At 45.7% G+C, this 131,995-nt stretch overlaps 2 protein-coding genes, 1 long non-coding RNA gene and 3 other non-coding genes across 11 annotated transcripts; all 6 read right to left on the bottom strand.

Annotated features, from left to right (window-relative positions):
* Nucleotides 1-24,422: 24,422 nt before the first annotated feature.
* On the bottom strand, nucleotides 24,423-35,888 carry LOC143934202 (uncharacterized). 5 transcript variants are annotated; one of them, XR_013263261.1, is made up of 9 exons: nucleotides 35,799-35,887; nucleotides 34,198-34,225; nucleotides 32,170-32,292; nucleotides 31,892-31,917; nucleotides 30,577-30,605; nucleotides 28,903-29,002; nucleotides 28,557-28,583; nucleotides 26,540-26,598; nucleotides 24,423-24,708 (listed from the first exon to the last, which is right to left on the bottom strand). It is a non-coding gene; the product is annotated as an uncharacterized LOC143934202 (long non-coding RNA). The 5 variants fall into 5 exon arrangements; XR_013263327.1 differs by having other exon boundaries at nucleotides 35,806-35,885; XR_013263483.1 differs by lacking the exon at nucleotides 34,198-34,225 and having other exon boundaries at nucleotides 35,806-35,888.
* LOC143989863 (small nucleolar RNA SNORA79) lies at nucleotides 27,562-27,708 on the bottom strand. Its single transcript, XR_013277089.1, has one exon. It is a non-coding gene; the product is annotated as a small nucleolar RNA SNORA79 (small nucleolar RNA).
* LOC143989849 (small nucleolar RNA SNORA79) lies at nucleotides 30,031-30,176 on the bottom strand. The gene has a single exon (XR_013277087.1). It is a non-coding gene; the product is annotated as a small nucleolar RNA SNORA79 (small nucleolar RNA).
* LOC143989856 (small nucleolar RNA SNORA79) lies at nucleotides 31,515-31,660 on the bottom strand. The gene has a single exon (XR_013277088.1). It is a non-coding gene; the product is annotated as a small nucleolar RNA SNORA79 (small nucleolar RNA).
* Nucleotides 35,889-45,244: 9,356 nt separating the features above from the next.
* CCNB1IP1 (cyclin B1 interacting protein 1) lies at nucleotides 45,245-81,676 on the bottom strand. Its single transcript, XM_077456769.1, has 4 exons — nucleotides 81,618-81,676; nucleotides 67,843-68,152; nucleotides 56,193-56,514; nucleotides 45,245-45,506 (listed from the first exon to the last, which is right to left on the bottom strand). The coding sequence occupies exons 2-4, from the start codon at nucleotides 68,137-68,139 to the stop codon at nucleotides 45,322-45,324; spliced, it is 804 nt and encodes a 267-aa protein (XP_077312895.1). The 5' UTR covers nucleotides 68,140-68,152; nucleotides 81,618-81,676; the 3' UTR covers nucleotides 45,245-45,321.
* A 29,552-nt stretch (nucleotides 81,677-111,228) lies between these two features.
* Nucleotides 111,229-128,569, bottom strand: LOC143931207 (mast cell protease 1A-like). 2 transcript variants are annotated; one of them, XM_077455778.1, is made up of 5 exons: nucleotides 128,452-128,569; nucleotides 121,097-121,247; nucleotides 118,488-118,617; nucleotides 114,866-115,126; nucleotides 111,229-111,622 (listed from the first exon to the last, which is right to left on the bottom strand). In XM_077455778.1, the coding sequence occupies exons 1-5, from the start codon at nucleotides 128,504-128,506 to the stop codon at nucleotides 111,461-111,463; spliced, it is 759 nt and encodes a 252-aa protein (XP_077311904.1). In that variant the 5' UTR covers nucleotides 128,507-128,569; the 3' UTR covers nucleotides 111,229-111,460. The 2 variants fall into 2 exon arrangements, with proteins under 2 accessions (XP_077311904.1, XP_077311977.1); XM_077455851.1 differs by lacking the exon at nucleotides 128,452-128,569 and having other exon boundaries at nucleotides 121,097-121,275.
* Between the last annotated feature and the right edge of the window lie 3,426 nt (nucleotides 128,570-131,995).

Here is a 131,995-nt window from a genome sequence, read left to right as displayed (position 1 = left end):
TGTGTGTGTGTGCATTCTCCCTCCAGTGTCCCCATGTGTGTGTGCATTCTCCCTCCAGTGTCCCCCTGTGTGTGTGCATTCTCCCTCCAGTGTCCCCCTGTGTGTGTGCCTTCTCCCTCCAGTGTCCCCCTGTGTGTGTGCCTTCTCCCTCCAGTGTGCCTCTGTGTGTGTGCCTTCTCCCTCCAGTGTGCCTCTGTGTGTGTGCCTTCTCCCTCCAGTGTCTCCCTGTGTGTGTGCCTTCTCCCTCCAGTGTCTCCCTGTGTGTGTGCCTTCTCCCTCCAGTGTCTCCCTGTGTGTGTACCTTCTCCCTCCAGTGTCCCCCTGTGTGTGCCTTCTCCCTCCAGTGTCCCCCTGTGTGTGTGCCTTCTTTCTCCAGTGTCCCCCTGTGTGTGTGCCTTCTCCCTCCAGTGTTCGTGTGTGTGTGTTCTCCCTCCAGTGTGCCCCCGTGTGTGTGTGTGTGTGCGCGCTCTCTCCCTCCAGTGTCCCCCCCGTGTGTGTGTGTGTGTGTGTGTGTGTGTGTGTGTTCTCCCTCTAGTGTCCCCCTGTGTGTATGTTCTCTCTCCAGTGTCTCCCTGTGCAGGTTTGGCTTGAGTGTGGAGACCAAGGGGGCCCCATGATCTTCTATTGCCCGGGGGCCCCATGAGTTGTCAGTCCACTGACAATCTGATGGGGTTTTTAGGGTAAAGCATTACAATGGAGCTGACAAAATACATTGTTAATTGACTAGACTAGGAGTATATGGGCCCCCAGATAGCATGCGGGGGGGGGGGGGGGGGAGGTTAGTGAAGGCAAATATGCATGAAGGACAAAAAAGGAGCATACAAAAATCCAACATGCATGAGGACAAAGAGGAAATTCCCAGCTTATTACAATTATGTTAATTATAGAATGATGAAAGAAATACAATACATTAGCAAACAGTAAATACATATAATGTGATGTTAAAGGAGAAAACTTACCCTCATATATTCGTTCTGCAGGATGATGGCAGAACAGGTCTCTGGGATAATGATCCCCAGAGCCTGGGGGGAGATGCCTGTCGAGAACTTGAGGTCCTGAAGGCTTCTCCCTGTCGCCAAGTACCGCAAAGTGGCAACAAGCCTCTGCTCTGGAGTGATGGCTTGCCTCATGCAGGTATCCTGCCTGCTGATTAGGGATGAGTCGAACACCCCCCGGTTCTAATCGCACCAGAACTTTCGAACGGACCAAAAATTTGTGCGAACTTTAGAACCCCATTGAAATCTATGGGACTCGAACGTTCAAAATAAAAAGTGCTAATTTTAATGGCTAATATGCAAGATATTGTCCTAAAAAGGGTTTGGGGACCCGGCTCCTACCCCAGGGGACATGGGTCAATGACAAAATCTTTTTTATTAAACGGCCGTTTTTTCGGGAGCACTGATTTTAATGACGATTAAAGTGGAAAAAAAGTGAAATATTCCTCTAAATATCATGCCTGTGGGGTGTCTATAGTATGCCTGTGAAGAGGCACGTGTTTCCCATGTTTAGAACAGTCCCTGCACAAAATTACATTTAACGGAAAAAAAGTCATTTAAAACTGCTTGCGGTTTTAATGTCATGTCTGGTTCCAGCAATACGGATGAAAATCATTGAGAAAAAAATGGCATGGGTAGCCCCCCTGCCCATTACCAGCCCCTTTGGGTCTTGTACGGATATTTAGGGGAACCCCGTACCCAAATTAAAAAAAGGAAAGGCGTGGGGCCCCCAGGCCCTATATACTCAGAACAGCAGTATACAGGCGGTGCAAACAAGACAGGGACTGTGTAGGTTTGCTTTTTGGAAAACATAGAGAAGGGTTATCACCCCTGCATAATTTTTTTGGCCGTCCGTCTTTTTTCATCTCACTTCCTGTTGTCTCCCTCCGTTTGCAAGTAGGAGACGTTTGCAAGTTGGATGTTTGAAAGTAGGGGTCTGCCCTATATGCTCTGCAGAAATGTGGGCCTAAGGTGTTGCCACAACACTGTAAGCCCTCAAAGTGACTCTTGGTGGGCGCTGGAGCACCCTTCTGTGAATGATTATATCAAGAATTGTAATTACATGTCATTGTTGAACAGTGGTAGAAAAATTGGGCCTTTGGTGGTTGTGGTGGTGGTGCTGGTGCCACAACACTAAGTCCTCACAGTTACTCTTGGTGGGAGCAGGAACGGGCCTTGCTGTGAAATATTATATCAAGAATTGTAATTACATGCCCCTGTTAAACAGGGGCTGAAAAATTGGGCCTTAGGCACTGCTTGCTGGTGCCACGACACTGCAACCTCTCACAGATACTCTAGTTGGAGTGCAGAAATTAGCCCTGCTGCAAAGCACTGCATCAAAAATTGTAATTACATGCTCCTGTTAAACAGGGGCTGAAAAATTGGGCCTTAGGCACTGCTGTCATGACGCTGCAACCTCTCCCATATACTCTAGTTGGCGTGCAGGAATGAGCCCTGCCGCAAAGCACTGCATCAAAAATTGTAATTACATGCCCCTGTTAAACAGGGGCTGAAAAATTGGGCCTTAGGCACTGGTGCCACAACACTGCCACCTCTCCCATATACTCTAGTTGGAGTGCAGGAATGAGCCCTGCTGCAAAGCATTGCATCCAAAATTGTAATTACATGCCCCTGTTAAACAGGGGCTGAAAAATTGGGCTGCTGGCATCACCCAGAACCAAAAATGTTCTTCCAAGCTATCAGAAGGATCATTGAGGAAGAGGATAGTCAGTCAAGATAACAGCATCAGCATAGGCAGTCTTGAAGGGATGTGACATTTAAAAAAAAATTATTCGGTTACATCAGCTTCAGGTGCTTGGTAGCTGGTGGTGATCCAAGACTGATTCATCTTTATGAAGGTCAGTCGAGTCAACCGAGTCGGTGGACAGGTGCACCCTGTGATCAGTTACAAAGCCTCCAGCAGCACTGAAGGTGCGTTCCGAAAGAACGCTGGATGCAGGACAGGCCAGTAGCTCAATTGCATACTGTGCAAGCTCTGGCCAGTGATCCATCCTCAAGACCCAGTAAGCCAGAGGATTTTCGGTGGGAAAGGTGTCCAAGTCTGACCTTGCCCCTAGGTATTCCTGCACCATGTAAATCAGATGCTAGCGATGGTTGCTGGAACCGATCATACCTTGGGGCTGCAGACTAAAAAATTGTCTGAACGCATCGGTCAGACAGCCACCTTCTCCACCACTCCTTCTGTGACTGACCGAAGCCTCAGCAACACGTTGTCCAGGACCAGGAGTTTGTAACCTCCCAGTCTCTGGAAACGCATTGCACAGACCTTTCTGCAAGGCCTCCCGGAGATGTCTCATCCTCTGCTCCCTCTGTGATGGCAAGATAAGGTCCGCAACCTTACCCTTGTACCATGGATCAAGGAGAGTGGGCAGCCAGGCTTTGCAGGATCAGGGAGGCCATGCAGCGTAGGTTAGCTGAGGCATTCGGTCCGGAGTCCTCTGGGTCACTAATGACAACATGATCCGCAGCCACCTCCTCCCAGCCACGTACAAGTCCATGGGTTTCTTGGGACTGTAAATCATCCCTAAAAGACTGCTGCTGCTGAGTGCCAGGCTCCACCTCCAAGCTGACACAAGCCTCCGCCTCCTCCTCCTCTTCCTGTGTGATGGGTGGGACAGCAGGAACACTGTCTGGATAAAGGGGGCCTTGAGAGGCAAGGAAGTCCTCCTCTTCTTGCCTCTGTTCTGCCTCAAGTGCCCTGTCCATTATTCCATGCAGCATGTGCTCCAACAGGTGGATAAGAGGTAGTGTCACTGATGCATGCACTGTCACTGCTCACCATCCTCGTGGCCTCCTCAAATGGTGACAGGACAGTGCCTGCATTCCTGATCATGCCCCACTGGCGTGGTGAAAAAAAACCGAGCTCCCGTGACCCTGTCCTGGTGCCGTAGTCGCACAGGTACTCATTGATGGCCACAAACCAGTAAGGCACTAATTCAAGCAAAGAAAATTACATACACTTCAAAAAAAAAGAAATTATGTGTAAATTCCGTTGTATATTAAGAGATCTTACTCCCAGGTGGAAGAGTTCATGAACCTCATGCACACAAAAGATTAAGGAAAATAAAATTAATTTAACATATACAGTCCATCAAGTGAACGTCTAACAGTCCTTGAAATGTGTAATATCAATCACAATTCCAAACTTGAGGTGACGTGAAAAAAGGTGAAATTCAACTTCTGATGTGTAGAATAATACCACCACCACCGTGATAAAGAAGGGGAGAGGAGGCTTACCAAATGACGTGGACTCAGAGGAAGGCTTACGCCTCTCGAGTCATATGGGCCTGTAGGTTAGCAAACCAGATAATCATACATCTAGTATGTAATCTCCCGCAAGTCTTCAGGTCATGAAATCATCCGTAGCAATCCTCCTATAGTTCTCATCCCACGAAAATAGGGGGCTCAGGTATCAAAGACCATGGAAGTAGAAAACTAGCATAGCGTGATATCGTTTTAACATCCAATTTATTAAAAAATAATAATAAAATTACACTCACATTTGGTTCAATCGTAATAACATAGTCAGAAAGTAGCGATGCCTGTAAGGGGGTCCACCTGACGCGTTTCAACTAAACAGCCGTCCTCTGGGGTGTGGACCCCCCCAAACAGCATCGCTTATAAATACAAAATGACCCCAAAATAACCAATGACCCCGGAAGCACTTGGCACTTCCGGTCACATGTTCTGGAAGTGTATATATTAAAAACTCCTCCATGTATATTTATTATCCTTACATATAGCATCATCCCCATCAGAGATGCCCGCCAAATATCCAAAATATAAGCGAGACTGTGAATATTTGGATATGAAAGATTTTCCACATCTTGGGCATAAATTAGCATCCGTCCTGTGTCATAACCAAGCCTCGTTCTGATCACGAGGCCTGGCCATCCAAACAGCAGCATGCAGCATAGTCAAGCCTCGCTCTGATTATGAGGCCAGGCCTCATATTAGCATCCATCCTGTGTCGTAACCAAGCCTCATTCTGATCACGAGGCCTGGCCATCCAAACAACAGTATGCAGCGTATTCAAGCCTCGTTCTGATTATGAGGCCAGGCCTCATATTAGCATCCATCCTGTGTCGTAACCAAGCCTCGTTCTGATCACGGGGCCTGGCCTTCCAAACAGCATGCAGCATATTCAAGCCTCGTTCTGAAAACCAAGCCTCGCTCTGATTATGAGGCCAGGCCTCATATTAGCATCCATCCTGTGTCGTAACCAAGCCTCGTTCTGATCACGAGGCCTGGCAATCCAAACAACAGCATGCAGCATATTCAAGCCTCATTCTGAAAACCAAGCCCTGCTCTCAGAACGTTTAGCCAGCAAACACTTCCCAGGACCAAGCCTCGCTCTCAGAACGAGGCCCAACCCACGGACTGGCTGCAACAATCATTATCTAGCCGCATACTGACCGCTTGTGTGTATATGAACCCGCCCCACATAACCTCCCCATAGGGGGCGTCAAGCAACTCCATAGCAACAGGGCGATGCCATACATATCACATACAGCGTCTGCCGGAGTCATGGTCTTAAGGGGGGCATCAATATAAACTTTACACATATTTAGTAGATATACAAAGTATATATATATATATATACATACAGATATTCACATGAACATATTCACCATAAGGGGGAAAAAAAAAAAAGGAGGAGAAAAGGGGAGATAAAACATTTACTCCACCTCAATAGGGGTCATTAATTTCTCCAAAAAACCACGCTACTAAAACAAATTAAAACAATTGGCCACCAATCAAATAGTATTCCCACCAATTACCATTTGTAGTGAGTACATCATGCAATCACTACAAATTAAATAGTTCGACTGAATAACAATCGATTTTAATGCACCTAAGCGCCACACTTTTTTGTTTTAATTTTTGTATGTTACTGTGTAGTAGTGTTGGCAGCTGGGTAGAACACATCTTTTCACAGCGCAGTATTTTTTTACACCTTTACTCATTGATGGCCCTCTGCTGCATGTGCAGCCGCTGCAGCATTGCCAACGTTGAGTTCCACCTGGTGGGCATGTCACATTAAAGGCATTAAAGGATTGGCATTAAAGGATTGGTGGAAATGCACACAGCCTTTCCTGGCCTGCCTCAGGACATCCTCTAAGCCAGGCACCTGACTTACAGGGTACCTGCCCAAGAACCGCTGCACCACAAGGTTAAGGACGTGAGCCACACAGGACACTTGGGTCAGTTGTCCCTGTCGGAGAGCAGAGAGGAGGTTAGTGCCATTGTCGCAAACGAACATTCCTGGCTTAAGCTGGCGTGGCGTCAACCACCTTTAGGCCTGCCCCTGCAGAGCTGACAAAATATCTGCCCCAGTGTGGCTCATGTCCCCCAAACAAACCAGCGCAAGTACGGCATGGCATCTTTTTGCCTGCGTAATTGCGTAGCCCCTTCAACGCCTACGGAGCACCGCTGGTTCCGAGGACAAAGCACTGGAAGGGGCCGTGGAGGAAGAAGAAGAGGAGGGGGTGGAGGAGAGAGGTGTGTCACAACCAGTAGTAGCATTTTGGAGGCGTGGTGGCAGAATAACCTCCAACACTACTGCACCTTATCCTGCATCCTTCCCAGCTGCCAGAAGAGTGACCCAATGGGCCGTGAAGGCTAGGTAACGTCCCTGTCCATGCCTGCTGGACCATGAGTCAGTGGTAACATGCACCTTACTGCTGATCGCCCTGTCCAGCGAGGCATGAACATTGCCTTCCACATGCCAGTAGAGAGCCGGAATCGCCTTCCGTGAGAAAAAGTGGCATTTTGGGACCTGCCACTGAGGAACTGCACATTGCACAATCTCACGGAAGGCCGAGTCTACCAACTGAAAAGGCAGAAGTTGAAGTGCTAGCAATTTAGCCAAGCTAGCATTGAATGAATGAATAAATGAGTGACTTGTATAGCGCTACCTATGTGAACTGAATCGCCTCAGGGTGCTTTCTTGCCACCAGTCTATCTGCAGCTTTTTACGTGGTCCTTTAACCTGTAGGGCCCCGACACACGTACAACACATACAACATTGACATACACATACACATATTATGGCCAATTTTTTTGGACAGGGTCTAATTAACCTACCAGCATGTCTTTGGAGTGTGGGAGGAAACTGGAGTACCCGAAGGAAACCCATGCAGGCACAGGGAGAACATGCAAACTCCAGGCAGATAGTGTCGTGGTCGGGATTTGAACCAGCAACCCTAATGCTGCTAGGTGAAAGTGCTAACCACTACACCACTGTGCTGCCCCACCATCAACCGCTGGGCATGTGGGTGGCTGGGAGTGAACTTCTTTCGTAGGTCCAGCAGCTGGGGCAGGGAAATTTGCCTGCTACAATCGGACGTGGGTGTACTGCTAGCAGAGTGCCCGCAAGTACTTGGCTGAGACACACCTAATTCTACACCTTCATTCCTCTCAGTGCAGGTTTCAGAGAGGACTGAGAAGAGAACACCAGCAATAAAGGGTAGCTACAGGTGTATACTGTGCTGGAGGCACACAACACTCACCTTAACTGCTGCAGATTCACAATAAAATAACACACTGTCCCTGCCTATGCTGCTCTCTCCCTGCATGCCGGAACACACTACACAAGGTCGCCGCGATGGCGGCCTTATATAGTGTGGGGCGTGTACTGAACCCCCTGATCTATAATTGGCCACAGGCATCCTGCCTGTGGCCAATTATGGCTCTCCTCACTGCCGGTGCTGTGATTGGCTAAGCATGCACTGTGACCCCGCATGCGATGGCGTAGTGCATTGTGGACCGTTCGCACCACACGAATATGAAACAGACGAACATGCGTTCGACTCGAACACCGAGCTCATCCCTACTGCTGATATAAGGGGTCAGCAAAGCCAATAGAAAATGAAAAACGGGGTTCGTCACCCTGAGATAATTCCTGAAATCATCAGGATTATTCTCACGGATATCACGCAGCAAAGGCAAATGAGAGAATTGGTCACGCTGGAGCAACCAATTCTTGGTCCATGAACCCCTCCTCGCCCTGTTCATGGACTGGGCTTGTATCAAAGTAAGAACTCCAACACCAAGCCCCTGCACAGCACAAACTCTATGACGAGTATGTACACGCAACATGGCTTCAAAGCGGTCGGCTGGTCAGAACGGACTAACAGAAAGCACTGACAAACAGCAAGGCCTGAAAGAACGAAATGTAAATCAGCAACGAGCGGACAATAAGCACTGAAAATCAAAGCGTACTATATCAATATATAGGCCGCAATGACAAACAAATGCGAACTGACTACACGCACTGATAAGCAGATATGCACCGACAAGCACAAACTGTAGAGCAGGAACGATCTGAAGCACAAGTCTGAAAAGCACGAATAGTCTCTCACCAAACTTCTACTAACACGCGATAAACACAAGATCAGCAGGAGCCCAAAGGGTGCTGCACATGGTGCTGAACTTCCCTTTTCTAGTCTCGTCGTACGTGGTGGACTTCTCCGCATTCTTGGGGGTCAGAATTTGGTGTGATCATGTGTAGGCAAGACAGCTTGAGCGGAATTCCGTCGGGAAAACCATCAGCGATTTTTCCGATGAGAATTCCGATCGTGTGTACGTGCCATTAGATGCATAAAACTGCTGCATTACCTTTTTTGTACTTAGGGTAGCATCCAGTTTTATATTGCAGCTTGGCCGTTATCAAAACACAATCCACGTGTCAAACTTGTTTACACGGATTCGGTTCTCCACACTAAAGATCAAATGTGACCCTTATGGACATTTAGCACCTACTACCAAAATATATATTGTACCGGGAGCAACAAAATTGGCTATAAAAAAAAAAAAACTGTGTCCTTTGTCTGGCCCTTGTTCTCATTCTTGGTATTCAACGTACAAAAAAAAGCTGATTGTGACCCAAGTATTAGTCAAGAATCAGTCCTCTAAATTTAAACAAGCTTCCTTGGTCGTGTTTAGGCACCTTAACAAAAAGGCTTTGGAAAATGCTTATATATACATAACTACATACAGCCATCTATAAACTGTGCAGAAGAGTATCATGCTTTAGGTTATGCAGATATTCAGAGGCTTTGAAAATATGGCCTAAAGTAAAACCTTGGCATTTTACCACATACGGGGAGCTTCAGGTTGCATGTACAGATGGCCATACCCTGATAAACAAAAGCATTGTTGTAAAGCAGAATTTCTGCATTTGTGGAATATGTCATACTTGCATGCAGTGGCGTAACTAGAACCTTCAGGGCCCCGATGCAAGAAACCATGAAGGGCCCTTCCCTCTGAGTCCGGCGGTGGAACTCCAGGGCGTGGTCACAGGTATGACCTTTGTGAGCCCTGTAGTTCCACCACTGGTATCAGTAGTTTATTTTATTATTATTTTTTTTAATTTTTAGGTGCCCCATTGGGGGACTGTCCCTAGGCAGGATGGGGTCCCCGTCCCCAGAAGAGATGAGGCCCTTTTCTCCAGGGCAGATGAAGTTACTGCCCCCAGGTGAGAAGGGGTCCCTGTCCCCACGTGAGAAGGGGCCCCTGTCCCCAGGGAGAGATGGAGGGGGTATGTAATGGTGTGTGGGGGATGGGGTCCTCTCACTCACCATGACCAAGCTGCAGGCCGCGCACTCATCCATGTTGGCCTGGGCTCCATCCAGTGTGCTGGACGGGCGATCAGCATATCTCCCAGAAAGACCTTTCATCATCTGTGTATGACGGGAGAGGAGGGGGGCTGGCAGACAAGCCTGCAGTGTCCTCCGGGGGGCTCTCATAGGGCTGCACTGCATCTGTGTGCTTAAAGTTGTTTACCCGGGAGAAGTATGCAGTGCAGTGTGGGTCGGACTCGGGGGGGTGGGGCAGGACTCTGGCTGGGGAAAACAGACATCGGACCGAGCGGCAATGCATGGAGCAGGAGAGGGGTACTCTGAGGAGCCGACCGAGGACACAGGTCATGCGGGGAATGCACAACTAAAGAGCAGCCAGTGCGATAGTAGAGCATGGAGCTCTGCTAGTCATCCTCCACCTCCAGCCACCCGTGTGCATGGTGCACTGGTACCCCTAGCTGCCTATGCTGCTGCCGCCCATATGTAGAGGGGGCTGCATGGGCCCCCTGCATCACAGGGCCCGGTTGCGGTCGCGACTGCTGCACCCCCTATAGTTACGCCCCTGCTTGCATGTTTATACTAGATTATGACCCGCTGTATGCACCAGCTGCAGAAAAATGCCAGGATTTTACACTTGCCATATTTTTAAGCCTCAAAACATCTTGGCATTAGGGATTCATAAATAAACAATTTTAGTGCATTTAAAGATGCCTGAAAAAGCACACATCTTGCATAATGTTTAAAAGTTGACCTAACATTAGATATAGATTATGCATGCATATATGCAGTACAAGTATATTTCTGACAGATATCGATTCACTCAGATTGCAGTATTCCCCTAAACACTATCCCTTAAGATCTTGGAATTCTGCAGTTTCTGGAGGGAATGAAACAGCAGCTTACTTTAAGTGTAGTTGTTACATACAGGTTTAAAACGGTAGGAAGTAAGGGGTTATCAGAGATGTTCCTTTGTTTTAAAATTAAAACTGTAATGGGAAATTTGCCAGCATCTCCAGGTTCACCAAGATGAGAAAAGGTCTGGTCTTTTCACTTTCTAAAAAGTACATAGTCAATCATGCCCTTCCAGATGCATTAAAAGGGAGGGTATGAAAAACCTTGCAGGCCTTGTTTTATTTAGAAGACAGCCACATTGAGTGAAAAAGCATGTCATCCTGCCAGAATAGCATAGAGGACAGTTTGATCTCTGTAACCAGTGGTGTAACAAGCCCATGCAGAAGCAATCCTCTAGTTTTACAGTCAACCTAATGTTCACTGCTAAAGAGCTTTGACTGACTCTGCAGAGAGCATGCTGGAGCATTGTAGAGACCATTGCTTCCTCAAAGAGCAAGAGTCCTACTTAGCAGCATTCCGTCAGGGGACACACCTTTCTATTCAGAATGTGGTTTCTTTTTACAAGAAAAACTAAGATTTGCACACCTTTTGTTTAATGCACCTGGAACATATTTAGCAGGTTTAAATTTGACTGTAGAAGCTTAACCTCTTCATTACAGAGGGTAAACCATCTTCACACCTGAACACAGTTTTGCAACCACATAACTCAACTACAAAAATAAGAGTTATTACTTTACAGGATGGCTTACAGAGATAGGTGTATCCCACCTAGCACAGGAAACACATAGTAAGGTTGAATAAAGTCCATCCAGTTCAACCTGAGTGAGTGATCCACATCATAAATGACAGACCAGAGGCAGTAGCCCCTCAGTATTAATAAATAACCGAAGGCATAGATAAAAAAGAATTAAAAACTCCCATTAGTGCAGCCAGTTTAGAATTACATTATTAGTCTCAGAAAAACAAGGGAGGGAACTGAGGCCATCCTGGAAGATTCCTGGAAAGTTGGAAAGTAAGTTAACAGGTAAGAACTCTTATTTTCACCAGTCATCTTCCAGGACAGCTTACAGAGAGGACAAAATAGAACTACCTGATCAGGGCGGGACCATAGCATTAAGCACCTTCCTCCCAACAGAGAACAAGCCCGGTCGGTAATGTTTCATGGTTTGGAAGCTGGACCCGGATGCTGTAACTCAGATCTGGGGAGGAGAAGTACTGACCTTTTCAACCCCAGAAATGGCCCCTGCTCTGTCTGAATGAGCTTTGATGTTTTCCAGAGAAAACAGTAATGATGCCTGGTAGGCTTCCATCATCATATGTTTCAATCACCTTTTGATAGTAAGATTTTGACACCCGCTTGTCTTAACCTCCCTGGTGGTACGATTATTTCGGATTTTAGGTGCTAAAAGTGGTACAATTATTTTGCATGAAAATTTGGCGTTTTATATTGTAGTCCTGTAATTCTTAGGAATAACTCACTTAAATCTGTCCAAACCAGAGTCTAGCAGACATCCCGGGTATGATAAAGTTTGAAAAATGAAATCATAAATTATAATATAAAAAGTAACTATAAATAATTATACCAAATAATAATATAACAATAATAGAAATTATTCAATAATGTAATCAAATCAAAAACACTGAAATTTGCTCAGTTGCAGAATTGTCACTGTCATTACTTTTCAGTATTTGATGACGGATCTCCCCACAAATCGCTATCGCTCAATTCTGCGAGTGATTACAATTTATTACTGCTGTTTTCTAGCTGGTCTAAAATCATTTTTGATGTAAAGTGACAGTTTTGGTTGCTATAGACAATCCAGTTTCCAGGCATAAAGAATAGTTTTTATAATATAAAACTGCATGCAGGACACTGGACAGAACACTAGGGACAAAGGGGATGTGAAATTATTACATACAGCAATGTAATCTGTAAGATTACATTATACTGTATGTAATGTGTGTGTTTCACTTTTTGAATTTGGCGCCGATCTCCGTCCCCGTGCGTCACAACGCTCGCAGGGAATGGAGATCGGCTCCGTGATGAATCGAGCGGAGGACGAGCTGCTCGTACAGAGGGGGGACATCGCTGGATACAAGGGAGAAGGTAAGTAAACCTCCTCCTGCATTCAGCGATGCGGTCCCAAGTCTGGCTCGGGGTTACCACTTTTGGTATAAAACATCCACACCGAGCCAGACTCGAGAATACCGCCAGGGGGGTTAATCTGGACTCCAGAACAGAACAAGCAAACTAGTGGTAGATCTCCAATCTATAGATCTCTTTAGCTCTCATCCTACATAATCTTCCTTCAATGAGATACCTATGGACGTTTAGATAATAAGCCCTTGTATCCATCCAGCAAGATTTCTGCTCCAATGCTATATATTATATTTACAACCCCAAAATGCATATGCCAATACCCATGACCTTTCTCCCTTCTGAATGCTGGTATGACAGCTATGAGTGTTTAGAAAGGAACAGGGTAAAAATTAACCTGACAACCTTATGAATGACAGCAGCTCTGCCCAAAGTTTGAAGTCTGACTTCATATGGCACATTGAGATTACTGGTGGTAAGTTATGCAGATCACTGATTCAGGAGACTGAGCCTGTAGTAAGAACAGAACATTTACATTGACTTGCTATAGTTAGGAAGGCTGTGTAAAAGAGATGTACTGATGTTTTTAATGTATACAGAGTAGTGAACTTCAACATACCCAGTCAGGTATAGGGGTCAGAACGTGATACCACATATCTACAGGCCACATTCCTACCCATTAGTGCTGCCAGGAACGCATCTCACATGAAGGAGCTGTCTGCATCTGAAGCAAAAAGGCCTGATACACCCCAGTCATACAAGTTTTATACTGCTCTATAAATCCTAAACCCTAGGAAAGATTATAATGACCACACAGCCCCAATTAAATGGCTCAGTGATGCAAACCATAAGGCCTCATTCAGATGGATTCTATAGAAAGATCGGATGAAAACGGACAGCATGTCCATTTCATCTTATCTCACCTGATCCAATCTGCCAGCAACGGATCCAGACATAGGACCATCCGTCTGCTTTTGGCGGATTAGATGTCAGCGGACATGTCACCGCTGACATCCGTCACTCCATAGACCGGCATGGAGCTCCCGTTCAGGTCCGCTGTCAAAACTGACAGGCGGACCTGAACGGTCTGACAGTGTGAAAGGGGCCTAAAGCTTTACAAAATTCAACTACGGTGTTAAAGTGAATGTAAACCCAATTCATGAAATTTGAGCTGGGCACATATAACTGCAGTGTTTTCTTATTTCTCTTCAAAAGCACCAAGTCCAGTAGCTGCTTGTTCTTCTGTTAACTTCTGACAAGTTCACCGTCAACAGAGACAAAAGCAGCCTGAGTTTTGTGTTGGGGAGGATGCTATAAATAGATTAGCGGATTGCTGAACTATTCAATGAACAGCTGAGAAAGTCTCTACCTATGCGGAGAAGGGGTGTGCACCTTTCCTCTAATGCCGCGTACACACGACCGGGACTTAGGTCCGTCAGAACTCCGTCAAAAGTCTGACGGACTTTCCGAATGAACGGACTTGGCCACACACAATCACACCAAAGTCCGACGGATTCGAACGTGATGACGTACGACTGGACTAGAATAAGGAAGTTCATAGCCAGTAGCCAATAGCTGCCCTCGAGTCGGTTTTTGTCCATTGGACTAGCACACACACGAGCGGATTTCTCAGTAGGAACTGGGTCCGGCGGAGTTCTGTCGGAAAAATGTGAAACATGTTCCATTTCTAAAGTCTGTCAGACTTTTGCAAATCAAAAGTCCGCTGCAGCCCACACACGATCGAATGGTCTGCCGGAATCATTCCGTCGGACTTTTGATGTTGAAAAGTCTGGTCGTGTGTACGCGGCATAATCCGCTGTCTTGGGTGTATGCCCAGACTACACTTACAGTACTGAACAGGAAGAGAAACTGTCCAACACGAAGCTGAAGACAGCAGCATGCAAGTAAAGCCCATGCGTGGAGATCTGCCCCATTCCCGTGCACCATCTGAGGCCATTCACCCAATTGGGCACCTGCGAGGGTCCACATCCACTCCAAGTCCTTCCTGGAGGAAGAAGACCAAAAATACAAGAATATAGGAAGAGGGAACCTCCTCAGTTACTTTTCAAATCATTGACTTGCAAAGTAGAATTGTTATGTCCGTATGGCCTGAGATTACATAAATATACCTTGGTAAGATCTCAGCGACCAGAGATTTTCTCTCTAAGGCCGCGTACACACGGGCGGACTATCCGTCCAACTAAGTCCGTCAGACAATCCGACAGACAGTCCGTCCTACTTTTGAATGAACGGACTTGACCACACACGACGAACAGACAGTCCGCTGAAAGCTTGCGCGATGACATGTACGGCACGTACGACGGGACTAGAAATACGACATCCAATACACTGCAATGCAACCTTCGGCCGTGTAAATCCTTTCTGAGCATGCGCCATACTTAGTCCGTCCAACTTGCCTACTCACGAGCGGACTGTCCGCTGAAACCAAGTTTGGACGGACAATATTACGGAAATTCCGAAAGACTTAGTCCGCCAGACTGTCCGCTGAAAAAGTCAGCTGAAGCCCACACACGAGCGGATTGACCAAGTCCGTCAGACAGTCCGCCCGTGTGTACGCGGCCTAAGCCATTTACACACCTGCTGTCTATGAACATCAAAGTATTAAGAAAACCTACTGGAGATTTACGAGACCATGAAAAGGTCAGGTAAAAGCCTCCCAATTCATACAGCCACATATACAAGTGAGGGCTAAACTTCAAGCAGGTCATTAGAACTATTAAGTTCAGTTTCCACTAGTGTGACACGCCATGCGACTCTGGACACAAAGTCGCATGACAAGTCACGGCCTATTGATTTCAATGGCACCCGTTCCAATCCATGCAACTCAAAGTCACAGCAACCTAGAAAAGGCCCCAGCACTACCTCGGTGCTACCTGTGATGCAATCCCGATCCAGAGGCTGTAAAGTTGGATCAAAGCTGCACTCCAAAGTCTCAACAGAGGAAACGTAGCCTCAGAGTCCATACATTAGATCACATATGAGGCATGAACCACAAATGGTACCAAAAGAATATAGCCCAAATAACACAAGCATAAGCTCCAGTGTTGTGTATTTAAAGAGGAAGTAAAGCCTGATGGGTTTACTTCCTCTTTGATTCCCTGCAAAGGTAAAGCATAATGGACTACTATGCATCGCATAGTAGTCCATTATGTGTCACTTACTCACATCAACCTTGTAGAATTTAGTGAAAGTGTGAACGGACGACCAGGTCGCTGCCTTACACACCTAAGAAACAAATGCTTGATGTCGGAAAGCCCAAGAGGCACCAATTGCCCTGGTAGAGTGCGCCATGACAGGAAAGGGAGGCGCCTGTCCCCTTATGGCATAAGCCTGAACTACAATCTGTCTGATCCACCGAGAGATGGTGGCCGATGAGACCACCAGTGCCTTATTCGGACTAGCCACTGATACAAACAGCGAGTCTGACCTCCAAAAAGGAGCAGACAGATCCACCCGCAGAGCCCGGACCATGTCCAAGGAATGCAAAGCCACCTCTTTGGGATGACGGTCGAGGTCATAAGGACGGAAGCACAATGTCCTCATTTAGATGAAAGGCCAAAACAACCTTTGGAAGAAACGAAGGCTGCGGACGCAGTACCGTCTTATCCTTGTGGAGGATCAAGTAGGAAGACTTGCAAGACAAGCCTGCCAACTCAGAATCCCTCCTGGCAGATGTGATGGCCACTAAAAAGACTACTTTCTGAGAGAGTGTCAATAAGGGAATCTCCCTAATGTTTTCAAATGGCGGTTTCTGAAGCACTGAGAGCACCAGATTCAAATCCCACGGAGGTAGCGGTGGTCGAACCGGAGGGGCCACATGTCGAACCCCCTGAACAAACGTAATTACCAACGAATGAGTCCCCAAGGGACGCTGAAAAAAGATAGCCGAAGCTGATATCTGCCCCTAAATGGTGCTTAATGCAAGTTTCTGATCCACTCCTTGCTGCAAAAACAGCAGGATCCTGGAAACTGAATATGTATGTGGACGCCACCCCATCTCCTCACATGGAGATGTAGGCCTTCCACATACAATGATAAATCTTCCGAGAAGATGACTTCCGTGCCCTCAGCATAGTGGCTATTACCGAGTCCAACAGACCGAAGTCCCTTAGTACCTGTGTTTCAACAGCCATGCCGTAAAAGCCAATGATGGTAAAGCAGGATGAAGTATTGGACCTTGTGACAGAAGGTCCTCTAGCATCGGCAATCGCCAAGGAACATCCGCCACCATTCGTACTATGTCAGTGTAACACGGACGCCGAGGCCAATCTGGGGCAATCAGAATCACCGGAAAAAACTCGGCCTCCAGCAGGCGTGGTAGAAGTTTGAGTGGGGGGAAGACATAAATCAGGCCATAATGCCCCCATGGAGCCACCAATGCGCCTGCTGCGTCCACCCAGGGATTCTTTGACCTGTCCACAAACCTCTGTACCTTCTGATTGAGTCGAGGAGCCATGAGAGCCACATCTGGCATGCCCCACCTTAGGCAAAGCAGCCGAAATACATCCAGATGTAGTGACCATCCCCTTTGGTCCAGCATCCGACGACTTAGGTAGTCCACTTGCCAGTTTTCTATGCCCGGAATGCACACGGCCAACAGAGCCGGCATGCGCCACTCTGTTCACCGCAGGATGTGAGCGACCTCCAGTGCTGCAGCTGAGCTCCTTGTTCCTCCTTGATGGTTGACATACGTCACCACTGTGGCGTTGTCCGACTGGATCCTGACCAGATGCCCCTGCAGCCTCTGTGACCATGTGGAAAGGCACCATCTCATTGCCCAAAGTTCCAGCACATTGATCAGCAGGCAGGATTCTTCCTGCGCCCACCGACCCTGGGCTGACTCTACGCCCCAAACTCCCCCCCAACCAGTCAGGCTGACGTCCGTTGTGATCACCGTCCAATGAAGAGGAAGGAACGACTTCCCGGACCGAAGGGCTGGCGACTTCAGCCACCAGAGCAGGGAATCCCTGATTAGCTGGCTCATCCGAATTTGACAATCCAGGCACAAATGTCACAAATCCCATTTGGACAGTATCTCCTTTTGCAAGACTCAGGCGCGAAATTGAGCATACGGTACCGCCTCGAAAGTGGCTACCATGAGACCCGGGACTCGCATGCAAAAATGCAGCGACTACCACCTGCGGGACACCAACAACTTCACCGCAGCTTGAACAGTCTGCAGCTTGTCCGAAGGGAGAAAGACTCTCACCTCTGGAGGAGTCCAGAAGCAAGCCCAGGTACTTCTGTAGGTTCAGTACCCAACAAAGCTCCCAAAGAGTTTGCATAGTGATTGCCACATCCTCCCTTAATTCTGAGGCAGAAGCTGCCCTCAGAAGGAGATCATCCAGGTAACCCACAATTGTGATCCCTCACAGCCTCTGCAAAGCCAAAATTGGGGCTAGCACCTTGGTGAAGACCCTTGGTGCCGATGCTAGGCCAAAAGGGAGAGCTTCAAATTGGTAGTGCTCCTCCCCGACCGTAGATCGCAAAAACCTGTGATGCTTGATGCATATGGGGACATACAAGTATGTGTCCTCCCCAACTCCCAGCACAGCCCCCTGCCAGTACCCAGAGCACCCCCTGGAGGACCAGGTACATAGTTACATAAAAATAGATTAATAGCGCACACCAAAAAATTGATTTTAAATGAATGAAAAATTATAAAGATTGAAGCTAACTAAATTAATTAATAATTACACACATCAATAATAAATATCATGATCACAACAAATATCATAAAATGTGTTGCCAAAAAATGGGTCTTGACCACCCAAAACCATAAAGGCAACATAGTTACATACTTAGCAAGGTTGAATAAAGACACCAGTCCATAGAGTTCAACCTGAGTGAGTGTCTACAATTGTCCCTATCCCTGTACATTGCACACTCACATCGGTCCCTACCCTCAAGGAGCCCACAATCCAAGGTCCGCATTCGTATACTAGGGCCAATTTTGGACAGAAGCCAATTAACCTGCCAGCATGTCTTTAGAGTGTGGGAAGAAACCGGAGTACCCAAAGGAAACACACACACAGGCACAGGGAGAAAATGCAAACTCCAGGCAGGTAGTGTCATGGTTGGGATTCGAACCAGCGACCCTTTTTACTGCTAGGCGAGAGTGCTAACCACTACACCACTGTGCCGCCTGGTACATGCACCCCACACCTATGTGCCCAGTCAAACAGCGGCCCATAGCATGGGGAGGAGGGAAGGGACAGAAGAAAGGGAGAGTGGGAGACCCCCTAGTCGACCTCCCAGAGAATGCCCAGCTACTCCATCCTGCCGAGACAGGTGGAACCGTACTTACCCCTCTTGCAGGGACTGCTGGACACATTCCACAGACAGACCCATCACCCGAGCAGTATGGGGTGGCTACCGGCCACAGCACACTGCAACACAGACAGCAGTAGCCCAGTCATATGTGTGCCCTGGAGCATATAGCTCACTGGCCGCCCCTGGATTAGACAGGGCATGTCATGGCTGATCCAGCGCGTAGCTAGGGCCTGCTCACACTCGATGGGCAGGCTGGGGAGACTACAAGGATCTATATTATCCAGCCTGTCACCCAGCCCGGCTGTTGATTAAAGATCAAAAATGCAGAAAAAAGAAATAAAAATTCCCAGGACCAATGGTCCCACCGGGAGCCAGGTCCTTCTACACTAGGCAGAAAAAAAACTGAGCTGCTGGATGCAGTGTGAGGGGTTATAGCCAGTAGGACCGCCCCCTGGGTGTTACTGTGCAAGCGTTGCTGTTTTTAACACTTACTGCTTAGTCCTCTCCTAAAGGGGGCGATATAACCCTAAGGTCAAGAAGAGCTGCTGTGTCTGTCAATGAACGATAGAGAAATCGGCTGTTTTTTTAATTTTTTTTTTTTTTATATAACGCACAGACACTAGAATACAGCTTTTTGTGACAGTGGATGATATAATGATCAGTTAGTTTTGAAGCAGTGGGTAGAGGAGCAGAGCGAATTCTACAGACTCCTGCGTAAGATCCACGGACACCTAAAGCCATTCCTGGGGGTTCCTCAGCACCCCCCCCCCCCGATCGCTTTTTACCCACCAAGGTTCCAGAGACACAGCAGAAATCAGCTGTCCTACTTCAGTACGTCTCTCCAGATACAGCAAGTAGTAACACCGGTCCCCCCTTCTCGGAGAAGTACTCAGGGTTCTAATGCACCCTATTCATGGTACGCAAGGACCGAGAGTGGCGCCCAGTCATCGACTTGAAGGGACTGAATAGTTTTGTTCAGTTAGAAAAATTCAAATGGAGTCCATTCACACGATCATTCAGACCATACAGCCAGGCAATTGGACGCTCTCTCTAGATCTACAGGACGCATTTACAGTTTACAAGCCTACCCTTTGCATGTCTCCGAGGACCTTCACAAAAGTCCTCATTGCCATGCTCAGGATGCAGGGTCTTGAAGGCCACCACTACCTGTACGATGTCCTACTGCTAGCCAGGGATCGAGAAGAATTAATGTCACACAGGGAGATCCTCATCCACACATCCAGTCTCTGAGGGCAGTCTACGGCCCTGGGAGGTTGAATACACAGGCGGATCATCTGTCACGAAAATTCATGGATCATAAGGCATGGGCCTTGCATCCCAGAGTATTCTCTCAATTTGTCCAACAAACCTAATTATGAGGTTCCTCCTGAGGCTATTGAAAGAACAGGTGACAGTCATAGGCATCTTCCCGTTATGGCCATGGAGGCCTTGGTTCCCCTTGGCGATACACCTCAGCAAACAGCATCCAATCCCCCTACCAGCCTTTCTGCACCTGCTGGTGCAAGGCAGGTTCCTGCACCCGTACATATGCAGGCTTGAACTTCAGGCTTGGTTGTTGAAAGGGGGAGGCTGGAGAGCTTAGGATGCTCCTCTGGAGTTATTTCCACCGGCAGAAAACCCACTACTAATAAAGTCTATGCCAAGATTTGGGACAGATTCTCACTCTTGCAAACTGAAGGAGGCCTGGATCCTGCAGCCCCACCTCTAGGCGGTATTGGACTTCCTTCAATCGGGCCTAGATATGTGCCTTGGCCTCAGCTCATTAAAGGTGCAAATATCTGCAATAACAAAGCTCACATGGGCTGTGGAGCCGGCAACGACAACTCTTAAACGCAATTATAAATTCCCACCGAATAAGTCTTGCCCCACTGGGATCTGTCAGTTCTACTAGGCTATCAGCCCATCCCTTTGCGCCGAGGATTGTTCCCTTTGGGACATAACGTACAAGGCAGTTTTCTTAACAGCAATTACCTCTGGAAGGAGAGTGTTGAATCTTCAAGCCCTGGGAGCCTCAGATCGGCATACAAGATTCTTTCCAGATCAGGTGAACTAAGGCTAGTCAACCAATTCATTCCAACCGGTAGCAATGCCCTTCCACCAAACTGGTATTTGGACTTTGCCCAACTTCCCAGAAGAGAGTTCAGTAAGTCTGCATGAATTAAATGTCTCCAGAATGTTAAGGAAATACTTATCTGTTACTACACCATTTAGATCTTCGGAAAAGCTCGTTATAATCCCAACAGGGATGGATTGTCAACTCATACACCTAGCATACCAAGCAAAGGGTGGCGACCTTCCTACAGTGGGGACTGTGCACTCCACCGGTAGAAGCTCTCAAAAGGTGTCCATGGAAACCATCTGTAGAGCAGCATCCTGGCCTTCTCAAAAAAATAAAAAAAAAAAAAAACACACAACAGCTTTAAGACATAGATTTCAGAAGGAGGCCTATCCAGTCTTCTGTTATGATTTCAAATAAATTTGGTTTTGTCAAGCAGTACCCACGCTGTCAGCTAGTTATCACTAGTATGCTGCCATGGTGGCATCAGGAAAACTGAAAATTGTATCAAATACTTACTGTAATTATTCCTTTCCTGAAGCCAAACCATGGCAGCATATGAGCCCACCGATATGTGGTTTGTTACAAAGAATGGGGTGGCAGCTAACTATGCCTTTGTTTATGCTATTCACTGGTCTTGAGGGAGTGGTCAAGAGTCAGAGCTCCATCACTAGTATGCTGCCATGGTCTGGCATCAGGAAAGGAAATAACAGTATTTGATACAGTTTTCCATTATAGTAACTGAATTTAAAATGTCTTTTTTTACCAACTATCAAATAGACCCACATAAAGTACGACTTTACTTTAGGCTGACGCTTAACAGTGGAGTTCCACCCAAAAGTGGAACTTCTGCTTAATTACTTCATTCCCCCACTCCGGGACATTTCGCACCTTTCAGGGAGAATGGGGACCCGTTTAAATAGGCCCACATCTGGGAGACTGAAAGTTTGGCCCTACCAGGTCAATCAGAAAGCGCATGCACAGTAGGGAACCAGGCGTGAAGCCAAAGGGCTTGACTGTGGTGTTCCCTTAGCTGAAATAGCGGCGGCTGCATCCGACAGTCAATCTAAAGATCGGCTAGGATGCCAACATCGTGGGCTTCCTGGACAGCCAAGCATCCATATAGTAAAAAGGCAGCAGCTGACTTTTTCCCCGGGTTTATTTTAGTTTTCTGTACACATGCAATTTTGATTGCGAGTTGCCATGCAGGAGAAACCAGTAGTCAAAACTGTAAGTACTGTGTTTTTGCTGCATTTCCGTTGAAGTCTATGAACCAAAACCACAATCTGCTGCAGGGGAGAGAAGAGAACCCCCCCCCAGTTGTGCTCATAAGTTTACATACCCTGGCAGAGAATATGAACACCACAAAAACCTCACTTGTGGTTAGTGTTTGGCAAAAGCCATTTATCATCAACTGGGTTACCTACCACCCCCCCCCCCCCCTTCTCCTGCCGTGAATCGGAGCCGTTGACAGCAGCGATCACATCCTCACTTGCTGTGCATGAAGATGAATGGGGGTAAGATGGCTCCCACCCGTCTATGACACTGCAGGGCAGAAGCGACATCACTTCCACCCATACATCTTAACCACTTCAATACCCGGCCATAGTAAAAGGACATCCTCTAGTTTGTGCAGTGATATCTGAACGATTCCTATAGCTACAGGCATCAAATATCAATCTTGCCGGCCATTCTGTGCACAATAAGATCATAGCGGCAGTTCCGCCGCTTGATCGTTCTTATAGGCAACATCCCTGTCCTCGGTAGCTTGCACTCAGAAGTGAACCCACACATATGTAATCACCACATGTGAGGTATCGCCGAATGCGCTAGAGCGCGTGCAACAATTCTAGCACTAGAACTCCTCTAACACTAAACTGGCAACCTGTAAAAAAATTTTACAGCGTCGCCTATGGAGATTAAGTACCAAAGTTTGGCACCATTCCATGATTGTGCACAATTTTAAAGCGTGACATGTTAGGTATTTACCCAGTGTAACATCACTATATATATATATATATATATATATACACACACACACACACACACACAGGGGGGGCACCCTGCAGGGTCACAGTCCCGGAGCATGCTGGGACTGACATAAAGGAATGGTTACCATGTGACATCATCCGGTGACCATACCTATACAAGTCACCGCCCACGTCACAAGCCAATACAGTGTCAGGTCAACATCGGAAGAAGAAAGAGGGGGAGGAGACCGGGCTCCACTAGTAAAAAGTTGCAAGAAGACAAACGGAGGAGCCCGGACACTGGGAGAAGAGGCCGGACAGAACGGAGAAGTTGTGAGACCGATGTTGGAAGAAGACCCCCGGAGCCGCTTAATAAGACTCAAAACTTGTTTTTTTTTTACATTTCCCCCCCGGTGAATGGGTAGGGGGTACGATGCCTTACCCATTCACATGGGGGCTCCTGGATTACCGATAAGGGCGCCCCCTTTCCCAAAGCACCGACCCCCCGCATGTTGAGGGCACACAGCATGGTACGACCCAGGAGGGGGGGGGCACTCGCTCGTCCCCACCCCCTTCCTGACCGGCCAGGCTTCGTGCTCGGATAAGGGTCTGGTATGGATCTGGGGGGGACCCCCCCATGCTGTTTTGGCGTAAGGGTTCCCCTTAAAATCCATACCAGACCTAAGGGCCTGGTATGCTCCCGGAAGGGGAACCCACGCCAAATTTATTTATGTTTAATAAATTTGGTGTGGAGTTCCCACTTGAGGGCTGATAATTCTGTGAGAGTTGCCTCCATATAGACGGAGATCCGACTTCCATTGACATCAATGGGTACCAGTCGCCTACAAGTCGGATACAAGTAGTACAGGAACCTTTTCTGAAGTCGGAACGACTTCAGTAGTGTCCAGTAAGATGGCTCTCATTCACTTGAATTGATTTTTAGGCGGACCCGAGTTGCCCGTGTGAACCAGCGCTAACAAGTCAGAAAGTACAGTACAGGTCCTTTATTGGGGGCGCGCAATCAGTGTGGTTGGTGTACACCAAGCGGTAGCAATATGTTACTGCAATCTCCCCCTCACACAATCGGTGTGTGAGGAGGAGAACCCGGTAACATCTCGTTACCACGGTTTGTTTACATTTAGTGATCGGCTGCGAAACAATCACGTGGGTAAAGAGCCGGCCAATGACTGTTTACCAGCGTCAGTGACGAGCAGTGGGGGTGTAACCATATGATCGGCCGTGACTTCATTACAGCCGATCACGTGGTAAACAGCCATACCCATATGACGGGCTCCCCCCACAAGAGCTGCGTCGCCTGGCCATCATTTGACAGCTGCGGTCAGCAAGCAGTTAATCTCACAGGTTGAAAATGCAGAAATGTGACCCATAGGAAAGCATGTTAAATACTTGTAGTGCGTTTAAAACAAAAACTGAAACCGTACTGCAAAACATATGGTGTGAACCCAGGCTTAGGAGAAAGACAGTGCCGAATGGTTCAATAACTCACTTAATAAAACCGCATAAAAACACTACTTGGAGTTTAAGCTTTTATTATAGCAATTACATTTGTAACACATTATTGAATTCTTTAGAAAAATCTCCTCCAGGACAATCACAATGTACCAGTTCTGCATATAGTAAAATCACTATCAATTCTTGCATTTCATGGCAACAAATGGACAGCAATTTGCACAATTAACAAATAGAAATTATCCATAGTGGTTTTTGTACACTTCTCAAGAGCATGCCTCTTCAGAGCGCCCAGCAGGAGCACCTGAGCCAGTCTTCACATTTTTAATGAAAGCACTGTCGGTTAAGTCTGCAGGGGAAGAGAAAAAAAAAAAAAAAAAAAAAGTTAGGCCACAAACTTAAAATATACGAATAGCTTCAAGGGGGTTGTAAAGTCTCCAGGATTTCTCACCTTTATGCATAAAGGAGAAAAAAAAAAAAAATATATGCATTTTTGTGCTGCAGCTGCCCCCAGAGCCTTTTTCTTACTGAGCCAGTTCGTTCCAGCGATGTGCACAAGCCCAGCAGCTCCAGCCACCGTTTGTCCTCATTGGATGGCTAGATAGCAGGAGCCATTGGCTCCCACTGTCAAATCAAGCGACACAGGAGCGGAGTCGAGTCCTGCTGTGTTAATGGATGCAGCAGCGGAATTCATGAGCGTGCCCACACAGGTGCTCCCATGGAAAAGAGCTCCGTGGGAGCACCCAATGAGGAGCCAGAAAGCCAGGGGCCCCACCAGAGCACCCCAGAAGAGGATTGGGGATGCTCTGTGCAGAGCCCTTGCATAGAGCAGGGCAAGTATAACTTTTTTATAAGCAAACACCCCACGTGAGAGCAAAAACTTTACAATCACTTTAAAGTCAGTGTCATTGCCAAGGATTCTTTAACCTCAAACCAGAAAGTTGAGGTTGTACCATTAAAAATGCAATCATACTTAACGGTGTGCCGAAATTTTGATATGCAGCTTCTTTTTGGTCTCACTGAAAACCACAGAAGGGAATATTTACCAGTGATTGGGTCACCAAGAGAACCGGGGGGGGAAGAGATATATATATATATATATATATATATATATATATATATATATATATACACACACACACACACACACACATATATACACACACACGCGTAAACGTTAATGGATACTTCCCCCCAGACCAAATTCTCAGTGTTCTCGCACGGTCATGTGACGCTGTACCCAAATGAAAATTGTTTGCACAAGTAGAGCCCTTCTGGTGGTATTTATTCACAACTGTTTATTTTTTGCGATATAAAAAAAAAAAGTTCTATTTTAAAAGAAATCCAATAAAATTGAATTGTCATAAATTTAAGCCAGAACGTATTCTGCTACATGTTTTTGGTAAAATATAATTCTGTTAAGTGTATAATAATTGGTTTGTGTGATCACAGACATGTTTGTAGATAAGGGGGGATTACCTGTGATTTTAGGGGGACATTGTGTGTTTACACTAGGTTTACACTAGGTTGGTGATCAGTGAGTAAAGCTGTAAAAAACCGCTTACTCACCGATCAGCCAGCTGCAGCGATCCCCTCCGGCAACTTCTGTTGTAAGAGGAGAGCCGATTTGATGCAGCCGTCGTGTGATCAGGAGGGCCGTGTCGAGGTCACATAAGAGCAAATCGGGCACACGCACAACACCCCTCCTGAGTGGACGTTCCTGAATGTCCACTCAGAAGAGAGCGACCAAATGGCTGTTTATGTACATTGGCCGGGTGGGTGGTTAATCAGACTAACACAGAAAGTCTTACAGCGCAAGAAGTTGCTTGGTATTGCTCAGAGCATGAAGCGTAATCACAGAACTCAGGTGAAACACGGACTATGCAAACTCATCATGGAATACCAAGTGTATGTTTACAGACGTTTCACTATACAGCACAACCAATGCATAGTCTCCACTAAAATGAGTCATGGTTACTTGGAGCCTGAAAACATTGTATTCGCACTGTATATGGTCTTGAAAGTAATGTGAATCAGTAGTTATGACCTAAAAAAGGTACTAAAGCCTTCGTAACACACTGTATGGTACTTGCATACCCAGATAAAAAAAAAAAAAAAAAAAAAAAAAAAAAAAAAAAAACCCACACCCAACAAACACACCTACTCTCTTTTGTACATACCACTTAAGTATTCAGCAGAACAGGGCCCCAGCTTTATTGTGCTCTTAACTGTGCACATCCTAAAGTAAGACAATATATAAAATTAGTAACAAGTCAAAGTAGCAAGTACTGTAGTCAATACATTCTGAAGCGGTCTTTTCCCACAGATTCAGAAAATGTTGAGGAGAGGCCTCTAACCCATTAGTGAAAAGAGGCAATATTTAATCTAACATCCTAAAATACTATGTCTAAAGCAGAAACAGATGTCACTTCGAAAGGGGGGGGCCTCAATTCAGGCTGACTGCATAGTAACCTAAAGGCAGTTTACCCATGTAAAGCATTACAAACTGGGCCCAGTCTCAGAGCAACACATTCGAGATTTTGAAAATATCCTGTAGGCTGATGTTTTAGGTGTGTTGACTACAGTTCTCCCATTTAGCTCAAGTAAAGGCATTCAAAGTCACATGCAAATGCATTGTAAGCTGCATATGTTTTCACATTTGGTGTAATCAAGCCTCAACAGCAAGGCTTAGGAGCTTTTCTACCAGCAAGCAGTGGAAAGTGTTCCTCTACTCATAACAGAGCCGCAGCATCTTTTAAAATGAAAAACCACCACTGATTAGTCATCTAACTTATTCATTAATTGCCCACTGTTAAGCAGGCCTTTAAAGATGTTGCCTGGAACATAGTCACTTTATTACAGTCAAAAAGGCAAACCACGTTTACACAATATATACAGAACTTGGCTTAGTCTGTGCCATTTCCAAGGGCTGATTAAGGGGTTACTGCAGCTGCAATCACTATTAAAGCTATGCACCAAAGAAAAGTAATCTTGCAGCCTTTTTATTGCTGGTTGCCTGAATACAAGTAAAAAGAAGATTGAACAAATCAGTATACTTAGACATAGTACTACATGGCACAAAGATGCTAGGTATTGCCCAGGGCATGAAGTATAACAGGACTATGTTGGCAAGGAAGCAACACATCTATCCATTCTACATACCACTCAAGTATCAAACAAAACAGACAACACATTGTTACAATGCTGTCTTACCCTGCAAAATTCAGAAAGTGTGGAGAGGCAGCCAACCCACCATTACACACCCCTGAGTGAAAAAGGTAATTATTAATCTGCGACAACCTAAAATCTCATAGCCCATGTCTTGGGGCTACGTGAGGAACAGATGTGGCTTAGAAACAGAAGGAATGCCATGGAAAATCTGCTAGAAAAAAATAAAAATCAGAACCCCCCCCCCTCCCCCCCAAACAATTTACACCAGATCCTATAGAACTGCAGTGCAGGTAAACTGCATATATTTTACATTTCTATTTATGCACCTGTGCCAACAGGGCCCATGCCAATGCATTGTAGGGATTTAAAGTGGCCACACATCTTGCCATCTAGGAAGAGCAGCCCACAGTTGAAGTAACTTTAAAAGCAAGGATTTTTAAACTATATACAGTCAACAGAAATTCATATGGATTTTTTCTCTAAAACCAAGTGTAAAGATCATGAACTAAAAATTTTGCACGCTGCAGGTCTTCCCCACCACATTTAAGTCAACAGGAAACTGCATTAAGAGACATTTGTACATAATTTACCAAAGGACACTGCGTGCAGTTTCAATTAAATCTGGTGTGAATAAGCCCCAAAAGTATTAGTCTTAAGTATGGGACATTTTTCTTCTTGAATCCTACTCGCCTAGGTGGATGCAGCAATGTTCTGATGCTGCATCTGTCCCCTGCTCAACCAACACCACCACTCGCTTCTCAGTTTCGTGACCAGAGAGCCGGCGACTGTCGTTAACTGTCAGCCCGCACTCACTGGAGCGCTGGGCTGGGGAGGGAGCAGCTGGCTCAGCCATGTGGGTGGATGGGTACTGAGGCTGTGCCAAAGATACTGAGCAACTCCAGTTAGTATGGGCCTCAAAACTACTCCACATGCTTCTAAAAAAGTGGGGTGCACATGTAAATATTACTACATGTAATGCCTGTAAGTGGAAGCCCCATTTGTTCACTACTGCAAATAAATCTTTACCTGTAATCCCATTGCCAGCAAGAAAAGCTGCAAAAGAAAAAATTAAATAAGTCAGACTTTTCTACTTCCTGTGTAAGACACAATCTGAATAATGCCAATTGTTCAGAGCATGAAGTGTAATCACAGAACTCAGGTGAAACACGGACTATGCAAGCTCATCATGCTACTAGACAGCATATTTGCTACACTAAAGATGCACAATTTGCAAACACAAGATTTAAACAGGATTCCAGGTTCAAATACAATTGTCCACATGAAAAGTATTAGTTCAAAATGCCATTAAAATCCTAAAATGGAATATCTTTTCTTCTCCAGTAAAATGGAACGTTTCATCCTTTGCCCTTACCCAAATATATGATCCATTCCGTTGAGTCCTCAGATCTGAGAGTTAGAAGTGGCTGCATGTATAGGTCACTTCAAATAAGTGCAAGGTGCCTGAATTATCCCTGGCAGATGGAAAAGGAAGAGACATTTTAGATCTCAAATTAAGAGTAGCATCGAAATGAAGACTCATCTCAAATCAGTAGTTTGTACTATGGATGCAAGAAGCTACAGCATCATTCTCTATTACACAGAGAAAAAGATACCAGGTATTTTTCCTTTTATGATAGCAAACATTAGCTCTAGTACTTTTAACCTATTAAAGTGCAAATTGGAAACGCTGCAGCCAAATATACTGTATGTATGCTTCTGAGGCCCCTTAGCGCTCCTGGCTCCTTCTCTTGTGCCCCATCAGAGAAGTGCTCTCCTTCGTGGACACACATATGGGCAATGCTCCCGTGTCCTGCTTCTGAGTCTATTGATAGAGAAAGCAGGACTCGGCCCTGCGTCATTGGATTTGATTTGCAGCAATGGCTGCGCTGCTAGCAATCTATGCAATCAGGACATGAGACACTGGCCTGAGCTGGTGTGCTCCTTCCTGTTGTGTTAGTTACAGGGCTCATGTACAAGATGTGCTTGGGGGGGGGGGGGGGCGCTACTGCAGCACAGGAGGTTTTACAACCCCTTTAAGACTATGTAGGCAAGGGATTGCAGCGCTCACAAAGGGAGTATCCTGAACAAAAAAATTAAGTCCACGATAGGGTGCTCTGGCTGTTGTGTCATCCGAACACTTAGACAATTGTAGGAGAGAAGGGCTGGCAACTCCATGTCCATATCAAACCTGAATACTTTTATTGGCATGTTAAAAAATACAAAAAGCAGATGTGTTTTGGCACACCTTAATGACTAGTATAGTCATCCCACACCTGTGTGCTGTTCTCTTCCTTCAGGGCATGAACATAAATTATGGTTTCTCAGATGAAAACCAGACTATGCAATATCATGCAGGCTTCATGTAAATTAACATCCCTCCATTCTGGTGTCTTAATGCACGTTACCTGCATTTGAATGTTGCAGTGACATTCATGCCAAATGCCACTCCCTACAGCCATGCTTCTAGTGAACAAAAGTTGCAATGCACCACAATCTATAACGATGTCTTACCCCGCAAACTTCAGAAATGTGGAGAGGCAGCCAACCCACCATTACACACCCCTGAGTGAAAAAGGTAATTATTAATCTGCGACAACCTAAAATCTCATAGCCCATGTCTTGGGGCTATGCGAGGAACAGATGTCGCTTAGAAAGGAATGACACCAAGAAGATACTAGAAAACATGGTGTAACAGAAGTAGAAAATTCATACCGAATTTAAAAATGCAGCACATCATATGGAATTGCAATTTCAACTTATTTGATTCGTTTGATTTCTAGCCAGAAGGTGGAGTATCAGGCTCCTTTTCGTGTATACTCATCTACTCCAAGCTCAATTTACAGAGCTTTTACACAGATTAATAACCCCAAACATACTGAATCTCACAGCAACTTTAATCTTTTGTGTAAATCAATCTCTTTAGAAAGTTTGCCATTTCCAAGGACAGCATGTCGTTCTCTGATCAAGAGTTAATGCTACTGCAATCACTACTAGTATCAAAGCTGCACCAAAGAGGGAAAAAAAAAATATATATATTAATCTTTACCTGTATTCGGGTAACCAGCAATAAAAAGGCTGCAAAAGAAAGTTGAACAAGTCAGTATATTTAAACATGGGGGTGATTTACTAAGACGGCACTGCAGCAGTCCATACATTAATTGGTCTGCCAGAGAAGTCATTAATTGAACATGTGAACCAGTGCACATTGAAGTGCAAAGATAATACCAGCATATGTAAATTGCAACTAGAGCTAGGGTAACTGCAGTTACCATTAATAGCGCACACCCAATACAATTCATTAATTTCATCTCATTGGGATGTGTCTTGTTAGGCAATTAGTAGGTGTTCAGTTAATTAACCCTTGAGATGCTAATATCACTTCGAATATATCTTTGAAATGTGTTTTTGGATTGAGTGCAAGAGCATGTTTGATTTCCTATAATTTGAATTCATTGTACAAGTGAGGCTTTCTATTACCCATTTTGCTTAAATATCAAGTTGTACAGACATTAGCCAATCAGATTGCATAACCATCTTAAATTTGGAATGTAGGTGTGCCATGACCCACTTGTATTTTCCTAACAATATTTTGGGCATATTTGTTACTTTGGCAGATGCTACTAAATGTCAACCTCACATGACCCCATAACATTGGCACCTCCATCTTTTGTCAATATTGATTTGGAGATGCCACTTCCATAGTGGCGCACAGATTGCATTCTCCTGAGTGCTAAGATCGCTATAGAAAAAAGAAAAAAGGGTTGTGCGCTCAGTTACTGGCGTACCATTTCATAAGATTGAAAGTGTGCGTTGCGCCTCTGATGGCACACAGCTTTAGTAAGTCCCCCCATAGTCCTAAATAGAACAAAAATGCTAGATATTGGTCAGAGCATGAAATCACAGGACTCAAGGTTGGCCAGGAAGCAACACATCCATCCCTTCCATCTGATACTTGTGTTGTCTGTTCTACATACAAACTTACAAAGTTGTCTTACCCCGCAAAATTCAGAAAGTGTGGAGAGGCAGCCAACCCACCATTACACACCCCTGAGTGAAAAAGGTAATTATTATCTGTGACAACCTAAAATCTCATAGCCCATGTCTTGGGGCTATGCGAGGAACAGATGTCACATAGAAAGGAATGACACTGAAAAAAAATACAAAAAGTATAGTAATTAAAGCACAAATTCATACCAAATGTAAAAATGTAGCACATCATATAGAACTGCAATTTCTGGTAAACTGCATTGCTAAAATCACTACAGTCTCACAGCAAATGTGAATAGGTATCATTTTCTGCCTGAAAGTGGAAGCCTATTTTGTGGTCTATTGCTGCAGACAGTATAGAAAGAAATATGTACCTGTAATCAGGTCACCAGCAATAAGGCTGCAAAAGAAAAATATAAACAAGTCAGACATTATTCAGACTCAGTCCTACACATGAAGAAACTGCTTGGTATTGTTCAGAGCATGAAGTGTAATCACAGAACTCAGGTGAAACACGGACTATGCAAACTCATCATGCAATTCATCCATTGTAAGAGGAAAAAAAAAAGCCACCAGAAAAGTGTCAATTTGAAAATCTCATTATGTAAAGATTTCATTTCTAGACCAAAGTTAAACATCCTTTGTGCCTTACCTGAGATTTCAGTCTTCAAGGCCTCAGACCTTTCAATCATGACTGGTAGGGGCAGAGATCCAGACATATGCAGGTGATGTACAGCTGACAAGTAAGACTTACTCTGGCAGTCCATGGGAAAAACTGGGAAAAAAAAATCAAATGCATCATTAGACAAAAACTGAGTTACTTACCAGTGACGGTATTTCTAAGAGCCTTACCGTTACTTCCCTCCCTAGGTTATTCTTAGTAAATGTGTTAAGTTCTACCATGGTGTTGTGCTTTCTACGCTTTATTTTCCAGTGTGGGAAGGTCACAATAACTGAAGCCATGGGGGAAGAGGAGGTGTTTTTAAAGTGGGCATGTGTTTCTTGAGAAGGTGGTGGAGCTACACTCTCCGGGGTTGTCCTGAAAGCCGATTTGAGAAAAAAGGCCACACCCCTGGCAAATGGCAATTCCAATACAGTTGGGAAAGGGCCATGTTTACCAGTGTAGCATTCCCCCTTTCCAAGTTGCTGAAGATTTGGGAGAAGGACGCTGTCCCATTCTTGCAGAAGCATATTCTGCTCTATAACCTTTCAGCATTGATGAGGTGCCTTTTCAGATGTGAAAGCTGCCCATTTCATACACACTAATGCATCCCCATACCACCAGAGATGCAGGCTTTGAGCACTAAGCTGGAAGGTCCCTCTCTTTAATCCAGAGAACACAGCACCCATGGTTCCCAAATAGAAAGTAAAATTCCAATTTGTCTGAACAGAACAGTTCTCACTTTGCAAGATGAGCTTTGGTCTAGAGAAGATGGCAGCGTTTCTGGCTCATGTTCAGCTATAGTTTCCAAACATGGTTGTAAAGGCTGAAGTTTTTTTCCCCTTCATGCATGAAGGCAAAAAGCCTTCATTGTGCAGCTTGCTCCCTCAGACCCCCTAATACTTGCCCAAGCCCAATCTCGATCCAGCAATGTGCACAATACCAGAGGCTCTACCTGGTTTCTCCCTCCTGATTGGCTGAGATACAGGAGCCATTGGCTCTTGCTGTTAAGCACAGCAAGTGAGGTTATAGTGGGGGCAGGGCCAAGCCCTGCCTTATGGATGCAGAGCCAGCTCAGGTGAGAGCATGCACAAGTGCCCCACAGCAAGCAGTTTGCTATGGGGGCAGAGTGCTGGCAGGGGACCTGAGGAAGATCAGGGCTGCTCTGTGCAAAACCACTGCACAGTAGGTATGAAATTATTCCTTTCAATTCCTTTAAGCTGAGCAAAGATGGATCAAAATTTGACTGGTTCAGCCAAGATTCGATGTATGGGCAGGCTGTATGTACTTAAGTCAATCTATTATTCGACCTGGGTACAACCAGCCTGTATTTTTTGCATGCAATTACCATCAGCGACCTTAGCCACTAGCAGTGATCATTGTATTCTGCTGACTGCAAAGGCTCCCCTCCGACAGAACACAATAGTGCTGCAGGAGGCATTCTCCAATCAATGAGGGAAATGCGAGACCACTGGTGGCAGGAAAGACAATAGAGTAGAGTAAATTATGGGCTGCTTTAGCATGCGAGAACTTGCATTTTTGGAAGGCACAGCAAACTGTTGAGTGATCTGTGAAAGTATTTAAGCCCATTCAGCAACAACCATCACAGAATCATGCTCGTTTTTATTGCAGTGCTGCCTGAGGGCCCGAATAACATGGGCATCCAATATTGCATCTGTGCATGGTAGCCAGCTTCTGCTTTCAGTTTGTTCAATTAGGCTTTGACACTAGAACCAGGAAGCAGATAGGTTTCTATGCGGAGCTGCTCCAGATTTCGCACTGTAAATCGACCCCCCTGACGCCAAGATACATTTTTTTTTCATACCCAATCATGCTGCCAATTACAAAATATTCTGCGAGCTCTTTGTTCTCAAGCAGTGGTTTCCTTGTATCAATCAGCAACTCGACAATAGGGCTTAAACTCCAGACATGTGCTGGCTTCCATTGCCCATCCGCCCCCTCCCCCCGTTGGCACTCCCATCAGCCACTGCAGATTAGGGATCATGTGACCTACTTTACCTGTATTCAGGTTGCCAGCGATACAAAGCTGGAAAAAAAAAAAAAAAAAAAAAAAAAACAAACACACGTCAGACGTCATTCAAACTAAGCCCTATACAGAAAGAAGAAAAATGCTTGGTATTGCTCAGAGCATGAAGTACAATCACAGAACTCAGGTGAAACACGGACTATGCAAACTCATCATGAATACCAAGCTTTTATAGGCCACAAAATTCCATACTATATAGATAAAAATATTTGAAAAAAATAAAATAAATAATAATAAAAAAAAAAAAAAGTGCCCTGTCCACATCCTTTGCTCACTGGAGTGCTGGGCTGTGGAGCAGCCAGCTCAGGCGCTCAGTGGCTCGCCGAGAGCCAGGTGCCATTCCAGGCATGTGGGCAGATCTCAACTTCATTGCTGCGATCTTACACAAGCCTGGACTGGCCCTGTGACATCAGGCTTCAGCCCGTTTGCTGTAAACCGGTCACAGGAGTGCAGAACAAACTGCACTCCTGTGATGCACAGGAGAAGTACAGCCAAAACAAGCTTTGGCTGTACATATCCTTTAAAAACAAACTGAGCTAATCACAAAACACCAAGACACTTGAGTTAGTGGTTTGCTTTTTTTTTAAGGTCATGTGACAAAAAACAGCTGCAAGAATCATTTTGAAGAGCTTCCTATCCATGTAAAAATGGGGAAAGGCAGCCCTCCAAACATGCTGCTTGCCGGAGTTTACCTCCCTCGCATCCATTGATTTTAATTAGAAGCCGTTTGAGCTTCTCAGGCGCTTTCCTTTTAAAACAAGAATGCTTCTAGATGTTAATTCCATTGATTATAAAAGCATAGACATGTGTTCTGTAGAATTTAACACACTGCTGCAATCCAATCATATTTGTATATACTATTGAACCAAGAGTCATGCCAGGAATCGCACCAAAGCAGTCAAAGAACTTTGCACTGTGCTGAGTTGCATCAATGTGAAAGGTCACCATTGAAAACAATATAAATCAAGTCACATCTGATTTTTTGTACATAATGCACCACAATCGCTTAAACCAGACTTATAGAAATGCATTCCCCCCCCCCCCCCCCTCTTGTATTAGGTGGTCTTAGCAGTGTCTGTATAAACATGATTAACTGCACGTGGTGTCCACAAGTTCCATGTACACCCAAGATGAAGGGTCTTCTAGAAGGCCCTTTATCCCAATGGACAGGGACATACTGTCTGAACGTTATATGTGATTGCACTGCAGAAATCAGTCAACTAGGAATGATTTTAGGAAGGATCTCGCCATTTTGGGAAAAAAAAAAAAAAAAAAAAAAAAAAAAAAAAAAAAGGAGGTCAGTTCTTTCATTGGATTAAACATGCTTTAGGTAGCAGGTAGAGATCAAGCTATGCAAGAACATAGTCCAGTATTGATCGTGTATAGCGTGTACTGTATCTCCCCGCGCTACCACCACGTGGGCGCCATGCTTCCTTCCCATACACAGACTGCATGCTTCCAGGACACCGCACTTCTCACTCAGCCCTGACTATCCGTGTGGATTGCATCCCATAGATCGCTAGCACACATACAATCACATAATACAATCACATAATACAACTACTGTACGTACTTCTTACCGCGCTCTCCTGCCTCCAACTTCGCCCCTCTTCTGCCATCTTCGCAGCACCTTTTTGCAATATGCTTCCTTTTCCGCGAGGCTATTTATAAAGGATTGTTGGTACAGGTCGCGCACAGCGCCACCTGGCGCACAGGCGGAACTAGTGCAAACAACGCTACTGCTGCAAGGATGCAAGTTCTTGGTGTGATGAGTGATTCATGTAGTTCTGTGCTGTAGATATGTTCCAGGAATATAGTTTCCTCTACAGCAGCAGCTCTGGAAGTGCAACAATGTAATAGACATGGTGCCCTGGAGCTGAGCATAGGTGTCCGCAGCCTATTGCATTAAGGTACAGTGGCGGCTGTTTTTTTTGTTTTGTTTTTTGGGGGCAAACAACCACCCACTCCCGCGCTGTTTGCCAGTCGGTCCGGCACTTACCCCATCATGGTGGGTGGCAGGCAGCTTGGTGCAGCAGCTCTGCTCTGAGTCCTCTCCTCCTAGGTGTCCAATAGGATCGCCTGTCCTTTCAGCCAGGGGACCAGTGTCAAAACCCACTTCCTGATTGACCGGGAGGAGGATCAGTGGTGCAACAGCGAATATGAAGCTCACTCTCTGGGACCCCGCCCTATATTGAAACTTATTAGAGCCTCTGGCTGTAATCAGGGCTTCAAAAAAACAGCCCCTCCGCATTGTAATCCATGTACCGGTGTCCTGAAAGGGGCCAAACACACGGATAGGGGAGACGGCAATGTACGGGGGGGGGGGGGGGGGGACGGCACCCATGCACCCTTAATGGAGCTCAAACACATGTGTCTACATATATATGACCCAGCACATTGATCTCTCTTCCAGGACAGTGGATGCGAAGAGCATAAACACCTCTCTTATGGCCTAGCCAACAAGAGGGAAATCTTTCCCAACTTCCTGCTGGAATACAGAGTGGTAATACTAATGCGTATAGGGTGATTAGCTTGTGCCCAGGCACATCCGGCACACCCTGTTGCATGCCTATGGAGCTTAGCAAACCATGTCCAGTACTCTTTTACTTTTGCATACCTTAAAAACCAGATAGCTGGGATCTGTTTTGTTATCTTCACGTTTCACTGTTCTGCACACTGGGGTTAAAAAATGCCATTTTAACCACTTCAGCCCCAGAAGGTTTACCCCCCTTCACTACCAGTCTATTTTTTGCGATACGCCACTGCGTTACTTTAACTGACAACTGTGCGATGTTGTAACCAAATAAAATTTATGTCCTTTTTTTCCCAGGAATAGAGATTTCTTTTGGTGGTATTTGATCACCAATGGCTCCCGCTGCTGTATCTGTGCCAGTGGCTCCCACTGCTATATCTGTGCCAATGGCTCCCACTGCTATATCTGTCTCAATGGCTCTCTATGGAGCCGGTTCACACATCTCCAGAGTGAATTGCACAGGAGTCCTCTGTGTCTTTTGGTCTGTTTCAGGTTCGAATTCAGACAAAAATTTGGACCTGAAACAATAAACAGAGACACTCTGGACCCCCTCCTGTGAACTGCTCTGTTCTGCAATGTGAACCCAGCCTTAAGCTGGGAAGTTGGTACCAAACTTATTGTAAACCCTGTATGAACCTGCCCCTTCAGAATGCTAAATTGTATGTTAAACAACAGAATCTCACTTTTCCAGTTTTAGAGCCCTTTCACACGGGCTGTCCAATCAGGTCCACCTGTCAGTGTTTCAGGCGAACCTGATTGGATCCTCCATTCAACTCTATAAGCCCCATACACACAATCAGATTTTCTGCTGATTTTGTCTTCCGATTTACCAAAACCATGTAGTGCAAGGGCCTGCCTAATTGCTAGGGATGAGCTGTGTGTTCGAGTCAAACTCATGTTCGAATTGAACATCGCCTGTTCGCCTATTCGGCGAAATCTGAACATTATGGGCCGTTCACGCCAAATTCGAGTGGCGCTCACAGCCCATAATTCACTACGACATCGCAGTGCATTGCTGGCTGATGATTGGCCAAGCATGCACTATGACCCGCATGCTTGGCCAATCACAGCACCGTCAGCAAAGAGAGCCATAGTTGGCCACAGGCAGGATGCCTATGGCCAATTCTGGCTTAAGGGGTTTAGTACATGCCCCACACTATATAAGGCCACCTGCGTGGCAGCCTTGCGTAGTGTGTTGCATTGGCTAAGAGAGAGAGATAGACGGAGAGACAGTGTCTGAATTTCCTTTGAAGCTGTTGCAATTACAGTCAGTGTATTGTGCCACCTGCACAGTGTACACCTAAAGCTACCAGGATTGCTGGTGTTCTTCTTGTCCTATACCACAGGCAGCTGTAGCAGTTACAGTCGGTGTATTGTGCCACCTGCACAGTGTACACCTAAAGCTACCGCAATTGCTGGTGTTCTTCTGATCCTACACCACAGGCAGCTGTAGCAGTTACAGTCGGTGTATTGTGCCACCTGCACAGTGTACACCTAAAGCTACCCCAATTGCTGGTGTTCTGCTTGTCCTATACCACAGGCAGCTCTAGAAATTAATGTCGGTGTATTGTGCCACCTGCACAGTGTACAGCTAAAGCTACCCCAATTGCTGGTGTTCTGCTTGTCCTATACCACAGGCAGCTGTAGCAATTACAGTCGGTGTATTGTGCCACCTGCACAGTGTACAGCTAAAGCTAACCCGATTGCTGGTGTTCTGCTGATTCTATCTGCAGGCAGCTGTAGCAATTACAGTCGGTGTAATGTATCATCTGCACAGTTTGCACCTAAAGCTATCCCAATTGCTGGTGTTCTGCTGATCCTATACTGCATGCAGCTCTAGTAATTACAGTTGGTGTATTGTGTCATCTGCACAGTGTACGCCAAAAGCTACCCCAATTGCTGGTGTTCTGCTGATTCTATACCACAAGCAGGCAGCTGCAGTAATTACAGTCGATGTATTGTGCCATCTGCACAGTGTGCACCTAAAGTTACCCCAATTGCTGGTGTTCTGCTGATCCTATACCACAGGCAGGCAGCTGCAGCAATTACAGCTGGTGTATTATGGAATCTGCACAGTGTACGCCTAAAGCTACCCCAATTGCTGGTGCTCTCATAGTAATAATACTACAGGCAGGCAGTTTATTCTGGTAGCTGCAGTATAATCAGTATATGCGTCCCAGCTTTGTGCAGCTACATCTCCCTGCAGGCCATTAGTATGTCTGGAAGGCCAACAAAGAGAGGCAGACAGTCACAAGCCAATAAAAGAGGACAAGCAGGCTCTGTGTCTAGAGGGAACAGTGCTGGTCGTGGACACGGTGCATCCTCATCAGCACGTGGCCATGGGAAACGCTTGTCCTTATTTTCTGCAGCTGGGTGCGTTGAGCCGCAACATGCCGAACACTTGGTAGAGTGGATGACCAAGCCGTCCTCATCCTCTCTCACCCAGGCTCGGGTACTGGCAAAGCAGCTGCCAACGTGGCCTCTTCCCTCATCTCAATGGCATCAGTCACTCCTTCCCTAGCCCCACCATGTCCTCCTTCTGAAGAGTTCCCCGAACTGTTTGAACACAGTGTTGGGTACATGCTCCATGAGGATGCCCAGTGTTTTGAAGGCTCTGATGATGATACCCAGCTAGAGGAAGGCAGTAACGTGAGCCCAGAGAGAGGGGATGCCCAAGAATGACAGCAATCTGGCAGTCATGTTCCCCCAGCTGCAGCATACTGCCAGGTTTGCTCCAATGATGAGAAGGGAGGGGATGATGAGGTCACTGACTCCACGTGGGTGCCTAATAGGAGAGAGGAGGAGGAGGCACATCTCCAATGAGGCAGGATGCCTTAAGGTCAGCACACTGACTGCATCACACCACAGAGCTCCACCTGTGCAGGGCGCTGCCTCTGCGAGTTATTCCAAAAGTTCTTTGGTGTGGGCCTTTTTTGAGACGAGTGCATCAGATCGCACCGCTGCTATTTGCAACATATGTCTCAAGCGTATCTCAATCAGCCGCTTGGGCAACACATGCTTGACCAGACATATGTCGACCTGCCATGCAGTTCGTTGGCAAGCTTACCTAAAAGACCCACACCAAAGAACAAAGCAGACCTCACCTTGCTCCTCATCAGCTGGGATCTCCCACCCCACTATACCTTCAGTCCTCTCTGAAACCTGCACTGAGAGGAATGAAGGTGTAGAATTAGGTGTGTCACAGCCAAGTACTTGCGGGCAATCTGCTAGCAGTACACCGACATCCAATTGTAACAGGCAAATTTCCTTGCCCCAGCTGCTGGACCATCGACAGAAGTTCACTCCCAGCCATCCACATGCCCAGCGGTTGAATGCTAGCTTGGCTAAATTGCTAGCACTTCAACTGAAGCCTTTTCAGTTGGTAGAGTCGGCCCCTTTCCTTGAGTTTGTGCAATGTGCTGTTCCTCAGTGGCAGGTTCCCAAACGCCACTTTTTATCACCGAAGGCGATTCCGGCTCTCTACTGGCATGTGGACGGCAGTGTCCATGCCTCGCTGGACAAGGCAGTCAGCGGTAAGGTGCATATTACCACCGACTCATGGTCCAGCAGGCATGGACAGGGACATTACCTATCTTTCACGGCGCATTGGGTGACTCTTCTGGCAGCTGGGAAGGATGCAGAACAAGGTGCAGTAGTGTTGGTGGTTGTCCCACCACCATCCCTCCAAAATGCTACTACTGGTGATTGTGACACACCTCTCTCTCCACCCCCTCCTCTTCTTCCTCCTCTATGGCCTCTTCCTGTGCTTCGTCCTCGAACCAGTGGTGCTCCGTAGGCGTTCAAGGGGCTATGCAAGTACGCAGTCAAAAAGATGCCATGCCGTGCTTGCTCTGGTGTGCTTGGGGGACAGGAGCCACACTGGGGCAGAGATTCTGTCATCTCTGCAGGGGCAGGCTGAGAGGTGGTTGACACCACGCTAGCTTAAGCCAGGAATGATGGTTTGCGACAATGGCGCCAACCTCCTCTCCACCCTCCTACAGGGACAACTGACCCATGTGCCCTGTGTGGCTTACGTCCTTAACTTGGTGGTGCAGCAGTTCTTGGGCAGGTACCCAGGCTTACGGGATGTCCTGAGGCAGGCCAGGAAAGTCTGTGTGCATTTCTGCCGGTCATATAATGCCAGTGCTCGGCTGGCTGACCCCCAAAAGGAATTGAACCTGCCCAAGAACCGCCTAATCTATGACATGCCCACCAGGTGGAACTCAACGTTGGCCATGCTGCAGCGGCTGCACACACAGCAAAGGTCCATCAATGAGTACCTGTGCGACTACGGCACCAGGACAGGGTCAGTAGAGCTTTTTCCCCCCCACACCAGTGGGCCATGATCAGGGATGCATGCACTGTCCTGTCACTATTTAAGGAGGCCACGACGATGGTGAGCAGTGACAGTGCATGCATCAGTGACACTGTACCTCTTGTCCACCTGTTGGAGCACACGCTGTGTTGAATAATGGACAGGACACTTGAGGCAGAACAGAGGCAGGAAGAGGAGGACTTCCTTGCCTCTCAAGGCCCCCTTTATCCAGACATTATTCCTGCTGGCCCACCGATCACGCAGGAAGAGGAGGAGGAGGATTGTGTCAGCATGGAGGTGGAGTCTGGCACTCAGCATCTGCAGGAGTCTTTTAGGGATCATTTACAGTCCCAAGAGACCCGTGGATGTGTACGTGGCTGGGAGGAGGTGGCTGCGGATCATGTCTTCCTTAGTGACCCAGAGGACTCCGGACAGAATGCCTCAGCTAACCTATGCTGCCTTGCCTCCCTGATCCTACAAAGCCCGCGGAAGGATCCTCGTATTCAGTGGATCAAGGAGAGGGATCATTACTGGCTGGCAACACTCCTTGATCCACGGTACAAGGGTAAGGTTGCGGACCTTATCTTGCTGTCGCAGAGGGAGCAGAGGATGAGACATCTTCAGGAGGCCTTGCAGAAAGGTCTGTGCAACTCTTTCCCAGAGACTGGGAGGTTACAAATTCCTGGTCCTGGACAACAGGTTGCTGAGGCTTCGGTCAGTCACAGAAGGAGCGGTGGAGAAGGTGGCCGTCTGTCAGGGCTGGCTTAGCCCTTCCTTCTCTGGGCTGGCCGCTCAGCTGTCGGTTAATTGCCAGCTCTCTTCTCTTTCCACAGTTACTAGCTGTTCCTGATGATGCTCGTCTGACCTGCCTATTTAAAGCCTTCCTGCTTACTCTTTCATTTGCCTTTGCATTGGTCACATCACAAGGAACCATCTCCTGCTGTTTGTTTCAAGACTGGCTTGCTGACATCCCTCCTGGCTTCTTATCCTGCTTGCAGTTGCTCTCCTTGGATCCCTGACTTCTGGCCTGGCTGATTACCCGATCTGGTTTATGAACTTTGGACTGGCTGACTACCCGATCTGGCTACTGGACTCTGGCTATGCTTGACTACGCTTTTTTCTATTTACCTTTTATTTTTATTAATAAACAAGTGTGATTTGATTGTACTTCTGTCTCAGTCTGTTTCATGGTTTCTGACAGTACGCGAAGACCATGAATTCAGAAGATACAGTCAATCCACTTGTTGGTAATATTTTTTCCAGATTGAATGAGCAAGATGACCGCATGGATCAGTTTGCCTTGGCGTTACAAATGCTCCTGAATCACACGGCTCACCTGGAATCCCCCATGGTGGCCGCTCCGGTACAACCTGAGTCGCAGGCTGTCCCTGCTGCTGCGCCAGTCTGTGCAGGCACCCGCCTCGAGTGTTACCTCTATAAGAGGTATGTTTGGTTCTGCTCCGCTTCCCCAGCGATTTGGGGGCGATCCAGTTCAATGCAGAGGGTTTCTCAATCAGGTTGAGATATACTTCGCAATGCTACACCAGGCGTTTCCCACGACAGAAGCAAAGTAGGTTTTGTGATATCTTTGCTTTCTGAGAGAGCCTTGGCCTGGGCTAACCCTCTATGGGAGACGCAAAAACCTGTTGTCTTGAGTTACCCTCAGTTTGTGGCCTCCTTTAAAAGGGTTTTTGACATTCTTGCACGCTCCGCTTCTGCTGCCAAGTGCCTCATGTCCATCAAACAGAGTACGAGAACTGTTGCCGACTACGCCATTGAATTCCGTACTCTGGCAGCAGAGGTTGCTTGGAACAATGAGGCCCTTGTGGTTGCTTTTTCTCATGGTGTCTCGGATTCCATCAAGGATGAGATAGCAGCCCGAGATATACCCACTGAGCTGGAGAGCTTGATCTCGTTTGCCATCCTCATTGACTCCAGACTCAGAGAAAGACTTTCTCTTAAGGAGCGCTTGCGGAAGCCTCCTGTACGTTTGCCTCTGAGCTTTGTAGTCCCACCCATGCCTCCCTCACCTCCCATGCCTCCTGGTACCGAGTTGGTCAGTGAAGATGAACCCATGCACCTGGGCTTCATGCGTCTCTCTGCGGATGAGAGAGCCTTTAGGAGGAGGGAGAGATTGTGCCTTTATTGTGGCCAGGCAGGTCACTTTGTGAAGTCTTGTCCTACCCGTCCAGGGAACGCCCGAACCTTGAGGTCCTGTCATGGACAGACCTTAGGTGGTGTTGTTTCATCCCCAGTTATCCAGAAGGATAAGCCCCTGGTTTTGGTCACCCTTTCTTGGGCTGAGTCGTCCATCAGGATACAGGCTCTAATCGACTCTGGGGCTGCAGGCCTGTTCATTGATGCTGCATTTGTTTCGCAGCACTCGATTCCGCTGCAGCTGCTTGACACTCCACTTGCCATTGAGGCTCTTGAAGGGAGACCTTTACAGCCTGCCCATGTGACTCATGAGACGGTTCCATTGTCCATGGCCGTAGGGGCTCTTCACCATGAGATAATCCAATTCCAAGTTATTTCCTCACCCAGATTTCCACTGGTTATTGGTTATCCTTGGTTACAGAGGCAAAACCCCTCTTTTGATTGGCTCCATGCTGAGGTTCTCTCCTGCTCACCACAATGAGACATACTTCCTGAAGGTATCCAAGGTCCTGTGCATCGCTTCACTCCCCTCCTTGCCGGAGGAGTACCGTGATTTTGGCGATGTCTTTGATAAAGGTCAAGCTGGTAGTTTGCCTCCACACCGGCCTTATGATTGCGCAATTGACCTTCAACCTGGTGCCATACCTCCTCGTGGCCGGGTTTACCCTTTGTCAGTCTTGGAGGATAAGGCCATGGAGGAGTATGTTGCTGACGCACTTTCTCGAGGTTTCATCCGCAAGTCCTTGTCTCCTGCTGGTGCTGGTTTCTTCTTTGTGAAAAAGAAGAGCGGTGAACTGAGACCTTGTATAGATTATAGGGGTCTCAATCGTGTCACGATTAAGAATGCATACCCGATTCCATTTATTACAGAGTTATTTGACCGCCTCAAGGGAGCAACGGTTTTCACAAAGCTTGACCTGAGAGGGGCATACAATCTCGTGCACATTAAGGAGGGCGATGAGTAGAAAACTGCGTTTAATACCAGAACAGGCCATTATGAATACCTGGTAATGCCTTTTGGCCTTTGTAACGCCCCGGAAGTTTTTCAGGAATTTATTAACAATGTCCTCCGAGATTTGTTGCAATTGTATGTGGTGGTTTATCTCGATGATATCCTCATATTTTCCAAGTCCCTTTTTTTTTCATTCACTTTAAGCATCATTAAAATCAGTGCTCCCGAAAAAACGTCAGTTTTTAAAACTTTTTTTTGCATTGATACATGTCCCCTGGGGCAGGAGTCGGGTCCCCAAACCCTTTTTAGGACAATAGCTTGCATATTAGCCTTTAAAATTAGCACTTTTGATTTAGAACATTCGAGTCCCATAGACTTTAATGGGGTTCTAAAGTTTCTAAAGTAAATTTTCGGTCCGTTCGCAGGTTCTGGTGCGAACCAAACTGGGGGGTGTTTGGCTCATCCCTACCGATTGCATATAAATTGAAACTCCTAAGATTTGACCTCATATTATATGATTTTGGTAAATCTGAAGGAAAAAATCAGGAGAAAATCTGATAGTGTGTATGGGGCTTATGAGCGGCAGATGTCAACATCAGATTCCCATCACCAGCCCCCTTACATCAGTATGTCCCCCTCCCATGTTTACTCACAGTTCTGAAGGCAGCTTCTTTTCTTCCTCTCTCCAGTCATGTGATAACAAGTGATAGGGGAGAGAGGAAGGAAAGTCAGCTGGCCGTCTATCTCTTCCTGCAGGCTGGAGGGAGCAGAAAGCCTAATGCTCTCTCCAGTATATGATGGAAGCTGCTCCTCCTGACAGGAGTGAAATCGCGATCACTCACTGTCAGAGAGGAGCTGCTCCAGGACTGCAAATGACTGGCCCACTGAGCCATCGGCCCACTGGGAGTTTGGAACATACCAAACCTGCGAAAAAAAAAATGTGTGTGGAATGTAAAATTGGGTGACAATTGCTACCAAATGTACCTTTTTAAAATCTATGGATTCATCACACCTCTACAATGCATTACTTTATTATTAGTACTTTATTTAATTGAACTCAATTCAAACATCCAAACCTCTCTGAATGATAAAAGCACTAAACTCATTTGTGATATAGAGTATTGTTCTGTTCTAGTATCCTACATCCTTACAACTTTAAAAGCCCTGGATGATGCCATGTTTTGTGGTTCTGCTCTATTTCCAGGGGAGCCAAAGGCAGTGTTTCCAGAATCATCAAAAGGGGAAGTACAGAAGAAGGTTTGAGGGCGAAAATCAGCATCACATGATCTTAACGGAGGTGTTCTAGCAGCTGGGAACTTGTTTCCTAAAGGGGAAACAATGCACAAAATTATTATCATTGATTTGTAAATCATCTACTGTACTGTATGTCTCATTAAAATAAATGTGTCAAGATAGAAAGATGAAAGCTGTTGTTGTTCTTTTGATTTTGTGCATATTCAGGTAGTGATCACTGGCCCAGAAAATGCTTGAGCTAATTAGGTGTCTTCTTGTTTCATGTCAGAAACTCACCACAGTGCAAGAAGGATGAGGACAGGGTGCAGATCTGCTATGTTAGAGATTCAGAACACTGATTATCACACCGCATGTGTACCAGTGATGTCGTCAACATGGTAAATATAGTGAGGTTCCTGAATTGTGCAGAGGGCAGCACAACTGAATCTGTATGTACATTACTGGTGTTGCATTGTATGTTTCTTAGGACAGGCTCGCTTTAATATTGTTCAAAAAACCTTTCAGTCACCTATGACACCTCCTCCTGAGAAACTTATAAAGTTATAACAAGCATATAGTGGGGTTTTCCCAAATGTGACTGCAAAGGTACAAATACAATTTAGGTAACCATATATACCTATACGCAATTTGAAAAAAAAAATTTCTGCAAAAAGTGCTTTCATTTTTGGTAGTCCTCATGGTCAAAATGGAAAAAATAGGATTTTTGTACTCTTCTTTTCTCTGAAGTTTATTGACGGACACAGCATCTTCATCTTGACCTTAGGGTTATATTGCCCCTTTAGGAGAAGACTAGGTAGAAAGTGTTAAAAACAGCAACACTTGCACAGTACCACCCAGGGGGCGGTCCTACTGGCTATAACCCCTCACACTGTATCCAGCAGCTCAGTTCATCAAAAGCAGTACAAACATAAACAGGAGGGGTGGGTGCTGTGTCCGTCAATGAAAATCCTATTTTCTCTTTCGTTCATTGACGGACACAGCATCTTCATCTTTACCTTAGGGATATCCCCAAGCAGTGTCAAAGAAACAAGGGGTGGGAACAGCAAGAAAATAACTCCACGCATAACAACCAGAGCTCCTCAACGGAGGAGTTGCAATCTTAAACAGCCGTCTGCAAAACCTTGCGGCCGAAGCAAGCATCTGAAGATGCGCTCACACGAACATTGTAAAATTTAGTGAAAGTGTGAACGGACGACCAGGTTGCCACCTTACACACATGGGAAACAGACGCTTGATGTCGGAAAGCCCAAGAGGCACCAATTTCCCTAGTAGAATGTGCCGTGACAGGAAAGGGAGGCGCCCGCCCCCTAATGGCATAAGCCTGAACAACAATCTGTCTGATCCACCGAGAAATGTTGGCCGATGAGACCGCCAGTCCCTTCTTTGGACCAGCCACCGATACAAACAGTGAGTCCGACCTCTGAAAAGGAGCCGTAGCAGACAAATACACCCGCAGAGCCTGGACCACCTCCAAGGAATGCAAAGCCACCCCTGTGGAGTGTGACGGCCGGGGACACGAGGACAGAAGCACAATGACCTAATTTAGATGAAAGGCCAAAACAACCTTTGGCAGATAGGAAGGCTGAGGATACAGCACCGCTTTATCCTTGTGGAGGATCAAGTAGGGAGACTTGCAAGACAAGGCCGCCAACTCAGAAACCCTCCTGGCAGATGTAATAGCCACTAGAAAGACTACTTTCTAAGAGAGTGTCAATAAGGGGATCTCCTCAATGTTTTCAAACGGCGGTTTCTGAAGCACCGAGAGCACCAGATTCAAATCCCATGGAGGTAGCGGTGGTTGAACCGGAGGGGCCACATGCCAAACCTCCTGAACAAACGTACTCACCAATGAATGAGTCGCCAAGGGTCGCTGAAAAAAAAAGACAGCCAAAGATGATATCTGCCCCTTGATGGGTCTTAAGGCAAGTTTCTGATCCACTCCTCACTGCAAAAACAGCAGGATCCTGGAAATAGACTATGTGCGTGGACGAAATCGCATCTCCTCACACATGGAGATGTAGGCCTTACACGTACGATGATAAAACTTCTGAGAAGATGACTTTCGTGCCCTCAGCATAGTCGATATTACCGAATCTGACAGACCTCAGTCCCTTAGCACCTGGCTTTCAACAGCCATGCCGTTAAAGCCAGTGACGGTAAAGCAGGATGAAGTATTGGACCTTGCAACAGAAGGCCCTCTTGCATCGGCAGTCTTTAGGGAACATCCGTCACCATTCGTACTATGTCGGCATACCGCGGACGCCGAGACCAATCTGGGGCAATCATAATTACCGGAACCCCCTCAGCCTCCACTCTGCGAAGCAGATGTGGTAGAAGTTTGAGTGGGGGAAAAGCATAAATCAGCCCATAATGCCCCCATGGAGCCACCAACGCATCTGCCGCATCCGCTCAGGGATCCTTTGACCTGGCCACAAACCTCTGTACCTTCGGATTGAGTCGAGAAGCCAGGAGATCCACATCTGGCGTTCCCCACCTTAGGCAAAGGAGCCGAAATACATCCGGATGTAGCAGCCATTTTGTCCAGCATCTGACGACTTAGGTAGTCCACTTAGCAGTTTTCTATGCCCGGAATGTACACGGCCGACAGAGCCGGCACCGCCTGATTGCCCGAAATTCCAGCACGTTGATCGGCAGGCGGGATTCTTCCTGGGTCCAGCGACTCTGGGCTGACTGTACGTCCCAAATTCCCCCCCAACCAGTCAGGCTGGCGTCCGTTGTGATCATCGTCCAATGAAGAGGAAGGAACGACTTCCCAGACCGAAGGGCCGGTGACCTCAGCCACCAGAGCAGGGAATCCCTGACTAGCTAGCTCACCCGAATTTGACAATCCAGGGACAACAGAGGTTTGTCCCATTTGGACAGAATCTCCTTTTGCAAGACTCCCCAACCGCAAATCGCAGAAACCTCTGATGCATATGGGGACATGCAAGTATGCGTCCTGGATGTCCAGGGATGCCAGAAAATCCCGCTGATGGAGTGCAGCGACCACTGAGCGAACTGATTCCACCCTGAACCTTTGTACCTTCACAAAGCTGTCCATAACCGGACGGACCCCTTCCTTCTTTGGGACTACAAACGGATTGGAGTAGAATCCCTGAAACCTTTCCGGCGTCAGTACAGGTACTATCACCCCGCGCAACAGCAGGTCCTGTACTGCCCCGAACAGGGCTTCCCGACGAGCCAGAAGAAGATGAAGGTTGGAGGGAAAAAATCTGATTGGTGGACAAGAAAGAAACTCTATCTTGTACCCTGATGAAACCAGTTCGCAGACCCACTGGTCAAAAAGTAGGGAGGTCCACTGGGCTGCAAACTCCTGAAGGCGACCCGCCACCCAAGAGTCGGGCAGGGGCAAACCTTCATGCGGTAACAGATTTTCTCAGAGGCTTGTTTGGCTTGTGAAACCAGGGACGCTTTTGTCCCTCAGCAGGCACCTTGTCGGACTGGGAATGCTTACCCGCCGACCTGGGCGGACGAAAAATCCACTTCTCAGCAGAAAAGGAGGGCCCTTGCCTATGGCGTGGCTCCTTACCTTTTCTGGACTGTGGTAGCAACATACTCTTACCCCCAGTAACATTCTTAATAATGTCATCCAGCAAGGCTCCAAATAGCTTCTCTCCCTGGAAGTTGTAAATAAACAAAATAAGTTGGGTAAAGAAACACCTTAGCGTGCGGGCCAGCTTGTGGGACCCGAAATGGACCAACACCTCTGTAGATGCCCCGGTCATATCCTCCATCTTTAGGGTATCCTGCACTGCTGTAATAAGTGTTCCTACAAGTGCCTTTTCCTGCGCTGACCCGGACACGGAGTCATCCTCACCGTCCGAACGGTCCTGGTCCGCAACAGGGGCCGCCTGTCACAGCAGGGCCGAGTCTAAATTTAGAGCTTTCCCCAGAAGACGGTGGGGGGAGGGGGCGTTTTTTACCCCCCTTGCGCCAGCACGCCACTTCCACCCTGGCAACAAAAGCCTCCAGGACCGCCGACAGAGCGTCCATAGGCACCACAGGTGCAGAGGAACCAGGGATGTATGGGGAAGAAGCACCAGCTTCGGACGCCATGCTGACCCACACTCTCCTGTCACCACTTAGGGACCTAAGGCAAGCCACACAAAATGTCCACCCTCCTAGCTGCCACAGACTGAGGGGCCCCCCGCAGGACTCACCACCCTGACCCAGGTACCGCGCTGTGTTGCTGCTGTCCACTCTCCCCTGTGTCATCCACGAGGTGTTTGTGTGAAAAACGCGCTGTTCTAGAAGGAAACAAGCACCCAGCGCTAGAGGCAAAGCTACCTGAGGCTACTAGAAAATGGTCACCGGGTGCCTCAGCAAAAATGTCTGCGGGCGCCGAGAAAATGGCCGTCCAACTTCCAGAAAATGTCTGAAAGACAAAAAACTGGCTGTGGCTACAAAAAAAATGGCTGCGGCCCCAGGAAAATGGCAGCGGAGCGCACGGCGGCCTCCCCACACAGCACAAACACCCCACCATGGCCCAGAAACAGGGAAGAGGATGAGCGGACTCCCAGTGCAGCCCCCTGCCAGGACCCAGAGGCAGACGGGGCATGTCATGGCTGACCCAGCACATAGCTAGGGCCTGCTCACGCTCGATGGCCAGGCTGGGGAGATCTATATTATCCAGCCTGTCACCCAGCTGTTGATTGTGGATCACAGGAATCAAAAATCCATAAAAAAGAAAAAAATTCCCAGGACCAATGGTCCCACCGGGAGCCAGGTCCTTCTCCTACACTTGGTAGAAAAAAAGTTGCTGAATGCAGTGTGAGGGGTTATAGCCAGTGAACCGCACCCTGGGCGGTACTGTGCAAGTGTTACTATTTTTAACACTGTCTGCCTAGTCCTCTCCTAAAGGGGCGATATAACCCTAAGGTCAAGATGAAGATGCTGTGTCCGTCAATGAACGAAAGAGAAAATATGGATATTGTATGGACACTTCTCATTAGAATGTTGTGGCAGGGAGGAAAAAAACACCTTTCTCCTATTATGCATGTCTAATGTGGTAGACATGATAATACATTTATGGAAGTGAGCACAGAAAGCCATTGTATATAAAAACCTCAAAGCTTTCTTCCTTTTATCGCAATACTCCATCAGATCAGGATTCATATCCAAGGCTGGACCTCAAAACCAGACTCTCCTTACTCCTACAACCTCCGCTTACAGAGGCCCTTATCCTAGAAGAGTCATCTTTTTTTAGCTTTCTAGGATAAGAAGAAAGATCTTAGGGAGCTTCTCTGAACAGGATTCAGCTGCCCAGAAAGGCAGGCACAATATACATGATTCACTGGTTCAACCAGTGGCGGAACTACCGCCATAGCAGCACATGCGGGCGCTATGGGGGCCGCAGTCAAATGGGGCCCGGTGAGGACAGGCGCTATGGCTCCGCGGAAGATAGCGGGCGGCTCCGCGGGTGGCCCGCAGGCGGCTCCGCGGGTGAGAGCTGGCGGTCCGCGGGCGGCCCGCGGGTAGTCCGCGGCTCCGCGGGCGGCTCCGCGGGTGAGAGCGGGCAGCCCGCGGGGGGCTCCGCGGGTGATAGTGGGAGGCAGATGAGAGTGGCCGGTCCGCTGGTGAGAGAGTGGGCGTGAGCGGGCTGGCCAATCAGGGAGCTGACGGGCGAGGGAGCATAGAGATGACATCATCTCTCGCCGCCCTCTCATCCCTGCAGTGCAGTTCCCCCCTCACTGTGCAGGCAGCCAGGAAGCAGAGAGATGACATTATCTCTCTGCTGCCTGACTGATAATCTGCTGGCTGACTCTGTGACACAGCAGGAAAGTGGCAGAGCAAGTGACAATCCATAATGTGTGGCAGGCGACGTGGCAAGTGACAACCCAGGACGTGGCAAGTGACAATCCGTAACGTGTGGCAGGTGAAGTGGCAAGTGAAAATCCATGACGTGGCAAATGACAATCCATAATGTGTGGCAGGCAACGTGGCAAGTGACAACCAGGGACGTGGCAAGTGACAATCCGTAACGTGTGGCAGGTGACATGGCAAGTGACAACCTGGATGTGGCAAGTGACAATCCGTAACATGTGGCAGGTAACGTGGCAAGTGAAAATCCGTGACGTGACAAGTGACAATCCGTAATGTGTGGCAGGTGACGTGGCAAGTGACAACCCGGGACGTGCAAGTGACAATCCATAATGTGTGGCAAGTGACAATCTAGGATGTGGTAAGTGACAATCTGTAATGTGTGGCAATCTAGGACGTGGCAAGTGACAATCCGTAATGTGTGGCAGGTGACGTGGCAAGTGACAACCTGGATGTGGCAAGTGACAATCCGTAACATGTGGCAGGTAACGTGGCAAGTGAAAATCCGTGACGTGACAAGTGACAATCCGTAATGTGTGGCAGGTGACGTGGCAAGTGACAACCCGGGACGTGCAAGTGACAATCCATAATGTGTGGCAAGTGACAATCTAGGATGTGGTAAGTGACAATCTGTAATGTGTGGCAATCTAGGACGTGGCAAGTGACAATCCGTAATGTGTGGCAGGTGACGTGGCAAGTGACAACCTGGATGTGGCAAGTGACAATCTGTAACATGTGGCAGGTGACGTGGCAAGTGAAAATCCGTGACGTGACAATCCGTAATGTGTGGCAGGTGACGTGGCAAGTGACAACCCGGGACGTGCAAGTGACAATCCATAATGTGTGGTAAGTGACAATCTGTAATGTGTGGCAATCTAGGACGTGGCAAGTGACAATCCGTAATGTGTGGCAGGTGACGTGGCAAGTGACAACCTGGATGTGGCAAGTGACAATCCGTAACATGTGGCAGGTGACGTGGCAAGTGAAAATCCGTGATGTGACAAGTGACAATCCGTAATGTGTGGCAGGTGACGTGGCAAGTGACAATCCGTAATGTGTGGCAGATGACGTGGCAAGTGACAACTCGAGACGTGGCAAGTGACAATCCGGGACTTGGCAAGTGGACAATCCGCAACATGTGGCAGGTGACATTCTGCAACGTGTGACAAGTGACAATCTGCATCTGGTGGCAGGCGACATGGCAAGTGGACAATCTGCAATGTGTAGCAGGTGATGTGACAAGTGACAATCCTTAATGTGTGGCAAGTGACAATCCAGGACGTGGCAAGTTACAATCCATAATGTGTGGCAAGTGACAATCCAGGACGTGGCATGTGACAATCCATAATGTGTGGCAAGTGACAATCCAGGACGTGGCAAGTGACAATCCATAATGTGTGGCAGGTGACTTGGCAAGTGACAATCCGCAACATGTGGTAGGTGACATTCCGCAACGTTTGACAAGTTACAATCTGCATCTGGTGGCAGGCGATGATGGCAAGTGACACGCTCAGGGATCCCACTGATTTTGCATTATGGTGAGTTGAACTATTTCATTTTATATAACAGAACAGAAATTGGTTAAAAGGCCTGGAGGTCAGCAATGTGTTCCCTTCAGGGGCTGCATAGAGTATACTGCATACTTTGTTGTTCAAAATTAATATAAGCCGTTGCCTGGGTACTGTGCCACATGGGTGTGGTAGTCTGTTGTTTAATGGCATTAGTTCATTTTTTTTGGTGGGGGGGGGGGGGGGCCCATACAACATTTTGCTATGGGGCCCTGTGATTTCTAGTTACGCCCCTGGGTTCAACATTAGAAAATGTAAAGGAAACCTGTATTTGGAGAAACATTTGGCTGTCATTACAGATTTTCTTTTAAAAGTTCTAGTCACATGGCTGTTTCTAGCTTCAATACTTTTTTGAGTTACTAACTGCTACAACCTCGAAATATGTTAGGTGAACACACAGTCAAAACATTTGATATCCTTACTTAGGCTCGGTTCACACAGGGGCGACACGACTTCAGGACGACTTTGTGAGGCAACTTGGAGACGACTTGAATACGACTTTTAGTCACGACCTGGGGTGACTTACAAGTTGCCCCAGGCCAGGCGACTTTTGCCGTGGCCAATCAGAGAATGAGCTCTGAAGGGGGAACTCCACGCCAAATTTCTGAAAAAAAATTTGGTGTGGGTTCCTCCTCCGAGAGCATACCAGGCCCTTAGGTCTGGTATGGATTCCAAGGGGAACCCCCTACGCCGAAAAAAACAGCGTGGGGGTCCCCCCCAGACCCTTATCCGAGCACGCTACCCGGCTGGCCAGGAAAGGGGGTGGGGTCGAGCGGGCGCCCCACCCCAAAGCACCCTGTCCCCATGTTGATGAGGACAAGGGCCTCTTCCCGATATCCCTGGCCGTTGGTTGTCGGGGTCTGCGGGCGGGGGGCTTATCGGAATCCGGGAGCCCCCTTTAATAAGGGGGCCCCCGGATACCGGCCCCCCACCCTATGTGAATGAGTATGGGATACAATGTACCCCTACCCATTCACCTGTAAAATAAAAGTACAAAAAAAACCACAACACACGAGATAAAATACTTTATTGCACAGCTCCGGGGGTCTTCCGTCTTCGGGGGTCTTCTCGCCGGACTCCTCCGCTATCTTCTTGTAGCTCTTTTACTAGCGGAGGAGCCCGGCATTCTTCTTCGTCGCCGCCTTCGGGGGTCTTGTCCCCCTCTTTGGTTCTTCTGCCGGGCCACCGCGCCTTCTTATAGCTCTTTTACAGGCGGTGGCCCGGTCTTCTGTCGCCGCCGCCGCCTTCCGTTCTTCTTCTTCTTCTTCTCCTGGTGATGTTGACTCGACGATCTCTCCGGACGCAATGCCATGGTGACAGTCCCAGCATCCTCCAGGACTGTGACATCATAAGGGGGCGGGGGTCACCATGTGACATCAACCCATGTGACCAACCCATGTGACATAAACCCATGTGACACCGCCCCTTGTCCCTATATAAGTGGCAGCGCAGCGCGTCCCTGGCATTGCGGCCGGAGAGATCGTCGAGTCAACATCTCCTGGAGAAGAAGAAGAAGAACGGAAGGCGGCGGCGGCGGCGACAGAAGACCGGGCCACCGCCTGTAAAAGAGCTATAAGAAGGCGCAGTGGCCCGGCAGAAGAACCGAAGAAGGGGACAAGACCCCCGAAGTCGGAAGAAGAGGACGGCGGCGAAGAAGAATGCCGGGCTCCTCCGCTAGCAAAAGAGCTACAAGAAGATAGCGGAGGAGTCTGGCGAGAAGACCCCCGAAGACGGAAGACCCCCGGAGCTGTGTAATAAAGTATTTTATCTCGTGTGTTGTGTTTTTTTTGTACTTTTATTTTACAGGTGAATGGGTAGGGGTACATTGTACCCCATACTCATTCACATAGGGTGGGGGGCCGGTATCCGGGGGCCCCCTTATTAAAGGGGGCTCCCGGATTCCGATAAGCCCCCCCGCCCGCAGACCCCGACAACCAACGGCCAGGGTTGTCGGGAAGAGGCCCTTGTCCTCATCAACATGAGGACAAGGCAAGGCACCCCCCCATGTTGAGGGCACGCAGCCTGGTACGGCTCAGGAGGGGAGGGGGGCGCCCGCTCATCCCCACCCCCTTTCCTGGTAGCGTGCTCGGATAAGGGTCTGGTGTGGATCTGGGGGGGACCCCCACGCCGTTTTTTTCGGCGTAGGGGGTTTCCCTTGGAATCCATACCAGACCTAAGGGCCTGGTATGCTCTCGGAGGGGGAACCCACGCCAATTTTTTTTTCAGAAACTTGGCGTGGAGTTCCCCCTTCAGAGCAAATAATTCTGTCAAAGTCTCCTCCGTATAGACAGAGATCCGACTTGGAGGCGACCTCCATTGAAATCAATGGGTACAAGTCGTCTACAAGTCGGATTGAAGTAGTACAGGAACTTCTTTTGAAGTCGGAGGCGACTTCAGTAGCGTGCATTAAGACGGCTCTCATTCACTTAGGCCGCGTACACACGGGCGGACTGTCCGCCCAACTAGGTTCGTCAAACAGTCCGTTCAAAATTAGCATGAACGGACTTGACCACACACGACGAACGAACAGTTCGCTGAAAACTTGCGCGATGACGTGAACGGCACGTACGACGGGACGAGAGATTCGAAGTCCAATACACTGCAATGCAACCTTCGCCGTGTAAATTCTTTCTGAGCATGCGCGAGACTTAGTTTCTCGAACAAGCCTACACACGAGCGGACTGTCCGCTCAAACCAAGTTTCAGCGGACAGTCTTACGGAAATTCCGAAAAACTTTGTTCGTCAGACTGTCCGCTGAAACTGTCCGCTGAAGCCCACACACGAGCGGACTGTCCGCTGAAACACTGTTCAGCGGACAAAGTTGGGCGAACAGTCCGCCCGTGTGTACGCGGCCTTACATTGATTTTTAAATGTTGTCCGACCTGAGGCGACTAGGGGCGACCTGAAGTTGGATCGCAGTCGCCCCTGTGTGAACCGAGCCTTAGGTCAGTGATTCAGAAAGTGCTAAAACAAATCAATCAACATAATAATCAGGTGACTAGTCTTTCCAGAAACAAAAGTTTAAAAAAATGGCAAACCACAAATTTCTCTGAGAATAAGTTTCTTTTAAAGTGGAAGTAAACTCCCCTATCATTTTCAGCCAAGGAAGCTGCCATCTTTGCCTCTGTTTAATCTTCAACTGCTATGGTGCTGCACATGTGATTCGTTATGACACCAGCCATTGGATGGTTTGATAGTTTGGCTGAGAGCACAGCCAATGTGCAGTTAGCATTCCCGGCATGCCTTTTTTTTTAACTGTTTAAATCGATGGGTTTACTTCCACTTTAAGCCCTACAAGCAGCTCAATTAGGATAATTCAGCTTCTGTCTCATTGCATCTCTAGTTACCCATAAACAAGTCCGGTTGAGCTCGTTCTCCATTTGAAGATGCCTCTCTGTTAGCTACGGCCATATTGCGGAGTCTCAGTCCATCGTACATTCCCTGGAGCTTATTATACTGCCTACTGCGCTCCATCAGCTTTTCTGAGAGTTCGCTGTATTTTCTTTTATATTCTTCCAAGATTTTCTTTAAAGAGTTTACTTCCCCTTTCATGGCAGCCATCTCTGCATCCTTGCTTTGTATTTGATGAGTATACAGTTTTTCCACCTGCTTCAGATGTCCTTCTGCTTTGCTGTAACTATATTCCTGGTATAACCGTTCCTGGTATATCTAAATGATTCAAGGAGCAACAAGGAACAGACATAATTTTTATTATTATTTACCAGTTATATAGGGCTAAAAAAAAAAAAAAAAGTACACTTATATTGAGACCAATTCAGTGTGGCTCTCAGTCATGTGATCACTGTGACAGCTATTCACGGTGATCACATGCAGACCAGGGATTCATTTAAAAAATAAACTTGTTTAGCCTGCAGTAGCCACTATAGCCTAAAAATGGCAGTATGTCTGTTTAATTTATATACTTTAAAAAAAAAAAAATCGCATTTTTTTAAATGTAAGCCTATAGTTAAAAAACCTGAAAACCCAAACAGGATATTTATCAAACAAAATAAAAACCTCATATGTTTAAAAATAATTTAGGCAGAAAAATAGCCAAAGAGATTTTGTCAAGTTGCTGCTAAATTTTCTCTGGTAATGAAAGGGTTCAATGTAAGAAACAATCCATTATCATAACAAGCTACTCGATTTTTTTCTTTAAAGCCAAGCTATGGGATGGAGAAACAAACCCTTGCAATGAGGGCCCCCTAAATTGTAAGGGTTAAACTCTTGTTAGGACTAGGGGGAGCTGAAGAAGATGTACTATTTACCTTAACCCTTTCACGACTAAGCCTATTTTTGGCATTTGGTGTTTACAAGTTGTATTCCATATTTTTTGCTAGAAAATTACTTGGAACCCCCAAACATTATATATATATTTTTAGCAGACTCTAGAGAATAAAACTGCGATTGTTGCAATATTTTATATCACACGGTATTTGCGCAGCGGTGTTTTAAACGCAACTTTTTGGGAAAAGGGACACTTTCATGAATTAAAAAAAAACGAAACAGTAAAATTAGCCCAATTTGTTTTGCATAATGTGAAAGGTAATGTTACGCTGAGTAAATAGATACCAAACATGTCACACTTTATAATTGCACGCACTCGTGGAATGACAACAAACTACAGTACCTAAAAATCTCAATAGGCGACGCTTACATTTTTTTTTACGGTTATCAGGTTAGAGTTACAGAGGAGGTCTAGTGCTAGAATTATTGCTCTCGCTCTGACGATTGCGACGATACCTCACATGTGTGATTTGGACACCATTTACTTCCGTATGTGTTTTCTTTGCTTCACGAGCTCGCGGGGAGAGCTGGCGCTTTAAAAAAAAAATTATTTTATTTTAAATTTAAGATTTTTTTTTTATTTTGATCACTTTTATTGCTGTCACAAGGAATGTAAACATCCCTTGTGACAGTAATAGGTGGTGACAGGTACCCTTTATGGAGGGATCGGGGGTCTAAAAGACCCCCGATCCCTCCTTTACACTTCAAAGTATTCAGATCGCAGTTTTCGGCGACTCTGAATACTGTATATATTTTTAAATTCGGCGCCATTGGCAGCCGAGTAAACGGGAAGTGACGTCATGACGTCGCTTCCATGTTTACTATTAGGAGACTGGAATGAAGCAGCTTACAGCTTCATTCCAGTCCCTGCCCAGCAGCCGGAGGCATCGGATTGTGCATCGGTGCTTCCGATTGAGCGGGAGCACCGGTAAGAGCAGCAGGAGGGGGGACATCCCCTCCTGCTCCTCCGGCATAACAGCCGAGCGGCTTTTAGCCACATCGGTTGTTATGGCTGGAAAGCCAATCGCCCGCTGTGAAAAACGGTACTGGGATGATGCCTTCTGGTGCGGGCATCATCCCGGTATAACCCCTGGAAGCTGAGTACGCACATCTTCATATGCTCGGCGGGAAGGGGTTAACCCCCACTCTGGTGCTCTCCTCATCTCCCTGAAACTCTGGGCAGTGAGTGTCATCATGTACAAAGCAGGGCTATTAAGCCTTCATTGTACATGGAGGAGGTGTTTCTTGCGACCGTGGCCAGGGGGGTGCTTTAGAGATGAAGCTTCAAAGGAGCATACAGATGCAAGGAGTGAGATAACTGTTATGCTGCATACACACGAGTGGAATGTCTGACAGAAAAAGTCAGACGGAAGCTTTTTATCGATTCATTCCGATCGTGTGTATGCCTCATCAGACTTTTTTTTTTTAAGAAAATTCTGACGGACCTAGAAATAGAACATGTTTTAAATATTTCTGATGGAACCAATTCCTATCGGGAAAACCACTCGTCTGTATGCTGTTCCGACGGACCAAAAACAGCGCATGCTCTGAAGCAGGTACGAGACAGAAGCTATTGGCTAACTTCCTTTTTCTAGTCCCGTCGTACATGCTGTACGTCACCGCTTTCTTGGTGTGATCGTGTGTACACACGACAGTTTCAGCGGAATTCCGTCTGAAAAACCTTCAGAGTTTATTTCCGACGGGAAAACTGGTCTTGTGTATGCGGCATCACTCTTTATCCCTATACCCCTAGACTCAACAAGCAGTTAATATATTAAAGAAGAAAAAGTGGACTTGGACACCACTTACAGATTGCCTTCAAAAAATAAAAATACTTTCATTCACATACATAATTAAATATAGACAAAGTAGCCAAAATACTATAAAATAATATATATAATAAGATATAAAAATTAAGCACGCTGCTTCCTCCCCATTAATCATTTCCCACTAGCCCTAAACATATTTGCAGTGGCTAAGCGAGTCGGTTTTAACACTGAACTGCAGCATACATTTTTTTCTGTGTTAAAAGAGCACTCACTGCATGCTCTCAGAACACTAAGCTATGGAGGCAGCCCCTGATTCATACTTGTGAGCGTAACTTTTGATCATATAAACGCTGTGAAAACTCAAACTTCATTGGAGGATTTTTTGTGAACAAACACGAATATGCCCTAAGAAGGAACTTTGGATAATAATTGCTCAATTGAAAAAGTAGAAGGATCATGAATTTCATGCATTTACAATTAGAAGTGATTGTTAAAGTGAATCAAGTACCCAAGTTTAACAAAGAAACCTGGAAAGAAGAAACAGAATACTAAACTCTCCTGTGGTCCATGCTGCTGTACTACACTCCGTTGTGAAATGATCCGCAGAAGTTTGCTGAGATTGAGAAACCAACAGTTCCAGGAGGATTGATCACCTGTAGCTCTCCTGTCACTGGTTCCTCCTGCTAAACTTCACATCACTGTAACAGAGAGGCGCTTGGGCATCCTCTGAACCCATCTCTATCCAAACATTAAAATCCAATCAGCACACATAGGTGTCCGTTTATGAAGCAGTGAAATCTATTCACTGCTTCATTCTCCGGCATTCACACAGGAGATCTTTCTCCTCTGTGTGCCTGTTTATGAAGCGGAGTAGATTGTTTCACCTTCAGAGGAGTGAAGCGATCTACAAACGCTTACAACACTGGAGAACGGCCCCTAATACTGGAATCTCGTGAGACTTTACGAGATTACAGTACTAGAAACTCACAGAAACACTGAGATGTCAGTTTATTAAGCAGTGATAAATTATCACTGCTCAATACACTGACAGACGGCGTGATTAATGTTAGTAAAAAAAAGAGTCCCCCTACATTATATATGTATATGCCCAAAGTGGTAGTCACGGCGCTCACCTACTGTTAATTGCACATAATGCAGGCTCACCTGCTATTAATTTGCACTTTGTTTAAAAAATGTATAAAGGTGTAACTGAAAAGTGCCTACGTGACAATATCTCATAAGATGTATCACATCAAGTGATATACAAACATGAAAATGAAAAGAAACCAATATTATATGAGAAATATCAAGTGGGTATGATACATGTATAAATCCCTAACCATATGCATGGAAAAAATTAGTTGTGAAAAAAAACTACTTCACATATAAACATTAAATTCACTTGTTGCGATTTACCAGAAGTGCAAAAAATGCTAAAGTGCTTAAACATGCAAGAAAGTGCCTTATTGACAATAATGACAAAAGCCACTTCAAAAAAGTGCTGCGTGCTGCTTAAAGTGCCATAGTGTATAAATTATCTGTCCTTGTGCGATTATAAAGTCGCTAAATTATAACGTGCAATTTTTAATTGATGTAAAAGTCCAACGGCAAAAAAGGAAAAACAAAAAAGACAGTACAGCTTCAATAAAAGTTCTTCTCTAGCAAAGGTGACTGTGTGCTTTGATTTTCAATGGATTCCTGGATTACGACCGGTGCGATTTTTCGTGTGAAAAGACAATAATCCGCACTCACCAGCTCCCTCTCCCCTTAAGGGGTTAGTACGCCTCCACAGTTCCTCATTAAAAGTAAGATAGGGCAAACATAGTGTAATCCAGTTTTTTTAAAACTTTATTAAGGTAAAAAGAAAACTACTCACACATTAGAGGTTTAAAATATCATTTCACTGGATGTGGGTGTCAGCCAGTGGCAGCCCGCCCATAGGGGGCGCCGCCCCCCCTCTCCCTAGGTGTAAAAAAAAAAAAAGTTAAAGGGCCCGTTTTTTTTTTTTGTTTTTTTTTTAAGACATTTAAAAAAAAAAAAAAAAATGTCATTTAACAATTTGACATAGTGTACTGTGGCGCCGGTCACAGTGCACTATGAGAAGCGCCACGTCGATGCAATCACAAGATTGCATCCATGGCGCTTCATTTGCGGGTTAAAAACCCGCCTTGCGGCGCACTGCAGAACGCCGACTAGCTTCCGCCCGTAAAATCACTGTGATTCTACGGGCGGGAGCATTGTCATTCTTAGACAGGCAGTCACTTCCGGCTGCTTCACAAAACCCGGAAGTGACGTCGGCAGCTCCGTTCCTTAGCCCGAGCGGAGCTGCCAGACAGTGAGACAGGTGAGTCACCGCATAAAGGCTTTCTAGTTTCTACTTTGTTGAGAATGTTCATGCATTTAGCTGAATGAATGCAAAAAGCTTTCACAGCCAGAAAGGTTTCCTCAGGCCAGGCGACTTTTGCCGTGGCCAATCAGAGAATGAGCTCTGAAGGGGGAACTCCACGCCAAATTTCTGAAAAAAAATTTGACGTGGGTTTCCCCTCCGAGAGCATGCCAGGCCCTTAGGTCTGGTATGGATTCCAAGGGGAACCCCCTACGCCGAAAAAACGGCGTGGGGGTCCCCCCCAGACCCTTATCCGAGCACGCTACCCGGCCGGCCAGGAAAGGGGGTGGGGACGAGCGGGCGCCCCCCCCTCCTGAGCCGTACCAGGCCGCGTGCCCTCAACATGGGGGGGTGCCTTGGGGGAGGGGGGGCGTGCGGCCCCCCCACCCCAAAGCACCTTGTCCCCATGTTGATGAGGACAAGGGCCTCTTCCCGACAACCCTGGCCGTTGGTTGTCGGGGTCTGCGGGCGGGGGGCTTATTGGAATCTGGGAGCCCCCTTTAATAAGGGGGCCCCGGATACCGCCCCCCCCACCCTATGTGAATGAGTATGGGGTACAATGTACCCCTACCCATTCACCTGTGAAAAAAAGTACAAAAAAAAAACACAACACAGGGTTAAAATATTTTATTGCACAGCTCCGGGGGTCTTCCGTCTTCGGGGGTCTTCTCGCCGGACTCCTCCGCTATCTTCTTGTAGCTCTTTTGCTAGCGGAGGAGCCCGGCTTTCTTCCTCCGACTTCGGGGGTCTTGTCCCCCTCTTCGGTTCTTCTGTCTCCTATCGCCATGTGACATCAACCCATGTGACCAACCCATGTGACATCAACCCATGTGACACCGCCCCATTGTCCCTATATAAGTGGCAGCGCAGCGCGTCCCTGGCATTCCGGCCAGGGAGATCGTCGAGGCAACATCTCCTGGAGAAGAAGGAGAAGAAGAAGAAGAAGAAGAACGGGCGGCGGCGGCGACAGAAGACCGGGCTTTTTTTTGTACTTTTTTTTCACAGGTGAATGGGTAGGGGTACATTGTACCCCATACTCATTCACATAGGGTGGGGGGCCGGTATCCGGGGCCCCCTTATTAAAGGGGGCTCCCGGATTCCGATAAGCCCCCCGCCCGCAGACCCCGACAACCAACAGCCAGGGTTGTCGGGAAGAGGCCCTGGTCCTCATCAACATGGGGACAAGGTGCTTTGGGGTGGGGGGGCCGCACGCCCCCCTCCCCCAAGGCACCCCCCCATGTTGAGGGCACGCGGCCTGGTAGGCTCAGGAGGGGGGGGCGCCCGCTCGTCCCCACCCCCTTTCCTGGCCGGCCGGGTAGCGTGCTCGGATAAGGGTCTGGTGTGGATCTGGGGGGACCCCCACACCGTTTTTTCGGCGTAGGGGGTTCCCCTTGGAATCCATACCAGACCTAAGGGCCTGGTATGCCCTCGGAGGGGGGAACCCACGCCAATTTTTTTTTCAGATTACATAAGGGGCGTGTTTTGTGAGAAGTGGGAGGGGCCAAAATGATGGGCGGGGTCATGATGGGCAGGGTCTGGCGCCCCCCCATCCAAAAACTTCACCAGCCGCCACTGGTGTCAGCATATTTTGAATTCACCGCCACCGCCGCCGCTATACGAGAGTGTGTTCACCTTAGGCCTCGCCCTACGCGTTTCATCATCGGACGTCACCTGGAGCCTTGGCGTAGGGCGTGGCCTAATGTGAACACACTCTCGTATAGCGGCGATTTTAACTGGACCAGCTCTGCACAGCGACACAGGGGCTTACACTGTGGAGGCGTACTAACCCCTTAAGGGGAGAGGGAGCTGGTGAGTGCGGATTATTGTCTTTTCACACGAAAAATCGCACCGGTTGTAATCCAGGAATCCATTGAAAATCAAAGCACACAGTCACCTTTGCTAGAGAAGAACTTTTATTGAAGCTGTACTGTCTTTTTTGTTTTTCCTGCCTTTTTGCCGTTGGACTTTTACATCAATAAAAAATTGCACGTTATAATTTTGCGACTTTATAATCGCACAAGGACAGATAATTTATACACTATGGCACTTTAAGCAGCACGCAGCATTTTTTTGAAGTGGCTTTTGTCATTATTGTCAATAAGGCACTTTCTTGCATGTTTAAAGCGGTAGTAAACCCGCACATTTTTTTTTTTTTTTTAAACCTGCAAAGCAAAAGGCATAATGAGCTAGTATGCACCGCATACTAGCTCATTATGAAATACTTACCTTAGAACGAGGCCCTGACATCTGGCCCGATCCACGCCGAGGGAGCTGACATGCTCCCTCGGCGTTTCTTCCGGGTATCGCGGCTCCGGCGCTGTGAGTGGCCGGAGCCGCGATATCGTCACTCCCGCGCATGCGCGCGGGAGATTTCAGTCCGGCCGCTCGGCTGCTGCCGGATTTTGACGGCGAGAAACCCCTTGTGCGCATGCACCGCTGCAGTCAGCGGCGCATACCGAGGGGAATATCTCCTAAACCGTACAGGTTTAGGAGATATTTTTTTTACCTACAGGTAAGCCTTATTATAGGCTTTCCTGTAGGTAAAAGTAAAAAATGTGGGTATACAACCACTTTAAGCACTTTAGCATTTTTTTGCACTTCTGGTAAATCGCAACAAGTGAATTTAATGTTTATATGTGAAGTAGTTTTTTTCACAACAAATTTTTTCCATGCATATGGTTAGGGATTTATACATGTATCATACCCACTTGATATTTCTCATATAATATTGGTTTCTTTTCATTTTCATGTTTGTATATCACTTGATGTGAGACATCTTATGAGATATTGTCACGTAGGCACTTTTCAGTTACACCTTTATACATTTTTTAAACAAAGTGCAAATTAATAGCAGGTGAGCCTGCATTATGTGCAATTAACAGTAGGTGAGCGCCGTGACTTCCACTTTGGGCATATATTCACTTTTTTTACCTTCTGGGTGAATTTACATGGTAGTGGCAGCCCCCTTTTCAATTTTAGGATTCTAATTCTGTTTTTGAGTTGTTCATATATAGTATCTTAATTTTATTTCACATTTAGGGTCCATAGCGCACCTACCCCCTTTTTCTTTTATTATATATATATATATATATGTATACACACACACACACACTATATATACATGTATATACACACACTCATATATATATATATATATATATATATATATATATATATATATATATATATGCATGTATACACAAAAATATGATAGGGGGACATGGTTACAGTGTTGGGGGGTCTGAATGAGGTATAGTTCAGTTAAAAATCTTCCTCTTTCCTCCTAAGATTCCCCCCAGATTCTCTCTTCACTCCCAGATTCTCCCCCTCTGAGTTGGTGAATCAGGGAGTGTGAATTCTGACTCAGAACGCCAGTGAAGCGCTGAGATCGCAGCTTCATAAACTGGGCGTTACTGTGTCAATCTATGGGAATTCTCAGTGTGCAGCGATAATTGGCGGGAGAATATATTCAAACACTTCTCCCCCGATTATCTCTGGTTCATGAACTGTTTATGGGTTGTGATCAGCGGCAATCCTGGGGATCACCGCTGATCACTGCTTCATAAAATGGACACCATAAACAAAGGGGATGCTGGTGATGTCAGTTCACCTATAAGGACACATGCCCATATTTAGCCAATGTGGGCATGGTGTGTACAGGCCCTTAGGACTAGTTTACACCTGTAAAGAGCAATCTGCGGTGGATCATTTTCCATAGAACAGTACAGAAGCAGTGGACAGGTATTAAGGAGGCAATACTACTGCCTTCTGAATGCCTATTTTTTTTTCTGAAAGCCGAACAGGTTCTTTGAAGGGTAATACCCTGCCACAACTGTGAGCCTAGCATTTAGTTTGCAGTTCCAGTGTGGTGCTAGTCATTTGAAAATGTCTCACTGTGGCACTGCCTGCTAAATTTGTTGGGGGGAAGAGATCATTTTTCTGTGCCATAAAGCAAAGTTTGGCCATGGTATGGTCTTTGGCTCCTTTTCAGGTGTGAATTAGGCCAAAATTTGGACCTGAATTGGTGAACAGGGACACTAACTGAAGCAGGTTAAAGTTTGTGTGTTCTTAGTGCATCTCTGCCATGAAAAACGTTATGTTTGACTGCCCGTTTACACCTAAAAGGGTGCTTTACAGCATCTTTACATTTCCTATGGGTCCACATTGTTCACACACTAAAATGTAGCTAGCCCTTTTTTATGAAAACAGCACCACGTATAATGCATTATGCTATTTTCACATGGCAGTTTAGCTGTGGATAGTTTGCTGCTTTCAGAGGTGGCTGAATACTGCTTCTTGACGCAGCAACACTCTGAGCTATGGCCCCATTCAAACTGGCCAATTAGCCGCAGCCAGTTTATTGAGGCCAAAACTCAGAAATGTCATCCCTGAATACACAATGTCTGCATCCAGGGTCGGGATCCGTATGTAATCACTTAAATGAGTGGTTACATGCAAGCAAGCAGCAGGACCTGCTATTGATTTCTACAGGGTACAAATCTGATAGCCGTCTATAGTGTGTCCAAGCAGCAATTACAACCATCAGGCAAGTTTCTACTCATACAGTACTTGAGGGAGGCCACCCTGCCAACACACAAACTGCCGTGTGAATGCATTACAGGGTCAGGTAGATTGTTTACTTTGTTAATTTTTGGGAGTCTATTAGAATGACAATGAAAGTGGCTACATACAGTATCTCACAAAAGTCCCTCCCATTTTTGTAAATATTTTATATATCTTTTCATGTGACAACACTGAAGAAATGACACTTTGCTTCAATGTAAAGTAGTGAGTGTACAGCTTCTATAACAGTTTAAATTTGCTGTCCCCTCAAAATAACTCAACACACAGCCATTAATGTCTAAACCGCTGGCAACAAAAGTGAGTACACCCCTAAAAGAAAATGTTCAGATTGGACCCAAAGTGTCAATATTTTGAGAGGCCACCATTATTTCCAGCACTACCTTTACCCTCTTGGGCATGGAGTTCACCAGAGCTTCACAGGTTACCACTGGCGTCCTCTTCCACTCCTCCATGATGACATCACGGAGCTGGTGGATGTTAGAGACCTTATGCTCCTCAACCTTTCGCTTGAGGGTGCCCCACAAATGCTCAATAGGGTTTAGGTCTGGAGACATGCTTGGCCAGTCCATCACTCTTACCCTCAGCTTGTTTAGCAAGGCAGTGGCCATCTTGGAGGTGTGTTTGGGGTCATTATCATGTTGGAATACTGTCCTGCGGCCCAGTCTCCGAAAGGAGGGGATCATGCTCTGCTTCGGGATGTCACAGTACATGTTGGTATTCATGGTTCCCTCAATGAACTGTAGCTCCCCAGGGCCGGCAGCACTCATGCAGCCCCAGACCATGACATTCCCACCACCATGCTTGACTGTCGTCAAGACACACTTGTCTTTGTACTCCTCACCTGGTTTCCGCCACACACGCTTGACACCATCTGAACCAAATAAGTTTATCTTGGTCTCATCAGACCACAGGACACGGTTTCCAGTAATCCATGTCCTTAGTCTGTTGGTCTTCAGCAAACTGTTTGCGGGCTTTTTTGTACATCATTTTTAGAAGATGCTATCTTTTGGGACGACAGCCATGCAGACCAATTTGATGCAGTGTGCGGTGTATGGTCTGAGCACTGACAGGCTGACCCCTCACTCCTTCAACCTCTGCAGCAATGCTGGCAACTCTCTTACGTCTATTTCCCAAAGACAACCTCTGGATATGACGCTGAACATGTGCACTCAACTTCTTCGATCCACCATGGTGAGGCCTGTTCTGAGTGGAACCTGTCCTGTTAAACCGCTGTATGGTTTTGGCAACCGTACTGCAACTCAGTTTCAGGGTCTTGGCAATCTTCTTATAGCCTAGCCCATCTTTATATAGAGCAACAAGTTTTTTTTTTCAGATCCTCAGAGAGTTCTTTGCCATGAGGTGCCATGTTGAACTTCCAGTAACCAGTATGAGAGAGTGAGAGCGATAACACCAAATTTAACACACCTACTCCCCATTCACACCTGAGACCTTGTAACACTAACGAGTCTCAGGACACTGGGAGTGAAAAATTACTAATTGGGCCCTGTTTGGACATTTTCACTTAAGAGTGTACTCACTTTTGTTGCCAGCAATTTAGACATTTATGGCTGTGTGTTGTTATTTTGAGGGGACAGCAAATTGACACTGTTACTGCATACAAGCTGTACACTCACTACTTTGAATTGTAGCAAAATATCATTTCTTCAGTGTTGTCACATGAAAAGATACAATAAAATATTTACAGAAATGTGAGGGGTGTACTTACTTGTGTGTGATACTGTATAAAAAAACATTCACTTAGTAGAAAAAAAAACAACCTAAAGAAAATGTGTTTTTTTTTTTTTTTTTTTACCACATTTGCACAGAACTAATGTATATGCAGATTCATTGAATGGATAGCTATGCATTTTTTTTATATAAATAGACCCCTATATGGTTTGTCCACATTTTTATCCCACAAATATATGTACTCATTTGTGAAATTCTTTTCTGCAGCTATCCTTTTCCTACCTGGTAGGTCCAGAAAGCTAAAGCACGAGAACAAATATCAAGGACAATCTCAGGACGTAAGCCCGACAGCATCATTGCCTTGTGTTCCTCGGAAGGGCTCAGCTCAGTACGTACAATATCCAGCTTACTGGAGAGTGTGCTATTACAGGCTGGACAGACTGCAGGAGATCGGCTGAATTCTCCACTTCCATGCTGGTCACAGAATATATGTGAACAAGCTGTGACCCAGGCTCGACCAGATAGCTTTACCCTGCATTTTGGGAAGTTGCAAAGCAAGAGGTCATCACACACTGACATCACTGTGATCAATCTGGAAGACAAAATAATCCTCATTAGCTCAAACCAACGTTTTACAAAACTGGATGCATCACTACCTTTCGCATCATACAGACATGTGACGAACGCGGGTGTCAGATCCCTGCCCTCCTCGCTAACTGGCAATGAAGGACCAGCCAACCTCACACCACGCTGTCACTTACATAACAATGCCACACTCAGCTGCACCCAGCACAAAGATTTTCCAGCTTGCGGGACCACAATCTAGGTGCGGGCAGCCTGAGAGCGATTGTCACTGGGTTAATAACACAATTAACCCTTTAACTGCCACCACCCCCATTTTAAAAGACAGAGCCGGGGGGACTTGTAATTTTAGCAATACCAATTATAATTTTAGAATAAGTGCCTGCAGCACACACTGCCACCACAGACAGGTCTGCTCAGTGCTTTACTCTACCACAGTAGTGCCCTTTTAAGAGACAGGTTAATTTATAGTTTGCATCAAGAGCTTTAAAGACAAGGTTAATACTTTTCAACATAAGGGTTTATTATGAAAAAGGTCAAGGTTGTTGCGAATAAAACATTTACAGAAGAAGGATGTTTCAAAAAATAAAGACAATATACAGCCACAAAGAAATAAGGTAGAATTGGGAAGGAAGAATACTTGCAATTAATGTCCGAGGGTTGATCAGAGTTCCATCGATGAGCAAAGGTAATCGGTTCTCAAACTTGGCAGATGTTCCTGCTTGGATGGTAAAAGGAGAACTGACCATTGCCTTGGCCTCTCCTCTTTTCTGTCAAATCAAAGGGGGTGTTGACAGCGACCAATGACCAATTGTCTGGTCATCTTTTTTAGGGGTTGGTTGCTGGGAGGTGTCTACACTCATGACCCTGTCCCAGGTACACTTTGTGATACATATTCATATCTCTGCCTCTCTACTGTTTATAGACTGCAGATATCCATTTTAGTGATCAGCATGATATTTGCTTCAAAACAAGTCCACACATGACAGGTTTCCCATATGACCTGACATAGGGGTGTCTGGACTTGAAATGTTAGAAATTATCTGAGGAAACTAAATATGTCAATTTTAATGCTGTGCTATGATTACTTTCGAAGTTATAAAAAATGTTGACGTTTCAAAACTATACTAATCTGTCTGCCCTCTATGTGGTTTGAGGTATTTACGACAGGTATCTGTTGGTTCTCTGAATGGAGAGGGTGACAGTTGTACAACAGGCCTGAATATCTTGCCAGGCAACATGAGCCATGTTTATTGACCTAGTCTGGTTCTGCTTCCTCTGCTGAGATAACCTTTCTTTCCTTTTGAAAATGTTAAAAGCTTTGGATTTCTAAGACAAGGGAGGGGGAAGTTCAGATTCTTCTGTAATGTTACAAGGAAGCCAAGCTGTCATGGCTGTGTTCCACACAACATGGCAACTAGTTACAACATTTCCTGTCCCGGACATGATATCGTTACACAGACATTCAACATTTTTGCCTGCCTGTATCTCTTCAACAAGTTAATAAATAATTATCTAGAGAGGCAATATTGAATAGAAAAAAGCACTATTATAATTATAAAATAATATGTGTAGTCTGGTGGCAGGGTCCCTTTAAAGCAAGCCTCTTCTGAGAAACATATGAAGGCTACCACTGCCAATCTCCTTCAAATGATGCTAGTTATCTCACTAGTAGGGATGAGCTTGATGTTCGAGTCGAACATACGTTCGATTTGAACATCGGCTGTTCGCACGTTCGGCGAATACCGAACGTTATGGGCCGTTCGCGCCAAATTCGTGTGGCGCTCACGGCCCACAATGCACTGCGCCATCGCAGTGCATTGCTGGCTCATGATTGACCCAGCATGCACTGTGACCCCGCATGCTTGGCCAATCACAGCGCCGGCAGCGAGGAGAGCCATGATTGGCTACAGGCAGGATGCCTGTAGCCAATCATAGCTCAGGCTGTGTAGTACACGCCCCACACTATATAAAGCCGCCAGCACGGCGGCATTGTGTAGTGTGTTGGCGTCTGTAGGAGTTAGTGGGTGTTCTCTGTGTACCTTCAACACAGTATTCACCATTCGTTATTGGCCGATTTAGCGTTCTTGCTCTTCTGTAATTGAACTTTTAGCAATCTGCAGGAGTTTGTGGGTGTTGTCTGCATGCCCTGACCACAGTATACACCATTATATCCACCTATATAGCTAGCTATATTGCTCTTCTGTAATAGAGCTTTCAGTCAGTTGTAGGAGATTGTGGGTGTTGTCTGCGTGCCCTGACCGCAGTATACACCATTATATCCACCTATATAGCTAGCTATATTGCTCTTCTGTAATAGAGCTTTCAGTCAGTTGTAGGAGATTGTGGGTGTTGTCTGCATGCCCTGACTGCAGTATACATCATTATACCCCCCTATATATCTAGCTATATTGCTCTTCTGTAATAGAGCTGTCAGTCAGCTGTAGGAGATTGTGGGTGTTGTCTGCGTGCCCTGACCGCAGTATACACCATTGTATCCACCTATATAGCTAGCTATATTGCTCTTCTGTAATAGAGCTTTCAGCTAGCTGTAGGAGATTGTGGGTGTTGTCTGTGTGCCCTGACCGCAGTATACACCATTATATCCACCTATATAGCTCTTCTGTAATTGAGCCATCTGCAGGAGTTAGTTGGTGTTGTGTGCCTCCAGCACAGCACAGTATACACCGGTATCTACCCTTTAATTCCTGTTCTATAATAAAGGCATCTGCAGGAGTTAGTGGGTGTTGTGTGCCTCCAGCACAATATACACTACGCAATTGCTGGTTTTCCAATCTATCCCTTCAGGCCATTACCATGTCTGGAAGGCCAACAAGGAGAGGCAGACAGGCACGAGCCGATAAAAGAGGGCAAGCAGGCTCTGTGTCTAGAGACAACAGTGCTGGTCGTGGACGCGGTGCATCGTCATCGCTTGTCCTTATTTTTGGCAGCTGGACGTGTTGAGCCGCATCATGCCAAAGACTTGGTAGAGTGGATGACCAAGCCCTCTTCATCCTCCTCATCCTCTCTCACCCAGGCACAGGGTACTAGCAAAGCAGCTGCCAACGCATCGTCTTCCCTCGTTTCAATGTCATCATCAGTGACTCCTTCCCTAGACCCCCCATGTCCTCCTGAGGAGTCCCCTGAACTCTTTGAGTACAGTGTTGGGTACATGCTCCAGGAGGATGCCCAGTGTTTTGTAGGCTCCGATGATGATATTCAGCTAGAGGAAGGCAGTAGCGTTAGCGCAGAGAGAGGGGATGCTCAAGAAGGACAGCAATCTGGCAGTCATGTTCCACAAGCTGCAGCATACTGCCAGGTTTGTTCCAGCGATGAAGAGGGAGGGGATGATGAGGGCACAGACCCAACGTGGGTGCCTCGTAGGAGAGATTAGGAGGAGGAGGAGGAGGCATATGTCCAACGAGGCAGGATGCCCTCCGGGGGCCAGCTTAGGGGCAGCACACCGACTGAATCACACCGCAGAGCTCCGCCTGTGCAGGGCGCTGCCTCTGCGTGTTATTCTAAAAGTTCTTTGGTGTGGGCCATTTTTAGACGAGTGCATCAGATCGCACCGCTGCTATTTGCAACATATGTCTCAAGCGTATCTCGCGTGGCCAAAACATCAGCCGCTTTGGGCACCACATGCTTGACTAGACATATGTTGACCTGCCATGCAGCTCGTTGGCAAGCGTACCTCAAAGACCCACACCAAAGAACAAAGCAGACCTCTCCTTGCTCCTCATCAGCTGGGATCTCCAACTCCACTAGACCTTTAGTCCTCTCTGAAACCTGCTCTAAGAGGAATGAAGGTGTAGAATTAGGTGTGTCACAGCCAAGTGCTTGCGGGCACTCTGCTAGCAGTACACCCACGTCCGATTATAGCAGGCAAATTTCCCTGCCCCAGCTGCTGGACCGTCGAAAGAAGTTCACTTCCAGTCATCCACATGCCCAGCGGTTGAATGCTAGCTTGGCTAAATTGCTAGCACTTCAACTGCTGCCTTTTCAGTTGGTAGACTCGGCCCCCTTCCGTGAGTTTGTGCAATGTGTGGTTCCTCAGTGGCAGGTCCCCAAACGCCACTTTTTCTCACGGAAGGCGATTCCGGCTCTCTACCGGCATGTGGAAGGCAATGTCCTTGCCTCGCTGGACAGGGCGGTCAGCGGTAAGGTGCATATTACCTCTGACTCATGGTCCAGCAGGCATGGACAGGGACGTTACCTGTCTTTCACGGCCCATTGGGTCACTCTTCTGGCAGCTGGGAAGGATGCAGGACAAGGTGCAGTAGTGTTGGAGGTTGTTCTGCCACCACGCCTCTAAAATGCTACTACTGGTTGTGACACACCTCTCTCCTCCACCCCCTCCTCTTCTTCTTCCTCCATGGCCTCTTCCAGTGCTCTGTCCTCAGAACCAGCAGTGCTCCGTGGGCGTTCAAGGGGCTACGCAAGTATGCAGGCAAAACTATGCCATGCCGTGCTTGCGCTGATTTGTTTGGGGGACAGGAGCCACACTGGGGCAGATATTTTGTCAGCTCTGCAGGGGCAGGCCGAGAGGTGGTTGACACCACGCCAACTTAAGCCAGGAATGGTGGTTTGCGACAATGGCACCAACCTCCTCTCCGCCCTCCGACAGGGACAACTGACCCATGTGCCCTGTGTGGCTCATGTCCTTAACCTGGTGGTGCAGCGGTTCCTGGGCAGGTACCTGGGCTTACAGGATGTCCTGAAGCAGGCCAGGAAAGTCTGTGTGCATTTCCACCAATCATTTGCCTGTGCTCGGCTGGCTGAGCTCCAAAAGGAGTTGAACCTGCCCAAGAACCGCCTTATATGTGACATGCCCACCAGGTGGAACTCAACGTTGGCCATGCTGCAGCGGCTGCACACACAGCAGAGGGCCATCAATGAGTACCTGTGCGACTACGGCACCAGGACAGGGTCAGGGGAGCTTGGTTTTTTTCTCACCACGCCAGTGGGGCATGATCAGGGATGCATGCACTGTCCTGTCACCATTTGAGGAGGCCACAAGGATGGTGAGCAGTGACAGTGCATGCATCAGTGACACTGTACCTCTTGTCCACCTGTTGGAGCATACGCTGCGTGGAATAATGGACAGGGCACTTGAGGCAGAACAGAGACAGGAAGAGGAGGACTTCCTTGCCTCTCAAAGCCACCTTTATCCAGACAGTGTTCCTGCTGTCCCACCCATCACACAGGAAGAGGAGGAGGAGGATGATTGTGTCAGCATGGAGGTGGAGGCTGGCACTCAGCATCAGCAGCAGCAGCAGTCTTGTAGGGATGATTTACAGTCCCAAGAAACCCGTGGACTTGTACGTGGCTGGGAGGAGGTAGCTGCGGATCATGTTGTCCTTAGTGACCCAGAGGACTCCAGACCAAATGCCTCAGCTAACCTACGCTGCATGGCCTCCCTGATCCTGCAAAGCCTGCGGAAGGATCCTCGTATTCTTCGGATTAAGGAGAGGGACCATTACTGGCTGGCCACTCTCGTTGATCCACGGTACTAGGGTAAGGTTGCCGACCTTATCTTGCCATCGCAGAGGGAGCAGAGGATGAGACATCTCCGGGAGGCCTTGCAGAAAGGTCTGTGCAACGCGTTCCCAGAGACTGGGAGGTTACAAACTCCTGGTCCTGGACAACGTGTTGCTGAGGCATCGGTCAGAAGGAGCGGTGGAGAAGGTGGCCGTCTGTCCAATGCGTTCAGACAATTTTTTAGTCCGCAGCCCCAAGGTATGATCGGTTCCAGCAACCATTGCCAGCGTCTGATTTACATGGTGCAGGAATACCTAGGGGCAAGGTCAGACTTGGACACCTTTCCCACCGAAAATCCTCTGGCTTACTGGGTCTTGAGGATGGATCACTGGCCAAAGCTTGCACAGTATGCAATTGAGCTACTGGCCTGTCCTACATCCAGCGTTCTTTCGGAACGCACCTTCAGTGCTGCTGGTGGCTTTGTTACCGATCACAGGGTGCGTATAGGTGGATACCATTGTATCCACCTATATAGCTAGCTATATTGCTCTTCTGTAATAGAGCTTTCAGCTAGCTGTAGGAGATTGTGGGTGTTGTCTGTGTGCCCTGACCGCAGTATACACCATTATATCCACCTATATAGCTCTTCTGTAATTGAGCCATCTGCAGGAGTTAGTTGGTGTTGTGTGCCTCCAGCACAGCACAGTATACACCGGTATCTACCCTTTAATTCCTGTTCTATAATAAAGGCATCTGCAGGAGTTAGTGGGTGTTGTGTGCCTCCAGCACAATATACACTACGCAATTGCTGGTTTTCCAATCTATCCCTTCAGGCCATTACCATGTCTGGAAGGCCAACAAGGAGAGGCAGACAGGCACGAGCCGATAAAAGAGGGCAAGCAGGCTCTGTGTCTAGAGACAACAGTGCTGGTCGTGGACGCGGTGCATCGTCATCGCTTGTCCTTATTTTTGGCAGCTGGACGTGTTGAGCCGCATCATGCCGAAGACTTGGTAGAGTGGATGACCAAGCCCTCTTCATCCTCCTCATCCTCTCTCACCCAGGCACAGGGTACTAGCAAAGCAGCTGCCAACGCATCGTCTTCCCTCGTTTCAATGTCATCATCAGTGACTCCTTCCCTAGACCCCCCATGTCCTCCTGAGGAGTCCCCTGAACTCTTTGAGTACAGTGTTGGGTACATGCTCCAGGAGGATGCCCAGTGTTTTGTAGGCTCCGATGATGATATTCAGCTAGAGGAAGGCAGTAGCGTTAGCGCAGAGAGAGGGGATGCTCAAGAAGGACAGCAATCTGGCAGTCATGTTCCACAAGCTGCAGCATACTGCCAGGTTTGTTCCAGCGATGAAGAGGGAGGGGATGATGAGGGCACAGACCCAACGTGGGTGCCTCGTAGGAGAGATTAGGAGGAGGAGGAGGAGGCATATGTCCAACGAGGCAGGATGCCCTCCGGGGGCCAGCTTAGGGGCAGCACACCGACTGAATCACACCGCAGAGCTCCGCCTGTGCAGGGCGCTGCCTCTGCGTGTTATTCTAAAAGTTCTTTGGTGTGGGCCATTTTTAGACGAGTGCATCAGATCGCACCGCTGCTATTTGCAACATATGTCTCAAGCGTATCTCGCGTGGCCAAAACATCAGCCGCTTTGGGCACCACATGCTTGACTAGACATATGTTGACCTGCCATGCAGCTCGTTGGCAAGCGTACCTCAAAGACCCACACCAAAGAACAAAGCAGACCTCTCCTTGCTCCTCATCAGCTGGGATCTCCAACTCCACTAGACCTTTAGTCCTCTCTGAAACCTGCTCTAAGAGGAATGAAGGTGTAGAATTAGGTGTGTCACAGCCAAGTGCTTGCGGGCACTCTGCTAGCAGTACACCCACGTCCGATTATAGCAGGCAAATTTCCCTGCCCCAGCTGCTGGACCGTCGAAAGAAGTTCACTTCCAGTCATCCACATGCCCAGCGGTTGAATGCTAGCTTGGCTAAATTGCTAGCACTTCAACTGCTGCCTTTTCAGTTGGTAGACTCGGCCCCCTTCCGTGAGTTTGTGCAATGTGTGGTTCCTCAGTGGCAGGTCCCCAAACGCCACTTTTTCTCACGGAAGGCGATTCCGGCTCTCTACCGGCATGTGGAAGGCAATGTCCTTGCCTCGCTGGACAGGGCGGTCAGCGGTAAGGTGCATATTACCTCTGACTCATGGTCCAGCAGGCATGGACAGGGACGTTACCTGTCTTTCACGGCCCATTGGGTCACTCTTCTGGCAGCTGGGAAGGATGCAGGACAAGGTGCAGTAGTGTTGGAGGTTGTTCTGCCACCACGCCTCTAAAATGCTACTACTGGTTGTGACACACCTCTCTCCTCCACCCCCTCCTCTTCTTCTTCCTCCATGGCCTCTTCCAGTGCTCTGTCCTCAGAACCAGCAGTGCTCCGTGGGCGTTCAAGGGGCTACGCAAGTATGCAGGCAAAACTATGCCATGCCGTGCTTGCGCTGATTTGTTTGGGGGACAGGAGCCACACTGGGGCAGATATTTTGTCAGCTCTGCAGGGGCAGGCCGAGAGGTGGTTGACACCACGCCAACTTAAGCCAGGAATGGTGGTTTGCGACAATGGCACCAACCTCCTCTCCGCCCTCCGACAGGGACAACTGACCCATGTGCCCTGTGTGGCTCATGTCCTTAACCTGGTGGTGCAGCGGTTCCTGGGCAGGTACCTGGGCTTACAGGATGTCCTGAAGCAGGCCAGGAAAGTCTGTGTGCATTTCCACCAATCATTTGCCTGTGCTCGGCTGGCTGAGCTCCAAAAGGAGTTGAACCTGCCCAAGAACCGCCTTATATGTGACATGCCCACCAGGTGGAACTCAACGTTGGCCATGCTGCAGCGGCTGCACACACAGCAGAGGGCCATCAATGAGTACCTGTGCGACTACGGCACCAGGACAGGGTCAGGGGAGCTTGGTTTTTTTCTCACCACGCCAGTGGGGCATGATCAGGGATGCATGCACTGTCCTGTCACCATTTGAGGAGGCCACAAGGATGGTGAGCAGTGACAGTGCATGCATCAGTGACACTGTACCTCTTGTCCACCTGTTGGAGCATACGCTGCGTGGAATAATGGACAGGGCACTTGAGGCAGAACAGAGACAGGAAGAGGAGGACTTCCTTGCCTCTCAAAGCCACCTTTATCCAGACAGTGTTCCTGCTGTCCCACCCATCACACAGGAAGAGGAGGAGGAGGATGATTGTGTCAGCATGGAGGTGGAGGCTGGCACTCAGCATCAGCAGCAGCAGCAGTCTTGTAGGGATGATTTACAGTCCCAAGAAACCCGTGGACTTGTACGTGGCTGGGAGGAGGTAGCTGCGGATCATGTTGTCCTTAGTGACCCAGAGGACTCCAGACCAAATGCCTCAGCTAACCTACGCTGCATGGCCTCCCTGATCCTGCAAAGCCTGCGGAAGGATCCTCGTATTCTTCGGATTAAGGAGAGGGACCATTACTGGCTGGCCACTCTCGTTGATCCACGGTACTAGGGTAAGGTTGCCGACCTTATCTTGCCATCGCAGAGGGAGCAGAGGATGAGACATCTCCGGGAGGCCTTGCAGAAAGGTCTGTGCAACGCGTTCCCAGAGACTGGGAGGTTACAAACTCCTGGTCCTGGACAACGTGTTGCTGAGGCATCGGTCAGAAGGAGCGGTGGAGAAGGTGGCCGTCTGTCCAATGCGTTCAGACAATTTTTTAGTCCGCAGCCCCAAGGTATGATCGGTTCCAGCAACCATTGCCAGCGTCTGATTTACATGGTGCAGGAATACCTAGGGGCAAGGTCAGACTTGGACACCTTTCCCACCGAAAATCCTCTGGCTTACTGGGTCTTGAGGATGGATCACTGGCCAAAGCTTGCACAGTATGCAATTGAGCTACTGGCCTGTCCTACATCCAGCGTTCTTTCGGAACGCACCTTCAGTGCTGCTGGTGGCTTTGTTACCGATCACAGGGTGCGCCTGTCCACCGACTCGGTTGATCGACTGACCTTCATAAAGAGGAATCAGTCTTGGATCACCCACAGCTACCAAGCACCTGAAGTTGATGTAACCAAATATTTTTTTTTTTTTTAATATCACATCCCTTCAAGACTGCCTATGCTGATGCTTAGTGACTGTCCTGTTATGTTGATTGTCTATCCTCTTCCTCCTCCGCTGATATATTGGAAGAACATTTTTGGTTCTGGGTGATGCCACCAGCCCAATTTTTCAGCCCCTGTTTAACAGGGGCATTTAATTACAATTTTTGATGCAATGCTTTGCAGCAGGGCTAATTCCTGCACTACAACTAGAGTATATGGGAGAGGTTGCAGTGTCGTGGCACCAGCACCAGTGCCTAAGGCCCAATTTTTCAGCCCCTGTTTAACAGGGGCGTTTAATTACAATTTTTGATGCAATGCTTTGCAGCAGGGCTCATTCCTGCACTACAACTAGAGTATATGGGAGAGGTTGCAGTGTCGTGGCACCAGCACCAATGCCTAAGGCCCAATTTTTCAGCCCCTGTTTAACAGGGGCGTTTAATTACAATTTTTGATGCAATGCTTTGCAGCAGGGCTCATTCCTGCACCACAACTAGAGTATATGGGAGAGGTTGCAGTGTCGTGGCACCAACACCAGTGCCTAAGGCCCAATTTTTCAGCCCCTGTTTAACAGGGGCGTTTAATTACAATTTTTGATGCAATGCTTTGCAGCAGGGCTCATTCCTGCACCACAACTAGAGTATATGGGAGAGGTTGCAGTGTTGTGGCACCAGCACCAGTGCCTAAGGCCCAATTTTTCAGCCCGTGTCTAACAGGGGCATGTAATTACAATTCTTGATATAATATTTCACAGCAGGGCCCGTTCCTGTGCCCATCGAGAGCAACTGTGAGGACTTATAGTGTTGTGGCACCAGCACCACAACCTCCAAAGGCCCAATTTTTCTACCACTGTTCTACAATGGCATGTAATTACAATTCTTGATATAATCGTTCACAGCAGGTCACTTTGAGGGCTTACAATGTTGTGGCAACACAAACACCTTGTTCCGCCATTTCTGCAGAGCATATAGGGCAGGCCCCTACTTTCAAACATCCAACTTACAAACGTCTGCTACTTGCAAACGGAAGGAGACAAGGAGACAACAGGAAGGGAGATGAAAAAAGACGGACGGCAAAACAAATTATACAGGGGTGATAACCCTTCCCTACGTTTTCCAAAAAGCTTAAAACGAGATTTTTTGACTGGAGCTACACTTTAAAAATTTACCAGTTCAAAATTACAAACAGATTCTACTTAACACAACAAATCTACACAGTCCCTGTCTTGTTTGCACCGCCTGTATACTGTTGTTCTGAGTATATAGGGCCTGGGGGCCCCCGCCTTTCCTTTTTTTAATATGACTTTTTTCCGTTAAATGTCATTTTGTGCAGGGACTGTTCTAAACACGGGAAACACGTGGCACTTCACAGGCATACTACAGACACCCCCCAGGCACCATATTTAAAGGAATATTTCACTTTTTTTTCACTTTAATCGTCATTAAAATCAGTGCTCCCGCAAAAACTCCCATTTTTAAAACATTTTAGGCATTGACCCATGTCCCCTGGGGCAGGAGCCAGGTCCCCAAACCCTTTTTTAGGACAGTATCTTGCATATTAGCCATTAAAATTAGCACTTTTTATTTTGAACGTTTGAGTCCCATAGACTGGGGTTCTGAAGTTCGCATGAATTTTCGGTCCATTCGAAAGTCCTGGTGCGAACCGAACCGGGGGGCGTTCGGCTCATCCCTACTCCCTAGTAAAGTGAAAGCGACAAAATTTAAAACAGAACTAAAGGCTAAATTACAAAGCTTATGAGCTGGCTATTTATCACAAAAGAGACATGCAATGAATCTTCTGTACGAAAATAAATGTATCTGCATGTTCACAGGTAGACACTTAAATCACTGGCATGATCCCTGTGTGCTGGGGACCATGACCTCTGCGCAGGAGTTACTGTATGTCATCCTGCACTGGCCAATCAAGACAACGAAGACGGGCACCCAGAAGAAACTGGGCCGAGAATGCCAGCGCTGGCAAGCAAACCTTCACGGACACTGGACCATTGGAGAAGGCAAGTATCATGACTTTGGTTCAGTTTTTAATCGCCCCTATATAACTGGAAGAAAGTAAATGGAGCGTAACAATAATGTTATACTGTATCAAATATTATTCAGAATCTTCACAGTAAGGCCCCTTTCACACTCACTGGGGTGATGCGGGCGTCGGCGGTAAAGTGGCGCTATTTTTAGTGCCACTTTACCGACGTTTTAACGGCGGTATTCGGCCGCTAGAGGGGCGGTTTTAACCCCCGCTAGTGCCCAAAAAAAGGGTTAAAACCACCCACAAAATGCGGCTGCAGCGGCGCTTTGCTGGTGGTATAGCCGCGCTGCCCCATTGATTTCAATGGGTAGGAGCGGTGAATACACCGCTCCTTCACCGCCTCAAAGATGTGGCTAGCAGGACTTTTTTTACCGTCCTGCCAGCGCACCGAGTGAAAGGAGCCACTTTTTTCAGGCACTATACAGGCGCTATTTTTAGCGCTGTAGCGCCTGAAAAATGCCTCAGTGTGAAAGGGGCGTTAGGCTGAAATCAGATGTGAACACCCATGCGATCCAATTCCTGTCTGCATTTGCAGATCACACTTCGATATGCGAACTGATTTGGGAGTGTGATCAGCTTTTAATTGACACTCCCAGCAGTTTGCATAGGACAGTGTGAACCGGTAATCGGGAGACATGTTATGCAGGAAACCGCAGTGGATTTGTAGGTTTCCCGCATTGCTGCAGTGTGCAGCCTTAATGTGTGCCTAGCTGGTGATTCAGTGTAGTGGGGGAGGCGCTTTTAGCAGTAGAAGGCATGGACCAGTGTTTCTGCTTTACAGAAACACAGGATCCAAGCCTTCTGTACTGACAGAATGACAATCTTCCTTGTTTTCATAGGCAGATAGCCGTTCTGCCTCTGTGCTGAAGCATCGGAGGGTGCCGGCGGACATCGAGTCTACTGTACTTGCCGATCTGCTGCCATTGTCTATAAACCCTGTGCATGTCATCCTGCACAGCAGAGCTGCCTTGCCAACATATATGTAAGTATATGGTGGGCAAGCAGTTAAAGAGTTAGTTCACCTTTACCAAAAAACTGTTTATACAGTATATAAAAACAAGCTGTGCAGCTTTGACTAACGTTCAATAATGCCCTTGCAATAGGAGGCGGCCATTTATGTACAGTACCCCCAGAAGCTTAGTATCATCCCACACTGCCTTGTTGCTAGGACGTTGCTAAGACTCTCCCAGCTGCTTCAAACCCCCTCACGTTTTCTCTATTCCATGTTGCAGTAGCTCTGAGCCATGACGGGAAAAAATAATGGACTACACATGTGCAGGGGTTTGAGAGCTTGCTCCAATGATGGTGGGGGTGAGCAGTAACAACTGGGTGTGTCCTAGCAACAAGGCAGGGTGGGATGATGCCATCTCTGGGAGCTTTTTGGCCAGGCTTTGGGAAGTACAAAGATGGTCTACACATAGCAAGTACATTATCCAACTTTGGTCAGAGCTGCAGACATCCTTTATCTGCAGAAATCACCTTTTGGTAAAGGTGAACTAATCCTTTCATTTTGGCTTCCTCATTGTCACCAATGCATTTTGCTAAAAATGTGTTTCTGGGACAGGAAGTGGGAGGAATTGAAATGGTACAGAGACAACAACAAAAATAAGTTCTGCCTTTACACACGTTAATACCATAGCAAAATAACTGTTGTCTAGTAGCATTTACATTATGCAACACTGTAACGTTATGTTGCTTCTATTGCATTATAAACCAGTAAACAATGAGAGAAACTAACATAAACACACTGTCCCCAATAACCAGCGTCCATACACACTGCTGCTATAAGCGCACACCGCCCTGATAACACTAACATTACTCACTGATAGTAAACTCCCGCACCAGCACAGCTGCCGACACCGCGCCGCCCACAACTACGCACTTTCCATTCACAAAACTAGCCAATGGCAGACGGCGCTGTCCTCCTACGAGGAAGAATCGGGGCTTATAATTGGCTAAACACTCTGTCCATCTAACAGGCTGTGGGGCGGAAGTGTGAGGGGAAGCCCGCGCCTCGTGGGTCCTTCTTGTTGCTTTCGGTGTATATATGATAGTGGAAGGCAGAAAATGTTTGCAGGCTCATGCGTGTAACAAATAAAGATTTCACTGTCAGCAATGTTATTGTTTATGATATTCATTGTTATGTTTTACTTTACCCAGGCGAATTGCTGGTGTTTTGTAAACTGTAGAAGAGGAAAGAAAATGGCATCTTTCTATAATTCCTCATTAAAGTTCATATACGATATGCCAAGGCGGCATGCACTTATAGGGAGAGGAACCAGACACAAGTGACTGTCAGAAGTATTATTAGTATTATGAAACTGGCATCAGAGGTCTGTCCTTAACCACTTCAGCCTGGGAAGGTTTTACCCACTTCCTGACCAGGCCATTTTTTTTTTATAAATATGCCACTGTCGCTTTAAAGCGGTTCTTCACCCTAAAGGGGAAGTTCCGCTAATCTGATCCCTCCCCCCCTCCGGTGCCACAATCGGCACCTTTCAGGGGGGAGGGGGATGCAGTTACCTGGATAATCCAGGTAACTGCACCCACTTCCGGGCAGACCCCCGCAGACGCTCCGCCCCCCCCCCCCCCGTTGTGTTCCGGGAAACACACAGTTCCCAGAGACACAGCGGGGGACCATAAGAGACGTGCAGCGCGACTCGCGCATGCGCAGTAGGGAACCGGGCAGTGAAGCCCTGACAGAGGATGGCGGCGGGGGCAGCAGCAAGACGAGCGATCGCTCGTCATCTGCCGCCGACATCGCTGGAACCTGGGACAGGTAAGTGTGATTTTATTAAAAGTCAGCAGCTGCAATATTAGTAGCTGCTGGCTTTTAATATTTTTTTTTTTTTAGGTGCAGAACCGCTTTAAATGACAATCAATAATCGCTTATTGCGATTTTTTTTTTTTACCAAAAATATGTAGAAGAATACATATCGGCCTAAACTGGAATTTTTTTATTTTTTTTTATATTATTGGGGATATTTATTATAGCAAAAAGTAAAAAATATTGCTTATTTTTCAAAATTGTGGCTCTATGTTTGTTAATAGTGCAAAAAATAAAAACCGCAGAGGTGATCAAATACCACCAAAAGAAAGCTCTGTTTGTGGGAAAAAAAGGACATGAATTTTGTTTGGGTTTCGCAAAAAGTGCTCTGGTCAGGAAGGGGGTTAAAATCTTCAGGGGCTGAAGCGGTTACATTTCCATTCTATCTTTTATGGTTTTTGCGTTAATGATTTATTAATAGTCACCAAAGGTCACCCAGCCCCCCTACAACACCCAAAAGACACGAAACTGATCATGTTGCTTAGTGCTACGTCGTGCTGCTAAATAATTTGTTTGTGCTGTTATGGTTTTTAAGTTCTAAGAGTTTTTTGTTAATCAAACCACACCCACTTTTTTGTTTCTAGCGCAAAAAAATAAATAAATAAAAAACGCAGAGATGATCAAGTACCACCTTCCATCCATACACGTCAGACTGATGATTTAGGGACAATCCTATCACCTTAGGGGGTCAGGAAGGATTTTTTTCCCCTTTGGAGACCATCTGACCAAGGGATTTTTTTTTCTTCCTCTGAATCATCAGAAGGTTTAGGGGTTTGAAAAGATCCTACCTGTGAGGATTCAGAATATATGTAAACAAGGCAGATCGCTGTTCTGAGAGGAGGTAAGGGATGGAATTTGTGCCCCTGCAAAGCAGGGAATAAATTCCATCTCTTCCCCTAATAAAAACACCTCACACAGTACACAAGAACATTGGCTAGGCACACATTTAACCCTTTGATCACCCCTGATGTTAACCTCTTCCCAGCCAATGTCATTAGTACAGTGACAGTACATATTTTTAGCACTGATCACTGTAATAGTGTCACTAGTTCCCAAAAAGTATCAGAAATGTCAGTTAGTGTCAAAATGTCCGCCACAATATCAGAATCTCACTGATCGCTGCTATTACTAGTAAAAATAAATAAAAATATACCATAGTTTGTAGACACTATAACTTTTGCACAAATCAATCGATATACGCTTATTGGGATTTTTTTTTACAAAAATATATAACAGAATACAGTGCATCCGGAAAGTATTCACAGCACTTCACTTTTTCCACATTTTTTTATGTTGCAAGCTTATTCCAAAATGAATTAAATTCATTCTTTTCCTCCAAATTCTACAAACAATACCCCATAATGACAACTTGAAAGATGTTTGTTTGAAATCTTTGCAAATGTAGTCCAAAAATATATATATATATATACGTAAGTATCACAGCCTTTTAGCCCATACACATGATCTGAATATCGTATGACAGATCGTATGATCTTTTCCGCTTAATAGTCGCAGGTAGAAATGTAATAGGTAAATAAAGTCACGAAAATTCTCGTACGACAGAAAAAAAAAAGTGATGTCATGTGTTGTAATGTACTTGTATTGTATTTTCGGACAACAACTATACTGACTAAACTAAAATCATACGATCTGGTATCATACGAGGAAAATTTTTGCGCTTGTCCGATTGAATAATATCGCATGAACTGTCGTGATCGGCTCTCGAAAGTAGTGTACACACAATCCGAAAATCGTACGATTCTTCCTTTGACGACAGTTTTCATACGATATTCGGATCGAGTGTATGGGCCATTTGGCATGACACTCAAAATTGAGCTCTGGTGTCTCCTGTTTCCACGGATCATACTTGAGATGTTTCTACAACTTGATTGGAATTCATCTGTGATAAATTCAGTTGATTGGACATGATTTGGAAAGGCACACACTTTTATATATGGTCCCACAGTACAGTGCATGTCAGAGCACAAACCAAGCCATGAAGTCAAAGGAATTGTCTGCAGAACTCCGAGACAGGATTGTATTGAGGCACAGATCTGGGAAAAGGTACAGAAAAATTTCTGCAGGTCCCAATGAGCACAGTGCCCTCCATCCTCCCTAAATGAAAGAAGTTTGGAAACACCAGAACTCTTCCTAAAGTAGGCCGCCCAGCCAAACTGAGCGATTGGGGGAGAAGGGCCTTAGTCAGGGAGGTGACCAAGAACCCATTGGTCACTCTGACAGAGCTCCAGAAGAACAACCATCTTTGCAGCACTCTACCAATCAGGTCTGTATGGTAGTGTCGCCAGACGGAAGCCACTCCTCAGAAAAAGGCACATGACTGCCCACCTGGAGTTTGCCAAAAGGCACCCGAAGGACTCTCAGACCATCAGAAACAAAATTCTCTGGTCTGATGAAACAAAGATTGAACCCTTTTGCCTGAATGGCAAGCATCATGTCTCGAGGAAACCAGGCACCACTCTTCACTGGCCAATACCATTCTTACAGTGAAGAATGATGGTGGCAGCATCATGCTGTGGGGATGTTTTTTAGCAACAGGACCTGGGAGACTAGTCAGGATTGAGGGAAAGATGAATGCAGAAATTTACGGAGACATCCTTGATGAAAACCTGCTCCAGAGCGCTCTGGATCGATGCTCCCCATCCAACCTGATGGAGCTTGAGAGGTCCTGCAAAGAAAAATGGGAGAAACTGCCCAAAAATAGGTGTGCCAAGCTTGTAGCATCATACTGAAAAAGACTTGAGGCTGCAATTGGTGCCAAAGGTGCTTCAACAAAGTATTAGGCAAAGGCTATGAATACATAGGTACATAGGATTTTATTTTAATAAAGCAATCAAATGTCAAGTTTGGCTGTTTTAAATTCTGTCATTTTTTTAAGATTGACACCTTTAAGTCTTCTGAAAACCAGAAGTGATGTCATGACATCTTCTGGGTTACTAGATCCGATTGAAGCCGATTCTGGCTTTGTTTGGGTTTCTGGACAGCCGGCAAAAGTGCCGGCTGGTCGCTTGGGCCTCCCAGTTCTTTCACTTTTTCACAAAGCTCTATTTGTGGGAAAAAAAATCAGTAATAAGCGACAATGTGCAATAATGTTGTAAAACAATGATAAAAATGCAGTAATATGTGATAATCTGCAATATTAAGTGAAACAGTGATAAAGTGCGCTAATATAGGAAGATATGCAGAAAAAATAGACAAAAATGCATGAACGACTATACTTAATTTAAAACAAAAAAACAAAAATGCAGTGACATGCGATATGCGATAATATGTGAAACAGTGATAAAGTGCACTAATTCAAGAATAGGGATGAGCCGAACACCCCCCGGTTCGGTTCGCACCAGAACTTGCGAACGACCCCCGCGTTCGGCACGAACGTTAGAACCCCATTGAAGTCTATGGGACTCGAACGTTCGAATTGGAAAGTGCTAATTTTAACGGCTAATATGCAAGATAGTGTGCTAAAAAGGGTTTGGCGATCTGCCTCCTGCCTCAGGGGACATGGGTCACTGCAAAAAAAAGTTTTAAAAACTACCGTTTTGGCGGGAGCACTGATTTTAATGACGATTAAAGTGAAAAAAAAAAAGTGAAATATTCCTTTAAATATGGTGCCTGGGGGGTGTCTATAGTATGCCTGTGAAGTGCCACGTGTTTCCCGTGTTTAGAACAGTCCCTGCACAAAATGACATTAAACGGAAATAACACCATTTAAAACTGCTTGCGGTTTTAATGTTATATCTGGTTCCTGTAATATGGTTGAAAATCATTCAGAAAAATGGCATGGGTAGCCCTCCCTGCCCATTACCAGCCTATTTGGGTCTTGTACGCATATTAAGGGGAACCCCGTACCCATATTAAAAAAAGGAAATGCGTGTGGCCCCCAGGCCCTATATACTCAGAACAGCAGTATACAGGCGGTGCAAACAAGACAGGGACTGTGTAGGTTTGTTGTGTTAAGTTGAATCTGTTTGTCATTTTCAAGCGGTACATTTTTAAAGTGTAGCTCCAGTCAAAAAAAATATCTTTAAGCTTTTTGGAAAACATAGGGAAGGGTTATCACCCCTGTATAATTTGTTTTGTCGTCCATCTTTTTTCATCTCACTTGCTGTTGTCTCCTTCCGTTTGCAAGTAGGAGATGTTTGTGAATTGGATGTTTGAAAGTAGGGGCCTGCCCTATATGCTCTGCAGAAATGGCGGAACAAGGTGTTGGTTTTGCAACAACATTGTAAGCCCTCAAAGTGACTCTTGGTGGCCGCTGGAGCGCCCTGCTGTGAACGATTATATCAAGAATTGTAATTACATGCCATTGTTGAACAGTGGTAGAAAAATTGACCTTTGGTGGTTGTGGTGCTGGTGCCACAACACTATAAGTCCTCACAGTTACTCTGGGTGGGCACAGGAAGGGGCCCTCCTGTGAAATATTATATCAAGAATTGTAATTACATGTCCCTGTTAAACAGGGGCAGAAAAATTGGGCCTTAGGCACTGGTGCCATCACACTGCAACCTCTGCCATACACTCTAGTTTTATTGCAGGAATTAGCCCTGCTGCAAAGCATTGCATCAAAAATTGTACTTAAACGCCCCTGTTAAACAGGGGCAGAAAAATTGGGCCTTAGGCACTGGTGCCATCACACTGCAACCTCTGCCATACACTCTAGTTTTATTGCAGGAATTAGCCCTGCTGCAAAGCATTGCATCAAAAATTGTACTTAAACGCCCCTGTTAAACAGGGGCAGAAAAATTGGGCCTTAGGCACTGGTGCCATCACACTGCAACCTCTGCCATACACTCTAGTTTTTTTGCAGGAATTAGCCCTGCTGCAAAGCATTGCATCAAAAATTGTACTTAAACGCCCCTGTTAAACAGGGGCAGAAAAATTGGGCCTTAGGCACTGGTGCCATCACACTGCAACCTCTGCCATACACTCTAGTTTTTTTGCAGGAATTAGCCCTGCTGCAAAGCATTGCATCAAAAATTGTACTTAAACGCCCCTGTTAAACAGGGGCAGAAAAATTGGGCCTTAGGCACTGGTGCCATCACACTGCAACCTCTGCCATACACTCTAGTTTTATTGCAGGAATTAGCCCTGCTGCAAAGCATTGCATCAAAAATTGTACTTAAACGCCCCTGTTAAACAGGGGCAGAAAAATTGGGCCTTAGGCACTGGTGCCATCACACTGCAACCTCTGCCATACACTCTAGTTTTTTTGCAGGAATTAGCCCTGCTGCAAAGCATTGCATCAAAAATTGTACTTAAACGCCCCTGTTAAACAGGGGCAGAAAAATTGGGCCTTAGGCACTGGTGCCATCACACTGCAACCTCTGCCATACACTCTAGTTTTTTTGCAGGAATTAGCCCTGCTGCAAAGCATTGCATCAAAAATTGTACTTAAACGCCCCTGTTAAACAGGGGCAGAAAAATTGGGCTGCTGGCATCACCCAGAACCAAAAATGTTCTTCCAACATATCAGCGGAGGAGGAAGAGGATAGACAATCAACATAACAGGACAGTCACTCAGCATCAGCATAGGCAGTCTTGAAGGGATGTGGTATTTCAAAAAAAATTATTCGGTTACATCAGCTTCAGGTGCTTGGTAGCTGTGGGTGATCCAAGACTGATTCATCTTGATGAAGGTCAGTCGATCAACTGATTCGGTGGACAGGCGCACCCTGTGATCGGTAACGAAGCCACCAGCAGCACTGAAGGTGCGTTCCGAAAGAACGCTGGATGCAGGACAGGCCAGGAGCTCAATTGCATACTGTGCAAGCTCTGGCCAGTGATCCATCCTCAAGACCCAGTAAGCCAGAGGATTTTCAGTGGGAAAGGTGTCCAAGTCTGACCTTGCCCCTAGGTATTCCTGCACCATGTAAATTAGACGCTGGCGATGGGTGCTGGAACCAATCATACCTTGGGGCTGCGGACTAAAAAATTGTCTGAACGCATCAGTCAGACGGCCACCTTCTCCACCGCTCCTTCTGACTGATGCCTCAGCAACACGTTGTCCAGGACCAGGAGTTTGTGACCTCCCAGTCTCTGGGAACGCGTTGCACAGAGCTTTCTGCAAGGCCTCCCGGAGATGTCTCATCCTCTGCTCCCTCTGCGATGGCAAGATAAGGTCGGCAACCTTACCCTTGTACCGTGGATCAAGGAGAGTGGCCAGCCAGTAATGGTCCCTCTCCTTGATCCGAAGAATACGAGGATCCTTCCGCAGGCTTTGCAGGATCAGGGAGGCCATGCAGCGTAGGTTAGCTGAGGCATTCGGTCCGGAGTCCTCTGGGTCACTAAGGACAACATGATCCGCAGCTACCTCCTCCCAGCCACGTACAAGTCCACGTGTTTCTTGGGACTGTAAATCATCCCTATAAGACTGCTGCTGCTGATGCTGAGTGCCAGCCTCCACCTCCATGCTGACACAATCATCCTCCTCCTCCTCTTCCTCCTCCTCACCCTCTTCCTGTGTGATGGGTGGCACAGCAGGAACACTGTCTGGATAAAGGGGGCCTTGAGAGGCAAGGAAGTCCTCCTCTTCCTGCCTCTGTTCTGCCTCAAGTGCCCTGTCCATTATTCCACGCAGCGTATGCTCCAAGAGGTGGACAAGAGGTATAGTGTCACTGATGCATGCACTGTCACTGCTCACCATCCTTGTGGCCTCCTCAAACGGTGACAGGACAGTGCATGCATCCCTGATCATGCCCCACTGGCGTGGTGAGAAAAAACCAAGCTCTCCTGACCCTGTCCTGGTGCCGTAGTCGCACAGGTACTCATTGATGGCCCTCTGCTGCGTGTGCAGCCGCTGCAGCATGGCCAATGTTGAGTTCCATCTGGTGGGCATGTCACATATAAGGCGGTTCTTGGGCAGGTTCAACTCCTTTTGGAGCTCAGCCAGCCGAGCACAGGCATTAAATGATCGGCGGAAATGCACACAGACTCTCCTGGCCTGTTTCAGGACATCCTGTAAGCCGGGGTACCTGCCCAAGAACCGCTGCACCACCAGGTTAAGGACGTGAGCTACACAGGGCACATGGGTCAGTTGTCCCTGTCGGAGGGCGGAGAGGAGGTTGGTGCCATTGTCGCAAACCACCATTCCTGGCTTAAGCTGGCGTGGCGTCAACCACCTCTCGGCCTGCCCCTGCAGAGCTGACAAAACATCCGCCCCAGTGTGGCTCCTGTCCCCCAAACAAACCAGCGCAAGCACGGCATGGCATCGTTTTGCCTGCGTACTTGCGTAGCCCCTGCAACGCCTACGGAGCACCGCTGGTTCTGAGGACAGAGCACTGGAAGAGGCCGTGGAGGAAGAAGAAGAGGAGGGGGTGGAGGAGAGAGGTGTGTCACAACCAATAGTAGCATTTTGGAGGCGTGGTGGCGGAACAACCTCCAATACTACTGCACCTTGTCCTGCATCCTTCCCAGCAGCCAGAAGAGTGACCCAATGGGCCGTGAAAGACAGGTAACGTCCCTGTCCATGCCTGCTGGACCATGAGTCAGCGGTAATATGCACCTTACCGCTGACCGCCCTGTCCAGCGAGGCAAGGACATTGCCTTCCACATGCCGGTAGAGAGCCGGAATTGCCTTCCGTGAGAAAAAGTGGCGTTTGGGGACCTGCCACTGAGGAACCGCACATTGTACAAACTCACGGAAGGGGGCCGAATCTACCAACTGAAAAGGCAGCAGTTGAAGTGCTAGCAATTTAGCCAAGCTAGCATTCAACCGCTGGGCATGTGGATGGCTGGGAGTAAATTTCTTCCGCCGGTCCAGCAGCTGGGGCAGGGACATTTGTCTGCTATAATCGGACGTGGATGTACCACTAGCAGAGTTCCCGGAAGCACTTGGCTGTGACACACCTAATTCTACACCTTCATTCCTCTCAGAGCAGGTTTCAGAGAGGACTGAAGGTCTAGTGGGGTTGGAGATGCCAGCTGATGAGGAGCAAGGAGAGGTCCGCTTTGTTCTTTGGTGTGGGTCTTTGAGGTATGCTTGCCAACGAGCTGCATGGCAGGTCAACATATGTCTGGTCAAGCATGTGGTGCCCAAGCGGCTGATGTTTTGGCCACGTGAGATACGCTTGAGACATATGCTGCAAATAGCAGCGGTGCGATCTGATGCACTCGTCTCAAAAAAGGCCCACACCAAAGAACTTTTAGAATAACGCGCAGAGGAAGCGCTCTGCGCAGAGGAAGCGCTCTGCGCAGGCGGAGCTCTGCGGTGTGATTCAGTCGGTGTGCTGCCCCTAAGCTGGCCCCCGGAGGGCATCCTGCCTCGTTGGACATGTGCCTCCTCCTCCTCCTCCTCCTCCTCCCTCCTTCCAGGCACCCACGTGGAGTCAGTGCCCTCATCATCCCCTCCCTCTTCATCGCTGTAGCAAACCTGGCAGTATGCTGCAGCTTGTGGAACATTACTGCCAGATTGCTGTCCTTCTTGAGCATCCCCTCTCTCTGTGCTCACGCTACTGCCTTCCTCTAGCTGAGTGTCATCATCAGAGCCCACCACTGGGCATCCTCCTGGAGCATGTACCCAACACTGTGCTCAAAGAGTTCAGGAGACTCCTCAGGAGGACGTGGTGGGTCTAGGGAAGGAGTCACTGATGATGACATTGAGAGGAGGGACGACGATGTGTTGGCAGCTGCTTTTCTACTACCCTGAGACTGGGTGAGAGAGGATGAGGAGGATGAAGAGGGCTTGGTCATCCACTCTACCAAGTCGTTGGCATGTTGCGGTTCAACATGTCCAGCTGCAGAAAAGAAGGACAAGCATGTCCCATGGCCACGTGCTGATGACAATGCACCGCGTCCCCGACCAGCACTGTTGTCTCTAGACACAGAGCCTGCTTGCCCTCTTTTATCGGCTCGCGCCTGTCTGCCTCTCCTTGCTGGCCTTCCAGACATGGTAATGGCCTGAAGGGAGTTGGGTAAAACAGTAGTTGGGTAGTTTATATTGTGCTGGAGGCACACAACACCCACTAACTCCTGCAGATGCCTTTTTTATAGAACAGCAGAGTTAAAGGGGTATATACAGATGTATACTGTGCTGTGCTGGAAGCACACACAACTTCCAATAACTCCAGCAGATGCCAATCGGGCCCAAATACAGAACAGCTATGTAGGTGGATAATAGCGGTATGTACTGGGTACAGAGCAGGCACACAGCACGCACTATCTCCTGAGTGACACTGCTGACTGCAAGCTCTATTGTTAAAGATGGACCACTAGCTATATAGGTGAGGTGAATATCACGGTGTATACTGCGGTCAGGGCACGCAGACAATAACAAGAAAACAGCAGAGTTAAAGGGGTATATACAGCTGTATACTGTGCTGTGCTGGAGGCACACACAACTTCCAATAACTCCAGCAGATGTCAATCGGGCCCAAATAGAGAACAGCTATGTAGGTGGATAATAGCGGTATGTACTGGGTACAGAGCAGGCACACAGCACGCACTATCTCCTGAGTGACACTGCTGACTGCAAGCTCTATTGTTAAAGATGGACCACTAGCTATATAGGTGAGGTGAATATCACGGTGTATACTGCGGTCAGGGCACGCAGACAATAACAAGAAAACAGCAGAGTTAAAGGGGTATATACAGCTGTATACTGTGCTGTGCTGGAGGCACACACAACTTCCAATAACTCCAGCAAATGACAATCGGGCTCAAATAGAGAACAGCTATGTAGGTGTATATAGTGGTATGTACTGGGTACAGAGCACGCAGACAGCACGAACTAACACTACTGACTGCAAGCTCTATTATTAAAGCTAGATCACTAGCTATATAGGTGAGGTGAATATAGTGGTGTATACTGCGGTCAGGGCACAGACAGTAACCACTACACAAGAGCAAAATAGTAAATCAGCCAAAAACGATTGGTGTGTAACTGTGTTGAAGGTACACAGAACACCCACTGCTTCAGATGCTAACAAACACTACACGAGGCCGCCTGAAAGGCAGCTTTATATAGTGTGGGGCGTGCACTACACTGTCTGAGCTATGATTGGCCACAGGCAGGATGCCTGTGACCAACCATTGCTCTTCCCGCTACTGGCGCTGCGATTGGCCAAGCATGCGGGGTCACAGTGCATGCTTGGCCAATCGTGAGACAGCAATGCATTGCGCCATCGCAGTGCATTGTGGGCCACACGAATTTTGCCGCGAACGGCCCAAACGTTCGGAATTCGGCGAACGCACGAACGACCGATGTTCGAGTCGAACATGTGTTCGACTCGAACACGAAGCTCATCCCTATTCAAGAAGCTATGCAGCAAAAATAGACAAATATGTAAGAAAGACTAGCCCTAATTTAACCGGCAGGTCGGGACGATCCTGCAAATTGCTGTAGATCTACATTGGCACTTTTAAGGGTGATAGTGGGTGCACTCATGCCCACTGCATAGCGGGGGGACCCGATGTGCGTGTTTGCGATCGCAGGCATGAAAACCAGAATGGGGATGTGTGTGTGTGTGTTTAAACCATGGGACTTCAAACTATGGCCCTCAAGTTGTTCAGGAACTACAATTCCCATCATGCCTAGTCATGTCTGTGAATGTCACAGTTTTACAATGCCTCATGGGATGTGTAGTTTCGCAACAGCTGGAGAGCCGCAGTTTGAGGATCCCTGAACACACATCCCCGTTCTGACAGGAGAGAAGAGACAGATCGTCTGTTCCTAGTAATTAGGAACAGCGATCTGTCTCCTCCTCCAGTCTGTCCCATCCCCCCACAGTTAGAAACAAACATGAGGGAACACATTTACCCCTTGATCGCCCCCTAGTGTTAACCTCTTCCCTGCCAGTGACATTTATACAGTAATCAGTGTATTTTTATAGCACTGATCTCTGTATAAATGTCACTGGTCCCCAAAAAAATCTTCCGGTCTGTAAGTGGTTAAAAACAAACAAGAAACAAACAAAAAAAATGTAATATATGCAATAATATGCGATAATATATGAAACAGTGATAAAATACTCAGATTAAAAACAGATATTCATCTGATTTTACATAAAAATATTAGGATAAGTTCCAAATAATAAAGTGCATGTGCATCAAAAAGTGATGGGATGTGAAAAAAAACAAACATTATTTACTCACTGTAACTTCATCTTTCACATTATTTTACAGTTTTTTTTTTTTTTATTTTTTAATTTTAATTCATGAAAGTGTCTTTTTTTCAAAGAAAATTGTGTTTAAAAGACCGCTGCACAAATATCGTGTGACATAACATATGGCAACAATCACCATTTTATTCTCTAGGGTCTCTGAAAAATATATATATAATGTTTGGGGGTTCTAAGTTATTTTCTAGCAAAAAATACTGATTTTAACTTGTAAACAGATGGCAGAAAAAGTTTTAGACATGAAAGGGTTAAATAATAAATAAGTGTCAGTTATTTTTGGCAAACAGCCAGCAAATTTGGAATCTCACTGTTAGAGAGACACAAATAGCACAGCTTATGCTGCTGTAACAGCTTTGTGAATGGGTTTACAGAAAGATTTTTTTTTTTTTATTAACGACTGGAGGCATTAAACATGAAATAAAACGGAAAATTTCTATCAAAATATTTACCGTAATTTTCCTTTCCTGATGGACTCCATGGCATTCAACGTGTGGGTCTACTGCTACCCTATAGGACTCCACTCCTCCACTCTTTGCTCCCAGGCAGTGGCTGTGTTTGATAACTAGCCTACTCCATCCATTGGGAGCGAACTCCTGCTGCTATGGAGTCCATCAGGAAAGGGAAATTACGGTAAATATTTTGATAAGAATTATCCATTTTCCTGACAGACTCCATGGCAGCCAACGTGTGGGAAATAACTCACTGTACACTCCCAAGTGCGCCCCCTAGTGGTTAACCCCTTCACTGCCAGTGTCATTTTTTTCAGTAATCAGTGTCATTTTATAGCACTGATCACTGTAAAAATGACAATGGTGCTAATAAATGTGTCAAAATTGTCCAACGTGTCCACCATAATGTCGCAGTCCCAATAAAAATCGCAGATCGCCACCATTACTAGTGAAAAAAATGAATAATAAAAATGCCATAAAGCTAACCCCTATTTTGTAGATGCTATAACTTTTGCGCAAACCAATCAATAAACCCTTATTGCGATTTTTTTTTACCAAAAATATGTAGAACAATACGTATCGGCCTAAACTGAGGAAAAAAAAATTATTTTTTATATATTTTTGGGGGATAATTATTATAGCAAAAAGTAAAAAATAATATATATATAAATAAATATATATATATATAATATATATATACAGTGGTGTGAAAAAGTGTTTGCCCCCTTCCTCATTTCCTGTTCCTTTGCATGTTTGTCACACTTAAGTGTTTCGGAACATCAAACCAATTTAAACAATAGTCAAGGACAACACAAGTAAACACAAAATGCAATTTGTAAATGAAGGTGTTTATTATTAAAGGTGAAAAAAAATCCAAACCATCATGGCCCTGTGTGAAAAAGTGATTGCCCCCTAAACCTAATATCTGGTTGGGCCACCCTTAGCAGCAACAACTGCAACCAAGCGTTTGCGATAACGTGCAATGAGGCTTTTACAGCGTCCTGGAGGAATTTTGGCCCACTCATCTTTGCAGAATTGTCCTAATTCAGTTACATTAGAGGGTTTTCGAGCATGAACGGCCTTTTTAAGGTCATACCACAACATCTCAATAGGATTCAGGTCAGGACTTTGGCTAGGCCACTCCAAAGTCTTCATTTTGTTTTTCTTCAGCCATTCGGTGGTGGACTTGCTGGTGTGTTTAGGATCATTGTCCTGCTGCAGAACCCAAGTTCGTTTCAGCTTGAGTACACGAACAGATGGTCGGACATTCTCCTTCAGGTTCTCTTGGTAGACAGCAGAATTCATAGTTCCTTTTATCGCGGCAAGTCTTCCAGGTCCTGAAGCAGCAAAACAGCTCCAGACCATCACACTACCACCACCATATTTTACTGTTGGTATAATGTTCTTTTTATGAAATGCAGTGTTCCTTCTACGCCAGATATACTTGGACACACACCTTCCAAAGAGTTCCACTTTTGTCTCATCGGTCCACAGAATGTTGTCCCAAAAGTCTTGGGGATCATCAAAATGTGTTGTGGAGAAATTGAGATGAGCTTTGATGTTCTTTTTGCTCAGCAGTGGTTTTCTCCTTGGAACTCTGCCATGCAGGCCATTTTTGCCCAGTCTTTTCCTGATGGTGGAGGCATGAACGCTGACCTTAACTGAGGCAAGTGAGGCCTGCAGTTCCTTGGACGTTGTTGTGGGGTCTTTTGTGACCTCTTGGATGAGTCGTCGCTGCGCTCTTGGGGTAATTTTGGGCGGCCGGCCACTCCTGGGAAGGTTCACCACTGTTCCATGTCTTCGCCATTTGTGGATAATGGCTCTCACTGTGGTTCGCTGGATTCCCAAAGCTTTGGAAATGGCTTTATAACCCTTTCCAGACTGATAGATCTCAATTACTTTCTTTCTCAATTGTTCCTGAATTTCTTTGGGTCTCGGCATGATGTGTAGCTTTTAAGGATCTTCTGGTGGACCTTACTGTGTCAAGCAGCTCCTATTTAAGTGATGGCTTGATTGTGAACAGGTGTGGCAATAATCAGGCCTGGATGTGGCTAGAGAAATTGAACTCAGGTGTGGACAACCACAGTTATAGTATGTTTTAACAAGGGGGGGCAATCACTTTTTCACACAGGGCCATGATGGTTTGGATTTTTTTTCACCTTTAATAATAAACACCTTCATTTACAAATTGCATTTTGTGTTTACTTGTGTTGTCCTTGACTATTGTTTAAATTGGTTTGATGTTCCGAAACACTTAAGTGTGACAAACATGCAAAGGAACAGGAAATGAGGAAGGGGGCAAACACTTTTTCACACCACTGTATATATATATATATATATATATATATATATATATATATATAATATATATATAATAAATATTTTTTTTTAATTGTTGCTTTATTTTTGTTTATAGCGCAAAAAATAAAAACTGCAGAGGTGATCAAATACCACCAAAAGAAAGCTCTATTTGTGGGAAAAAAAAGGACGTCAGTCTTGTATGGGAGCCATGTCGCACGACCGCACAATTGTCAGTTAAAGTGACACAGTGCCGAATCGCAAAATGTGCTCTGGTCTTTGGCCAGCAAAATGGTCCGGGGCTTAAAGCGGAGGTCCACCCTAAAATGGACCTCCGCTCATCGGAATCCCCCCCCCTCCGGCGCCACAATCGGCACCTTTCAGGGGGGAGGGGGGTGCAGTTACCTGGATAATCCAGGTAACTGCACCTACTTCCGGGCTAGCTCTCTGCGGAACGGGGCGTACGTTCCGCAAGCGCCCGCCCCCTTCAGCAAGTGCCCCGCTGCCTGCTGGGAAACACACAGCTCCCAGAGGCAGCGGGGACCGTCCGGATTGCGCAGCGCGGCTCGCGCATGCGCAGTAGGGAACCGGGAAATGAAGCCGAAAGGCTCCATTTCCTGATTCCCATACCCAAGATGGCGGCGGGACCCGGCAGCCGAGCGAGCGATCGGCTTCGGGTGCCGACATCGCGGGCGCGCTGGACAGGTAAGTGTCACTATTTAAAAGTCAGCAGCTGCAGTATTTGTAGCTGCTGGCTTTAAAAAAAAAAAAAAAAAACGCGGAGTCCCGGTGGACTCCCGCTTTAAGTGGTTAATGGAAGACAGAGCAGCTGGTTCAACACAATAATGAGACATAAAGGTATGGATTGATGACCAGAAAGCCACCTTGCAGATCACTTCAGGCGAAACATGAGGTGAGGCTGCCCATGAAGATGAGAGACTTCTGGTTGAGTGCGCTGTTACCACCTCAGGTCACGCCAAGCCCAACTCTTTATAGGCCCATTGAATGGCCTGACGACCCACGCAGCAATGGATCTGATGGATGCCAGAAGCCCCTTGTTTTTCCCATGGAACAGGACGAAGAGATAATCTGACTGACGGAAAGAAGTCGTGGCTTCCAACTATTGCTACTAGGAGACTCCTACTTCGAGGGGATGTACTTTCAGACTTCTGGCTGATCTAAAGGTGTAAAGTGTGATCTCCTGATTCTCATGAAAGATTGAGGTGACCTTAGGGTTTGACCCTAGCATCAGAATTGGAACCACTCTGTCTGGGAAAAAAGTTAGAAAAGGTTCTTTTGACCCTAAAACCTGGATTTTGGATACCCTATATCAAAAAGGCAGTTTTGAGGGCAAGCTCTCTGATTGAAAGTGGTTTGTCAAGTTGTGAAAAAAACACAAGGACTCGAGGAAGTTTCTTTTTGGGGAACCTGGGCTTCCTTTGAGGCCTAACTCTAACTGCTTCTTTGAAAAATTGCTGAATAAGGGTGTGTCTAGGCCATGACACCCCAGTGAAGGCTGATATCGCTGATACCTGTACACGGGGAGAACTTACAAATAAGGATAAATCCAGGCCTGACTGCAGGAAGCTCAAGATGTCTTGAACTGCTGGTGTTACATTAATTAACTTTAGAAGACACGTGGATCGTGAATTTAACCCATATTCGTTCATACACTCGGTTGGTGCTTCTTCTTGTATTCATGAGTGTGGGATTGACCTCTTCGGGGCATCCTAGTGCCTCCAGCCTTCCCCTCTCAAGAACCAGGCCTTTAATTGCAGGTGAAGAATTGTGCCCTGGGACAGCAGATCCGCTCTGAGCGGAAGAAGAACCGGTCCCCAGAACCTGATAAGTGTTAGGGGGGGAAGCCAAGGCCTGTTGGGCCAGTAAAGAATTATGGCTATTACTTCCACTTCTACCAACCTGAGTCTCCTCAGGAACTGAAGGACAATGAGTGTCGGAGGGAAGGCATAGGCTCTGCGGAACTAGCAATGCTCTGTCGGTGAGTCTATCCCTTAGGCCTGAGGGTCCCGGAACCTTGAATAGTACCTCGCCAGCTTCCTGTTACACGGGGAGGCAAAGTAATCGACTTCTGGTGAGATCCCCAAAGTTAGGATCCATCTGAACACATCCTCGTGCAGAGACCACTTGTTGTCCAAGAGGACTCGAGAGAGGAAGTCCGCTTGGACATTCAGAATCCCAGGTACTGTTATGTTGACCAGGTTCTTCTATGCCCAGGTCATAATTGGTTCCACCTCTTGTAGCAGGGACAAGCTTTAGGTACCCCCTTGTTTCTGAAGAGCACACACTATGTTTTTGAAATGTAACGTTACACCTGAGCTGCAGTTTGGTTTGGATATAATTATTCAAAATTTTTACCTCAGCATCAGTCTGACTGGACTATAGGGTGTTCGGCCTGGCCATAGGGGGCGCTGTCTCTTCTGGCAGGCATGGAAACACAGTCCGGTTGGGTGCTTTAAGGTTACTTTCTCTCGGAGCCAGCACAGTGGGAGTGTCACTCTTGCTGTGCTTTCTGGGAGAGGGTACTTAACCCCATGTCAAATTTTTTTTAATTTGACGCGGGGTTCCCCTTAATATCCATACCAGACCTGAAGGGCCTGGTAATTGAATTTGGGGGAACCCCACGCTTTTTTTTTTTTTTATCAATTACTTTTAATGAGTGTTCGCTGTATTACGGGAGCCGACAATTCATTATAGCTGCGAGTGATTTTAATAAACTTTTTTCCTACAGAAATTACACTTTGTGCAGGGACAGTTCTAAGAACGGGAAACATGCGCCCCTTCACAGGCATACTACAGACACCCCCCAGGTACGAAATTTAAAGGAATATTACACTTTTATAGTTTCACTTTAATCATTATTAAAATCACTGAATAGGAGAGAGCCACACGAATCCTGTCTCAAACTACTGTAACCTTCTCCTCAGGTAGGGAGATGGTACCTCTCACTGTGTTGAAGTGAGCTCTGAGGAACACAAGAGACTGCAAAGATTCTAACTGACTCTTCTCTAGATTCAGGAGTCATCCGAATTCCCAGAGAGTTGAGATGACTTGACCTCTGTGTTCCAGGAGACGATCTCTGTCTTGAGCTAGCAGGAGGAGATTGTCTAGGTCAGTGGTCATCAACCCTGTCCTCAGGGCCCACTAACGGACCAGATTTTATCTATTACCTTGGGGAGATGCAGACTAGAATACTGCAATCACTGAGCAGCAAGTGATATCACCTGTGATGTATTTCAGTTATCTTCCAAACCTGGCCTGTTAGTGGGCCCTGAGGACAGGGTTGATGACCACTGGTCTAGGTAATGATGGAGACGGATCCCTCTGGTTCTTAATAGAGCCACAACAGCCAACAAGACCTTCAAGAAGACACGTGGAGATGTCGACAGCCCAAAGGGAAGGCAGGTGAATTATAGATGAAGTTGGAAAACCGGAGAAACTGTTGGAAATCTGCTGCCACTGGAACGTGAAAATTTTGGGGTCTATAGAGACCAGCCAGTCTCCCGGTTGGACCGACTGCTGGATTGTGGACAGGGTCTACATTTTGAAGCTTTCTTTCCTGATGAAATGGTTCAGATGGGTCAGATCTATGACAGGTCTCCATGCACCGTTCTTCTTTTGGACCATAAAGAGAGGAGAATACATCCCCATGCCTCGCTGGTCGTCTGGGACAGGAATAGCAGCGCCTTGTTCCAATAAAGATTTTACATAGGCTGATAGATTCTGCCTTTTTTCCTCTGAGGATGGAAGAGATGTAGGAACACACCTGAGCCTGGGAGTGCTGCTGAAAGTCCAGGCATGACCTGAAGAGACCGTTCTGCTGGTCCAGAAGTCCTGGATCGAGGCTGTCCAAACATGCCGAAAGCGGAGAAGACGAGCCCCCACCCAGTTTGCCTCGACAGGCCCAATCGCAAAAAGACTTGGTTGGTTCCCTCTCACCCGTCAAACTGTTTTTAGCGGTTTTCTTGAAAGATTACTGTCTTGCCTTCTAAGACATGGAGAACTCACGGTCTGGCCTGTAGCTACATGCTTCTCTTGCATGCTACTGGTTCTTTTTCTTTTGAAATGATCTTCTCTGGCCCTGCAGACGCCTGTCATGAGGAAGAAACCCAGACTTACCTCTGGTGGCACGGGTTATGGCATTATCCAATTCATTGCCAAAAAGAGAGAACCCATCAAAAGGAATTCGGCACCACACCTGTTTAGATGCTGGGTCAGCTAGCCAAGGGTGAAGCCACAGGGCACGCTTGGCGGGGACTGCTGAAAGCATAACCCAAGCCACCAGATGGATGATATCAATCAAGGCCTCCCCCAAGAAAGCCGATGCCGTCCTTAAATCCTGGATGTGTGAACTCTTGTCTAGTTCCTCTGAGGCATTTCTAAGTATCTCATCCACATTGTCCATCCAAATCTCCATGGCTCTTGACATTTCAGCCAGAGCCAAGGCTGGCTTGCAGGCCATATCTGCTGTAAGATAGACCTGTTTTAGTTCAGAGTCAATCCGCCTATCGAAGGCATCCCTGAAAGAATCCGTATCTTCCAGAGGAAGGGTCACATGTCTGACCAATCTCATCACGGCTGCACCCACCAGAGGAGCTGATTCCAATTGCTTAACCTCTTCCTCTTTGAAGGGATAAAGCCTCAGTACCTTTGAGAGCAGGGAATTATTTTTCTCCACCTTGCCCCACTCGTCCGTGATGACTTCAGAAAGAAACGGGAAGTTGACATGTTCCTTCTTCAATTGCTTGAAGTACTTCCTTTGTTTAGCAGGAGCTGCTACTGGCTCTTGCCAGTTTAAAATTTATTTTATGGCTTTAACCAAAGGAGACAGCAGGGTGAAGTCAAATCCAGTGCAGGGGTCCTCCCCCTCTGAGTCCCTATCCAAGAGGACAGCAGATGGATAACTTGGCAAAGAGGACTTTCAAGTGTCCTGAACTTGAGTATCCCTCACTGGAGAACGTGGAGGCTCTGTAGGAGGTTTGTGGGTCTGGCTGGTCTCCATTTCTCTCAGACTCTCCTTAATGACCTTTTCGACCAAAGACTTTAGTTGCTGGTCCATAGCACCTTTTTCGCCTGTTGCCTTGGCATAACAGAGGTCACAAAGGGATTTGTCTACAGGTACATGCGACCTACACCCCCAGCAGACACCCTTGGTTGTAAGGCTGGATTCAGCCGTGGAAGGGTGAGATGAGTCCAAGCTACGGTGTGTCTCGATCTTGAGGGAGAACCGTGGTGTCTAGATCTGGAAGAGGAGTGACTGCGATGAGACTTTGAAGAGTAACTTTCTTTGCGTGAACTGTGCTGCTGGTTGGACCTAGAAGGGCTGACAGAAAAAAGAAAACAAGTGACATCTGTGATTAAGGGAGACAACATTAATGATGCTCCACCTACCCCCACCCCTGCCCACAGGTGACACCCAGGGAAGACCCCCTAAAAATGTACCTGCTGCGAGAGGGCTGGCCACAGCCAGGTGGTGATGTATCCATAGTCCTGGAGGATTCCATCAGGGCTGGAAAAAAGACAACCAAGTCAGAAGGAAAAAAGCACACATACAGGCTATACCACCTGTTCCCTGAAAGCCCCTTACCTGGTACACATAATGGGCTAGGGGAAGTCACTGCTATAAGCCTGCAAGCATTCCCAAGCTTGCAGGCTATTTCCCCTGTTGAAAAGGGCGCTCCTATGACATTTTTTCCTTCTGACAAGCAAATCAGAAGTAAAAAAGTGCACATACAGGCTATACCACCTGTTCCCTGAAGATGGTGAACATATCGCCATCTGTCAGTTTTTTAGTGCATCTTGTCAGATAGGATGGCAGGTGGGTGTCAGCGAAAATTTTTATTTAGTGCCTGGATCAACCAAATTTATTTTATTATTGTTGAATAGAAATCAATTATCAGCAACCTTATCCTGGACCGAAATCAGCCAGAAACAGTGACTCCCCTGGTCTTATGGCACATCAATAAAACAGGGAGAGGATAGAAGTTCACCCAAGAAGAAAAATGAGAGACCTGTTGCTTGATTATACAAAATATAAACTTTAATACAAAAAAGAACCACTATAATAAACCTACACAACAAGCAGAGACCACATTTACTGTGGATTGTAAATGTGGTCTCTGCTCGTTGTGTAGGTTTATTATAGTCGTTCTTTTTTGTATTAAACTTTATATTTTGTATAATCAAGCAACAGGTCTCTGGCCGCTGTTATTTTTGGGTGAACTTCTTTCCTCTCCTTGTTTTTTTTAGGTGGGTATCAGCGGACACATCTCTGCTGACATCCGCCTGCCAATAGAAGTCAATGGGTGGCCCGCTCGGATCCGCCTGAAAAACGGACAGGTGGATCCGAGCGGGCCGATCGTGTGAAAGGGGCATAAAGTATTGCACATGGCAGGCTGACAGAGCTGCTGCCCCCATCACTGCCATCCCCATCATTATCACCGGGAGTAGTCATGTGGACAGTCATGTCATGGGCTCTGTATGGGGGCAGCAGGAGAAGATTCTTTCTATTTTATCATATAGTGTCCAGAACATGGCTGCCCACAGGATTCACCCCCCTGCTCCTGCAGACACCCCACTCTTTATTGTTCAATTACATAGCTTTAATGTGTGCACTATATATATATATTTCTGTCTATAGAGCATCACTACAGTTTAGGTGGCACCCTTGTTGTACAACTGCTGAGATAAAACCAATATAGCATATTGGCATGATTATTAATTAGGATATATGTCCTGTTGCAGGATTTGTCCTTCTACGCTCAGATCAATAATAAACTGCTGACCCTGCTAGGGATTGATTTGGAAAAGGCCTAAGACAAGGTGTTGCACACCTTTTTGTTTAGAGTACTGGAGAAAATGGGCATGTCAGGGCCTTTTCTGAAGGTTCTGAGGGGTCTGTATTCGAGAGTGGTGAGCCAGGTTCTGGTATACAGGAACCTGTCTGATTTCTTCCTGGTTTCTTCCCAGTCTGTTCAAAGGTTAGGCAGGGGTATCCCCTCTCGCCTATTGAATTCATTTGTGCCATTGAGCCTATGTTGAAGCATGTACAGAGGGACAAGGTATCGAAGGGGATGTTCATCCCAGGTAGTAATGGTGGATGTGTCAAGTCAGTGAGGATAAGAATATGTTTGTCTGTCTTGCACCACCGCGGACAAAAAAATAAAAAAATATGTTTATTTGTGTTGTCTCTCATCTCACATAGAAAGACAAATGGTCAAAAAATTTGCTTTATGCAGTTCTGTTCTGTGCAAAGGGCTAAAAACAGATTGTAGACAGTCCACTTTGGGACTAAATTACATGAGAGTGCAATGTTTGCTGTACATCTCTTCTCTGCTGTCCCATCTGTGTGCACAGTCTCATACGTTCAGCACTCCTCTTCTGCACATATTGCTCTCTGATGGCACTTTCGCAGTCCTCTCCTGCACTATACAAACTGCAGATTATCATACCCTCAACACTTCTCTTCTGCATATATCGCACTGTGATGGCACTTTTGCAGTCTTCTCCTGCACTATACACAAGGCTGGATTTAGAGAATCACATGCTTGGTGCTGTGGATTTTGGTGGACTTTTTACTGGGCACCCTTCTGTGTTTCTAAGAACCTGTGTTGGCATGCGCCCAAACTCTAAAGGGTGCATGCGAACTAGGGAAGCCTGGCATTTGACTTGCCAGGTTGCCGTAAGGGCCGTGCATTAGCGTGCACTCTGAGCTGAAAGAGTGCAGCCAAGAGGGCCTAACACTATGGAAGCCCCAGAATTCTGCATGCAAAATGCAGGGCCCGTCAGGGGAGAACTTGTTCTTTTTGGGTGGCTGGGCCTATATTAAGGTAGGGGCCTGGAGCTGCAGCTCCAATAGCCCCTACGTTAATCCAGCCCTGACTATACATACTGCTCACCGTCATACCCTCCACACTCTTCTTCTGCACATATTGCTCTCTGATGGCACTTTCGCAGTCCTCTCCTGCACTATACATACAGCCCACTGACATTCCCTCCACACTCCTCTTCCACACATACTCTTCCCTTCCCTGCATTTAGCCATTAAAATTAATTTAGATTTGTATATTTTATTGTTTATTACAGATATTCATAAAGTGCAGACAATGTACAAACATTTTATTTTAATTAAATCTTTCAAAAACACAATACACATCAGTGTAGTCCCAAATGCACAAATATGAATATTAGGCTAGATAGATGACAACATTATGACAACAGAACATATAAATTGTAAACGGAATGTTTCTACAGAATTCATTTTCAGTTATATTGGCAGAATGCTATCTTTTCAATAACTGCATGTATACCAGAGCTGAAAACATCAGAAACCTGTATGTGTTAGAGAGAAAAATTATGTTTTATATTGTACAGAATATGAGCACATGACTTATCCATAAATTACAGAAGGTTCAATTATGATTCAAATCAATTAGCAGACAAACCTACCACCAGTTTTAAAATGCCTTCTGAAGGTCTTTTTTTACCCACCATTTACCCACACTGGTGACCCAGTGATACAGTATGTGCCCATAGCATCACGCTGCCTGTCCATGACATCGTCATCCACTCAGTCTTCTGGAGCCCAAATGTCCAAGGCTGGAACAACTAGTGGGTGTCTTTGTTACTTCAGCATATATGTGTACCCCCAAAGAAGGACTCCTCTCTTATGTATAAAAGAAGATTGAGAATTTGGGACCTGATATGAAATGTGACCAAAGATTTAAAGCCTAACTTCAGGTTTTGTGTTACTTTACATCATTTGTTTGGGCCAAGGTGACCTGGTGGGAGAATAATGCTAGAATTCAGCTTTAAGTTCCCTGTCTTGATGGGACCTGTAGCAGGTGCTCCTTCTGGATCCCTGTACTTACACCCTAATTTGTAATAACATTTTTATTGTTTTTAATGGTAGGAATTATAAATGATAAAAATTAAAGCCTATGTCACTGACCTCTACCCTCCAGAAAATAGCAAGGTGTTGCATTTGAATCCATACAAGTTATATAATTTTGTCTATTAAAGGAGAAGCATTGCCAAAGCTTTTTTCTTCTATGGATCACAGGAGTGCAGTTTGTTTTGCATGCTGTCAGATGATGTCACTCTGCAGGTCCAAGCTGGGGAAAGATTTCAACTTTACAGTTGGGATCCACCCAGATGCCTGGAACAGCAGCTTGCTTATAGTCTCAGCTGTGCTACTGGGAGACTGAGCCATCCACTGTCTCCCCTCCCCAGCCCAGCATTTTAGTGAGTGCTGGAGGGGCAGAGCAGAGAGCCAGTGACTGATAGTCACTGCTCTCTGCTCAGAGCAAAGGGGAGAACTGAGTGATCAGCAGTGTTTGATCCCTCAGTTTTCAGTGCAGAGGTGGCAGAGGATGGATGCAGCTTCAGTTCAATACTGCATCCACCTAGGTAAGTATAAGATTGTTTTTTTTTTTGTTTGTTTTGTAAACCCATACTTCTCTTTTGGTAGTGGAAGTCTGCAATTATTGGAAAATAAGTAAGAGACACAAGCACAGAGTGCAGGACGGTGTCAGTAATATTAAACATTTTAATAACCAATAAAAAGTTATATCTGCTTACGCTTAGAACTGGAAGTGGTAACATGTCATCATAGCAGCATATATTCCTCTTTCACATGTTGGAAATAGCTTCATATAGTTATTTTTGCCCCCAAAGGGCCACAGAGACAGGCAGCAAATGGAGAACAGATGCAGCTGTATTCCATAGCTTAGTCCAGGGTGGCTAACAGAGACATATCTGGCATTGGCGTTCTGGGATCAGCGATCACAGAGACCTGCAGAGGAGACAAAGGAAGTACATGTGCGTGCACACGTGAGAGCTTAGGCAACGTGTTTTCAGGCAGTCAAACCCTTTAGCAATGGCAAGGAGAGGTAGAGTATATGTAAGCACTGGATGGAGTAGACTATAAGCCCCAGCACAATACTATTTGGACTTATAAACTACATATTAAACAAAAATAAGAATTTATGAGCACTGGAGGGAGCAGACTATGATCCCCACCACAATGCTATAATGAACTTGTAAAATATCATGATAAAAGATATGTGCAAGGACTAAAAACAGTAATAAAACAGTAAAAGAACATGGTGGGGGTGGCATAGTCCCCACTATTATAAAATAATAAAGAATGTTTTCCAAAGTAGAGGAAATGTACAACAATATAAAACACTATAAAATACACCTGGACTATAATCTAACAATAAGTACATTAGTTAAGGACATACAGTATCTCACAAAAGTGAGTACACCCCTCACATTTTTGTAAATATATTATTATAACTTTTCATGTGACAACACTGAAAAAATTACACTTTGCTACAATGTAAAGTAGTGAGTGTGCAGCTTGTATAACAGTGTAAATTTGCTGTCCCCTCAAAATGAGTCAACACACAGCCATTAATGTCTAAACTACTGCCAAAAAAGTGAGTACACTCCTAAGTGAAAATGTCCAACTTGAGCCCAATTAGCCATTTTCCCTCCCCGGTGTCATGTGACTCTTTAGTGCTACAAGTTCTCAGGTTTGAATGGGGAGCAGGTGTGTTAAATTTGGTGTTATCACTCTCACTCTCTCATACTGGTCACTGGAAGTTCAACTTGGCACCTCATGGCAAAGAACTCTCAGAGGATCTGAAAAAAATAAAAAAGATTGCCAAGACCCTGAAACTGAGCTGCAGCACTCAACTTCTTTGGTCGACCATGGCGAGGCCTGTTCCGAGTGGAACCTGAACCTGTCTGCTGTATGGTCTTGGCCACAGTGCTGCAGCTCAGTTTCAGGGTCTTGGCAATCTTCTTACATCTTAAGCCATCTTTATGTAGAGCAACAATTTTTTTTTTTTCAGATATTCAGAGAGGTCTTTGCCATGAGGTGCCATGCTGAACTTCCAATGACCAGTATGAGAGAGTGAGACCTAGTAACACTAATGAGTCACATAACACCGGGGAGGGAAAAGGGCTAATTGTGCCCAATTTGGACATTTTCAATTAGGGGTGTACTCACTTTTGTTGCCAATTAATTGACATTAATGGCTATGTGCTGAGTTATTTTGAGGGGACAGCAAATTTACACTGTTATACAAAGCAGTACACTCACTACTTTACATTGTAGCAAAGTGTCATTTCTTCCGTGTTGTCACATAAAAAGATATAATAAAATATTTACAAAAATGTGAGCGGTGTACTCACTTTTGTGAGATACTGTATATATATAACAGAACAAAATGTGGATTAGAATTATATAAATATATAGATAATACTGAAACATCAAGAAAACATCAGTGGCAAAGTCATAGGTATCAGAAGACATATTTTAAATATTGCCAGTAGAGGGAGTATTGAACCATACTAAATATAAAAGTACTGTAAGTATTCTCATGAAGAAAACAATTGTGTCAGAACAAGTCTGATCAATAGAGCAGAAGAGGCTGAGTTCCCAGCATAGCTAGAGAACTGGCAATGGTATGTTCTGCTTAGTATGGTCAGTTTTTTTATGTAAAGTAGAGGGACTAGCAGGAACACCAAGGATTCCACACAAAGGCAAAAGACATAATGAGCTAGTATGAACCGCATACTAGCTCATTATGAAATACTTACCTTAGAACGAAGCGCCAGCATCTCACCCGATCCACGCAGATGGAGCTGACATGATCCCTCTGCGTGTCTTCTGTGTATCGCGGCTCCGGCGCTGTGAGTGACCGGAGCCGCAATGTCGTCACTCCCACGCATGCGCACGGGAGATTTCTTTCCGGCAAGGTCCGGCGTCTGCCGGGCTTTCAGCCGAGAATCCCCAGCAGCTCATTGCGAGGGGACTATCGCCTAAACCACACAGGTTTAGGAGGTATTTTATTTACCTACAGGTAATCCTTATTATAGGCTTACTTGTAGGTAAAAGTTACAAATTTGACTATACGACCACTTCTAGGATATCTCCTAATGTATGCCTTTGCAACCCACGCTTTCAGTCCCTCTGTGGAACCATGATGCTTTTCTCGAGAGTGTTTAGGCATACTATGGTCACAAATGCCTTGTTTTCTCATTCTGCGGTGCCTATGGAGGGACCCAATTGTACGCCCTACAAAGAGTAGTCCACAGGGACATGAGAGACAAAAAAAAAAAACGATGAATTCAGTGGAACAGTTGTAGAATGTTGAGATTTGGCTAAAAAAGAGTTCTGTCCATGCATAATGAGCTGACAGGTCAACACTTCATATTCCTGCACTGGAACATACCTACAAGGTTCCTGAACAGAAAGCTACCTCCAGGACAACCATTTTTATTTTGCTTTTTCAATTTACTAGGGACTCTGCTCTTAATGTTAGGGGCCTTATAATAGGCAAACCTCATTGTTGTGGGGTAGGACAGAGCCTAGTTTGGGATCCTGTAGTAGGCCAGTGTTTGATCAGAATTTTTTTTCATACACTTATACTTACTATGGAATTGTTTGATACTTTTTATGTCATAGTGGGGTGAAAAATATGGTGCAGCTCTGCATAGAAGCCAATCGGCTTACAGTTTTTTTTTTTTTTCCAAAGCTTAATTGAACTAGATGAAGTTAGAATCTGATTTGCTACTATGCACAACTGCACCACATTTTGCGCTCTCTAGTTTTAATATATCAACTCCAATGTGTTTTATCCCCCAATTGCCTCATGTTATTCTGTGGTAAGAGATTCTTAAGGGTAACTTTTATCTAATGTGTATATAAAGTGAGAAAAAAACGCGCTATCCACAAACAACAAATAAATAATAGCTGCCAGCACCGCAGACTTACTGCAACAAACAAAATGGTGAAATAATAAAAAAGGTGCAGCGCTTAGATTATATATATGACAATATCTATATAATCTTTTACCAATGTAAATAATATAATCAACTTTAATAGTGAAAACAACTCCACATAAATTAACACTATTAATGATTCTATGTTTTAGACAACACTATATCCAAATATACTAAAAAAAAAAAATAATAATAATAATAATAATAAAATTTATATACGTTTATCCACCAAGGTGAATGTGTTAAGAGTCCATAAGTGAAACAATATGGTGACAAAGTGCAATATCTTGAGAAGTTATAGTGACTTCAGTGAATACTTTGCAGAAATCCACCACCACTTGAGAGGAGGCTTACCAGATGTAATGGACCCAGTTAGGTATATACCTAGTGAGTCACACGAGTTTATTGATGTAAATCCACACGAAAAAACAGCTGGCAAAGCTTGTAACTTCTCATGGGTACCAGAGTAGACAGTGAGATGACCCAAAAATAGATGAAATGGCTATCCACCTTTTGGGGTGACTGAGGACAGAGATTATATTACAGGTAAATACAAGCATGGAAATAAAATCTGGCAATGCAGTGGCATCAACGAGCCCTTCCCGACGCGTTTCTCCTAAACAGGCATCATCAACTTTTATCTAAAAAATTCCTTATTATTATGTTAATTTTATCATTTTTTTTGTGCCATATCATCTCAGCCTACAAAGATGGCTCCTAGATATGGTTGACTAAGGCCGCGTACACACGGGCGGACTGTCTGGCCAACTAAGTCCGTCAGACAATCCGACAGACAGTCCGTCCTACTTTTGAATGAACGGACTTGACCACACACGATGAACAGACAGTCCGCTGAAAGCTTGCGCGATGACGTGTACAGCACGTACGACGGCACTAGAAATACGACGTCCAATACACTGCAATGCAACCTTCGGCCGTGTAAATCCTTTCTGAGCATGCACCATACTTAGTCCGTCCAACTTGCCTACTCACGAGCGGACTGTCCGCTGAAACCAAAGTTGGACGGACAATATTACGGAAATTCCGAAAGACTTAGTCCGCCAGACTGTCCGCTGAAAAAGTCCGCTGAAGCCCACACACGAGCGGACTGTCCGCTGAAACACGTTTCAGCGGACCAAGTCCGTCAGACAGTCCGCCCGTGTGTACGCGGCCTTACTCTTAGGATGGTGACAGCTGAATGTGGGTAAGAATTGCCCGAAGTAGGCTTAAAGTGGTTCCTAGGTGTTATTAAATGGCTATCAAAGCTCACTTGTAAAAAAAAATAAAAAATCCCAAGGAATTGGGATCACTGACATACATGGACTAATTTTAAGTGGATATTATTTTTATTGCTAATTAAAATGTTTTGTTTTACTGACACTACCCTGTGCTCCATGCTTATGTTTCCTACCTATATGTCAGATGGATTTTTTCCCCAAGATCTGGATGATGGTGCTGTATTTGCTTCTTTGTGTGACCCTAATTTGATGACATTTCCAGGCCTATCGATACCCATATGCCTATGGCTCCCATAGACATTGCTTGAACTGTTCAAGAAAATTAGGGCTTGCTTTATCACTATAGCATGGTTATTTAGACCCTTTTGGTTATCAACAATTTTTTGTGCTACAGTATTTTATATAAATATTGGAAAATAATTGTTGAAAATAGCTGGAAAATGTGATGGACAATAACTGGAGATACATTTGAAGTTATCCTGACATGCTGTCCCCATAAAGGTGAATTAAACATTTCTCAAGCTCATGGTAACCACAGCATGACTAATGGCATGCATTAATATTGCGGTGATAATGTCATTGATTAGAAAATACATTGAATGTATATACAATCCAGTGTGCTATTGTTCATAGAGTTGTGTATTATACAAGTAAAAAAAACAATGACACTGTGTATGTATAATTTCAATGAATTTATTTAGCTTCAGAGGTTCTTTATATACAATATTATCAAATAGTTGAATATTTATTTATATAATTCATACTCAGAATATTTGTAAAGACCATAGTACACATTGGTATCCAGCAACTCACATTAATGCTAGTCAAAATCATATCAAATTCACATGTTCCAAGTTTAATGCATTAATGCTCTTGCTTCTTTAGTAAACATCTGCCTATGCATGTATGTCACACCTGTTTCTTGCACTTCAATGTGCGCATGGTTTGTTTGATCCATTTAGCATGGGAAGAGACTTTAGTGTACAAGCCAGTAGGTGGTTTGCTATAGTTTCCACCATGTACAATTGCTTGAAGGTCCATGCCACAGAATAAAGGGCCACCAGAATCACCCTGTATAAATAAAATTTTATCGGTTATCATAAATAGAAAAATATGTAGCAACTTGAATAGATTTCTAATATTTATTATAAGAAAGTAAAATAATCATCCAGTGGCATGTACAGTCTAAATACAAGCTACAGACAACCTGAAATGGGAAACCTGCCTGACTAAGCTGGTCACATACCAGCAGATTTGGCTTTTTAAAGGGGACCTTGCAACTAAAATGTAAGGTCCGCTTTTTAAGTGGCCTTCCCATCCTTGAAAAAAGCAGCATTAAAAAAAATATATAGGAGTAAAGGTTACCCAAAAAACATACATGTTTCCCTAACTTCTGCACTTGGTCCCTTTAGAGGAGATCTGAGGAATGAAGAAGACTCCAAATCTTGCTGAGAGGATGCTCCCAGCACTGGGTTGTAGTGTCCTCTCATGAAATATGTTCATCATTACCCTGGATTGCTAAGTATGCTTTAAAGCCCCATACACACTATCAGTTTTTCTGCTGATTTTTTCCTTCAGATTTACCAAAACCATATAATATGAGGTCAAACCTTAGGAGTTTCAATGTGTATGTAATCAGGCAGGCCCTTGCACTACATGGTTTTGGTAAATCTGAAGGAAAAATTCAGCAGAAAAGCTGATAGTGTGTATGGGGCTTAATATCAATGCTGCATGTGATTATCAGAAGACATGACTCAACTCTGTGCTGGTTTGTTTATAATTGGGATGGACAAAGTGATTTGGCTGTAAAATCACCATTTTATTGTTAGCTAAATGTGGCCAAAGCAAAAACTGTCCATTTTGCTCCTTGTCCATGAGCTGTTTAGAAGAAAGTTGCTTGAAAAAAAAATCAACTCCGTTCCTAATTGATTTAGAGCAGTGTTTCTCAACTCCAGTCCTCAAGGCGTCCCAACAGGTCATGTTTTCAGGCTTCCCATTATTTTACACAGGTGATTTGATCAGTTTCACTGCCTTAATAATTACCACAGCCATTTCATCTTAGGGAAATCCTGAAAACATGACCTGTTGGGGCACCTTGAGGACTGGAGTTGAGAAACACTGATTTAGAGAACAGAGGGTCTATTGCTAATGGTTCGGCAGTTTGCTAAAAGAGATCAGGTACAGGGAACTAAAATTATGTCATATTTAAGAGTCTAGCTAATGGCTATACAGAGGATAGGGATATGTGTGCATATTAAATATTCCCATAACCATTAAATATAAAATAGATATGCATTCTGGCTAATGCATATCTATTCATATCAGTGTTCAATGACGTGCCTTTCCAGGCCACTTTTCCTCGGAGGCAGCCTGTGACCACATATTATTGTGGCTGCAAAGCATAATCTTCCATTAATCTAAAAAATGAATTTAGTAGTATAAGAATGTATTATTGTTGTAAAATTTACTAAATGCTTTCTACCTTGAGATCTAAATAAGAAAGTCATCTGAAAAAAATATGACACAAAAAGCATTCTGTTGTTAACCTAAATATCTTGCCTCCTTTAAAGCATATTTCCACTTTTGCAGTCAAATTTGAGAAAACCCCACTACATGGTTGTTATGTGTTCCCATTAACACAGTATGCCTACATTTTTTTTTCTTAGAAGGATTTCTGAACAATGTCTGAGTAAGTATGTCCTAAGGACAGATTGAGCCTCCTCTCATTAACACAACTTCTGAACCTTTAACCATTTTTTAGGATAGACAGGCATTCAAATCTGGTTACAAGTGATAATGAAGACCTACCTGCACTATACAGACATGGTTAATCATGGTAAACATAGCTACCAAGCCCCCTCATGAACAAAGAGAAATACATATGATCTTACAGTGCTGGAGGGTCCAGAATAGAGCATCTAAAAAAGGTAAGCTACAGTTTTTAAATATTTTTTAGGGTATGCTATGTGAATGAAAAAATGCAACAAATTTAAAGTGGTTGTAAAGTCTCATGGTTTTTCACCTCAATGCATAGTAGACATTGAGGTGAAAAACCTTCTGTGCTTCAGCTATCCCCCAGACACCCCCTTTTTCTTACCTGAACCTGATCGTTCCAGTGACGAGCACAACCCAACGGCTCCAGCCACTGTCTCGGGTCCTCATTGGATAGATTGATAGCAGTGGGAGCCATTGGCTCCTGCTGCTGTCAATCAAATCCAGTGACACAGGATCTTGGGGCGGGGCCGAGTCCTGTGAACAAGCACGATTCTTTTCGTGTGAAACGCGTCAACTGATCATCATTGCAATTTTGTCTGGCTCATGACAATAAAGAAATTTCTACAGCATCTTTTGGATTCAAGTGTGCAATCAATCTTTTCTTCTCTTCTTGACGGGGCCGAGTCCTGCTGTCTGTGTCAATAGATGCAGCAGTGGGACTCGTGAGCGCGCCGACACGGGTGCCCCCTTAAAAATGTCTCTCTGTGGGGGCACCCGATGAAGAGGAGGAGCCAGAAGCGCCACCCCCCAGAAAAGGAGGATTGGGGCTGCTCTGTGCAAAATTCTTGCACAGAGCAAGTATGACATGTTTGTTATTAAAAAAAAAAAAACCTTTCCAATCACTTTAAAGTAGGTAATATCCCAATTTGGCTGCAAAAGTGGAAATATACTTTAGGTCTTGGTATGCAGGCACTTTGTATTCTTAAAGCTGAACTCCAGCCTTACCATCAGTCTTGCACAGGCTCCTCACTTATACTGAAATTACTTACTGTGATTTCAGTGCACACTGTGAGCTTTATATAAGCAAATTGGATAGAGCCCTCCTCTTTCCTGGCTGGAGGACATCCAGCATCTTTTACCCCTTTCCTTCCCGGCTTTACTCTCCCCGGCCTGCCCTTTTGATTTGTCGGATTTTAGTTCTTTCAGTCATGAGGGTTCATTGTCATGTGTGGGTATTACCTAACGCAGTCTGCATGCAAGTACAGCTTGCCTTGAGACTCCCACACCTCCTGACTCACATTCACCAATCAGAGCATTTTGATATTTGCATATCTCCTCCAAAGCGCTAACACACTTCTTCCATCAGGGCTGAGGGTCTTGGGGGGAGCACTATGGCAGAGTGCTGTGATGTTTGAGAATTTATGTACAACCCCCCCGCTGGCCCCTCCCACTAGTTATGATCTGCCTATCTTACATAGAGAAACACAGAGACACAATGATGTCATTGGGTCTAAAATAAGATATGTAATAAAAGATCATTAGCATATTGCTGGGAGTGGTGGGTTGGAGGAACCAGGGAAAGTAAAATGCAATACTCACACTAAATGCATACTTTTTTTCCTGTGGGTCTCCAGCACAGATAAATTTCTTTACATCAATATTTGGGAATGTCTTAGAACATATTTCTGCTGAAACCACTTTTAGATCAACTTTTCTTAATTGTGGAGCCTCATCTTTGTTATGCTCTTTATATCTGCCCCAACCTGCTACACTGCACACGCTTCCGGGGTTCACCTTCCCTCCATTGTGGTTAATGGGTAGTGGTAGTACATATCGATTTAACACTGCTTTTTCTCTGAGCTGCAACACAAATATACAAAGGTAAAATCAATTAATTAGCATTAGCAATTCAAGAACAGCACAAGCTTAAAAAATTGAGTTGTTATCGTTATCAAAGTGAATCTGACTGTACTGAAGTTAAACAAATCATTATTTTTATTATTATTATTATACAGGTTTTATATAGCGCCAACAGTTTGCACAGTGCTTTCCAACGTGAGGGCAGACATTACATCATCAACAGTATTTTTTTTACTGGTAGGTTCATTTGTATTGCGTTTTTTCTCTCCTCTTACTAAGCCCTTGCTAACTCCGTGTTTGTTTTACTACTTAAGTCTTAACCATTCTAATCATTTTGTTACATTTTTTCTAACATATATATATTTATTTATCTCATCTTACTCGGTTTCATTTATAAGAGACATTGTCCATTATAAAAAAAAAATTCCCTAGTACAGATTCCTTTTTTACTATCATTTTCTGTTTTGTTTTTCAGTAGTCCTTTCCTTTCCTTTCCTTTTTTTTTTTTGCCATATTCCAGTACTAAGTAATCCTTAAAGAGGAAGTAAACCCTGATGAGTTTACTTCCTCTTTCATTCCCTGCAAAGGCAAGGCATAATGGACTACTATGCATCGCATAGTAGCCCATTATGCGTCACTTACCTGACACAGGAGCCAGCGAAGACACCGCTGTCCCCTGTAGTCCGGCGCATCCATCTTCTCGGTGGGGTCTCGCAGCTCCGCCACTGTCATTCGGCGAAGCCGCGATGATGTCACTCCCGCGCATGCGCACAGGAGCCGAGACGTGCGGCATTGCGCGGCATCTTCGTCATCGACGATGCCACGCTCAGTGCGCCTGCGCGCCACTGTCTACGGCGCATGCGCCGTAGACAGCGGTGCCCGTCTTCAGGCAAATATCTCCTAAACCGTATAGGTTTGGGAGATATTTCTTGGACCTACAGGTAAGCCTTAATCTAGGCTTACCTGTAGGTCAAAGTGGTTTGTAAGGGTTTACAACCACTTTAATCCGTCATTTTTCTACTAGATATACATCCTGCGCTTACCATCACAGCAGACTGCTTTCCAGTCACCCTTCACCCCATGCTCTGTTCATATACTTTTTAAGTAAGTAGACTTTTTTTCTGAGAGATAAACTCTTTTATCCACAGCTATCTCATCCACACAGCTGGGATTTTTTCCTAGTATATCTTCTTTTGTTTAATTATTTTCTACTTTGTATTATATTTTTTTTTTAGCTTTGTCTCTCTGTCCTCTGTGACTACTTCATAGATGTTTCCTTGGGGGTCTGTGAAGGTCACGGGTTCATTTGGTAGTTGACGTAGGCTGGACGTCTCTACGGAGTAAGCTTGCTCTTTAGTGCTTGGCAGACATTGTGCTTCCTTTAACAAGTCATTCATGATTTTGTTTATTGTTTCTTATATTATTATGTATTTATTTGTTCTTTTCTGTTTCCTTAAATGTATAGTTTATTCCAATATTCGCGGTTCAGTTAGAACATCATCTGAAGAAGCATTTCACCGAAACATGTCGGGCTAGTGTGCAACATTACATATATTTAAAATAACCCATTTTTTCTGACCACCATTGTTGTGATTTATTGTGATGATGTTCATACATTTTTAACTTTGAATTTATTAAAATTGTAAAACCATAATTTCTTTCTTATTGAACTACAATTTGTCAATATTTTTGCACCATCAAAATTCCTTATCTTTCTCTATTCCCATATATTTTCTCACTTTTGGGATGTGGTGCCAACTAACTTGGGTGTTTCGCCATTTATCAAACTAAATATACATACAGTTACATTACAATCAGGCCCTGCTCGTTAGCACTTACAATCTAAAAGGGAAGGGTCAATTGATACAAAAGGTAATAGCTGTGGGGGGATGAGCTGATGGAGGAAGTAAAACAGTGTTAGTTAGATGCAGGATAGGCTTCTTTGAAGAGAAGGGTTTTCAGGGATCGTCTAAAGATGGATAGATTAGGGGACAGTCGGACAGATTGGGGTAGGGAATTCCAAAGGATGGGAGAAGCTCTGGAGAAATCCTGGAGGCGAGCATTGGAGAAGGTGACAAGGGAGCTAGAGAGTAGGAGGTCTTGGGATGACCAAAGAGAGTGGCTTGGTTGGTATTTTGGGACTAGGTTAGTGATGTAACTAGGGGCAGAGTTATGGATGGCTTTGTAAATTATTGTTAGTACTTTGAATTTTATTCGTTGGGTGAGTGGAAGCCAGTGGAAGGATTGGCAGAGAGGGCTGGAGGACACTGAATGGCTGGTAAGGTGGATGAGTCTGGCAGAGGCATTGATTATGGACTGAAGGGGGGATAGTCTCTCTAGCAAACTCCCTGGTCATCTCTCACCTTGACTACTGCAACTCCCTCCTCATTAGATTACCTTTACATAGACTATCCCCCCTTCAGCTGAACTCAAATGATTTCTAAGCTGCAGCAATGTGAACCTAGGCCCAAACTTGTTTTTCTTTACTTGACATGGTTACCCATGTATATTTTTGCACCCTTTTTTGTTGTTGTTTTTTTTTTCTAAGGATCATGAGACCTGTGTGTCATGAGACATGTAAATTGATAGAGCAAGGAAATCCATTGGCAAATATCCCATAATTTTCATGGTAAGTGGGTGGTTATGATAAATCTAAAGCAATGATCTTAGAGTCCCTGAGAGATAAGAAGTTTCATGGTGATTCACCTAGCTTGCTATTCACCTAAAAATGGGGATACTGAATAAGAATAAGCCTAACCTTTATGATTTTGTTTATCTACCATATATTATGCCATTCATTGCCATTACCCAAGAAAGGACATTTTAATAATTTCTTAAATGGCAATGGTGCGCCACATTAGAAAATTAGAGCTAAACTCCACGATAAGCAAAAATAGTGAAAATACAAGAGGCATTTGTATTCTTATTGTGGTGTGCTTTGCGTATTTTGTGCAGATATGTGTAAAAATCCAGTGCAAGACTTTTCCTCTGGGCAGGAGCTTCCTGTAATAGAGACTGGTCACTGCTGCTCTCTCTCCTTGTGCAGGGTGGCTGGTCTTGTCTCCGCCCCTCCTGTAGTTTTCTACAACCAGCCTGTAATGGGTGGACCTTCAAGGCCCCTTCCAGTCTACTCTCTGCACAGACTATGTACAGCACAGTAACGATGTCTCTGCTACTTTTTTTTGTAATACCTAGGTTTGAAAAGGTGTTTGGTGCACACAAAGTAGTATTAAATCCCCTGTGTCTATGGAGGAGAATATTGTTTTTCTGTGCCCAGAAAAGCTTTAACTATCTATGAAACCATACTAAGCAAACATTTCAGCATAACTGGGCAACAATGCCACATTTTCTCCGAACTTACCTTTAGCAGCATGATGTCATTGCCAGGTTTTTTGTGTTGTTGGTGTGGGACCATTTTACAAACTTTTATTACCTGCCAGGACTTTTCTTTAGACAAAATATTATGAGCTCCCAATATTACTTGCATATTTCTGTAATGTAAAAACAAAAAAATGCTAGTATAACCAAAAGAAAAGAGACCGGGTCAGATGGATCTATGGGTGACTGTATGAAGACAGGCTGGATGTTGACTGGTGAAAAGTTAATCAGACAAATGAGGAAACCAGTCCTTATCACTATAACCCCCCCCCCCCCCTCCTTTCTTCCCAAGTAAGCTGTCACAAAGCTCTTTCTCTCCACTTCTTCTATTTCCTACCTCCATGTATACTCAAAAAGTCAGCTGAGGCAACTGTACAAGTGTGTGTGTGGATGTCTATGTGCCAGTGTATGCCACCAATGGGCCTATGTGCAAGGCAACTTTTTGAGAGCCCCCAATTCAATTATTGCCCAGGGAAAATACATGACAGATGGATAGATGCAGATGAAGAATAGCTTTTGTGATACCATGAATGTTCCAATGACCGAGTTGCTGTAAGACAGTAAACCCCCTTTACTTCCAACCAATAAAGAGGCAGGGAGTGAAGGAGGTGCTCTTTGCCCAACAGCACTTGCATATTACAATTATAAGGAGCATGGCAGGGGCATCATGAAGAATTCTGGACCCCCTTTCCCACCATTTAGCTGTCCTGGAAAGGAGCAACATTCAGTCTATGTGATGGCAGAAGAAGTCCTACCACCTACTTGAATGTTTAGTATCTAGTGGCTCTAGCGGTGTTTAGTATCTAGTAGCCTCTAGTGGTGGCCTTACAGTACATGCTTTGATTTGACTGTGTAAACAACTGAATAGGTGTACTTTCCCTCTCAATTAATTTAGACTTCAGATCAAAATTTGATCAAACTGAGTCGAACGTTCAGGATAGAAAATGGTCATTCGTGTTTTATTGAACTGAGATGCTTTGTTTATTAATTAAATTTCAATATTCAAATTCAATTGTATTTCAATCAAATTATGAGATTGAATGGGGAAAACAGATATGTGATCAATAACTCACGATCGTATCCTCCAACAATTGATGGAAATCCACTTTCCTGTTTGTATCATATAGATCAAATGGGTTGTCGAACAAATATCTAAATAGTTAAAACTAAAACAATTCAGATGACTAAAATTCTACTATAATGGCATTTTAGTCAAAAGACTATGACTAAAACTAAATCAAAATGGTAGCAACTTGCAAAGAATACAAGATGCAGGCACAGTAAGGTAAGGACTAATTCACACGAGTGTCCAATAAAAGCACATAGTTTTAATGCGTATTTACTGCCCCTGATCACCCACCTAAATAAAGCAATGCAGTCACTCAGGGCTGTACCCATGCTGTGTCAAAAGTTAAACATCATTTAACATTTGGTAGGTGGTATCGCTGTTGAATGCGACCTGAGCAAGCAAATGGGGCTGTGCCACAACTTCACTGCAACCGCATGCAATGCACACTGGCATTTTAAGAATAAACCAGGCGGTGAGAAGATAATGCATGCATGTGCAAGCCCTAAGAAAGCATCACATTGTTAAATAGAGATTTCCTTTTTTTTATATTATTATTATTACTGTATTATTGATTAATTAACCACTTCAGCCCGGAAGGATTTGCCCCCTTCCTGACCAGGCCATTTTTTTTTTTTGCGATATGGCACTGCGTCACTTTAACTGGCAATCGTGCGATGTGGTACCCAAACAAAATTGACGTCCTTTTTTTCCCACATATAGAGCTTTCTTTTGGTGGTATTTGATCCTCTGCGGTTTTTATTTTTTTTCGCTATAAACAAAAAAAGAGCAACAAAAAAAAAACAAAAAAAAATTTCTTCATCAGTTTAGGCCGATATATATTCTTCTACATATTCTTGGTAAAAAAAATGTGCAATAAGCGTATATTGATTGGTTTGTGCAAAAGTTATAGCATCTACAAAATAGGGGATAGAATTATGGCATTTTTATTATTTATTTTTTTACTAGTAATAGATCAGCAATTTTTATCGGGACTGTGACATTGTGGCAGACAGATCGGACACTTTTGATACTTTTTTGGGACCATTGACATCTATACCGTGAGCAAAGCTAAAAATAGCCACCGATTACTGTACAAACGGGCAGGGAAGGGGTTAACACAAGGGAGAGATCAAGGGGTTAAATGTGTTCCCTCGTGAGTGTTTCTTACTTTAGGGGGATGGGAGTGACTAGAGGAGGAGACATATCGCTGTTCTTAACCAATAAGAACACACGATGTGTCTCTCTCCTGACAGAACCGGGATTTGTGTGATCCCCATTCTGTCTCTCGTGCCCGCGATTGTGGGTGGCCGGTGGTCATCGTGACATGCGACAATTTTTTTTTGAGGTCTTTTTGTGTGAAGGTTCTTTTATTTCCTTTTTTTTATTTTCTTCCCTCATTTTCCCCTTTTCCCTGTCAATATTTACATTCACAAAGATCTTTGTATATGTTACACTCCCCCAGGTTTTCTTCATACACAGCTCTGTACATGAGACCCTAATGACATGAATGTTCCCATACGTACGTGCCATTGCAGTGAGCTGCCGTCAAAACAACATCTTCACTTATCAGGATCCCGCCACATCTTTTATATGTATTTCCCATTATGTCAAACTTCAGAAATGCCATATAGGGCATAGAATGAGGACTGACTTCATCTCCGCCAATAATCTCATCTGGTTTGGGATAATATAACAAAGTCATTTAGTCTAAATTCATAGGCTAGTAGAAATCCACATATTATTTAAATAGCCCTAAAGGCAGTTACTATACAACACTTACCAGTTACCACCATTACACGTTACAAAATTTTACATGCTTACATAGTTGGTGAGGTTGACAAAGACATCAGTAAATTCAGTTCAACCTATGATGTGTGTGTGTTTATGTCAATAGTATATTGTATACCCCTGTATGTTGTGGTCGTTGAGGTGCCCATCTAATGTTTTTTTTAAACTATCGTCACTCCCTGCTAAAACCACTGCTTGTGGAAGAAAATTCCACATCCTTACCGCTCTGATGCCGTGTACACACAATCAGAATTCTCGTCATCGGAAAAAGCTCTGATGTATTTCCCGTCAGAATTCCGACGGAATTACGCTTGCCTACACACGGTCACACCAAATTCTGACGGTCATTAACACTGCGACATACAACACGTTCGACGGCACTATAAAAGGGAAGTTTAATGCTTCCGAGCATGCGTTGAATTGTTTCCGAGCATGCATCGGAATTTTGTTTGTCAGAATTGCATACACACGATCAAAAAATCCGATAGAAAGGAACTGCCGACAGAAAAAGACTGATGGGCAAACACACGGTCGGAAAATCCGATGAAAAGCTCCCATCGGACTGTTTCCATCGGAAATTCCGGCCGTGTGTACGCGGCATGACAGTAAAAAACGCTGTTTGTGGTTAAACCATTTCTCTTGCAACAGTTTTTTTCCCTGTGCTAGGGGCGCCACTATGGTATTTGTACATTGATATCATATCCCCTCTCAAGTGTCTCCTCTCCAGAGAGAATAAGTTCAATGCTTGTAGTCTTTCCCCATAGCTGACGTCCTCCTGAAATCAAAATAAGGACTTTCTTACAACAAAACTTTATTTCTTGGAGATCATCATGGCAGCCAACCTTTGAGTTGATCCTGCCCCTAAAGTTTAGGACGAGCCTTCAGAAATGGAAAATTACAGTAGGTATGGATAACAATTTTCCATATTTTAGTAAAATTGCTAAACTGAACCCTTCCAGTGGTCAAGATAAGGCCATGATGATTACAGATTTCTGGTCACAGAGCAAACAAAGCGATTGTCTGGACTGCCGATTATGGTAAGAGTGAATGCCTAGAACATAAGCAGTCTGCATTTGGGGCGTTTGTCGCCGGGCACATACTGTACTACCCGAAATATACATACCGCTAAGTGCACCATCCAGCCGCAGCAGCTGTCAGCCTCTCATTGAGTTTGAGATGCTTGTGGGTAGCCAATCTGGATGCTACACCTGTACCCTCCAGCTGTGGGTGGCTGTTAAGCAAGGTGGAGGTGCAAGAAGAACAGTGTAAGTCCTATGTCACGGCACTGGAGTCCAGCAGACAGCTGTGTTCCAAGTCTGTCCCACCTCTTTCCCTAGTACTACTATGCTATCCCTACCCAGCGTGGTACTTGTCTCTACTTTAGCCACTTTGCAAATGCATGCCAACTACAGCGGGCACTGCTGTTTATTAACACTGTCCACACTAAATAAAGCCTCTGAGGTCATCCAGTGTTGCAGTGTCCAATCAGGCCGCTGCTCCCCTGGTAACACTTATGCAGTCTGAAGCGGTACAATGTTCCTCTAGTACTCCCCTCCCCATGTACAGTGGTTAGCAACACAGCACCACCTACAGAGGGGAGGGTAAACTGCACTTGCCTACAGGCTTAACCCCTTGGCACTGGCGCCTCCCAGCCATTTAAGGGGTTTCAGATGCTGGGAGGCGGGGTGGGATTTATGATCATGTGACCTCCGCGATTGGCTGTCACAGCGGTCACATGATCGGAATGTTACTTGGGATTGGGAGCTCTTTGTTAGCTGCAGGTGACTGTGCCTCGAGCGCGCAAGGCACGCGCTCTCGGCACAGCTATATTTACATTCAGGTACACAAATATGTGGTCGCTCAGTGTTAAGGAGCACCCGCTGAGAGGACGTATATTAGCATACTGTCAGCACCAACATGCTAGGAGTGAGTCATGCAGATAGTAGAGCAATGATAGAGCAGAGGGAAGTGACACTTTGTCCTTTGGATTGAGACAAGTATACACTAGTGAGGGGTCATTTTTAGTGTTAGAAGTTTACAACCACTTTAAACCTGAAGTCCAGCTTTACCTCCAGTCTTGTACTGGCTCCTCTTCTGCACTGCAGTTGTTTACTCTGATTTCACTGCACACTGTGAGCTTTTTACAGTATGCATTAGAAACTGCAGCAAGTCAGATGGAATCAACCTAATTTCCTGTCTGGAGGACATCCAGCATCATCTAGCACATTCCTCCCCCTCCTTTCTGTCCCTGGCCCACCTCTTTCAGTCATTGGATTTCAGTTCTTTCAATAATGGAGGCTCAGCATCCCATGTAAGTGTTACCTAGGGTAATCTGCTTGCCAGTGAAAGAACACCTGCTCTTCCAGATCATTCACCCATCAAGGACTTTTGATATTTGCACAATTCCTCCCAAGAGCCAGCCCACTGCTTGCATTTGGGCTGAGGGCTCTTGAGAGAAGTACTGACGCAGGATATTGATATGATATTTTCAGGAAGTAAAGTACAACATCCTGTTAGCCCCTCCCAATAGCCACGATATTCCTGCACTGCATAGAGAAGCACACAGACAGAGTAATGGTGTTACTGGGCCCGAAATGAGGAATGTAATAAAAAGAAAATGTTTATATTGTCCAAGCTTAATTAAACAAGCTGAAGTTAGAAGCTGATTGGTTTCCATGCAGAGCTGCACCAGATTTTGCACACTCCAGTTTTAGTAAATCAACCCTCATGCTTGATATTTCATTCCTGTGCATGGTAAATTACAAGGACACAACATTTCTGGCTGGGTCAACATGTGTTTTTTTTCACTTGATTCAAAAGATTGGTTCATACTTAATTAAACCTTTAAATACATCAAGGGGGTGAATAAGGTTCAGGAACACGGAGACATGACCTCAAACTAACTGGAGGAAAGTTCGAAACGAATCTTAGCCCCCTTTCACCCTGGGGCAGCGCGTGCATTAGCGGTAAAGCACCGCTCCTTTTAGCAGTGCTTTACCGCTTTTTAGCTGCTAGCAGGGCGCTTTTAATCCCCACTAACGGCTGAAGAAGGGGTTAAAAGTGCCCGTGTTGCGGCACTTGTGAATCGCTTTTCAGGCGCTTTGGAAGCGCTGGCCATTCATTTCAATGGGCAGGGCATTTTGGGAGCGCTGTATACAGCGCTCCAAAACTGCCCCAAAGATGCTGCTTGCAGGACTTTTCCTAACATCCCAGAAGCGCACCGCCCCAGTGTGGAAAGTGACACTGAAATGAATGGGAGGCAGTTTTCAGGCGCTTTACAGGTGCTATTTCTAGTGCTAAAACGCCTGAAAACTGCCTTAGGGTCCTTTCACACGGGGCGGATCAGTTCTGATCCGCCCCGTGGATGTCCGTTTGCTCAGCGGGGATCACTCCGCCGATCCCCGCTGAGCAGGGAGATGACAGGTCTGTCTCCGCACACTGTGCAGGGACGGACCTGTCACAGCGCCGCTCTCCCCTATGGGAGATCGGATGACGACGGACCGCAGTGCCCGTCGTCATCCGATCCGATCCGCAGACGGATGGAAAAATAGCTTTTTCCTCCGTCACACTTTTTCGGATCGGAGCGGGTCGGATGTCAGCGGACATGTCACCGCTGACATCCGACGCTCCATAGAGCTCTATGGAGCACCCGTTCAGGTCCGCCTGAAAAACTGACAGGCGGGCCTGAACGGGACGTTAGTGTGAAAGGGGCCTTAGTGTGAAAGGGGTCTTAGAAAGTATTATTTTACTGAAAGGGTAGGTGATGATTGGAATACACTATCAACAGAGGTAGTGAGATCAACAGTCAACAGTAAATGGCTTCAGACAAGCTTGAGATAAACATAGATCTATAATCAGACAACAAGGTTAATGAAAAAAAAAAAACCCACAGCCCCAAAAAAATTATACAAAAAAAAAAGAAAAAGAAAGAAAAACAGCCCTAAAAAACAATACAAAAAAATGTAAAAAAATAAATAAAATGGGCACACTTGATGGACTACTCAGTCTTTTTCTGTTGTCACTTTTCTATGTTTCTATGTTTTAAGTGTGAACCATGGCTAAGGGATTATCCATAGAATGTATTTACTAACTTTACAAAATCATAATGCTCTGAACCATTCAGTGTCATGGGTACACTCTGCATCAACTGTATATTTGTAAAACAAAAACAATATATCTTTATATTAAAACACAAATATCAGTTAAATAATGTATGAAATTAAAATACAATTGCTCTTTTAAAACAACTTTCTGACTTTTATGCTTTGTAAACTGGCCGAGTATGAAGGCTTTCTAAGCCGACTGGAAAAAAGCCCAAGAAAGTCATGTGCATGCCAGGTTATATGCCCCTCAGATATCATCCATTCGTCACCTTCACCCTTCCTGCCTGATCTCATGTGCATGGCCAGGGGAGACACACATCTACAGGCAATAATAGCCAGCACAACAAAATGAGACTCCCAAATACTGTATTCACTAAGTATCAGATTACACAGCATGCAGTAATACAGTGGTGGCGGTTTATGCTGCATGTTTGCTTTATTGCAATCTCAGTGAATATCTAAAGCCCAATTTGCGGCAACTAAAAATGATCCCTTGCAGTAGGTATGCAGTCTTTAATTGCTGGATTAGGTCTGGGGGAACTTACTTGATCCTCCGCTCCTCCCGGAAGCCATACTTGACCCCGCAGCCTCGTGTGCCCATGCTCTAGCAGTCTAGGATCTTGATGTCATCAAGACCAAAGAAGGGTCCATAGCCCTGCTTTGGACATATTGATACCGAGGGACAGTCCTTTGCTGCAGCATGAGGGAGCGCCATCTGCCAGGGCAGAGGAGGATCAGGTAAGTAACATGTTTCTCCTCTCCCGTAGACAAAACAAGTTACTTAGCCTTGCAGGGTGCAGCCCCACTGCATGTGATAATGTTACATTATCCCAAAACTGAGCTTTAAAAGTGGTATTAAAGGAGAAGTCCAGCCAAAGCTTGTTTGGCTGGGCTTCTCCTATGGATCACAGGAGTACAGTTCTTTTTGCATTCCCGTGGCTCGTTTTCAGCAGAGATTGGGCTGAAGTGCGCTCTCTGCTGAAGTCACAGAATCAGTCCAGACACCGCATCATCACAACCATGGATCCCTGAACCGGCACCCGGCTCAGCCTCTCAGCAAACCACTGAGAGCCTGAGCCGGTCACTCTGCCCCCTCCACAGTCCAGCGCTCCAATGAGTGCAGAGTGGGAGAGCAGAGAGCTGCTGACTAGCAATCAACAGCTCTCTGCTCACAGAATTGTGAGAACCGAGTGCTCAGCGGTGTTCGATCACTCGGTTCTCAGTGTTAGAGGCACCGGAGGACAGATGCAGCATTGGACCGAATCCATCAAGGTAAGTATGATATTAAAAAGGAAAAAAAAAATACTCCTCTTTTAATCCCAAAAGCAAACATTTATTATATTGCAGCTTACTAATTCTTAGATGCTATTGCTGTTTTAGGTTTCTTTCTTAAGCTTTCCTTCATTTATTTGAATCTGGTGATCTAGCAGTAAATCTGTTGTTTTTCAAACGCCCAAGCTCTCCAGCAGAATGTATCAGTTAGAGGGATGAGACATGACATTTAACACTAGTAGGGGTGCTTACAATGACCAACTCTTATTTATTCATGTAAAACCGTTATCCCAAAAGGGAAAAAAACTGCTGTAACTGATTATGAAGTGTGAACTGGAATTTAGTAAATCTGCTATTACTTCCAACACTACCTTCCCCCTGGACTGACAATGCTGCTGTTCAAAGGTGTCCCCTGTGCTCCAGAGTGGGGGCACTCTAATACAGGAGGTGTGTTACCGTCAAGCATGGAACGATACCCCACAATGAATCTTCCAACCAGGATCACTGTAGACCAGGTGAAACATGACCGCATCAGCATCCAGGGAATTCCATATGGAGTAGGTATCATCCGATTTCCAAAACAAAGTGTGTTACTTCATCCACCCAGCAGAGTGTATCATGAGAAGAAAAATAAAAAGGCCTCCACATAGAGCAGATCACTCCTGTATAAAAGGTTTATTGAAGTAAGATGCTTAAAAAATGTACAACTGCATCGCTCAACGAAGTGTACAGGCGTGATCACAAACAAAGATAAAAAGAGCGTGGTATATCGAGCCTGGCAGGCTATGAACCTGACATGTTTCGTACTAAATGTACTTCAACTAGGGCATCATCATGGGGTATCGTTCCATGCTTGATTGACTCACCATCACAGGATCACATTGTGTTTCTTTTTCCCTGTATAAGAGACTGCATTGATCTTATTGATACTTCTTATATGAACTACATAGAAGCTCCATGATAAGTTAACCTGTTGGGTAGACCTGCCCTGATTAGACCAATATTTCATGCATTGGATGGATATTGATGCATTGGTTTATATATATATGATTGTGATAGGTTCATATGAAACCCCTCTCTCCCTTTTATTGATGTACACAATTTAATATATTCACAATATTTTTCATTCACGTCCACTATTAGTGAATATTCTTCCCTAAGAAGTGTTCTGGGGTAGACTTATTCTTTTAGCGCTGTATTTTTAGTTCTACATATGGCATCACTAGTTTCTCACTTATGACATTACTAGTTTCTTAGAACTTACTAGGTCTACTTATGACATCACTAGTTTCTCACTTATGACAAGTTTCTAAGAACTAAATCTGAACATACTGTACATTATACAATTGTTTTATTCAATTTCCTTTAGATTTACCTTCAACTATGTAGTGAAAGGGCCTGCCTGACTGCATACAGATTGAAAGTGTTTAGGTTTGACCATATATTATATGGTTTTGGTAAATTTAAAGAAAAATTGTGCAAGAAAATTGTATAAGGTATGGCCAGCCTTACTAGTTCTACTTATGAATTATGTTAGTTTCTCCATTACTAGTATTCAAGGACATACCTAGGTCTTTTACTTTCTCACCAATCATACAAAACTAATTAATATACAAATGTTATAAAAGCAGAAGATTCCAGTGATAAAAAAAAAAATTCTTGAAAAGTTTTCTCTACACTACAAAGGGACCGAAGTAAGAGATGAGGTTACTTACCTGCTGAGATACTGAGGATATGACAAGCCACAAGAAAGAAAATGAGCAAACCCATCGCAGCAAAAAGTCAAGACAACTAAGTCAGCTTTATGCTCTACTTATATATACTACTGTACGAATGGAAGGGTTGACAGTCTGAGTCTAAAAATTTCCAAGAAGCGTGTGGTGTGGGCAGGCCTGTGGCTTATTATTAAGCAAAAAGCACATTGTGGCCAGAGCAAAATTAGTAAATTCTGCACTAGTGCTATTGTACCTCCAAAGGTCTCATTGACTGGAGAAACATTAGATCAGTTTCTATATTTTAAAATGTCACAGTTACATTCAATATATATATTTCATGTTTTGCCCGATTAAATTGAATCCGTAGTTCTAGCCGACCTATACCTAAATTAATGAATTACTATATAAACCGCGCTTGCAGGATAAATGTATAAAACCACACAATGTAAATGAAACAATGGCAGTGGTATACAATTAAAGAAATATCAATGTGATACACATGAATAACAATGTGAAACAAATAAATGGATAACACAATCTATTTATAGGGTGCTGAGTGTTACAAAAATAAAGTTCATAAGGGCTCCAAAAAATAGCAGGTGTCGAGTGCCATACTCCCCTCTTGTGACCCCACTCACCAAAATTTATGGACCCTCAGCTTTGCAGTCTGGAGTCAAAAGTGCTGTGATCTAAATGATCTGGTATATGAGGAATAGATTCTCAGATGCCATAGAAGTTGTATTCTTGTGGATAGGGATGAGCTTCGTGTTCGAGTCGTACCCATGTTCGACTCCAACATCAGCTGTTCGACCATTCGTCGAATTGCAAACGTTATGGGCCGCTCGAGCCAAATTCGAGTGGCGCGTAACGGGCCATAATTCACTGTGGCATCACAGTGCATTGCTGGCTGATGATTGGCAAAGCATGCACTATGACCCGCATGCTTGACCAATCACAGCGCTGTCTGTACAGTGAGGCGTAATTGGCCAAAGCCAGGGTGGCTTTGGCCAATTATGGCTCAAGGCATTTAGTACACGCCCCACAATATAAGGCGACCTGGAAGTTGGCCTTGTGTAATGCGTTCTGAGGTCCTGCTAGAGAGAAAGATAGGCAGTGTCATTTCATTTCATTTGAGTTAGATAAAGCAGGCAGCAGGCGAGTCAGTGAGCTGCAGTGAGTGTATTGTGTATACATCCTAGGTGTTTTATATATATATATATATATATATATATATATATATATATATATATATATATATATATATATATATATATATACACACACACACACACACACACACACACACACTGTATTCAGTTTAGCTAGATTCGTTCCTGTGTACTGTATCCTTTGCACAGTGTGCACTTAAAGCTGCCCCAATTGCTAGTGTTCTTCTGATCCTATACCACAGGCAGGCATCTGCAGTAATTACAGTTGGTGTACTGTGTACCCTGCACAGTGTGCACCTAAAGCTACCCCAATTGCTGGTGTTCTTCTGATCCTATACCGCAGACAGCTGCAGTAATTACAGTTGGTGTACTGTGTACTCTGCACAGTGTGCACCTAAAGCTACCCCAATTGCTGGTGTTTGTCATAAACTAGATGTGACCAGAACTGTGTGACTGTGACAGAGTGAACCAGACATAAATAGGTGAAAGTAAGTTTATTAAAGTAAATGCATATAAATGTGAACACACCACCAATACAAACTGAGTGAACAAACCAAACAGTGATGATAAACAAACTAACCAGCATATGTAGCAAAAGGGAGTACCAGAATCGTAGTCAAGTCAGGCCAGGGTCATAAACAGGAGGTCAGCAAATGGGGGGACAAGGAGAAAGGGATCAGGTTTTTAGGACAAGGTTCCAGGGATGCAGGAGTAGACGGGATCAGGTACAACAGGTTCAGCAGGCAGGAATCAAGGTTCAGGATTAGGGATTAGTGATGGATGAACTTACGATGGGACGTTTCGCGAACGCGGCCAAAATTTTGCGAACCGCAAAGTTTGTGGCGGGCCCCATTGACTTTAATGGAAGGAGAACCTTAAAAACCTACAGGTCATATTTTCAGCCACAAAATACTTACTAGCTGTGCACACATAGTCCCACCACATGGACACTGACATAACAAAAGTATGAAGTGAATCTGGGATCGACAACGACAAGCATTCTTTTTTTATCTGTGAAATTTTGACAATTCAGGAGCGCATGAAGGCCATGGAGGAGAGGCAAGGTCAGGGCAGGCTATGAAGGGGGTGCAGGAGATGATCAGTGCCACAGTCAGGGCAGCGCAGTCCTGTGCCAGTGTCCCAGTGTGCCAACCTGTGCTTGAGCCCCTCCCTCTGCCCGGCCCTTACCCCACCTATGCAGGGCTCCACTGCGGTGGTCCAGAGGTGCCAGTCCAGTGCTGATCCTCAGCCATGGTGCTGGCACTACCTGCTGATTGGCTTCTCCGCTGCTATCTCCCTCACTGACACCAGCACTGAGATAGAACACTGACACCAGCACAGCGATAGAGACTGAGCAATGACACCAGCACCGAGATAGAGAGCACTGACACCAGGACCGTGATAGAGAGCACTGACACAAGCACTGAGATAGAGAGCACTGACACCAGCACCGAGATAGAGAGCACTGACACCACACCAGCACCGTGATAGAGAGCACTGACACCAGCACCGTGATAGAGAGCACTGACACCACACCCACACCGAGATAGAGAGCACTGGCACCAGTACCATGATAGAGAGCACTGACACCAGCACCGTGATAGAGAGCACTGACACCAGCATCAAGATAGAGAGCACTGACACCAGCACCGAGATAGAGAGCACTGACCCCACGCCAGCACCGTGATAGAGAGCACTGACACCAGCACCGAGATAGAGAGCACTGACACCACACCAGCACCGAGATAGAGAGCACTGACACCACACCAGCACCGAGATAGAGAGAGCACTACCACTGACACCAGCACCGAGATAGAGAGAGAGCACTGACACCAGCACCGTGATAGAGAGCACTGACACCACACCCACACCGAGATAGAGAGCACTGACACCACACCCACACCGAGATAGAGAGCACTGACACCACACCATCACCGAGATAGAGAGCACTGACACCAGCACCATGATAGAGAGCACTGACACCAGCACCGAGATAGAGAGCACTGACACCACACCCACACCGAGATAGAGAGCACTGACACCACACCAGCACCGAGATAGAGAGCACTGACACCATCACCGAGATAGAGAGCACTGACACCAGCACCATGATAGAGAGCACTGACACCAGCACCGAGATAGAGAGCACTGACACCACACCAGCACTGAGATAGAGAGCACTGACACCAGCACTGAGATAGAGAGCACTGACATCACACCCGCACTGAGATAGAAAGCACTGACACCACACCAGCACCGAGATAGAGAGAACTGACACCACACCAGCACCAAGATAGAGAAAGAGCACTACCACTGACACCAGCACCGAGATAGAGAAAGAGCACTGACACCAGCCCCGTGAAAGAGAGCACTAA

Source organism: Lithobates pipiens, unplaced genomic scaffold (assembly GCF_037356315.1).
Source record: "Lithobates pipiens isolate NorthernLeopardFrog02 unplaced genomic scaffold, aLitPip1_a1.2 Scaffold_1, whole genome shotgun sequence".
NCBI classification, from domain to species: Eukaryota; Metazoa; Chordata; class Amphibia; order Anura; family Ranidae; genus Lithobates; species Lithobates pipiens.
The sequence above is the reverse complement of the archived record's forward strand: the minus strand, read 5'-3'. Positions and strand labels throughout refer to the sequence as shown.

Coding starts and splice junctions, on each gene's coding strand:
- CCNB1IP1 (XM_077456769.1), bottom strand. CDS start 68,139: ATGTCAGTGTGTGATGACCTCTTGCTTTGCAACTTCCCAAAATGCAGG. Junction 56,515..67,842: donor TAGCTTTCTGGACCTACCAG/GTAGGAAAAGGA, acceptor TGAATCATTTAG/ATATACCAGGAACGGTTATA. Junction 45,507..56,192: donor TCAACCGGACTTGTTTATGG/GTAACTAGAGAT, acceptor TTTCCCCTTTAG/GAAACAAGTTCCCAGCTGCT.
- LOC143931207 (XM_077455778.1), bottom strand. CDS start 128,506: ATGGGTTTGCTCATTTTCTTTCTTGTGGCTTGTCATATCCTCAGTATC. Junction 115,127..118,487: donor ATGACATCATGCTGCTAAAG/GTAAGTTCGGAG, acceptor TTTGTGTTGCAG/CTCAGAGAAAAAGCAGTGTT. Junction 111,623..114,865: donor AAAAAAAGTATGCATTTAGT/GTGAGTATTGCA, acceptor TTATTTATACAG/GGTGATTCTGGTGGCCCTTT.